Raw genomic sequence first — 144,179 nt, 5'->3', positions numbered from 1 at the left:
TCTATTGCTTTAGACCAACATGGCAGCCCACCTGGATCAAACTGCATTCCAAATTACCCACAGATCTATCTTAAGACATAATTGCCTAGTGCTCAAGATATGCATTAAATGAATGGTTAACTTTACAACAGGAAGCAACAATAAAGAAAGGGTTCAGAACAGAGCCTTGAGAGGCTAGCCAATCACAGCAGCACACAAAATACTTCCTCTTACCAATTGTCACATCTCCCTTGATTTCACTTTCCACACATACAACAGCTCCAGGAGCAATTTTTACACTGCAAGTGGGGGGGGTGTTATAGGGAGAAAAAAAGAACAGCAACAGAAATAAGATCATCAGTGCATTACAACTTCAACCAGAGCAACCAAGAAGAGTTGCTTTTTATACCCCACCTTCCCCTGCCCAAAGGAGTCAAAACAGCTTACAATCGCCTTCCCTTCCACTCCCCACAACAGTCTCTGTTTTGCATATGTAAGGTCTCAGGTTCAATCCCCAGCCTTTCCAGTTAAAAGCACCAGGTAATAAACGATGCAGCAGACCTCTGCCTGAGACACTGGAGAGCCACTCCCAGTCTGAATAACCATGATGGATTGATGGTCTGATTCAGTATCAGCGGTTTTTTTTGTTTTTTTTTAGCACGAACTCCTTTGCATACTCCTGTGCCCATTATGGGGAAGGGTGGACTATAAATCTACTAAAATAAAAAATAAAAAATTAGACCACACACCCCTGATGTAGCCAATCCTCCTGGAGTTTACAGTAGGCCCTGTACTAAGGGTCCTGTAAGCTCCTGGAGGATTGGCTACATCAGGGTGTGTGTGGCCTAATATGCAAAGGAGCTCCTGCTGCAAAAAAAGCCGAGTATCAGACAGCTTCATGTGTATCTTCAATTTTTGCATGTAGTCAGTCAGTCTGGACACCCCTAAAGTGCGCTATAGTGCTCGGCGCTTATACAGATAGCAAGAGAAAGAGACAGTGGTTCCGGCTCCCCGGCCGTCCCGCGGAAACCTCGCATCCTGCCATTGCCCAGCCGCTCCCCAACCCCTGCCCACCTTTTCTGGAGCTTCTCCGCCATATTTCCCCTACGTTCAGGCATCCATTGCTCGGCTGGTGATTAAGAAGCCTTCGGGAAAAGCGGAAGCCCCGTGAAAGACGAGAGAGAAGAGCGCTTCAGGATCGAATCGTTATCTCAGCATTCGATTCGTGAGCCTGGCAGCGGTAGCCAATGAGAGCGAGGCGGCGCTCTTCTCCTCGAGGGTCCCGACGATCCTCTGAGAGATTTTTGGCAAATCTCGCGTTGTTTTCGGGAATCCGTTAACGGGACTCTTGGAATGGGGATTAGACTCAGAGATTGTGCCTTCTTTTCAAGTGGCACCCGCTGCTTTTGCATGGGGTGGAGTTGCGCCCTTGTGTTTTGGGTGGTGATTTAGCGACGGTCTTCTTTATTGCAGGGCGAGTTTTAGGGGGGTGGGCGGTTTGCTGCAAATTACACCAACTGTCAGATTCAACTAATTTTAAGCGCTGTTTTGCAACTGTGAACGCTGCGAGAGCGCTGGCTACAGTGTATTTATTGCATTGTTATAACATTTAGAGCAGGGGTGGCCAAACTGTGGTTCTTTCGCACAATTTGTATGGCTCTTGAAGACCCCCACCCCACTCCATTGACCAGCCTGGAGAAGGCATTTGTCTCCTTCAATCACTTCTCCAAGTCAGCCAGCCCTTGGAGACTGCATTTAAAGTTAAAGTTGCTTTCTTTCCACCTCTCCCCATCTATTTTCCTTCCTTCCCTCCAACATCTGATGTTTATTCTTTGTGGCTCTTGTTAAACAAGTTTGTCCATTCCTGATTTAGAGGATAACATTCAGCCAATCAGGGCTTTTGTGTCGCAGGAACTCATTTGCATATTAGGCCATACACCCCTGATGAAGCCAATCTTCCAATAGTTTATGGGTCTCTTACAGGGCCTACTTTAAGCTCCAGGAGGATTGGCTACATCTGGGGTGTGTGGCCTAATATGCAAAGGAGTTCCTGCTACAAAAAATGTCCTGCAGCCAATTATTGACTCCCAAAGTTAATAGGAATTAGAGTTGCCATCTCAGGGTTGGGAAATACCTGGAAATTTGGGAAGGATGGAATCGGAAGAGGGCATGGTTTGGAGGAGGGATCTGAGCATGGTACAATGCAATATTGCCACCACCACCCCAAGCAACCATTTCCTCTAGAACTGATTTCTGTTGTCTGAAGATTAAACATAAAAGCAGCCTTCATAAGACGCCCATTCTAGATATTCCAAGATGTTTCAATTTTATTCTTCTTCAGTTTTCAGGCTGTTAAATGGAATTTAGACAAAACCTTCCACTGGCAAAAATGTTCTAGATTGTGTCTTATGAAGACTGGAAAAGATTTCCTGATCCCTGTCGCTCTATTGGATAAATTTTGGACACGTCATAGACTACTATGGACTTTACTTATTGGAGGGGAAATGAAATGATTGTAAATGTATTTTTGTAATTGTATAAACTGATCTGAGACTTAATTTGTGATATTTATGAATGACTGTGGATGGCAAAGTTTACTGTTCGCGTATATGAATACAGAATCTGAATGTGTGTGTGTGTATGTGTGTGTGTATATATATATATATGTATATATATGAAATACTGAAATGGGGTTGCTAACTTGCTGGGCGCATTTTGCAGCAGGAGCTCCTTTGCATATTTGGCCACACCTGCCTGATGTAGCCAATCCTCCAAAAGCTTACAGTAGGCCCTGTACTCTGTAAGCTCTTGGAAGATTGGCTACATCAGGGGTGTGTGGCCTAATATGCAAAGAAGCTCCTGCTACAGAATAAGCCCTGCAATTTGTTACTTAGCAGTCTATCACCTAACTAATCTAAATGCTGAGTCCTCTTCATTTGCGGATTGTTAAGTACTGTGCCATGGCAATGAAACAGGTCATGCAAATTCGCTTATGAGCTGAACACAGGACAAAGGAATGTGCTCACCTCACTGGCTCCAGTGGTAGGCTTCTCTAGCAAAGGGCCACCACAGGGCAGCTACTGTGGAGTACTTCCAGGGGGGGAGGGGAGGAGGATGGGGTCAGCCGCAGGCTTCCCTTTCCATTGGTTCCTCTTGAAAAACAATGGAAAGGGAGGTCTGTAGCTGGTATGTCCCTGTTTCCCATTGCTTCACCACCCCCAACCACTCCCTGTTCCACTCCCTCTACTGCCCCAGCCATTGGCTGGGGTGCTGGAGAGACTGGAATAGGGAACGGTGGCAGGGCTAGTAGATGGAAGGGAAGCAGGTACAGAGAGGCTAGTCGGGGTGGGTTAGTGGGGGTAGAGGGCAGAAGGGAAGGGGATATTGTGGATGCAGAGGAGGAAAGGGGAAAAAGAGCAGTAAGAGTGGTGGGAGAGAGGAAACAACACAATGGGGATAGTGGGAGTTATGGGTTAATGGTCATGGTGGAGCTAACAGGTTAGAAGACACTGTGGAGCTAATGGGTTCTTCTAACCATTAGAAGAAATTGGACAGTTTAGAAGGCACAGTGGTGGTGGTCAAAAGAGGGGAAACATAATTAGTGGAGTTAGAGATAGAAATAGTGGAGTAGGGTATGGGGAGTGGATGGAGTGGCACACTCTTTGCCAATCTTGCCGTTTCTGGAGCCTTTGATACAATAGAAAGAAGAAGAAGAAGAAGAAGATACTGGATTTATATCCCGCCCTCCACTCCGAAAAGTCTCAGAGCAGCTCACAATCTCCTTTACCTTCCTCCCCCACAACAGACACCCTGTGAGGTGGATGGGGCTGGAGAGGGCTCTCACAGCAGCTGCCCTTTCAAGGACAACCTTTGCCAGAGCTATGGCTGACCCAAGGCCATGCTAGCAGGTGTAAATGGAGGAGTGGGGAATCAAACTCGGTTCTCCCAGATAAGAGTCCGCACACTTAACCACTACACCAAACTGGCTCTCCAGATAGAAAATGACCATTAGAAAAACCCATTCAAAGCCACCATGAAAAACTCCACTCTGGACTGCCAGTCATTCAAAACCCTGTCATAGGCAGTCTTCAGTAAAACTGTCTTCAACTCACCTCCTGTTTTACCACCTCCTGCTTCCTACGACCATTCTTCCTCCTCACTGAGTTCCACTTTAAAATCCACCATTGGCCCTCTGGATGGCTTACCATTAGCCCAACAATTGGCCTCTCAATTGTCAGCCTCTGCTTTGAATCCTCTGTGTAAAATGCAATTTTAACTTGTTGTGAATAGTAAGTATCAAAATACAAAGCAAATAATATCAGTACATATCACCAAGTTAAAACCTCATACGTTAACTCAATGCTCCTACTGTCCTTATGTGGCTGAAAGCCACTAAATAACATTCAGTCCAGTGTTAAAAGTAGGGGGTCCAATGGAGAACCGGTCCACTTTGCAAGCCATTTTGGATCTCAGATCCTTCTTCCAGGGACCATTCTTATAAGTGTTGTACAATTTCCCAGGTCCAGTAGTGCCAAAAGTATTCCTAGCTTTCTCTAATTAGCTCGCATAATAGCGGGAACGCCATAGTAAGCCCTATCCTTAGCAGCAATGCAGGCATTGTGATGCTGGCATTGTGACATCAGAGGAAAGAGAGCCAATCAGCATCTGGGTCACAGGGACCAGTCTCTGCAGCATGGCTGGAAGGGGAAGGGGGAGGAAATCAAGTGTCAGCCATTGGCTTGCCACTCCATTGGCTCCTCACGGGACCAATGGATTGAAGGGTGAAGCCTGAGAGAGTGGGATTTAGGGAGGGGAAGGACCTAGTCAGGTAGAATGCCATGCTGTCCACCTTTCAATACAGTCATTACACTGAGGATGCAGCGCCACACACACCCTTCCCCCACCATTTAAAAGGAACTTCCATTTAAATAGTTGGAAGGGGAAGTGGGCGCCGGGCACTGCCGCCCTCCAGGCATCAAGATTGGGGCTTGGAAGGTGAGACAAGGAAGCCGCCTGCTGCCGAGATCGTGGCTTGGAAGGCCAGAGCAGGCGGCTCCCTGCTCAGAGAGAGCAGTCGCTGCCCCCACTTGCCCCCACGCCATGAATTTGTGGCTGGGGTGGTAAGCTCTCAGAAAACTGGAAAGTAAATAATAAGATATAGAGCAGAGGTGTCAAACTCATTTGTTATGAGGGCCAGTTCTTTTTTTTTTTATAACTAATAATTTTTATTATTTAAATAACTCCATACAGCTTAGTCAAAATCTTTGGTATACAAGTAAGCAAGGCATTATCATTATACATCAAAATATAAATTAAATAATATAAATAATACATAAAGGAATTCTTTACAGTCACTTACACACCTGTAATTCGTTACGTGGACAGTTTACATAACAGGTAAAGACTCAAACTAAATCATAAACATAGAAAGTTAATATATGATGAAATCCATATATATGATGTTAATATATGATGAAATCCATTTTGGAGTAGGTTAGGCTTAATAAGGATTTCTCATTATTATAAGAGAGAAAGAAGAACCATTTCTCAACAAAATTATCAGCTGGTCTTGGATTTTCGTATCTTAATATGCTTGTAGACAATTTATCTTGGATCATCAAGTCCCATATTTTATTGTACCATTGGCGAATAGTTGGACATTTATCTGATTTCCAACATTGAGCTATATTGATTTTGGCTGCTAATAATAAAATTGAAAGAAGATCCATTTTTGTTTTAGAGCTTGGTTTGGTATGCCAAATATTTAGAAGGACAGACTCTGGCAAGAAAGGAATGTCAAAAACAATTATTTCCCCTGCAATTTTTATCACTGATTTCCAAAAAGCCTGCACTTGTGGACACGCCCACCAACAGTGCATCAACGCGCCCATTCCCCCACACTTTTTCCAACACCCTGGAGTGGAGATCAGATTGCCACGAAACAGCCTCACTGGTGTCATGTACCACCGGGACCACAATTTAAAATTTTGTATTTTAATGTACGTAGATCTAGATTTAAATAGAGAGCTTTTCCAAAGGCTTTTCCATTGCTCTTCTGAAAAAATTTTCCGGCAGTCCTTATGCCACTGATTCTGCTGTGAGGCAACCCGGCCCCACTCCCTTCCGTTCAGCACTTGGTAAAATGCAAGAGATTGCCCCTCTAACCGAGGAGGAACCAGCCTTTAATCGAGACTCAAAAGAATTTGGTGTTCTATTTGCACAGGTAAATGGGATTACTTTGTGCAAAGCATTAAATAATTGATAATATTGCATCCACGGTATTGTCATTTTAAATTTTGTCTCCAATTGTATTTTTGTACTTATTTTCCCATTAGTTGTAATGTCAATCAGCCTAAAAATATTTTTATCTCTCCAAATTTTGAATTCACTTATTGCTTCGCCAGGTGGAAACCAGGGCTGTCCAAGAAAGGACATGAATGGTGATGTTGCTGGAGTTTATATTGATCCCAAATTTTCAATGTGTGCTCCAAAAATGGGTTGTCCAAGCCTTCCAAGCCAAATGCATGAGGGCCAGTTCTAACACTCCGGCTTCCCCATTTTAGACTAAGCCTATAGGGTTTGTTCACAGTAACTCACCCTTTATTTTGGCAATAGGTGTATGCAATCCCAGTTCTCACACCAAGAACGACAGCCGGTTGTCTTCCCCTCCCTTGCAAAATGCTAATATCTTCAAATGCCTATCCTGTGATAACTCTGCAGAAGCGTGATTTGGGAAACTGACTACAACATTTTCCTTTAAAAAAAAAAAAAAGCTTTAAAACTTTCAATATCATAAGTGGATTCCATTTATAGTTTAGGCAAGTACAAAAGGCTAACCATATTGGGCTTACATGGACTCTCAGCTCTCCCCTGTCCTAGTATCTGACACACTTTCCAGTATGCAGCCCAGGCCGGATAATGCTGACTCTCCCCTGGATTAATGTGAAAATCACTGGCACTTGACTGTGCCTTCACTTGGCACTGGGGATATTCTTACAACCGGCATTCACTTGACTGCAGTCTCTGTGGCTGAAGCACAAGAGCAAGCATGCATTCTTGGCTCACTTCGAAAGCGTGATATTTGCTGAAATCCCTTCCCCTGTCATGGAGGTGTGGAAACAGCTTGGCACTGAGGCTCTTATCTTTGCTTTCACCTGTCCTTGCATATCAGTATTGAAAAGGAAGCCGGCAGAACAAGCAGCTAACGCCTATCAGTCGAAGCCTTCATGTCACGGACACTTCGCAGAAATGGCATTTGAGCAAACAAAGCACAGCTCTCCTTTTTTTCTCCCTTCGGTAATGTGTTTCCAAAAGTTCAAGGCAGATAGCCAGATCTCCTTAGCACCTTGGCTTTCGTCTCCGAAAGACTGGCTGACCTTGGTTATCTAAGCTGACCCTCCATTCCTGGCCCACTCCAATATAGGGGAAATGCAGAGATGTATGTGTGGCAGTTCTTTGTCAAAGGAAGAGAGGAGTGGAAAGTCTCCAGCCAAAGAGCATTCTGACAAACAGGGTCCCAATGAGTTGGGAAATGCTATTTTCCTATCACCCAACAGCTTTGTACCAGCTGGCTGCTTTTCCATTTGCTGGTCTCTGCCATTATTTATGGACTTCTCAGTATCTGTCTATAAACGCAAGGTATGTACCCTTATTTTAGTTCTAATTGTTTTCACCAGACTCTTTTCAACAGGCGGCGCACAAGCAGTGATGGATCTCACAAGAATCTGTGACTTTGCTGACTTAAAAGAATCTCTGCTTTTTTTTTTAATGGCATCTGCACAGCAGTTTGCAGGGTATAAGGCATACAATACAAACAACGAAGTCCTAAAAAAGTTCAGTAGAAAATCCTGGCAGGAACTTCAGCGAGTGCAAAACAGCAGTCACTAAAAGCAGCAGGAATAACAAAAGGCAATTGCGGTGGTGCTGGGAATTCTCCAGTTGTCCAGTTGTAGCTGACACAGAATGTTAAAGCTGTAGTACTGCAGTCTGAGCTCTCTGCTCATGATCTGAGTTCAATCCCGGTGGAAGCTTGGTTCAGGTGGCTGGCTCAAGGTTGACTCAGCCTTCCATCCTTCTGAGGTTGGTGAAATGTCACCCCAGAGTCGGAAATGACTGGTGCTTGCACAGGGGACTACCTTTACCTTTTAGCCCACCCATGGTGCAGAGTGGTAAAGCAGCAGTACTGCAGTACTGTGGTCTGAACTCTCTGCTCACGACCTGAGTTCAATTCCGGCAGAAGCTGGATTCAGGTAGCTGGCCCAAGGTTGACTCAGCCTTCCATCCTTCCGAGGTCGGTAAAATGAGTACCCAGCTTGCTGGGGGGGAAGTATAAAAGACTGGGGAAGGCAATGGCAAACCACCCCGTAAAAAGATTTCCATGAAAACGTTGTGAAAGCAGTGTCACCCCAGAGTCAGAAACGACTGGTGCTTGCACAGGGGACCTTTCCTTTCCAGTGAGTGCCCCTTTAGAGAGGTTTCAAGGTAAGAGATGAACTGAAGTGGTTTGCTATTGCCTGCCTCTGCGTAGCAACCCTGGACTTTGTTGGTGGTCAGCAGCAGGGATCTGACAAAATCAGGCTAGCTTGGACCATCTGGGTCAGGGTTAGGCCACTAGGGTGTATTTATTCCAGGGCTGATCTCCCATCTAAATACTAACCAGGCTGATCAGTACACACTATAAAAGAGGGAGGGCAGGAAAGGTTGCATCAGTGCTTAGTTCTCATGGTCCTTTCTTACACATCCAGGGAAATGCTAGTAGTCACCACTTAGGGGTCAAGAAGCAATTTTCTCCAGGCCAGTTTGATCAGGGATCCCGGAGGTTTTTCGCCATCTTCTGAGCATGGAGCAGAGGCCACTGGGGTGTAGAGGGGGAGGTAGTTGTGCATTTCCTGCATTGTACGGGGTGTTGGACTAGATGATCCTGGAGATCCCTTCCAACTCTATGATTCTACGAGTACAACAATTATTATTGCAATAATATTTGACGGCAAAAATAACAGCTGCACTGAGAAAATGATGGCGGTATTGCAAAAACAAACAAACAAAAAACACTCCACCAGCCAAACCTTGGAGAATGAAAAAAAAGCCTCTGAACTCTCTGCATTTGGTAGATGGAGCTTTCATCAGAGGACAACATCAGCAGATACTTCTTACAGTTTCAGCTTGGCTGTAGGAGAGATAAGAGTAGGCCCTAGGGCCTATTTTAGGGTTGCCCTCACGCCTGCAGAGAAATATCTGGTCCCTTTAATAGAGGTTTAATTTGTGGAAAGAGGCAGCTGAAGTTTTTCATGGCATGGAGGCAAATTATAAAAAAAAAGGTAGTCCCCTGTGCAAGCCCCAGTCGTTTCTGACTCTGGGGTAACATCGCATCACAATTTTTTCACGGCAGACTTTTCTATGGGGTGGTTTGCCATTGCCTTCCCCAGTCATCTACACTTTATCTCCAGCAAGCTGGGTACTCATTTTACCAACCTTGGAAGGATAGAAGACTGAGTCAACCTTGAGCCTGCTACCTGAACCCAGCTTCCACCAGGATCAAACTCAGGTCATGAGCAGAGCTTGGACTGCAGTACTGCAGCTTTACCACTCTGCGCCAATCATATCACCTGGTAAATACCATCCAGGTGACCTTAGACTCTTGAAATTGTTCTGACGCTTCAGAATTTGTTGGTTAAAGAGGTTAGAAAAGTCTAACCTGCAGGGCTGGTCCTGGGTTTTGGTGGGCTTCAGGCACAGAGTGCTAAGCACCCCCCTATCCAGCACTAACCCCCTATTCAGAGGCCACCCACCTGCCTGTGATCCTCCCACCACCTGCGCTCACAGCCCTTCACTGCCTGTGAAGCTGCCCCATGAAAGGGTACATTGATCCCAGCTTTGTAAGGCTGCTTCTCCCCAGAGAAATTGCTTAAAGGTGTGCTGGTCCAAAAAGCAGAAGCCAAGGACATAATCCATGTAACATTTTTTATTAGGACCCACCCAACAACATGTCACAGTGTGCAAGCTTTCACGTACCACAGAAGTCTTAACTGGGCCAAGTGCTACACAATTAAAAAAAAAATGAGGGAAAAGCAATTTCGGGTGGTCATCATGATCTTAAAATCATCTCATGTCAGGATATGGTGGAAGTTTGACTAGGTTTTTGTTTCAAAACTGCAGTGATTTTATTTCCCAGCTACTAGCAGCTGCCAGACATACCATTGCCTCCAGCTGGAAAGATTCAGCTAAACTTACACTCGAAACATGGTATGATAGAATTTGGGAAACTTTCATCATGCCTCAAATTACTCAAAATGTATTCTTTTTAGGAGACTCTTTTCAGCAACTAATTATATGCAATACTATTGGGATTCAGTTATTGGTTATCTTAAATCCAACAATGTTCTACCAAATCGATCAGATTATAATATATGGTTGTTTACATAAATGTGTTTATTCTATCCCTTATCAGTATGTTAGGCACTGATATTAGACCAAGGATCATTAGCTTTTCATTAACTATTCAGGAAACCTAAAATGTAGATTTGATAAAGATGGAGTCATCAATATATTAATATGCAGTGTCCTTTGTAACTTTGTTTGAATGTTGGTTTATGGATACATACATTGATCTCACACACTAATTGTTAGTAATGCTTGGAATGAAACCCCTTACGTTTGTTATGTTAGTTAAGTTTTAAAAATTCAATAAAATTTAAGTTGGAAAAAAATCAAAACCGCAGCAGTGTTTTTGGCCGCAACCACACAGTCTCATCTGCCTGGCAACATCTTCCTTGCCTTCATTGTAGGTGATAAATGCTGGATCAGGAATCCCCTGTTTACAATTCCTTCCAGCTCTTAAGCATTGCTTTCTGTTAGGTCATTGCCTCTATTTTGGAGCCTCTCTATGAAATAAGGAGGGAGTCAAGGTGACATGATACAGCCCAATCTTGTCAGTTCCTGGAAGCTAAGCAGAGTTGGTACTTGGATGGGAGACCACCAAGGAAGACTCTGCAGAGGAAGGCATGGGAGACCACCAAGGAAGACTCTGCAGAGGAAGGCAATGCCCACCCACCTCTGCTTCTCACTTACCTTGACAGTCCCTTGCTGGGGTCACCAGAAGTTGGCTGCAACTTGATGGCACTTTAAGGAATATAGCGCAGCTTGAATTCTAAAGCAGGGAAGTTCTCACACACGCTTGCCTGACTTTGGAAACACATCTGATTTCTTGTAGGTACACCTGTCTTCTGGTGAGTGGTTTCTTCCTGGCCTGCTCTGCAATGAGGTGCTATGCCCTGCTGGTCCTCATCTCTGCCTTTGGTTCCGTTGCTGTGATCCATTCAGCCGGCCACCAGCGAGCCCACAAGTGGGCCTTTTCCTTTCAGATGAGCTGGCAGACGCTTTGCCACTTGGGGCTGCACTATAAAGAATATTACCTGGAAGAAGATGTGTGCTTCAGGTAACAATAGTATCCACCTAGGGGGGAGGGGGGAAACGGCGCCAAGGAGAATGGTGAGCCGCCTTTTAGGACCCGGACTCGCGGCTCGCCACGCTCCTGGCCTGCCTCCACCCTCCCCTTCTCTGATTTTACCTCAGAGGCGGAGCAGGCGATGGCGCTGCGCTGCTGCCGCCTCTTCTCGGCTTCATTTTAGCTGCTCCTCTGAGATGGGCTCAGTGTGAGCCCATCTCGGAGGAGCAGCTACGGTGAGTGGAGAAGAGGCGGTGGCTGCGCAGCGGCTGCCCGCTCCGAGATGGGGCGGCTCGCCGCGCTTCTTGGCGCCGTTTCCCCCCCTCCCCCCTAGCTCCACCCCAGTGTCTCCTGGCTCCACCCCCAAAGTCCCCAGATATTTCTGAAATTGGACTTGGCAACCCTATCTGGAAGGGACATCATTGCATCAGGGATGTTGTGTGGGTGGTTTAGGGACAAATTATATAGTTTAAGCCCAATTTAACCATAGAATTTGTCCCAAAACCAGCATATTCCCTGTGTAATGTCCCTGACCTGATGATGTCACTTCTGGGTAACGTCATTGCGTCGGGAATGTCATGCAACATCTCGACCCACCCACAGAATGCCCCCCCCCCAAATCCCCCCACTGGATGGGTGAGGGGACCTGGCAACCCTATCACCTTGGGAGGTCAGTGGGGTTGAGAGAGCTGTGAGAGGACTGTGCCTTACCCAAGGTCACCTAGCTGGCTTCCGAACGCCTAAAGCACCAGCCAGCACCCTGCTATCTCTGATGAAGGCTGTAGCAGGCTGGGCACTGGAGCACCCTCAACTTATTGTCTTGGGTGACTTCAATGTCCATGCTGATGACGCAGCCTCTGCTCGGGTGATGGACCTGGTGTCATCCATGACAACACTAGAACTCTCTTGATATGTGACATTACCCAGCCACCAGGCTGGGCACACGCTGGATCTGATCTTTGCGGCAGGAGTTGTAGTGGTCCAGATTACTGCTGACTAGTGCTATGGTTGGACCACTATGCCCTGAAGGCATGTATGGATGTGTCACTTCACCCCTGTTTAGGCGATGGGCGTGTTTTGGCTCGCCTGATGGACCCAATGCGGCTTCAGATGGCCTTGAGGAATCCCTGGCCCCCTGGCGGCTCATTAGATGAGCTTGCAGAGACCTAGAATAGCCGGCTCTCTGCAGCCATAGATGAGGTCACACCTAGGCGTCCTCTTCGCCCCCACTCACAACTGGCACCGTGGTATACCCCGGAATTGCAGTCGATGAAGCGGCAGCTTAGATGACTAGAGAGACGGTGGCGGCGTAGTCGGGATAGGTAATTTATGTGGATCTATGAAGTGACAGTCAAGACACAAACAAAGCCTACTTTGTGGCCCGGATTGCGTCTGCAATGTTGCACCCAGCCCAGTTATTTAGTACAATTCGGTCTTTAACTGCCCTGCCACAAGGCAGATCAAATGCTAGGGAATTGGAAATTGGCTGTGAGGCTTTTGCGAGTTTTTTTTTGCGGATAAGGTTTCATCACTCTGCCATCATCTCCCTGCCACACTCAAGGCTCTGAGCACGTCTTCAGGTCCATTTCTGGATCACTTTGGCCCCCTCAGCCTGGAGAAAGCCGACAGGATTCTCATCTCTGTGCATCCTACAACTTGCATTTTGGATCTGTGCCCGTCCTGGCTGATAAAAGCTTGCCGAATGGTGTTATGTGATCTACTTCAATCTATTGTCAACAGATCCCTCATAGAGGGGGTCTTCCTCATACCTCTTAAAGAGGCTGTGATCCACCCTCTCTTGAAGAAGCCATCTTTAGACCCGACCAATTTGGCCAACTGTTGGCCAGTGTCAAATCTGCCCTTTTTGGGTAGAGAGGGCAGTGGTGACCAGGCCAGATCCACTTGATTTTTGAGGAGGGGGAGAAAATTTAAAAATGACGCCCCGTTAAGGACCCATTCTATCTTATGAGCCCATATAATAGAATGGACTCCATACCCAATTTCGGGGCAAGCACCCCCCTCTGCCTCCCCTAGATCCAGCCCTGGTGGCGACAGTTTCCTGGAGGATGCTTCCATACTGGGCCCGTTCCAGTCCTGCTTCCCCCCAGGCCACGGGACAGAGATGGTGCTGGTTGCCCTCATGGATGATCTCCTGAGACATCTGGATCAGGGCGGCTCGGCAGTACTGCTCCTATTAGACCTGTCAGCTGCATTCAATACAGTCAACCACCAGCTGCGGTCCAGCCATCTTTTCGATGTGGGGATACAAGGGCCTGCCTTACAGTGGTTTTCCTCTTTCCTCCAAGGTCGGGGACAAAGGGTGGCGACTGGGGAAATGTTGTCCCAGAGACACCCACTTATTTGTGGGGTGCCCCAGGGGGCAGTTCTCTCCTGAATGTTGTTTAATATCTATATCGCCCCCTTGCCCAGATGGTCAGGAGGTATGGGCTGGGTTGTCATCAGTATTCGGATGACACCCAGCTCTATCTATTGATGGGTGGCCGGTCCGGCTGCGCCCCGGAGAATCTGGACCTGGCGCTGCAAGCCATTGTATCATGGCTCAGGCTGAGCCGGCTAAAGCTGAATCCAACAAAGACGGAGGTTCTCTAAGTCACGGTGGCCTAGGAAGGGTGATCCCTTTACCGGCCTTCGATGGGGCACCACTGACACCAGCATCAAGAGTTAAGAGCTTGGGAGTGCTCCTGGAGTTCTCCTTAACTATGGAGGCCCGAGTAGCAGCCACTGCCAGAGCTGCTTTTTTCCACCTTTGGTGAACATGGCAGTTGGTCCCCTAACTTGAGCGCGGCGACTTAGCAATGGTGATCCACGCCTCGGTCACCTCGAGAATTGATTACTGTAATGCTCTCTACGTGGGGCTGCCCTTGACTCAGATTCAGAAGCAGCAGCTGGTGCAGAATGCTGCAGCCAGGCTGCTAATGGGGCTTCCCCGGCAGGAGCACATTCCGCCTGTGCTGAGTGCTGCACTGGCTGCCTGTTGCATACCGAATCCGTTTCAAGGTCCTGTTATTAACCTTCAAAGCCCTATATGGCCTAGGACCTACCTGTCTGCGGGACCACCTTGCCCCACATGTTCCCCAGAGAGCACTGCAATCAAGCTCTCAAAATCTTTTGGCTGTCCCTGGGCTAAAAGAGGCTAGACTCAACTCCACCAGAGCAAGAGCCTTCTCGGTTGCGGCCCCAATACCCTGGAACACCCTCCCAAAAGCCATCAGGGCCCTGTGGGACTTATCACAGTTCTGCAGGGCCTGCAAGACTGAACTTTTTCTGATGGCATATGACATCTAACAGGAGAGGGCTGCCACCACATTTGGATCTATCGCACTTTAGTACTAACTGTACATGTTAAGAAAGGAAATAGTATATGCCTGAAGTGACACCATTGCAATTTATCTGATTGTTTTATTGTTTTAATATTGCTTACTGTTTATTTTTATGTTGTTAGCTTTGAGTCTGCATAGAATAGGTGGGATATAAATATAACGTAAACAAACAAATAAATAAATAAATAAATAAATGTGGAGGAGGAGTGGGGAATTAAACCCTGTTCTCCAGATTAGAGTCCGCCACTCTTAACCACTACACCACGCTAGCTACAGCCCCTTCATCAGGTGCATTATAGTTGGTTTTCAGTAGACAGATATTGATACTTGAGGAACTGCAGGCTTAATACTGAGCCTTTTGGTTCTACATTCAGCCAGCGAGAGTCCAAACAATAGCCTCCGTAGACAAAAGATCCATTTCTGGAGAATAAAAATGCTAATGGTTTTACTAATTTTATTTTTCTTTAACTTTATGGGGATTATTCTACTATAAACAGGAACACTAGCAATATTTTTTAGAATCAGGCTTAACTAAAAACCACAAAGCAATGTGCTAGCATTTCGAACTGACTGCAGCTGTGTGTGTATATCTGTGTGTGTGTGTGTGGGGGGGGTGTTTCTTATTATTTCTCTCTCTCCTATGAAGGGCTTTTTTTGTAGCAGGAACTCCTTTGCATATTAGGCCCAGATGCATACACACCCCAGGTGTAGCCAATCCTCCTGGAGCTTACAGTAGGCCCTATAAGAAGAGCCATGTAAGCTCTGGACGATTGGCTACAGCAGGGGTGTGTGGCCTAATATGCAAAGAAGAAGAAGAAGATATTGGATTTATATCCCGCCCTCCACTCCGAAGAGTCTCAGAGCGGCTCACAATCTCCTTTACCTTCCTCCCCCACAACAGCCACCCTGTGAGGTGGGTGGGGCTGGAGAGGGCTCTCACAGCAGCTGCCCTTTCAAGGACAACCTCTGCCAGAGCTATGGCTGACCCAAGGCCATTCCAGCAGGTGCAAGTGGAGGAGTGGGGAATCAAACCCGGTTCTCCCAGATAAGAGTCCACACACTTAACCACTACACTAAACTGGCTCTCCAAAGGAGTTCCTGCTATCAAAAAAAAGCTCTGCGTCCTATGTACCATGAAAGCTGAGTTGGCGACATCCCAGAGGGCAGGAGGACGGCTGCCCCCCCCCCACGGATAACATCACCGAGTCACATGGGGACACCCAATTTTGTGCCCCCTGAAGGCCGGCGCCCTAGGCAAATGCCTAATTTGCCTAGTGACAGAGCCAGCCCTAGGCAAGAGTTCTGGGACATGTAGTTCTCTGGGTACCCGATGCCTGGAGGATGGGAAAGGGCAGGAGAGGCTGAAAGAATGTGACACACGCAGGTCCAAAATGGGTCAAATAACTCTCCCCAGGGCCGTTTTGGTAAACCGGCACTGCGGGCAGCTGGAGTCCATGTCCCTCCACCCCCCACTATAGTATGTTGCCAAACCAGATAGTCCCTGCATGGGGTGGGGGGGGGGGCAGGGAGATCTCCTGGGATTACAATTTATTTTCAGACTACAGAGATCAGTTTCCCTGAAGGAAATGGCTGCTTTGGAAGGTAGACTCCATGACATCGTCCCCCAGAGAATTTCCACCACCTTTCCCATGATGCTACGTTTCCCATGATACCTTGGGACAGTTCAACATCTGCCCCCTCTCTGCTCTGCTTCCAGGTTCTCCATGGCTCTTTCTGTCCTCATGCTGATGACGCAGAAGGTGACCTCGCTAGCTTTGGATATCCAAGAAAGGAAAGTGAGGGCGGGGTCATCATTTACTTCACAAGGGGGTCCTCTGAGGCGGTACCTGCTGCGAGCGTTGCCGTTTTATAGTTACTTGCTCTCTTTCCCTACTTTGCTGGGAGGCCCCCTGTGCTCTTTCAACAGGTTTCAGACATGGGTCAAGAATCCTGGTGCTCTGTATCCCAGGTACTCCCTTTGGGTTGCCGTGCAGAAAGGCTTGGGGGCTCTGGCTCTGGCCCTCTTGAAAAACATTGTGAGAGGATACACTTCCCCTCTGGATGAGGTGATCAGTTGCCGGCACTTGCGTTGTATTTCCGCACTGTGGACTTCAGCCCTATTCTTCAGGCTAGCATATTACTCTCACTGGATGCTGGACGAGTCTGTCTTCATTGCTGCTGGTTTGGGGCTGGAACTGGGTCACGACCAACAAGCAGGGACTGCCGACGGAGTTCTCCTAGACACGGACATCTGGGCCCTGGAAACCACCAACAGGATCTCGGTCTTTACCCGATCATGGAACAAGAGCACGGCTCAGTGGCTTCGAAGGCTCATATTCCAGAGGTGCCGTTCTCATCCCCTGCTAGCGACCTTTGCCTTCTCGGCCTGGTGGCACGGCCTCCATCCGGGCCAGATCTTTGGGTTTCTGTGCTGGGCTGCGGTGGTGGAAGCAGATTACCACATTCATCACTTTTCCCAGTCTTTGGCAAAATCGCAGCCGTGGAAGATGGTGTATCAGGCTCTGACCTGGTGTCAGACACAGTTGATTGTAGCATACATTATGCTTGCCATTGAAACGCGGAGTCTCGCCATGCTTTGGGGGCTGTGTTCTTCTTACAACAGCTTCTTCCCGCTCGCCTATGTCATTTTGTTCCTACTCTTAGCAAAGAGAAGAGCGAGCAGCCACGTTGCCCCTCAAACACCCCGTTCTTAAGGCCATAACAGTTGATGACTATGGAAAGTTGACAAATGAGGCGGAAGACAGATCAAGGATTCGAAGAACCATCACAGCAAGTTCTTGACTTGTAGATCGAGACCAGTTTTGGCATTACGGCATAAGAATATAAAAACATAAGAGAAGCCATGTTGGATCAAGCCAATGGCCCATCCAGTCCAACACTCTGTGTCACACAGTGTCCAAATACACACACACACACACACACACACACACACACAAACACTGTGGCTAATAGCCACTGATGGACCTCTGCTCCATATTTTTATCTAACCCCCTCTTGAAGCTGGCTATGCTTGTAGCTGCCACCACCTCCTGTGGCAGTGAATTCTACATGTTAATCACCCTTTGGGTGAAGAAGTAATTCCTTTTATCCTTTAACCTGACTTCATCATCAATGTTATTGAGTTTCCTTGAGTTCTAGTGTTACTGGAGAGGAAGAAAAAGGTTCTCTGTACCCACTTCCTCCACCCCCATGCATAATTTTATAAACCTCTATCATCCCCTCCTCCTCAGTTTTTTTTTTAATAAAGGAAAAAAGTCTTGCAGTTCCCAGTCTTTCCACTTAGGAAAGGTGCTCCAACCCTCCAATCAACTTGGGTATCCTATTCTATGCTTTCCTCAGTTCTGTAATATCCTTTTTGAGGTATGCAGGGGTCATTTTGTAGAAAAAGAGGCACTAGAGCTCATTAAGACAACTAATTTGCATGTGGCACATACCCTTAACAGCACTGGAAGGTGTACTAAATATCCGCTCAGCATCTACCTTAAAATGCTTCTTGAATTATAACTGTCATAATAAAACCTTATTCCCATCATGCTTTTTAAATCACTTTCTCTTATGTGGCCACAGTGGCATGATGAAGATTTGCATCTGTCTGCTTTATGTGTTTTGGTTATTTCCCCAATTTTTGTGAGGGAAAATATTAGAATGTTTATCAAATTTTAGAATTCCGTGAAATTCTCACAGGGGGTTTGAGCAATGGAGCCCAGAAGCAATTATTGGGGGGGGGGGGGGAAGGGGAGAAAGAAAGAGCACAATAAAATGTAGAGGTTCTGGAGCTCCAGTCCTGTGAACTCCTGCCCAAAATGACGCCTGGAGGTATGGCACCCAGAACTGTACTTAGTACTCCAAACAAGGTTGTGCTGTAGCTCTGTACAAGGACATCTCAAGTTGGGCTGTTTTATTTTTAGTCCCTTTCCTTATAAGAGAGCCAGTTTGGTGTAGTGGTTAAGTGTGTGGACTCTCATCTGGGAGAACCGGGTTTGATTCCCCACTCCTCCATTTGCACCTGCTGGAATGGCCTTGGGTCAGCCATAGCTCTGGCAGAGGTTGTCCTTGAAAGGGCAGCTGCTGTGAGAGCCCTCTCCAGCCCCACCCACCTCACAGGGTGTCTGTTGTGGGGGAGGGAGATAAAGGAGATTGTGAGCTACATAAATCCAATGTCATCTTCTTAATGCTGACAGGACAGTACCAGGACAAAGTGGGGGGGGGGCAGGGCAGGTGTCAGGAGCATCCAAAACTGTTTTCATTATCAAGATGCCTGAAGGCCAAGTTTCTCCATAGTTCATGCCTCCAAACTATCACTTGAAAGGCTAGGATACCTGAGCTGAGCTGAAACTTGCAGGAAAATTTAATTTTGGCTCTCCCCCCCCCCTCATTTAAAACTCACCACAAGATTGTAGGTTGAAGGGTCCTTGCTAGACTTCTTGGCCAGAGAGGATATAAATCCAGTATCATCATCATCATAATCATTGCTGGTGTTTCAAGCATGCTGGCCACACACTATAATGAATACTAGCGCAACTTGGCAATCTATTCCGGCAGCAGCTCCACTTGTGTTTTTGGTAAGGTCATCTTCTGTCCAAAAGACATGAAAGTGCCAACCTAGTGAAGACATGTGCTCCCTGACGGCTTTGTGTAGCTTTGTCCCACTTCTCCTTGCCTCCTGAGAGTCAGTTTGATGTAGTGGTTAAGTGCACGGACTCGTCTCTGGGAGAACCGGGTTTGATTCCCCACTCCCCCACTTGCACCTGCTGATGTGACTTTCAGTCAGCCACAAGTTCTTGCTGAGCTGTTCCTCTCAAGAGCAGTTTCTGTCAGAGCTCTCTCAGCCCCATCTGCCTCACAGGGTGTCTGTTGTGGGGAGGGGAAGGGAAAGGAGATTTGTAAGCTGGTTTGAGGCTCCTTCAGATCGTGAAGGGTGGAATATAAATTCAATCTCTTCTTCTGAAATATGAGCAACGTTGCACACAGGAATCATATGTAGTGAATCAAAATACAAAATCAGACCCTTGGTCCATCAGGGTCAGTCTTGGCTACTCAGACTGGCAGCAGTTCTCCAGGGTCTCAGGCAGAGATCTTTCACATCATCTACTGCCAGATGCTGGGGCTTGAACCTGGGACCTTCTGCATGCCAAGCAGATGTTCTCCCCTTAAGCCACAGCTCCTCCCCATGTCTTGACCGTCCCTTAACATAGGTCTAGGTGGGCAGCCATATTGGACCTAATTTGCTGTTCACCTGTGCAGAGGCATGTCTCTACAGGGCTTTTTTTTGTAGAGAAAGCCCAGCAGGAACTTGTTTGCATATTAGGCCCCACCCCCTGATATCAAGTCAGCCAGAACTGTTCCTGTGAGTTCCTGCTAAAAAAAAAAAAAAGCCCTGTGTCTCTATATATGAACTGTTAACTTCCACTTTAATGTATCTGAGGAAGTGTGCATGAGCACAAAAGCTTGTGCCCTTGAATAAAACTTTGTTGGTGTTTAAAGGTGTGCTGGACTCAAAATTTGTCTAACATGTAGCTGTGGTTCAACTTGTTCATCTCCCTGGCAGGGTTCCACGGGGTCTGAGCTGTCCACTCGATCACCCAAATATCTGACAGGAGGCCCATGTGTTCAGCTGCTTATGATCAATTTGCTTGCTATTACTTCTTCAACCACTTGATGGCGCAATCACAAAACCATGGCCAGGGAACACAAGAAGGGTAGCTCATGGGACTGCAGCAGCCAGCAGAGGGGGTATGAACATGTGGAATCCCAGGCACCTGTGCAAACTTGCATTCCGTCAGTGTCACCCATAGTTTGGCTTTAACTCAGCCAGGCAACCAGCAGCACCATGAGAAGTAGGCAGGCAGGTAGGTTGGCCAGCTTTCTATTCTATCCATGCCAAAACCATGCTCCCGCTTACTAGCCCTTCCCCTCAGATGTGGCTGAAATACTGACGACCTGTCCTATAGCATCCATAGCAGTTGTTTTACAAAGTGTCCACCAGATGGAAGCACAGTGCAGTATTTCAAGCCAAGTTTTGGGCTAGAACAGGGGTGGCCAAACTTGCTTAATGTCACATAGAATACTAAATCTCAGATGTTTGAGAGCCATAAGGAAGGAAGGAAGGAAGGAAGGAAGGAAGGAAGGAAGGAAGGAAGGAAGGAAGGAAGGAAGGAAGGAAGGAAGGAAGGAAGGAAGGAAGGGGGGGGGGGGAGAAATGGAAAGAAAGCACTTTAGCTTTAAATGCCTTTTCCAAACCAGCCAATGGGCCGGTGGGGGCTTCGAGAGCCACACAATATGTGTGAAAGAGCTGTATGCAGCTCCTGAGTCAGTTTGGACAACCCTGGGCTAGAACAAAGTAATGAGTCCCCATGGGACCTTTAAGACCAACAAAATTTAATTCTGGGTATAAGCTGTGCATAGAAGCTCGAGCCCAGAATTAACCCGGTCCTACAGTTGCCTCTTTTCCCGCCCCTTTTTCTGTTATAGAGCTCCTGGACTTTATTGCATATTTGTTTTGTCTATGGGCAGATTGCTGGATTTCACTTGTCCTGTTTTACTTCCCTGTTTTGCTGATTTTAATAAGCGAGTTGAAAGCTTTATAGTCGCAGGCTGCTGGCATGGCTGGCATCTGTCGTCATTCTCTGTTTAATATGCTTTCTCGCTTAAACGCAGTGGGTGATTTGGTCGAAAGGCATGGTATAGAACGTAGCATATAAATGTTGGGAATTGTGGAACTGGGATCAGCCACAGGTTTCTGTTGACTGTACACATACTGGCTGATCTGGGCTTATGGCCTTGCCATATGCAAAATGGCCACTAGGTGGCGTTCTTGAAAATAAAGTTATTGCTGACTAGAGAGTAAGTGGAATGTAAACTCTCAGCGAAGGGGGAATTCCAGGGTCAGTGCATACCCCTGCTTATCAGTGGCTGTGGGAGTTGTGTAAATATCTGGATCTTATGCCCAATGCCGTTTAAGTCAAGAAAGTCTGTTCTGCAGCCTTAGCTGTTTCTCTTTGTCTCCTCCCAATTCTGCCTCCGGGGCAGTGGCTTTCCATAATGATGTTGTGCAACTCAACCCTACCTGTGTACCCACTCTTACTTTTCTACATCACAGCCAGGAACTCCTCCAAGAACTTACAAAAAAGAGCCTTGTAAGGTGCTGGAGGATTGGCTACATCAGGGGTGTGTGGCCTAATATGCAAAGGAGCTCCTGCTAGAATTCCACCCCTGATCGCAGCCAAAGATATGCTCTGAGAACAAGATAACGCGCCCACTCACTGATTACCTCCTGTCCTCTGTGCTGTGAGTCCACATTGACCTCCAGGCTTTCCAGCTGTCTCTAGCCTCCGTAAAGTCTCACCACATTGATTCCCTAACAGCATTCTCTAAAATATTAATGTGCACCCGTTCTCAACGAGGAACAAACAGGAAGTCTTTTCAATGAGACTCTCCATTGGGTAACCGATACCTCTGAAGATCCTTAGAAGGATAAAGTGAGGATCTTCAGAAAGACAAAGGGTCCTAGTGGCTGACTGGGGATATAAAAGCCTTCCTTATGACCCCTTTCCAGTCTGGGGATTCCCACCCCCTGCCCTAGGGTTGCCAATCCCCAGGTGGGGGCAGGGGATTCCCCGGGTTGGAGCCCCTCCCCCCGCTTCAGGGTCGTCAGAAAGTGGGGGGGGGAGGGGAGGGAAATGTCTGCTGGGAACTCTATTATTCCCTATGGAGATTTATTCCCATAGAAAATCATGGAGAATTGATGTGCGGGTATCTGGGGCTCTGGGGGGGGCTGTTGTTTGGGGTAGAGGCATCAAATTTTCAGTATAGCATCTAGTGCTTCTCCCCAAAACCCCCCAAGTTTCATAAAGACTGGACCAGGGGGTCCAATTCTATGAGCCCCCAAAGAAGGTGCCCCTATCCTTCATTATTTCCTATGGAAGGAAGGCATTGAAAAAGGTGTGTAGTCCCTTTAAGTGTGATGGCCAGAACTCCCTTTGGAGTTAAATTATGCTTGTCACAACCTTGATCTTGGCTCCACCCCTAATGTCTCCTGGCTCCACCCCCAAAGTCCCTAGATATTTCTTGAATTGGACTTGGCAACCCTACCCTGCCCCCAGTGCCTTCCAACACAGAATTCTTGAATGCACCCACTTGTCCTTGGCTATTTATCCATTCTGTATGGAAAAGCTGGAAACTGTCCAAACCAGAGATGCTGTAACTGATAAACCAGATGTGGGTGTTCTTATGCCTGGCACGAAGCCCACAATGCAAAGCCTTGACTGTTCCTCTCCTTCCTCTGTAGACAATTCGGCTGGCAAAGAGCTAACACTTCCTTGATGGTTTCAGTGCAGGTTTCGTGAAAAAGGAAGGATGTTTACCAGATTGCAGCCCCTACTTCAGTCTAGAAACCACAGTTCCTGCACTGAACAATGATTACCTCATGCTGCCCTTTGCATAATACAGCGTTTCTCCCCTGCAAGACACAGAATCACTGTGGTTAGGAACTGAAAATGCATCTTATGAAACGGATCCGCGCTTGTCATCAATGTTACAAGGGTGCTGCAAACAGTGTTTCCTCTAAGCTGAGTTGGTGTGAGCTAGCTCAGTTTTCTAGTCTCCGGCTCACACATTTTTGTCTTAGCTCACAACTTTAAGTGCCAGTCGCTCACAAAGTAGAATTTTTGTTCACAAGACTCCACAGTTTAGAGGGAGCATTGACTGCAGGCTCAAGGAGAAAGTTTCCAGAGCCACCAGATCTTTCTGTCATCCTACTTGGGGGATTTTTAACAGCTCCTCCAACCAGGATAGGAAGTAACTTTACAGTGTAAGCGCTATGGAGAAGTAGCTCCAGTCGAAGCCAACTGAAATCAAGAGCCAGTTTGGTGTAGTGGCTAAGTGTGCGGACTCTTATCTGGGAGAACCGGGTTTGATTCTCCATTCCTCCACTTGCAGCTGCTGGAATGGCCTTGGGTCAGCCATAGCTCTTGCAGGAGCTGCTGTGAGAGCCCTCTCAGCCCCACCCACCTCACAGGGTGTCTGTTGTGGGGGGAGAAGATATAGGAGATTGTAAACCGCTCTGAGTCTCTGATTCAGAGAGAAGGACGGGGTATAAATCTGCAGTCTTCTTCTTCAAACGCTCTTCTATTCTGCAAGGTTTCTGCACTTGGGCGACTTACAGGCTGCCTCCAGACCAAGCTACTTATGTGCTATTCAGGCACTCCTTTTTTGCAAGCTGCTCCAAGTGATTCCAACATGGCTACTTCACACTACACTACATTTTCCCATAAAGATCTGGCAGTGCTCTCCCCATGGCGAAGACCTGGCTATGGAAACAGGGACAGGCCATAGACCGTCTGGCACCCTAGGCAAGGCTAACTTCTACCCCCCCCCCACCGAACAGATAATGTGACCGAGTCACATGGGGCACCCAATTTGGCACCCTCAGAAGGCCAGCGCCCTAGGCAATCGCCTAGTTTGACTAGTGGCAGGGCCAGCCCTGTACAGGGAGTTACTCAGAAGTAACTCCCGTTCAGCCATGGTTCTGTTTCTCTCTGCATATTTTGCCCAATCTGTCCCCTTTCTCCACCCCAACCCAATCAATTGTCTCCATTCTACTTCCCCTTTAAAGATCATGCTTTCCTTTTCTTACCCTGTCCCATCATTCCTGTGTCATTCTCAGGGCTCATTTTGTAGCAAGAACTCCTTTGCATATTAGGCCACACACCCCTGATGTAGCCTGGAGCTTACAGTAGGTCCTGTACTAAGAGCTCTGTAAGCTCTTGGAGGATTGGCTACTTCAGGGGAGTTCCCGCTACAAAAAAAGCCTAATATGCAAAGGAGTTCCCGCTACAAAAAAAGCCCTGAGAGTAGAAATGGAGTGTGAGTGAGCAGAGCTGGGGGAGCGTTGTGGAACCTCAAACACCCCAAGTTTTGGATGGCACCAATCATCTCTGCATGTTCCTGCATGAACAGGCCTGCCCTGGATTTGTTTCTTGGTCCAGCTTATGCAGGTCAGAATGAAAGATCTTTATATAATCTGATGGCGAATCAAAGTTATGCTTCCGAAATGATTGCTTCTCTGCTCATCCAACCATTATAATGGAGAAAAACCATCAGGCACAGAAAAGCACACTTAAAAAAATTGTTTCCATTAATTATCTAGAAAGCAAAATACTCGACGGAAATTATACGCTGTTATCACTTTACAATTTACAAACACAACAAATATTTACCTTGAAATTTACATGGGGTATTGGTCTTTCAGTGTATTTTTTTGCATGAAATATGGCCCCTTTTTTACTTTACCGTCATTCACAGAGCGACACACGATGTGTACAGTTTTCCATCAGGAAGTTCCCCCAAGAAAACTCTCATTCAATTTCGCCAAGAAACTGACGGGCTTTTTCTGTATTCTCACTTTCCTTGCTTGTATATTCTTATTCATTTTACTGGTTTGGGTGTTGTTGTTTTTTGCCCCACACGTGGTTTGCTCCCTCTAGTGGCCAATTCGATATTATATCGACTCAAGTCCAGCATAAAACCCTGCAGTTTTATATTGCATGCAATACTGCATTGACCACCAGAGGGAACAAAAACCATGTGGAACAGACACCCCCCCCCCCAAAAAAAAAGCAACAAGAACACACAAACAAGGAAAATGAGAATGTGGAAAAACCCAATGTCACAATTAAAAAAAAACACTACACAGATCAGAGCAGCTGAAGAAGTTTCAGGGACTTTGAAAGAGAAGACAGATCTGCGGAGGCTAAATACTGACAGCAGAGCCAATCTTCCAGTTCGATATTCCGCTCTGCATCCACAGCCCTCTCTGCAAACTTCATCATGAGCAAGGCCCGTTTCATGTCCACCCAGTTGTGAAGCGCATCGTGAAGAGCCTCCTGGTGGTTATGAGTCTGTTCTGTTAAGTCCTTCCGGGGTCCCCAGAGCAGACACTGCAGAATCCGCTTTGCGTCAGTGATGCGGATTCGTTTGATCGGGTCTGCTTCCAGCAGCAGGTGAGCGAGCTGCTGGAGCCCTCGAGAATAAATAGAAAGGTCAGGGAGCGGGGGGAGGTCGTCCGGGCTGTACTCCTGTTCCCTAAGCTGGGCCTTCACTTCAAACGGGTTGGGCTGGTGCAAAAGCTCGTAAATGAGGATGCCGGTTTGGAATTCATCAAACTTTTTATACTGGGAAGCGGACACGATCTCGGGAGCCAGCCGGGCCTGGTTCTTTTTCACTTTGGACTCGGTGGGCCCGGATTTCTGCTTGGCTTTCAAGAAGTTGCTGATGATGAGCCTGGGCAGAGACTTGTCCTCTTTGGTTCTTTTGCAGCCGGGAGATGGTCTGCAGTGTACCAGCAGCAAGTTCTCCAGGCAAAGGTCTCTGTGAATGACGTTGTAGGCCTTCAGATGCTCTAGCCCGTTGCAGAGCTGCAGGAGGAGGAAACAAATCCGGCGTTCGTACAACTCTGGCTTGGCTTTGTGGAAAGCGATGGCGTCTCGCACGAAGTCCGCGGCAGTCTGGTGGGGCACTTCGCGGGTGATGACGACCACACAGTCCTGCTCGGAGGCAGTGCGGGAAGGACACTGGCTGTCCACAGAAGCGTTTTTCAGCATGCTGGAGGGCACAGACGCCACAAAATGCCCACAGTCCTGCTGGATGTTGAAGTGAACTGGGACGGAAGGGCTGCAACACGATGTGGCCATTTTAGTGTCTTGAGATTTACAGATCTGTAGACAGAAAGCAGAAACGTGACAGAAACAACAGCTGAGGCAGTCATTCAGAGTGGGGAGATAAAGGGGAAAAAAATTGGCTTCGGAAAAACATGAATGCTCTCAGCAGTGTCTGAGCTACCAGTCTGCATGTAAGCCGGCGATGACAAGACACTTAAGCTAGGGAGCCATCGAGCTGGTGAAGGGCAACCCTGAGAGCAGTGCTGTCTGCACCTGATGGATAAATTGGACAGGCTGAGGAACAGGGTCAAAGTCTGAAGTTTTATAGGCCCAGGTAAAACTCTATTGGTCCCTTGTGTCATGTGATGCCTGCTGAGCAGGTGACTGTAATACCATGTTCAGCTGCTCAAGGTCGTAGCCCAGAGATTAAGGCATGTGATCTGTCTAACACAAGGGTGGCCAAACTGTGGTTCCAGAGTCACATTTGGCTCTTTCACATATATCGTGTGGGTCTCAAAGCCTCCACCACCCCACTGACTGGCTTGGAAAGCGCATCTCTCTCTTTAAATCACTTCTCCAAGCCAAGCCAGCCAGTGGCTTGGAGAATGCATTTAAAGTTAAAGTTGCTTTCTTTCCACCTCTCCTTCCCTCTTCCATCTGTCTTCCTTCCGGTTCTCAAACATCTGATGTTCATGTCTTGAGGCTCTCAAACATCTGATGTTTATTCTATGTGGCTCTTACGTTAAACAAGTTTGGCCACGCCTGGTTAACAGAATCCCTGATATGAGGTCCATATTCAAACGCCAGATGTCAGATGTCACCACTGCAATACCTATTTTTAAAGCAGCTATACTACTCTTTTGGTTTTTTTTTAAAGAAAACCAGTCAAAGTGGCGTGCAAATCTAGAATCACCGTTAGATAGAAAAACCTGAACAACCCCCCCAAAAATGTGTAGTAGCAGGAAAGGAAAAGACACCGGAGCCTAGAAAACATGCAAATTTAGAAGTGAAAATAACCCCCCAAACCCTGACTTGAAAGCGGAACTTAAAAACAGCTAAAAATAATTATAGCCACCTGGCAGAAGCAACCAACTGGATGGAAACTCTTAATTTGGTGTGCGCGTGTGTATGTGTTTTTTTTAACCTTTCTTTGGTCTCCCAAACACATCTTTATGGCAGTTTGGATGCAGGAGCTGAGGGAACACACCCAAACTGTTTGAATTTTCACTTCATTCCCGCCCCCCCCCCCCATGGGTCTATAACCAGTCAGGGCAGTTTAGGGAATATACATGTGTAGAAATCAATGCAAAACAGCCAAACCCTAAATATAACTAGTTTAATGCTGAATATGAGCCTACTCATGCATTCAGAAGTTTGGAACATGGCAATTTGGGACAGGGCCTTCTAGGTGGTGGCACTGCGGTGTTAAATTCCTGCCCAGGAGTATTGTTTGGCACCATCTCTGTTAATGTTATTTAGGCAGGTGGCATACCACTGAACTGACCTTCTGCTTCTTATCTCAGCTAGTTTCGGCCAAGGAACCAAAAAGCAGACTAGAGATGAAAAAATGTAGATTAAAAGTTTCCTTCTTTATTAAACTTCTTTAGGTTGGGTTAGATTTAGGAATGGGTTCCCTGATCTGGTGGTGGGAAGTTACATCCTTCCAAATCTTGAGGCAGCGCTGTCAAGCTGTTATATTTACTCAGCCTTTTAATGGGGTTTAAGCAGCAGGCGCTGTCTTGGGGAGATGGCTTAATGGAATTTATGGTATGGTCATTTGGAACTGTAAGATGCCTCCAACAGCAAGGGAAAGGCAGGGGCAGATACATTTTAATAAAAAAAATTTTTTTTTGAACTGGAGCAAACTGTCTCTCCCCTATGCAAACTCCTCTGCCCATCCTGGATCTTCTCATGAAGGCTATTTACAGCACACTGGCTTTGTCATACTGTACAGACACAAGTTGTACACAGGGCTTTTTTTTTGGTAGCAGGAACTCCTTTGCATATTAAGCCACACCCCCTGATGTAGCCAGTTCTCCAAGAGCTGTATTAAAATTTTATTGGCTGATGCCATTCCAGACGTTACCCTTAAGGTGGCTACTTTCATCTTTTTAGCAATAAAAATAAGGAAGACGATAACTATGGCCACCCATACAAAAATTTTGGCCAAGTTATAGCCTCATTCTGTCACATTGTTTTATTATATATGTTTTAAATCTTGTTTATAGTACAGTATTTTGCTATGTATTTTTTATGTTTTAATTTTTATGGTTGGAAGTAAACTGTATACTTTTTTTTGGGGGGGGGGGGGTTCCTGGGTTGTTATGGCCTATGGCTACAACAATAAAAATACTCTGACAATAAGTTCTTGGAGGATTGGCTACATCAGGGGGTGTGGCCTAATATGCAAAGGAGTTCCTGCTACAAAAAAGGCCCTGGTTGTACACGCACGGCACCAGTCGTCCCATTCCCATGAGATCCTGGAAGCAGCATCACAAACAGAAAGAAAGTTACATTGGAGGGTGGGAGAGAACCATTGGGCTTTGGGATACTTGGGTGTGAGAGAGGGAAGCGTTGATGTTCACCAAGATAGGCTGGTGTATACATACTCAGGACCATGTGCATCCAAGCCCAGGGCCAGCGGGATGATGGAAAGTGGGCCGCAGCTTAACAGAATCCCACAAGACATCTCCTCTTGCATACACAATCAGAAGTAACTACATGCTTGGTAGTTGCCACCCCGCCTACCAAATCATTGCCCTGCTTGGCTGGAATTCTGGAAGACATGTTTAAATCTCAGTGATCCATGAATCATCCTCAACCCTAGAGGAATAGAAACCCTCCTTAGGGACTTTGGCTGGGAGGGCATGGGAAGAGGATCAATGTCGACGTGTTGATATCACCAGCCAAAGCCGGAAGTGACATCATCAAAGCTATAGGATTTTCCCTATCTCTATGGTTTTTTAATGGTTTGGACTGCAGTCCAAGCTCTGCTCACGACCTGAGCTTGATCCTGGCAGAAGCTGGGTTCAGGTAGCTGGCTCAAGGTTGACTCAGCCTTCCACCCTTCCGAGGTTGGTCAAATGAGTACCCAGTTTGCTGGAGGGAAAGTGACTGGGGAAGGCAATGGCAAACCACCCTGTAAAAAGTCTGCTGTGAGAATGCCGTTGGTGCTTGCACAGGAGACTACCTTTACTTTTTATGCTTTTTACTCCAGTGCTCCCCTATGCACCTAGATAGTTTGTTAAACAATGGCAATGAAGAGGCAGGTGTCGCCATAGTTCCTGTGCTTCTGACTGCGCAAGCAGAGGTGTGCTAAGTATGTTTTCCTCTCTGCTCAAGCACTGCTGGATCCAGGTCGTCAGCTGGCTGTGCCGGTTTTCTGTTTGCGTGGAGTTTTTAAACGTGTTGGAATAACCAGAGCTGGAATCCACTACCTCCAGTCTCAGGAATCCACTACCTCCAGACTATTCTGCCTTCTCACAGCGTTCAACCGCCTCCTTCTCCAGCATGTGTCGTGAACACACCTTCAGTAGGTGTAACTGCCATTTGCCCCTGTCCATTCCTTTCCTCGTCCCCTGAACTACGTTCTCAGAATGCACAGAGATGTTGCAAATAAATAAGTAAACCCAAATTGTAAGCTCTTTGGGGGCAAGGATCTATTTTTTTTTTTTTTGCTCATTTTGCTGGGTAGAGATAACAGAACCAGTTGTTGTACTCAAAAGTCAACAAAGACTGCAATGCTGGAGACTCAGATCCAAATCCCCCACTCTGCTGTGGAAGCTCTCTGGGAGACCTTGGGCCCGTCAGTCACTCTTGGCCTAACCTACCTCACAGGGTTGTTGTGAGGATAATATGGAAGGGGGGGAGATGCAAATCACCCTTAGCTTCTCGGTGGGAGGGTAGGATAGCAAAAATATTCAACTTTGTGAGCTACTGGCATTGTGAGCTTCTGCATAAATTAATTTGCATTGAGGGCATTTTTCCTGAGCCAGAGGCTAAAAAACTGTGAGCTAGTTCACACGAACTCAGCTTAGAGGGAACACTGGATAGGAATGTATTGGTGCTTGGGAGGGGCAACAATGTGAGGACTTCTAGTGTTCTGGCCCCACTGATGGACCTCCTGACGGCACCTGGGTTTTTTGGGCCACTCTGTGACACAGAGGTAGTTTTCGCACTCACCTCCAGCCGGCGCGACCCCCCTCTTCACCGTGCAGGATCTGCGCGAATTTCGCACTAAATGCCGTGGAGCAGCCTTTTGCGCCGGAAACTCCCGTCGCAAAAGCCACTCAAATGTAAATCGCCAAAAAGCAGTTTGGCGTTTGAGTGGCTTTTGCGCCGGGAGTTTCCGGCGCAAAAGGCTGCTCCGCGGCATTTAGTACGAAATCCGCGCAGATCCTGCGCGGTGAAGAGGGGGGTCGCGCCGGCTGGAGGTGAGTGCGAAAACGACCAGAGAGTTAGACTGGATTGGCCATTGGCTTGATCCAACATGGCTTCTCTTATGTTCTTACTAAATAAAAAGCCATTTATTTTCGGTGGCACAATAAAGTAACAAAGAATCAATCCTGCCTGTGTTCTCTCTCCTTGCTGGGATCAATATACTAGGCCTCGCCCTTCATTTTCTAACCTTGGGTCACAATTTTCGGAAGTGTCTAAAAAGTGTTGGGGGGGGGCGCTAATGTCTGCCACCCCGCAAAGACCCCCTTCCCCTTATGCTTCTTTCTATAAGAACTGTTATCAGAGGAGAAATACCTGACCCTGGGTTGACATACTGGCTCTGAAGCCTTGACGCAAATCTGTATGGCTACAAAAAGGGGGGAAAGCACAAGGAGGGGGGGGGCGGGGGAATCAGGCCTTTTCTCTACTCTGTGGGAAATGCTTCAGCCTTCAAATCCTGCCTTGTTATTAGCCGTCCTTGACCGTGAGGAGAATTTTTTTTGGGAAAAAAAAGCTTCAAGAAAAAAGGAGCCTGGGTATTAAGCGGAGATGGCCTGATGCCCTTGATTCCCCCCGCCTCCCTCCTTCATATCATATAAATTGTTTGGATAAAGCAATAGAAAATCAGGAGAGATTCACAAAGATCCGCCAACAAAGCAATTTATTTCAGGCTCTTTATATTTAAGGTCAGAGCTGTTTCTCTGGAAGCCGCTGGATACACAGTTTTTTTAGAGAAAATATTCCATGCCTGGGGATGAACAGAGGCTGAAAAACAGATATGTTTTAATGGTGCAATGCCATCTAAGAATGCTTGTTCAATGCCACTGAGACTTCAAGGAAGGAGGGGGTTCAGTAAGCTACATTTTCTTAGGCACAGCAGAAGAGGTCGAACACCATACAGAATTCCAAGGGCAGCAATCAGTCTTTCGGCCTGTGATCCCATGCCCAGTTAGACCTCTTCAGGGTGATGCCGTCACGTCAGTGATGTTGCACGGCAGCGTCCCTATTTGGGTGTGAGGCCCCCCAAAGCATGGGGGGGCCCTACTGGGACCTGAGAGTTGGCAACCCTACAATGGACTAGGATCTGGGAGACTCAGGTTCAAATCCCAGCTGTCGTGGAAGCTTGCCGAGCGCAACACATCCTCTCTCTTAGCCTAACCTACCTCGCAGGGCTGTTGTGATGCTAACATGAAGCAGGGAAAACCCATCTCTTCTGCTCTGAATTCCTTGCAGGAGCTACAAAAACGTACTGGATATATCTGAAGGCAGATGGAAGCATTTCTTAGAAACTTAGACTGATTTCGCACTAGGCTTGTTTCAGACTCGGAGTCTCCCCCCACACAGCGTGTCTGTCTTATTTCACATAAGCTGCCATGGGGCTGTGACTTGCCCCGCTTCTTTCCTGTAGCAAGTAAGATCCTCTGAAAACTGGTTTCTGTTTGCTGTGGGAAAGAGGCGGGGCAAGTCGCAGCTTGTGCGAAATCAGCTTTCTTCTATCACTGTCTGCTGCTTCTCACCAGTGTTCCCTCTAAGCCGAGTTAGTGTGAGCTAGTTCACAGTTTTTTAGCTTCCGCCTCACACATTTTTGTCTTAGCTCAGGAAAGGTGGCCCCAGAGCAAACTAATTCATGCAGTAGCCAAATTGCTCACTCACAACTTTAATGCCAGTGGCTCACAAAGTGGGATTTTTGCTCAAAAGATTTAACAGCTTAGAGGAAGCATAACTTCTTACCTGGTCATTTCCTCCCAATTATGGTAAAACATACACAGAAACTACCAATTCGAGGGGGGGGGGAGGGCTGGGGGAGGGCAGGGGGGAGAAATGGTGTATGGGGACTTTAGGGTTGAACACACGCACACACACACCCTGGTTGTCAGTTCGCTCCTCCAAATAAGGCTATCTACCCACTGCTTTTTAGATGTTCAATGGAGACCCAGATTCTCTCAGATTTTGGCAGAGCATTTAGTTAACACTGAAACAAAACATTGGAATTGAGGGTGTTTTGGCTCTATTTCTCCCAAATCATGTTCACCAAGCTGTACGTGAGAAAGACGACTAACAGCATCTTGGCTCGAAAGAGATGACAGGAACTTAATTCCAGCTCAGAACTCTCCAGTTGCCAGGCCTGTTGAAGCCTGACTCCAGGTGGCAATCTGTTCTGTGGCTGTTTTCATGTCTTCAAGCCCTTTGCAACAATTCCCCATAGGAAGAAAAGAGAAATAACTCGGGCTTGCTGAAGTCCTGAAACCGCTGTCGATCTGAAATATTTCAGCGATGAAAATGAAAGCATTCCTGCAAAATTGCCTAGCGACTTATAGAACTCGTGCAAAGCAGGCAAGCTCGCAGGCTTTAGTTTTTTGGCCAGGCTTCAATGTGCCACTGTCTGCTAGCATCAGACAATAAAGGCACACTCTGAAATGGAGGGGGGGACGACACACGTGTGGTCTGCAACCCGCACAAAAAGAGGGTTGTCTCCGTCCCTCACAGTCACGCTCTTGTCTCGAGGAAGCATCTGCCAGGAGTCAGAACCGAGTCAACGAAGATAAGTGACAGGAAGGCGGGTCTTCCCCTTTGTCAACCAGCGTCGGTAGAGACGGTGCTTCGTGCGGTGCATTGAAAATGAGTGCCCTAACTAAGACACAACAGTGTGAGGAGAGAGACGGTGGAACTGGGAAACTGGGCAGGCTTCAGACTACAGTAAAAGATTTGTTTCAAGGAACTACAGAGCATTCATGGTCTTCCCAAATTTAAAAGAAAATTGTAGGTTAATTTTGACGTCAGGTTGCTGACAGCATGAAAGGGGGAGGGGGAGGTTCTATAACAGATGCTATGTGGGATGTTATTTACCAGGTGAGATTATCTGCCTCCATGCCATGAAAAGCCAGTTTGGTGTAGTGGTTAAGTGTGCGAACTCTTATCTGGGAGAACCGGGTTTGATTCCCCACTCCTCCACTTATACCTGCTGGAATGGTCTTGGGTCAGCCATAGCTATCGCAGGAGTTGTCCTTGAAAGGGCAGCTGCTGTGAGAGCCCTCAGCCCCACCCACTTCACAGGGTGTCTGTTGTGGGGGGAGAAGATATAGGAGATTGTAAGCCACTCTGAGACTCTGATTCAGAGAAAAGGACGGGGTATAAATCTGCAGTCTTCTTTTTCTTAGCTGTCCATCTCTACGCTTTAGACCCATATTAAAGGAACAGGACACTTTTTCTCCACATACATTAGCTTGAAGGTAAGGGCAGTCACCATTGGGTTTTGTATTACTCTGCTTGCTCTTCACCAAAAAACCGACTGCAGTCCTACATCAAAAACAGGACAGCACACCACCCTGAAAAGCGCTGAGAAAATAAGGCTGCAATCCTATGCACACTCATTTCCCACTGACATCAGCAGGCCTTACTTCTGAGTAAACATCTGTAAAAGCACTATGCAGTCCAATTGCTTCATTTTAAAGCAGCTGTGATCCTGAAGTTTTGAGACAATGGGCACATATATGTTAAATGTGTTTTTTTTTAAAGGTTAAACCTCATGCTTAACTAGGCTAGGGCTGCAAAATTCAGCTCTAGCAGTCTGTTTCATTGAATTTATGCAGAAATCTGTGACCACTGAAAAAGCTCGTTAATTAGCACAAAAGAGATCTTTATGGGGAGCTCAGCAATTCCCTTTGATTCAGCCTTGAGGCACAATCAGCCGGAAATATCTCTGATGAAAGTGAAATGAATTAGAGCCGCACCAAATCCAACTGGCACAAACAAGAGTAGCTATTATTTTTTAAGTAACAGGCTTTGTTTCTGTGCCTTGACCAGAACCCCGACACACCACAATTCAATGGCAAGGCTTCCTTCGCCCCCACCATTTATTTCCAGCCTTGGAAAAAAAGGAAAAGCATTGCCTCCTAATCAAGGCTTTTTTGGTAGCAGGAACTCCTTTGCATATTAGGCCACACCCCCTTGATGTAGCCAATCCTCCTGGAGCTAACAGCGGACTATGTACTAAAAGCTCTATAAGCACTTGGAGGATTGGCTGCATCAGGGTTGTGTGGCCTTATATACAAAGGAGTTCCTGCTATTAAAAAAGCTCTGCTCCCAGTATTCTTTAAGCCAGGCTATGGTTCAAGGGGCATGACAGCGGCTGTCTAGGCTCCCTATCCTGAAGCCCTGCAGGGCCGCTGCCAGTCAGAGTAGACAATATTGACTTTGATGGACTGAGGGGGCAGTTTTGAGATTCTGAAATTTGGAGACAACAGACTGGTTACACCTCATGATGAACTTAACAAGAGCAGCAAAATTCAGCTCTAGCACGAAATTCAGCTTTCTGTGCCCACTGCCTGTATCTTTGGGTGGGCCCGGTGTGAGAGAAATCTCCGCTGAACTGTGCCTCAGAATGTTCATTCACTAGTCTTTGGTGCCAATCGAACATCTTGTGGATTACAGGGATTTTATGAGTCGTCGGTTGTTTGTGCTTCATCAGACAGAGAGCTAGAGTCATGCGTCTCTCCCTGCCCTACTCTCCTACACCTGTGCTGCGAAGGTTGTTGTGGCAACCGGGCACAGCTGCACCCTCTTGGCAGGGTTCCAGCCTCCTTACGAAAGGGAAGGAAGCCGCAGCCATGCTGGGGAGCAGACACTGTAAAAACACTGCTTTCCCTCCAGTCCTCGCTCAGATCCATTCCTCAGAGCTGACCCTTGGCCTGACTTGGGATTTCAAGTTTACCTCAGTGAGAAATTTCAGACTTAGCTTGTTTCCTGAGATCTAATCTCTTCAGGCAGCTGTCTGTACTAGGTTTTGAGGGGCTTGATCCTGTCAACAGGCAGGCTTGTTATATCACCAGTATTTTGCCTGAAGTGAATTTGGCTGTGAATTGGGAGTTTCGCCTCAGACAAAAGATCGGAGGTATTTCTAGGAAAGCCAAAGGTGATTCCATCTGACTGGCAACATTTTGCACACAGGTTCTGGATACTCCTTGATTGACATAGGATTAAGCTCTAAGTGAAATTTAAAGTGGTGCCCTTTGAAAATGAACAAAATTTAGATATAAGTCTTGAGGCCAGTAGCGCCTTTGTGATCAACAACAGTTTCCCGATATAAGCTTTCAAGAGTAAAAACTCCCTTCATCAGATAGGAGTAGGAATGGAAATCTCTGAACCATTTTATTCCAGCTAGAAAGTGGAAGGGGTGTTGTAAAGAATACTTTTAAAGGATGCAGAGATACAATGTATATTGTAATCAGTTTGATCAGAGGAGAGGGGAAATGCATTGGGGCAGAAAATTAGCATCTACAGTGAGGTAAGAATCCTATGTCCCTATTCAGCCCTGGTGGGGCCATTGTTCTGAACTTGTCAATTAACTCAAGTTCAGCAATCTCAGGTTGTTCACACAGAATAGCTTACCGTTCACTCCCTATGTTCATCTTTAAATGGCCTGAAGTATCTGAAGAAGTGTGCATGCACTGAAAACTCAACGCTTTCAGTGCATGCATACTTCTTCAGATACTTCAGATATTCTTGAGATATCTGAAGAAGTGTGCACGCACACAAAAGCTTATACCCAGAATTAAACTATGTTGGTCTTAAAACTGGACTCAAACTTTGTTCTGCTCCTTCAGACCAACATGTTACCCACCTGAATCTGGACTCATCTTAATTCACTTGTACATATCTGAGCAGCTCACATCTCCCTTCCCCTTGACCTTTTGTTTGAGAACTGCCACTTTCTCTTGAAATTTTTCTGTTTGAGAACTGACACAGATTTCAAGGGAAGCCAAAGGAACAAACAAGAGGCCTGTTTCTGTATGTTTTACCAAATACCTCCAGGTTGACACCAGATTTCCTCTGGTGAAATGCAAGTAAACTTGGAGATTCTCTCTCAGGCAAAACTTCTGAGGGATAAAGAAAGCCAAATGAGACTAGTCACATTTCTATGAAGGACTCCTTGCATCTCTAGGCTGATAACAAATTTGGCCTAAGGTGAAATTCAAAGCAAATATGGTAGCTCCTCCTCTAGTCAAACATCTGAGGGAAGCCAAAAGAGTTTTGAGAAACCTTCTGAAATTCCTTGGAGGGGAGGGCCTTACACACCGAGTATTGGACTGGCGAAGTTCTTGACAACAGATCAGAGCAAAAAGGCACAAGGAAGGCATTACAAAAGGTGTTCCCAACCTTTTTAAAGCCCGTGAGCACCTTTGGAATTCTGACACAGGGTGGTGGGTGTGGCCACAAAATGGCTGTCACAGGAGGTGGAGCCAGCCACAAAATGGCTGCTGTCATTCCCCGTCAGTCACACAAGATTCTTGTGTTGTGGTGGCATTTGCTGCCAAAGCAACATTTAAAAAAACTCTTCACACCAATCAAATATTCAATGGGCAGCCAGAAGAAGGGCCCGCGTGGCCCCACTCATCTTCTCAAAAAACTTGGCAGACGCCAAGAAAACTATCAGCAAGAGCCGTAGTGGTCCACACTGGGGACCCCTGCTTTACAAAATGGCGACTTGCAACTACGTACCTTGACAGCATAGGTGCTGGAGGGGTCCTTGGCACAGGTTGCGCAGTAGTAGATGGCATCCCCTGAATCGCAACAGGGTTTGTTGCAGGTCAGTTTGAAGAGAGACCAGTTGTTCTCATTGAAATGCAGTTCACTCTTCTGCTCGCGCATAAAACAGTCTTCGCATTTCGCAACAAGGCGGCGTAGGGACTCTGCATAGAGCCCTCCTAACTTAGCATACACCCCTTCCTTGTTATCAATGTTGCTGAGGAGGTTGTGGAGTTGAAGGCTGGAACCTGAGGGAACTTGGATGGACATATTGTGTTGGGAAGAGGAACGAGGTGGCAGATTTCTGTCCTGGGTGCAACAGATGTTGCCATTCTTGCCAGAAAGCGGAAACGGGGAATGGGTTCCTTTGAAGGCGTTTTCCAGCGACTCGGAAGACGAAAACGTTCTGTGGGTAATTCCCAAATTGGAGTTGAACCGAGTTTCTTCACGGATACAGACGTTGCTTTCTGACTGACTGAAGTTCAGCGTGGGGCTTCTGGGAATTGCTGCTCTAGCCGGTGAGGTCGGGCCCCAGTAAAAACCATCAGGCGACGACACAGCTCTGCTGACCGTCTTCTTTTGGGGCAGCGGGGGTGGCTGCAAGGGTATGCAATGTGGCCTGTCTTGGCTAGAATACGCTGCGACATGAGCTGAAGGAAAGATATGCTTCCCCGTACGAGTCGGTGAATGCAGACTAGCTTTGCATGACTGTCCTGAAACAGAGGCAGAGAAAAAACCGAGTATGTCAGAGATTCCCAAACATCCCACCAGCATGGATAAATAAAGATGTTTTACAGCTCAAGGCCTGATATCTTGTTGCATCTAAATAGGTAAGCACACAAATAAAGGATAACTAAGTAAAGACTGAGAACCTCATATCCGAGGATTGATCCAAACATTATTTCTGCAGCAAGGGGACTGGGACCAGGTGAGGCTTGGGGATCCCCTGGAATTACAGCTCATCTCCAGACTGCAGTTCCCCCTAGAGAAAATGGATGCTTTGAAGGGTGGCGTCTATGGCATTGTACCTCACTGAGATCCCTGTCCTCCTCAGGTTCCACCCAAAGCCCCACCCCCCGCAACTCTACCGGGACAGTGTGTGATCTAGTATTTTTTGTAAAGAAGGACCATCGGGGAGAACTAGAAGGCCAGAACAGCCCTGGAAAAGGACTCCCTGATGGAAGGGGAAGGGAAGAAGCCACCTCACTGAGGCTCCTACATGGCTTACACCCAGGGGTGGAATTCTAGCAGGAGCTCCTTTGCATATTAGGCCACACACCTCTGAAGAAGAAGAAGAAGAAGAAGAAGAAGAAGAAGAAGAAGAAGAAGAAGAAGAAGAAGAAGAAGAAGAAGAAGAAGATATTGGATTTATATCCCGCCCTCCACTCCAAAGAGTCTCAGAGCGGCTCACAATCTCCTTTACCTTCCTCTGATGTAGCCAATCCTCCAAGCGCTTACAAAAAAACCCCCTTGTAAGCTCTTGGAGGATTGGCTACATCAGGGGGTGGCTTAATATGCAAAGGCACTCCTGCTAGAATTCCACCCCTGCTTGCACCTGCCTGCCTTATGTGGAGCAGGGGCTTGAGGTTGTCAGCTTCCAGGTGGGGCCTAGACATCTTCCAGAATTACTAATGAACTCCAGACAACAATGATCAGTTCCCTTGGAGAAGGTAGCTGCCGTAGAGAATGGAGTGGCATTATATCCCACTGAAATCCTTCTTTTTCCGCTTAACTCACCCATCCCAGATCACACCTCCAGATCTGCCGTAACTTCACACCCTAGTGCTGGCAGCCCTTCACTGCAAGGGAGGGTTTCTGCTATAACACAAGTTCTAGAATTTTTAATTTTTTTTGCCATCTACGACGTTTTTGCTTGGGGTTTTATCATTTGTTCACTTGTTACTATTTTCACACCAACAGCCAACCACCATATCTGATCAGTTTATGGATAAGACCAACTAAATGAGGAGACTTTAGAACAATAGCCCAACTGGAGCTGCTAACCCTGAAATAGCACATTGTTCACTGTGTGACCATAAAACTAGTCATTTTTGTTTCCCAACCATTAATAGTGTTGGGCTTTTGTTCAGAAACTCCACTGGTCCGTTACGGTCTATGTCTTGTTTGTGTATGAGGTTTATCTAGGGTGGGATCAAGGCATTTCAGCTTTCTTTCCGTAGGGAGAGAGATAATGGTGTTCAGGCAGCCCTGAGATCCCCCACAGTTTAAAATCCACTTTGGACTTCACTTTTCATCAGCTCTCCTTCAGGATAACAGGCTACAGAATTCTCCCATTTTTATCCTCCCGATGATCCTGTTACATTGCCTGAGAGCCAAACAAGATATGAAGGATTTGGTCCCCTTGGGTCGAATGGGTCTGCTGCAGAACCCCTACAGTGTGAGTGGGAAGGTGACCCACCCACCGCCAGCTCTCCCCCACAACTGATTTTTTAGAACCCCTCAGTGCGGTTTTATGACAGGAGATGCCTCCAACTGACAGGAAAAAAATGCCTTTACAAAATTCAGGAGGGAAAGTGCAGGCGAGGGAGGGTTCAGCTCCCCCAACCCACGGTGCACTTAAAATTACTATTTTCCCCCAGCCCTCCACATGTGGCTTGAAGGCATCCATGTAAGTTGGCTAAAAGTGGATTTTATTTGGCTCAGAGAGGTCTCTACAAGTCCAAGATTCTCCCAGTATGGAGGTAGCAAATGCCATCAAGTTGCCAATTCATGGTGACCCCTGTAGGATTTTCGAAGTTGGAATTAGTGGTGATTTGCCATTGCCTGCCTCTCTGCAGTGACATGGATGTCCAGGGCTTTTTTTGAGCAGGAACGCACAGGAATGCAGTTCTGGCTGGCATAGTGTCAGGGGTGTGTGGCCTAATATGCAAATGAATTCCTGCTGAACAATGGTGATGTCAGGGGTGTGTGGCCTAATATGCAAATGAGCTCATGCTGGGCTTTTTCTACAAATAAAAAAGCTCTATGGACGTCCCTGGTGGTCTCCCAACCAAGTACCAATTTAGAGCCGACTCCACTTTACCTCAAGACCCGATGAAGTTAAACTGCCTGTTGTAAACCCCAATATGCTTGGATACCAGCAATCTTAAAACTGAAGCATGGATGTGGACGTGTATAAAAGCCCGAAAAAGTTTCCAGTTAAGCCTTACAAACCTTTTTTTGTAGCAGGAACTCCTTTGCATATTAGGCCACACACCCCTGATGTAGCCAATCCTCCAAGAGCTTACAGGGCTCTTAGTACAGGGCCTACTGTAAGCTCTTGGAGGATTGACTACATCAGGGGTGTGTGGCCTAATATGCAAAAGAGTTCCTGCTACAAAAAAATGCCCTGTTACAAACTAAGCACACTGTAACCCCTGTATCCATACTGTATGCAGTACCCTCCAAATGAGTAAACAATGTTTTTGGAAATGGGAGTCCAGCAGTGTACATTGTTTGGAAGCGGGGGGGGGGGGCTCTCTATTGTAGAACTGGGCATCGGTTGCCAAAGAACAGGAGAGCTGGAACTGAATAAATATTTAAACAATGAGGAAACCCACGTGAGGGCTGGCGGGAGGGCATACTTGCTCAGCAATACTCAGAAAAAGTTTGCTTGGCTGCCATACTTTATCCTTTGGAAGGGTATGCAAGATACATATTATAGAGCAGTTCCCCAAAACGTTTGGTAGCTGAGGCACATGGTTTTTGCAAATTGAAGCTGAAAGTCTACTTCACTGTCACATCCCCAAAGTTTGCTTTAAGAGAATGTTTAGGATGAAGGACTGCCCACACCCGAAACGGAGCCCTTGCTTCCCTTGTTTCTGTACAGCTCCGGTGTGCCTCTGACTGCAAGCCGGAAGCAGAGCTGCCTTCGCAGACACAGAGGAACAGCCTCCTCTGTTTGCAGAGAAAAGCCATCTCTGGAGGAAGGATCGCATCACACTCAGCAGAGGGGCAACAGATTACCTGCAGAGACAGGCCAACATTGAGGATTCTGATGCCCAGTCGGCAGGCCAGCATGGCAGTGGGCATGCTCAGATTCTGGCTGCCCCCCCACCCACCGACCCCACTCAACCCCCAATGTTCCCTCTAAGCTGCAGAATTTTGTGAGCAAAAATTCTACTTTGTGAGCTACTGGTATTAAAGTTAGTGAGCGACTGCATCAATGATTGTGCTCTGGGGCCATTTTTCTGAGATAAGACAAAGACATGTGAGCTGGAGGCTAAAAATCTGTGAGCTAGCTCACGCTAACTCAGCTCCCATAGTTCCCATAGTTTTCCCCTGTCACAGATATAAACAGCTTGGGATGGTGGTGTTATGGCTTCTTTCAGCAGTAAAAGAACAGGAAAAGAAAGGATTTAAGAGCCCTTCCTCCTACCCTCCCAGTGGGACAGGTGGATAGCAGAATGTATGGCAGGGGTGTCAAACTCATTTGGTATAAGGGCTGAATCTGACAAATGAGACCTTGTCGGGCCGGGCCATGTCAGACCGGGCCATGTGTGTACCTATTTAAGATCAGGTAGCAGAGACATAAACTTTATAAAGGACACAGACAACCACAATTAAAGAGGGTTTTTTTAAATAAACTTAAAAACATGCTTAAAACATTAGCACTCATTGGTCTTAAAGGTGCTATCTTTGTAGCTCTCCCATGGGATCCAGGGAACTGGTCAATGGAAGCTCTGGCTCTTTCCTTCCTTCCCCAAAGGATGAGGAGGAAGAGGAGCCTCAGTCAATAGAAGGAAGAGAGGCTTGGCTCAGTAGCTCTGCTGTGAGATTGAGAGAGCCTGGCAAAGCAAGCTATCCCTCCTCCCCTTCCTCCCCAAGGGAGGAGACTCAGCCAATGGAGAAAATAGAGGTTTTGCTCTGTAATTCCTGTGTGATTGAGCAAGTCTTGCAAAGCACGATGTTATGCAGAAGGAAGCAAGAGAGAGGGAGAAGGAAACAGATGACAACCAGTTGCTCAGGGACCTGATTCAGCCCCCGGCCCGCATGTTTGACACCCCTGATCTATGGGAATGAGGTTGTGGCTCTGAGACTGGTGATACTATGAATCCAGCACTGACTGCTGAGTGCTTGTGTCTCCCCTCTCTGTCATACCTACTCAATTGCACATCAGCATATATACATAACGTTACAAATGCTATAAGCCTTCAATATAATCTCCTCCCAAAGGACCCTGACCCAGATAGCCCTGGCAAGCCTGATCTTGTCAGATCTCGGAAGCTAAGCAGGGCCGACCTTGGCAAGTACTTGGATGGGAGACCTCCAGGGAACACCAGGGGCATGAGGCAAAGGTAGGCAATGGCAAACCACCTCCAAAATGTCTCTTGCCTTAAAAAAAGTCTAGCTCGCCACCTAGTGGTGTATAACACTAAAAAAAAGAGCTACCAGACAATCTTAGGATCTCCTGGCTATTCTATACACAATGCCATACAATCCTTCTCCTTTCAAAGGAATCTGTGAATTGCCACCATGGAACTTCCAGTTAACTTGCTGGAATGTGAGTGCAAAATGTCGCCCTGTGCAGCGTGCAAGCAGGGCTTTTGGTGCTCTGCTGAGCCAGTTGGCCCCTAAGCTGCTGTCCAGTTTGCCTGCCTGACTGCTATTACAGATGTCCTAAGCTGCCAGTGGCCACTCAGCTATGTGCCCCAAGCCACTGGCCAGGTGGCCCCTGCAGGCAAGCCCTGAATTGTTGGTTGGCCTGGTGGTGTAAGCCGTGGCGCTGGGGCCAGTGGCACGGCAAAGCTGTCCACTTTTGGTATCCCTGCTTCCCCCTGCCCTGCCTAGTGGGCAGGCTGCCTCTAAGCACTAGACGGCTGCTCAGGCAAGTCGTCATAACCCACACCTAAACATCCAAAAAATGCGTCTACCTCCATTGCTGAATGTGTTGGTGTCCAAATGCAAACTATCCGTGGAGCCAGCTGTGAAAGTGACGTGAACCGCCTGGAAAGGTGGGCTGTGGCTATCTGTAGCGTCGCCGCCGAGCTTCTCCAAGTCAGAATTGCTCTTGTTCATTTTCAAAAAATGCCTGAGAAAGGGAAACAGAAAGAATGTCAGGCGTTCATAGAAGAGACACTTTGCACCAGGACTGGAAGACTGCAAGTATGCCTATGCTGGGATCCAGTACAGGGGAGCTTTTGAGGCAGTTCATTTGGTCTCTCTCGTCTCCCCTGCCCAGAGCAATGAGCGGCAGGAGAGCAATGAGAAATCAGAAAAAGGCAGCTATACAAACAATAGAAGATATGGAGATACATTAAACTGCTGTGCTGTGAAAACTATGTAGGTTTGCGCTCGTTCAATGCGTGGGGAATCTCTTGTAAGTTGCACTGGGCAGTCCGGCAGAAAAACAGGAGACAAATGGAAGAAACAAACTAACAAAAAAAACCCCAGTTATTTTTGAGGATTCCTTGCAACAAGGCTGTTGCTTATTGGTAAGACAGTAGACCAGAGTTCCCCAATATGGTGCCATGGGCACTATCATGTTTTTAGAAAATGGGTTGGGCCAAATGGAGCTCCTGCTCAGCAAAGCTTCTGATTGGCCACTGGAGATCTGATTGGCTGTACAGACTCCAATAACGCTTTGGTGGCAGCAGGGGTAATTTCATTAAAGAAAGAGGTGCTGGAGCTCATTAGCACAACTCATTTGCATATGCCACACGCCCCTGACATCACCGGAAGGTGTCCTAAATTATATCAGCTCAGCATCTACCTTTAAATGTTTCTTGAATTACAGTTATCATAATAAAACCTTACTCCCATCAGACTTTTTAAATGACTTTCTCCTATGTAGCTACAGTGACACGATGAAGATTTCCATCTGTCTGCTTTATATGTTTTGGTTATTTTCCCATTTTTTTTTGTGGGGGAAAATATTAGAAAGTTTGTCAAATCTTATTCAGCCAAATTTTCACCTGATTTGAATAATAGAGCCCGGAAGCAAGTATCTGAGGGGTGAGGTAAGAAAGAAAGAGCACAATAAAATTTAGAGATTTTGGAGCTCCCGTCCTGTGAGCTCCCGCCCAAAATGAGGACTTTGTGGTAGCCATGTGTGTCTTGGCTTCCCATAATGGCCATTTTGTGGCTGGCTCCACCTCCATTATGTGGTTGCATCCACCACCTGGTGTCAGAATTCCAAAGGTACCCATGTGCTCAAAATACTTGGACTCCTGGAGCAGACAATCAAAATAGTTATCTGAGAAAAAGCAAGGGGCAACACTTACACACAAGAACATTTACTTTATGCTCCAGTGTGTCTCAGTGGGTTTTTTGGGGGGTGGTGAATGGTCTTTGTGATGTCTCTCCAGCAGTGCATTCAGCTTCCCTCACTAGCTATCTGCACTGCCTTTTCCCACATCCACACTCCCCGTTTCTGCACTGCAGTTTTTTGCATATGCAAAAAACCAGATCTGTGGACTGTACAATTCCTCATGTACGATTCCTCTGCTTCCTGCCTTCAAAAGGACTATTCCCTAGTTTTTGAAGGCAGAGAGCAAATTTGCTCATTTTCTACTCGTGCAGTTTCTAAACCACGAAAATGACCAAATTGGGTTGACAGTTCATTAAAAAAAATATTCACCCCTAACAGGCAAGCTATCTTTCTGATTAAAAACTAAAAGAAAAGCCCCTTCAAAGATTAAAAACAAACCCTGAGATTTCTTTATTGGATAGCTGAGGATCCCCCCACAAAAAAATACCAAGAAAATTGTGCAAAATTACTGTGTTACCACTATTTCTAAAACATATATATACTGTGGACATAATTGGGCATTCCACCGGTGCTACACCAATGATATGATGACAGGAGAACACAATGCTATTTTCTCACATGCCTGCTCAGTTATGCATCAGCCTCGTTTTCCCCAGCTCCTAACACATCATCTGCACTTCTCTCAAATTCAATGGAACTTACTTTCCACTGTAGATCATCATGCCCCTTGGATTCGCCAGAAGCTTTACATGCAACATTTATGTATGATGCTTTCCCCAAACAATCTAGACTAGAACAGTGATATTAATCTTAGACCCAAATCAGATGCATGATGGGAATTCTTTTATGTTAGGAACTCTGGGCTATTTTTTAAAACTTAATTTTCAGGTATGGAGGAGGGATTCCAATTAGGATCCTGGGGAAGAAGGAAGGCAGGTGGTCAGGGTCAGAATCACACCCTCCCCACATCTGGCACTGTTCCCCCCCTAAACCCAGCAGTTTTCTGCTGCTGAGTTTTTTCCCTTTTAAATTATCCGTGTAGGTATATCACTATTTTTAAAAAAACCCAGCAGAGGCAAAGGAAAGAAATGGTGGATGGGGAAAAGCACAGAAAAGATTGCTCTGCAGAGATTCAATTGCAATGCAAGGGAAACAGAGAACTGCCCCTGGAATGCAGAGGCGTCCTAGGGTTTTCCTGCTCATAGCTCATGCTGGTAACTGCTCCGCTCCACTTGCAACAACCTCTACAGATCCATGGTAAATTTTACTTCAGGCAAAAATACTGGTAACAAGCTCATTGCTTTTCTCAGTCAGAAAAAATACACCCCAAACTATGAAGTTAGTTGCACATTTTCCCCGAATGTCTATTTCTTCTTAGAGGAAAAGGGAACACCATAGAACACCTCTCTCTTAATTCAGATTTACTGAGGAAAATGCAAGAGCCAGGGTGGCGTAGTGGTTAAGAGAGTCAAACAAGTGCCTGGGAGATCCAGATTCAAATCTCCACTTGTGCCAGGGAAGCTGGCTGGGTAGCCTTGGCCCAGTCCCACACTCTCAGCCTGCCCTACCTCACAGGGTTGGTGTGAGGGTAAAATGGGGAGAAAGGTGGGGTATGAATGAAGTAAACAAATAAAAATAAGTAGAAATAGGACCCATTTCCCAAGGACAGGGGTGTTTCTTAATGTCAGCAGTGATGCAAACAGGGAAAACGAGGTGCACATTTCTTCTTTGCCACAATGCTATGGAAGTGAAGCCTCCATCAATTTCATCAAGCTTAGTTCCCAAATAATTCCATTTTTCTATGCTGAGTTTATGACCCCAGGGTTGTCATCCTAAGCATCTTTATTAAGGATGTCCAGGGCTTTTTTTTTTTGCAGAAAAAGTCCAGCAGGAACTCATTTGCATATTAGGCCACACCCCTGACATCACTATTAACTCACAAAGCCCAACAGAAACCTATCTGCATATTAAGTCACACTCCTGACATCACCATTGTTTCACACAGGGCTTTTTTTTTGTAGAAGAAGCCCTGAAGGAACTCATTTGCATATTAGGCCACACACCTGTGACACCATACCAGCCGGAACTGCGTTCCTGTTCAAAAAAAGCCCTGAAGATGTCAGTCCCAGTGAAACTTCCTTCCATGTAAACATATAAAGGATCTAGCTTTAAAGAGTGTTGGATACATTCGTAATAAAAATCAAACTTCATCGACATCCCTCTCCTATACTTTTTGGAGTCTTCCGACACAAAGGGAGCGTGAATCTGGATTTTTTTCCTCCTCCCTCACCTGCGTCTTTAGGCAGAACCGGGTCTACATGTTTTTTGAGGGGGGGGGCAAAATTAAAAAATGACGCCCCCTTATGGGCCATTCTATCTTATGGTCCTATGGAATACAATGAACTCCATACCCAATTTGGCGCCCCCCCCTCAGTTGGCGCCTGGGGCAAGAACCCCCCTCTGTCCCCCCCCTAGACCCAGCCCTGTCTTTAAGGGGGGGGGACAATAAAAAAGGTCACTCCGCAGCATTTCAGACGCCTCTTCAACTGTGTCTCTTTTTTATTCATATGACAATGGGGATCAGCTTAGCACAATTAAAATGTATGAGGGCAAACAAAAGACTATACACCTCGGAGGGTTAAACAACCTTAACAGGGTGTGCAGTTTCATGTAACAGCACAATAGCGGATGATTCAGAGGTGTTCTTTTCTTTAATTCATACCTCCAGCAGGCTTTCAGCTAGACAAAAATGTGTGTGAATCAAATACCAGGGGTCTAGATGACACCACGAAGATCACTGAATTAACAAACCTCAGGAATTTTTCCAGCATAATTATATTTTCCCTGCACTATGAATATTGTACCTTGATGCAATTTCATTATTTTCCCTCTTAAATTGATGCAGCTGTCAAATACCATCATCTTATTTGTCCCTCCAATGAGTAAACTGATTTCTGGAATCCTTCTGGGCTTATAACTGACATCTTCAATATCTGAACACGGCAGATAAATTCATGACGCTTGGAGCCCTTGAAGATTTACCATCGGGTGACAGGACTTCTTCCCACGGCGTATGATTTCCACACCTCCCCCTTGCTGCAACCCGAAGTGTCCCCTCAAGGGCTACTCCTGGGGGACAGGGTAGGGTACCCCCCAGAACAACATAGGAGGCAGCCCCAGGAGGAGAGAATCTGCAAAAACCACCACCGCATCATGCACATAGATCTCTTTGATGGGATTCAGCCCTATACTGTACAGCCCTGTATAGCCCAAGCCAGGTGACCATGCAGTGGCTCGGGAGCCACATATGGCTCTTTCACACATATTGTGTGACTCTCAAAACCCCCACTGCTCATCAGCTGGCTTGGAGAAGGCATTTATCTCCTTACATCACTTCTCCAAGCCAAGACAGCCAGTGGCTTGGAAAATGCATTTAAAGTTAAAGTTGCTTTATTTCTACGTTTCCCTCACCCATCTATCTATCTATCTATCTACCTTCCTTCCTTCCTTCCTTCCTTCCTTCCTTCCTTCCTTCCTTCCTTCCCTGTCTTGCAGCTCTCAAACATCTGACGTTCATGTCTTGTGGCTCTCAGATATCTGACATTTATTCTTTGTGGCTCTTACGCTAAGCAAGTTTGGCCACCCCTGCCCCAAACTGTTTCCTCTCACACCAACAGTTTTGTTCCAGGTTGCCTTCAAACCCACAGGTGCAAATCAACATTGCAAAAGATATGCCATGGAAAAGCCAAAAGCATGCCATCTGTTGATTTTTAGTCACTACAGCAAATCACTTCTTTCGAAACCCAATCCCACAGGGACAACTCGAAACTAGGGAACTTTCATGGACCTCCCCCAGCCAAAACATTTGTGCGCTCAAAGAACTGTAACTATAGATAACTCACCATCCCAGCCAAGAGCGTAAAAACAAAAGGTCGAACTTCTGTTCAGAAGAACCTGACATCTTTGCACCCATGCACTCCAACACCAAGCAAAGCCGCAATGACTGAACTTAAACATTCTGTGCCACCATTCTGGGATCAGAAAATCGTATTAAAAGCTAGCTACCTGCATTTGCTGTGAACTCAGATGCGAGGGGATCTCTCTTTTTATTCCCACTGCCTTATGTAAAGTGCACTTTCTGAATAGGGGTAAAATGAATACAAATAAAAAACAGAAATCATAGCTGTAGTGGGAACTCTGGCTCTTAGATATTACTGCCATGTCAGGGTATAACCTCCAGCACTTTCTGCAAAAATGATTTACTTTTGTGTTACATAGGACCATTAATACAAATGGCATTTTATGAAGAACCCAAGCAACAATAACAATCAAAAAGCAGGGTCCCTGCCCTGAGGAGCTTACAGTCTAAGTGGAAAAGACCATCAAAAAAAGGAAGGGGGGCGGGAGAGAAAGGCAGGAGATGGATGTGAACAAATGCAGTTATATATACCGTATTTTTCGCTCCATAAGACGCACCTGAGCATAAGACGCACCTAGTTTTTAGAGCCGTTTGTGTGAATTTAGAGGCATTTGTGTGAATTTTTTGCAGTATTCGCTCCTTAAGACGCACACACTTTTCCCTACACTTTTTTTTTGGGGGGGGGGGGGAAAGTGAGTCTTATGGTGCAAAAATACTGTATGTGGTTTCAGGCAGCCATGTGTTCTAGTGATCAGAACAGGACTTGGACCTTGGGGTTCAAATCCCTATTTCAGCTATGACTCGGGTTTTCACTTACTAGATGAAACTGGTATGGGGGACTCTATTTCAGCTGATGTGGGACGTCACATGCACTGCAAAAAAGTAGGTAGCCCCCCACAGCAAGGCAAGTAGGAACCCCCCCCCCCCGGTGGCCTTTTTGGCTCGAGAAAAAAGTCCAGGAAGGAAGGCTGCAGATCTACCTGCCCCCACCCCCCCCCGGTGCCAAGCTCCCAAGATATTTCAGGCCATGACCGCAAGTCAGGGAAGGGGTCCCCAACCCTGTGGCATTTGCAGTTGGTTGAGTACAAGCCAGCTCTCAACATTCTTAAAAAACTAGTCAATGTAGTTTTCAGCATAGTGTAAGCCAGGGGGAAGCCAGGAGGCATCTTGTGGGGGTTTATACAGCCCACAAAACTATTTATCTCTTCCCCAGTTTCCATTCCAACTTTTAATCCAGGTACTTTAAAAATAATTTCCCCACAGTTGAGCAGTTAGAGAAAGAAATTAGTTTCAAAAGTTACAAGAGAGAAATTCCGCATTTCAGTGTCACAACTCCATGAGCAGGAGTTCCGCGGCAACATTTTTACCTTGCTTCTGGAGTGAATGCTGACATTAGCTAAACAAATTTACTTAGCAGGCAGCCTGAGTGCCTCTAACGTCTCAATGTAATCTTTATTTGAGCCACTTATCAAGTTACTTTTTAAAAATGTGAGTATACACTTGAAAGAGAAGCTGACACAATCTTTGGGACACCTCTGGCCTCTTATCTTTCCATCTGGAAATTTTCATTCACTTACAATGCAATTCTTGGCATGGTCTTTTCTCTTTTCTTTTTTTTGCCGCCATGTCACAGCTGACTGATGGTTGAACCCACAGGGAAGGGAAGAACAAAAGTGGTTTGCCATTTGCCTGCCTCTGTGAAGTGACCCTGGACTTCCTTGGTGGTCTCTCATTCAAGCACTAACCAGGACTGGCCCTGCTTAGCTTCTGAGAGATCTGATGCGATTGGGCTACCCTGGCCATCCAGGATAGGGAAGCAAATCCTGCCAAGTTTAACAAAACTAACTCCTTGTTTCCCCTTAAATTTTAAAAAACCCAAAACAAAACTGTTGACCCTATAATCCAGGTGTGGGCAAACTTACTTAACGTAGGAGCCACATAGAATAAACGTCAGATGTTTGAGAGCCGCAAGGCAGGAAGGAAAGCAAACAGATGGGGGAAGAGAGAGGTGGAAAGAAAGCAACTTTAAATTCATTCTCCAAGCATTCTCTTGGTGATTTTAAAGAGACAAATGCCTTCTCCAAGACAACCAATGAAGTGGTGGGGGCTTTGAGAGCCACATAATGTGTCAACGAGCCACATGAGGCTCCCCCTGCTATAAACTTAGCTTGTTATTCCTGTTTTGTCTCTACATATCTTAAAATAGCTTCATTGTGTTACATGCTAATTTGCTAGATCCCGATGGGGAGCCATATTGGTCTGCAGTAACAGAACAAAGTTGGAGTTCCAGTAGCACCTTTAAAAACAACCAAGTTTTATTCAGAATGTAGGTTTTCGTGTGCATGCGCACTTCATCGGACAATGAAATGGGGTACAGTGAGCAGAGTTACATATAGATGCTGGCAGGGATTAAGTATGTAAAGTAGTACCAAGTTAGAATCCATGGCAAAATAGCCCAATTAACAGATTGAAAGAACAACCAGTTTGGAAGCAGAAACACTTCAATTTATATGTTTATTGACTTTGCTGTTTTCCAACACGGAAAAATGGTATCTAAACCAAACTGGTTGTTCTTTCAATTTGTTAATTGGACTATTTTGCCACAGAGTCTAACTTGGTACTACTTTGCATGCTTAACCACTGCCCACCAGCTATATGTAACTCTGCTCACTGTACCCCATTTCATTGTCCGATGAAGTGCGCATGCATACAAAAGCTTACATTCTGAATAAAACTTTATTGGTCTTAAACGTGATGCTAATTTGCTGTTCAGCCTCTAAGTCTGAATGGTTATCTTCCATTTCAATGTATCTGAAGAAAAGTGTGTGCACACGAAAGCTCATACCTTGACTAAAACTTTGTGGTGCTTCTGGACTCTTACCTTTGTTCTTACCTCCCCAGTAAAAGTGCACAAAATTGCACCCGTGCCTGACGGAACTCATCTGGGCACTCTATCAAGGACATAAATGCAAAACATGCCATTGCTTCATCTACTTTAGCACTGTGAATTGTGTGGGTGCTATTTCAGGGGTCACGGCTGGCGTGAGATTCTCAGCAAAAGGCTTGGTATTAGATATAGCCAAGATTGAGCTGCAAAAAGTAGTGTATTTTAAGCACACATTGTCATAGTGGCTGTGGCTACTTGCCACCGAAGGAGGAGCTACGGGGGAACAATCCACTTGTGGTTCAGAGCATGCAGTGGGGCAACTGCCCCCTCTCCCCATCACACCCTTCCTAAACGTCCCTCCTTTTCTGTACTGGTTTGCTAAACTACTGTTTAAGCCTGCAATGGAGTGTTCAAATGGGCACACCGGAAGTCAGAATGATAAGGAGTATCCACCAGAAACAAAATAGGCAACTGACCACCTGCCCAAAGATCAGCCCTTCGCTGAAGATGCCTGGCAAGTCCTATAGAATAAAAGAGTAAGAAACCAGTAGCGCCTTAAAGACTAATAAAATTTGCGGTATGTAGGGTTGCCAGGTCTGTGTCAGAAAATACCTGGAGACCTTGGGGGCTGATTCGGAACAGGGCAGGGTTTGGGGAGGAGAGGGGCCTCAGCATGGTACAATGCCATAGAGTCCACTTTCCAAATCAGCCATTTCCTCCAGGGGAGCTGATCTCTGCCAGTGGGAGATCAGCTGTAAAAGAAGAAGAAGATGACGATGATATTGGATTTATATCCCGCTCTCCACTCCGAAGAGTCTCAGAGCGGCTCACAATCTCCTTTACCTTCCTCCCACACAACAGACACCTTGTGAGGTGGGTGGGGCTGGAGAGGGCTCTCACAGCAGCTGCCCTTTCAAGGACAACCTCTGCCAGAGCTATGGCTGACCCAAGGCCATGCTGGCAGGTGCAAATGGAGGAGTGGGGAATCAAACTTGGTTCTCCCAGATAAGTGTCCGCATACTTAACCACTACACCAAACTGGCTCTCCAGGCCCCACCCGGAGGCTGACAACCCTAGGGTATGGTATGAGCTTTCATGAGTCACTGCTCACTTCTTCAGACAGCAAACCAACTCCATAGGCTTGTGAATTCCAGTTTCTTTCAGAGGCTCACACAAACTCTCAACAGCCTGAATCCCTACCATCATCTTTACTTAAAAACAAGCCCTCAAATGAGAGCTGGTCCTACAAATGTGTGCACAGAACTTCTATTTAAGACCAATCAAATCAGGAATCCTACTGATTAGTTTTAAAAACCAGCCAGAACCTGTGGCACACACATGCTTCAACACAGGGTACTCCACATCTGCTAGATATCATTTTAGTGGAGGTGAGGAATCTCTACATGGCCGAGGGGGAAGGCAGACGGAAATGGATGCTGTATCCGTATCAAGAGGAGGGAAAATGTTGAATGCACATGAAACTGGCTGCATTCAGACATAGTGCAGTTAAGCGGGGGCTTGTCAGCACTGGCCCTGAACACAGCTTGGATGCATCTACCCTGTGGTTGGATGTTGTGCTATTGCTGGGACACAGCCACCATTCACAACTGGAATTTACTGTGCAGACCAGACAATCCAGTAGATACAGGATTACCAAACTGCAAGGATAGCATAATGTACAACAATGGGGGATTTAAGCTCTTCTTTGCCATGACTGAGCACTCCCTATATTCCTCTAACCTTCCTCTGTGCACGGAATAAGCTTAAAATGTCCTGGCTTGAATAAAAATGTCCTGGTTTGATCAAGTTCCAGTTTACTGCAACATCCAAATGCAGGCACCTGGCTGAACTGGCTCACAAGCTGGGGTTCTACACGGGCAAAATCCCAGCATGCAGGAAGTAAACAACTGGCGCAGTCAACTGCCTGCATCCAGCTGTCGTAAAGCAGGGTCTGATCAAACAGGGAAGTTTGTAGACAAGCTCTGCCCACCTGCAGTGCCCACCTGCCCACTCTGCAGAACCAGGAAGTGGAGCTCTCAAGCAAGCATGGTCACAAGCTGTGTTTGTGACTGATCACAGTTTAACTGTTGGTTGTCATGGTGTTTGAATGCAGTGCATGAGTGTGGTAGGTGCAAAGAAAGCAACAGAAGGGATAAGGTAGTGGAAAGAGAGGGAAAGAGATGGAAGAGTATCCTGTAGGACACTGGCTGAGCAAGTTCCATATTGTGTTGTCTATTTTCTAGCTTATTTCTCCCAATAGCATGCATGAAGCATTCATCTGATAGGTCCAATTTGGGAGATAACTGGGGACTTTGGGGGTAGAGCCAGGAGACTTTCCCATTCCCTAAGAATAAATAAATAAATATCCAGCAGTGTAGTTCCCCTGATATAGTCTTCATTTCCTTATCCTCTTTTTTTGTATTTAGTTGGTTCCACAGCAGCTGCAGTCTGCTAAAATGAAAATGAACTCTCTCTCTCTCTCACTCTCTCTCTCTCTCACACACACAGAGCAGTTTGCATGCCCATGCTTTTGTGATCTCCCTGAGGCAATGGTATAGATAGCTTTACTCACTGGAGTTGCTGAATGTAACAACCTGTTGTATTTCAACCAACTTACGGAAAAAGAGAGGTCTAGGGGAGGGGTTAGAGTTCTCCTCTATCCAATACTCAGGTTCTAGCTAACCCTTTACTAACCCTTTTACTATAGGAGCCCCATGGTGCAGAGTAGTAAGCTGCAGTACTGCAGTCCAAGCTCTGCTCACAACCTGAGTTCAATCCCAGTGGAAGCTGGGTTCAGGTAGCTGGCTCAAGGCTGACTCAACCTTCCATCCTTCTGAGGTTGGTAAAATGAGTACCCAACTTGTTGGGGGTAAAGCGTAGATGACTGGGAAAGGCAATGGCAAGCCACCCCAAAACAAAAAGTCTGCCAAGAAATCATTGCAACGTGACATCACACCATGGGTTGGTAACGACTCGGTGCTTGCACAGACGACTTACCTTTACCTTTATCCCTTTTACTACACACACAGCTTCTGAAAGGAATGCAAAACAAACAGAGGGATTGGGCTTTCTTGCTCTCACACATGTGGCTGTGCAGATTTTTTAAAATGTTGCTTTGGCAGCAGCTGCCACCACAGCACAAAGATCTGCATTGTGTTACTGAAGTTGTGACAGTCATTTTGAGGCTAGCTCTGCCCCTGCGGCAGCCATGTTGCTGCTGCACCCACCGTGCTGTGTCAGAATTCCAAATGTGCCCACAGGCTAAAAACGGTTGGGGGCACCTATCATATACAAATAAAAGGCCTGCAAAATTTAAAAGCTCACATATTTGCAACCAAATAATATTAGTATGATAAGTGATGATATCATATGACCAGGGCTTTTTTGTAGCAGGAACTCTTTTGCATATTAGGCCACACACCTCTGATGTAGCCAATCTTCCAAGAGCTTACAGGGCTCTTACTACAGGGCCTACTATAAGCTCAATTCATTATGGGGACTATTTTGTCTTCTGTTCCTCAAGGGTGGGGAGTTGGGGCTGAAGGCGGGGGTTCACCTGCTGTGAGAGGGTTAATGGTAGGTCTCTTACTGCCTGTATAACTTCAGAAGAATGAAATGAAACTATAGCAGCCCCCCCCCCCCTTTTCGTGGTACCCGCTAAACAAAATTACACTCTGGACTATAATGTGTTCGTCACCTTGAAAAAAAATTATTCTCAGAGGCTGCATTCCATAGAAGTGTGTAACCTATCAGTGCACTGAAACCCATCACAATTGGTAGAAAGCCATGAGTTGTCCTTGTGAGCCTGTGTATCATGGCCTTTGAAATGTGGCATAGAAGCACAATCCCCCTGTGCTTTGTTGATGAAGCAGAAATTAGAATGACACACATTTTGTTTGTTCAGCCTGAGACAAAGGGTTCAATCAACCGCAGGCTGGCGGAGCTGTTGGTGGTTTTTTGGAAACACAGGTGCAACTATTCAAGATTCCTAATTTGGATTTATAACTACCTCTCCTTTTTAGCACAAATGGAACAAAGGGAAAGCAAGCACATTGGTCCTACTCAAAACTGGTGTAAGTGTGTTCCATCTCCCTGCTTCATTTACAGTTTATAGGAGGGATTATGGCAGGAATGCCAAGTGAAGAGAGCCTGGGGCTTGCCAGAGGAGATGGGTTGCCAGGTCTAGTGCTTTGGCACAGCCCAGGAGGCCCACACAATTAAGTTCCTACATTTTCCCAGAGAACATGAAGCTCATGTCCCCATTTTACCAAAGCCAGTGGAACAAAACATGATTTTTTTAAAAAAAGAAGATAAAAGCAGTTTGTGTGAATAAAAGCAATAGTCCTTTCAGAAAGGAGGGAGTCCTCGCTTACCAAGAGAGTAAAAACTAACCAAGAAAAACATTATGTTGTAGGTGAAAGAGTATTTCCCATGGAAAGACATTTTGCATTGGGGTTTCCCAAAAGGAATGAACAGGTTATGTTTCCACACATGACAGACTTGGGGGTGGGGGGTATCTAAGCAAATCATATGGCATGCAAAGCAAATCCATCAAGATACCTAAAAAATTAAAACTGAACAATTTGAGAGATTTTCAGGTTTAAGTAAAGAAACACATTATGACTTAAACGCTTTCCTAATTTCAAAACAATGATAGATTCATTTGGAGAGACTGCTGTGAATTAGCTCTGGTCAATGATTTAGCAAACAAGATTTGGGTGTGGCTGGGTCAAACGTTTCCCGGTGTTCTCATAAGAGACCTCATTCCACAGTATGGATGATAAAACCACAAACCGGTAGTCTTTGCTGTGGAATCATCTCTTTTTAAAAGCCCAAACTATATCATGGTTTCTGACTTTTATAAAGTCTCTTTGTATAAATTCTTACTAATCATTGTAGGAACAGGATGTGGGTTAGGTATCATGTGATAAAAATCCATTTTATCTTTATATTCCAAATCTGGCCTATGGATCATTTTAGAAGTTTGGCCTCAAGAGAACAGTATCCTGACATAACCTGCCATGACAGTTAGGACTGCCAACCTCCAGGTGAGGCCTAGAATTCTCCTGGAATTACAACTGATCTCCAAATTATAGAGACCAGTTCTCCTGAAGAAAATGGCTGCCTTGGAGGGTGACTGAGCAAAAGGCTTATTATATATATCTTCATCCTTCAAATCTCCAGAAATTTCCCAACCTGGAATTAGCAACCCAAACTTCAGTTTTCCCCAAAGTCTTTTTTAAAAAACCACTCTTTAACTGTAAATGTCTGGTCAATAAGAGACCAATATGTGCTTTTATTTAATTTATCAATGGCCAGTGTTGTGTGTTCAAACTTTCCTTCCTTTTTTCCATTTTGGAAAAGTATCATTACCAAATCTGAGTTTATCTGAACAGTTGAATACAGTTTCAAACTACTAGTGGAGAAAATATCCCCCTCTCCCCCCCCCCCCCGGTAGCCATTTCTTCTTAATAATGTATTTATAACATTCCTGATCTGAAAATTCTGAGGCACAGAGTGGCAACATTATTAGGCCAAAAATTAAGCAAAGCTTTTCCTGTCATAGAAATAAGGTAGTGGGAAAAACTTTCCACTTCACTTCCCCCGGGCTGCCTTTATTAAAGGCAGAATTGCAGGGCCATTACAAAAATACCAGCCTATTTATTTGGACTGTTTCTATGCTGCCCCTTCAGAGTCCAACATGAGGCAGCTTATAATTAAAACAATATACAGCAATATAAAACAACCAGCCATTCACTAAAAACAAAACACTGTACATAAACAGCATAAAAACTATCCATAAACAAGACCTCAAGCCAGAAGCTGAATGTATTTTGACCTTCAATGTAGGCTCCAAGTGAGCCTCAAAGGGGAGAGTATTCTGGAGGCATGGTGCCACCACAAGAGAAGTCCTGTCTCTAGTCTCACTTCTGAAACTGGGGGCACTTTAAGAGGAAGCATTCCCTCAGGCTTGCCTGCTCCTACCAAAAACACAGCTGATTATCTGAAGGCCAAACCAGACAAGATGCTGGAAATCTGTGACAAAGTTTCCCTTCATTTTAAGCTTCTATAAATAGTAGCCGCAAACCCTTCCAGTTTGGGAGGGGGCCTGTGGTGATTGTGAGGATGGGCAGGGGTGGGGGGGAGCAGGGGTATGGTGAACATAATATCTAGTTTTACTCCAACTCTCAGAAACTGTTCAGGGGATGCCAACCTTCAGGTGGGACCTGGGGATCTCTTGGAATTTCTGCAACTTCTGACTACAAAGATCAGTTCCCTTGGAGATAATGGATTCTTTGGAGGAGGAGCTCTATGGCACTGCACCCCACTGACCTTCTTGTCCTCGCCAGGCTCCATCCTCAAATCTCCAGAAGTGTCTTAACCTAGATCTGGCAAGCTTACCCCCAATTCCTCACTGGTGGCTGGGGGGACCTGCCAACCCTAGTTCAGGCATTAATCCCCCCCCCACACACACACACAACAGTTCCTGGTGAAGGGCTTGAAAATGTCTTGGAGATATGGGTGACTTCCCATGTGCCTCCCTCATTGCAGGAAGAAGTGAACCACCAAAGTGGGAGGTCCTAGGTTCTTGCCTCTGTGACCCCGAGAGGCTGAAATCTCTTTAAAGGGGGACTGCATGAACCCAGGACCTGCTCCTCATATTTTTCTGGGAGGTGGGAAAAGAAAAGGTCTTTGGAAACGGAAAGAAATCACAGAAAGTTAAAACACACAAAGGAATATACACACCTCCAGTTTCAGAAGATTGCCTCCCAAGATTGTGTACATGGGACAACAGTCTTAAATTTTCCCTGAATTTGGTTTTCAAGCAGAACTGGAGTTTTCTCAAATTAAGTTCAGGGAAGGGGCAAAGAGAAGGTCCTCCGAAAGAAAAGTGCCTATTGTCTACCATTATGATTTTACATGACTTTTCTATAGTTCCCCTTTCAAAGGGGTCGCTGCATTCAGTACTAAAAATAACTAAATGACTGTAGACTCTCTTCCTCCTCTTTTAAGTGTCGCCTGCGGCATATTTCTGGGCAACACATGCAGGCTTATTTCCCCTGTAACCACTGAACACAAATTGGATTACATTTTGTGAGATTGCTTGCTCACTGACCATTAACAGAAACGAAGGTTTGTTCACAACATCCACTCTGACCAACACAACAGTTTAGACATTCAAAACTATTACATTTTTACCTCAGACTTTAGGGCTGCAGTATACAATGACCACTGAATTTCCGCATGTGTCCATGGAATTCAGACTTGTGACAGAGACTGCAAGACAGTGGTTCTGGTGGCATATGTGTGGAACCCAATGCTAAAGTGCTGATTGTCTCAAGGGATACACAAATAGGACATTTTCACAATTCATTTAATTTTTATGCTTAATTGAATATACCCTTAATTCTTTCCCTATGTCCTTTGTCAGTCTTCTGTTTTGTGTGTTGCTTTTACAGCCTTTTCACATAGTTACAAAATATTATATGCCATTTGTATACCACAGTATGGGAAACATGGCAAGCCTGACCACAATGGACAGATCCTTTGATCCCCATATTCTAAACATGAATAGCACTCTTTCAATAGGAACCTTTGCTCCACCAGAGGCTCCCCTCAGACTTCCTCCCTCTTGGAGCCCTCTATGACCACCAACACCCGTGCTCTGGAATATTCACCTAGTTCATTCGTTTGGCCACTACATGTGCTCACTCCTCTAAGGCAGGAGTTACAACTCTGTGTCACGATTTACTGGAATGACTGCTTTTACCTACATCCAGTTCTGCAAGTGTTATAAGGTGGTCCTTTGATGGGTACTAGGTTGGATAGATTATGACCCTAGAGCAGTGTTTTCCAATATGTGGGCTGGGACCCAAAAGTGGGTCATGAAGCCTCTAAATGTCGGTCACAGGCCAGCCCTAATGACCGCCCCTGTCTTTCCATTGCTGTCTTTCATATTTTGGAAACCAACCTGGCCCCTACCTGGAGGAACTCTCTGCCAAATAACATCTGTGTTCTGTGGGACCAATGCAGTTCTGTAGAGCTCGTGTGGCAGAGATATTCCGCCAGCCATGCTGATCAAGTAAAAAGTGCCCTGGTGGTTACTAGAATGAATTTCTTAAGACTCTTAGGGAAGATCAGAGGGAGTCATAGAGAAGGACAGGGTGGTTGAAGGCTGGAATGGAACCTCCATATTTAAAGGCCATGACACTAGAATTCCACTTGTTTGGAGCTCACAGTGGAGCACAGTTATGCCTTTTGGGTGATATTTGTTGGTTTCTCAAAAACATCTTGATTAGTCACTGTAGAAAATGGAAGGCTGAACTAAATGGAAGTCAAGGTCATAGTTTGCCTAGGCTGCCAGAAACACTTGGGCCAGCCCTGGGTGAGTTACCATGCCAAGTAAATCTGGCGTTCTGGATCACCATACTAAAAGGGTTGGGAACTACTGCTCTAAAGAGGTGAGGTGAGGTGGGGTGAGGTTGGCAGCTGCTTTTTTCAGTTCTGTGTTTGAACTTAAGCTCTTGCTGCTTGCTTTGTAAGCCATCTGGCATCACCATTCAAAGGGCGAACAGTCGGCTAGCATGTACAGAAAACATTAAAAACTTCAGATCAGGTGAGTGGTCCATCTAGCGTGTTGGATCAGGTGAGTGGTCTCTCTAGCCCTGAATCCAATCAGTCCCCCTGGGCCCAGGCTTTCCCCTGATGTTGCCTCCTTAACAGTATTCAAAGATTGACTACTTCTCAATATGAAGGTTTCCTTTACTAACCATGGCTAGCAGGGCTTTTTTTTAGCAGGAACTCTTTTGCATATTAGGCCACACACCCTTGATGGAGCCAATCCTCCAAGAGCTTATAGGGCTCTTAGTACAGGGCCTACTGTAAGCTCCAGGAGGATTGGCTACATCAGGGGTATGTGGTCCCTGATGCAAAGGAGTTTCTGCTTAAAAAAAAGCCCTGATGGCTAGTAACTATGGGATGGATCCTACCTTTATCCTGTCTCTCCACTGAATAACATTTGATGCCTTCCTCCCATCTCAGGAGCCTCTCTACAAAAAGTTGGCACTTCTATTAGAGGAAGAGCTGCTTAAGTTGGAGAAAGGTTCTTTGGAGGATAGTTGAATCCATCCCCCCGCCCACAATGCGTCTATCCTCCATGAATTTGTTTTATCCCCTTACAATGCCATTCCTGCTCATGCCACCACTATGCCTGCTGGCAGTGAATTTTGCAATTTAATCCTCTGTCCTTGTTAATACTTCTGTCTGGATACAGAAGCTCAAAGAGAGAATTTCCTTATGTGCTTTTTGCCTAAGCATAATATCAGAAGGTTCTGAATAAGAAGCAACAACAATGTTGTGGAGGACTGCCCGGAGGGAAATGACAGGGAAGAAGAGAATTTGTATGCAAGAACATAGCATTCTTTTAAATCATTCTTCCTGGCGATTCTCACTTCTCTTTTCCAAAAACAGTATTTTTTAACCATAGTTATTCTTTGATCTCCTAAATAAATAATCACAGGACTTGTGTTCTGCCCTCTCCCTTGCCTCTGGAGTTGAACACTCTCAGCAGGAGAAGAGACCTTCAAGTGGCTTTATTTAGAGAAATTAAGTGGCGATCTTTGTGGTGGAGCAAAGAGTGCCTGAGATACACATCTGGTTTTTGCCTGAATGCTGATGTGGGTTTTTTTGCTTTCACTGGAGGGAATGTATTTGGGAGGAAGGGATTGATTCACTGCTTAAACAATCTGAAACACTTGTTTTATCTGTCTGGGACAGAAATGAAACATGACTCAAATGTTACATCTGCAGTACAGTAGCCACAGAGGAATGGAATGCAGGCTCCTTTCCATATGTAATGGCTGACAGCCTGCACTGGATTCCTTCAGGGTGCCAGGTTTGGCTCCCCCATAGCCAGACCTCCCAGCGTCCTCCTCTCCCTGTCACTGCTTCTCCAGCTGGCAGGGAAGAAATGAAGGGGGCCTGTTGGCATTGCACCAATGTCACTTCCAGAGCAAAACTGGAAATGAGATCACTGCATCAAAACAGCCCTCTAGGATTCCCCCAGAACTCTATGATTTAACCAGAGTTTAGACCAAGTCCTGACAAAACTGGAAGTGAAGTTGTACACAGGTGCAATGTCAGGGGGCCTGTCCCTGTGCCTTAATTTCTCCCAGCCACAGATGGCAACACTATGCTTAAGGGTTCAAAGTGCACGTGATGCTCAGGAAACTATGGCCAGATCCCCAGGCATATAATTTGGGTGGCAAAAGGTAGCTGAAGAGAAGGGAATGGACTGGATTTGCAGTGCTGGGGAATGGGTGGGTTTAACAGCTCCTCTATGAGCCACTGCCTGATATGAAATTAATCTTTCTAGGAGGAGGAGGAAGAAGAGATTGGATTTATACCCCACCCTTCACTCAGAGTGGCTTACAATCTCCTTCCCTTCCTCTCCCCACAACATACACCCTGTGTGGTAGATGGGGCTGAGAGAGCTCTTTTGAGAACGGCTCTTGAGAGAACAGCTCTGAGAGAACTTCTGACTGACCCAAGATAATACCAGCACTGCACGTGAAGGAGTGGGGGAGTCACCCAGTTCTTAAGATTAGAGTCCGCACACTTAACCACTACACCAAATTGGCTCTCAGTGTAGGTGGGAAAAGAGAGAGAGATGCTGAGTAGGGCTTAAAGCCATTTTTGAGAGGGCCATTTCTGATTGGCAAAAACAGAGAAGGGAGGGAAGGAAAAACTCCCCGTTCTTCCCTGATGCTGGGTCACCCTGACCTGTAAAAATGGGGATGGGGCTTGGGTGGATCAAACATCAGGGGAGAACAATTCCCTACCATTTATCTGATGCCCTCCAAACCACTTTGCTGCAGAATTTTTAGAAAATAAATATGTTGTATGGGTTGAAAATGTTTGCATTTTCCTGGTCCTGCCCATGAGGTGGCCATCCCTGCCTCTGCTACCCAAATAATAATAAAAAAATAATCAGCAACTAAATATTACTATAACACATCCATTTGGTTCTCTGAATTTCCAGCTTTCAATAAAAACAGGTCTCTCTAGCCCCTTTCATTGTAGAGACATGCCTTTCCCCTTATATCACCACAACAAAAGGAGCTAAATATTTACTTCACATTTTTTTCCAACAAAATCTGGGAATTCAGTGAACCTGATTGTAATTATGATGATATCCAAATACCAATTAAAAGAAAAAAAGCTGAAAAAGCCGCTGGTGATGTGAGAAAAGAGGAGGCGGGGGCTGCTGCCGGGTAACTGGAAGCAGGGAAACTGTAGGGAAAGCTGTCATATGAAAAAAACCCATTATCATCATGCTATATTGGCAATCACAATGAGTAAACAACATAAGTTTGTACCCCTGTGGAAAACACTTCCTGCTAACCCCAATTTGCTATCATAAAGACCAGTCTAGAGACTCTGCGCCCTTTCAGTTACCTTTCAGGAATGATTTCAGTAGAAGTAGTTTGAACCATATACTGATCAACCAAGGCTTTATGATGAGGAACAAGTGTTAAATGATGGGCAGGAAGAAAAACAGCATGGTATAGCCGGAACTTGTTAGCTCTTAGAAGCCAAGCAGGGTCAGTTCTTGGAAGGGAGACCACCAAGTAAGGCTCTGCAGAGGAAGGCAGTGGTCAACCACTTCTGCTTCTCACTGGCCATGAAAGCCCCTTGCTGGTATCGCCAGAAGTCGGCCATGAATTGATGTCACTTTACACATACATATTGAAGAATATTTTGATATATTTTGGCTTTGATTGGGATATGGTATAACATTTTGGGGGAAAGCAAGAGCTTCATTGTCCCCAGTTCAAATACTACACTGTTGGGTTGTGAAGGAGTTGGGGTCCAGCCCCACCACAGTCACAGAAGCTGTAGGGAACGGCCCTTTAAAAATAATGGCAAGAAAAAGGATATGAAACACTGCTGGGGGGGGGGGGAGAAAGGATCCTGCCTCCCCCTGCATATTGTTTTCTTACATGGAAACAGTGCTGGGGAGGAGTCATTTCCCCATTTTTGCTACTCCACATGTGTGTGTGCCAGAACATGCATGTGGAGCAGAAAAATACGAAAACAATCTCCCCTACCTCCACAATGCTATCTCAGTGCTGGAAAATGGCTTGGGGGAGGGTGACAGGAGTCCTTCTTCCCCCCCTTCCCCCTCATCCCCGTGGCAGTGTTTCAAGTCAGTTTGGGCTCTTCTTTACTTTAAACAAGCCATTCCCTTCAGCTGCTGGGGCACGGCAGGGAACCCAAGACCCAACTCTTTAAAAACCCAACTGTGTAGTTTGGCCCTCAGCAGCTGCCCTTGGCAGGAGAAAAGAGCCTCAGGCCTACCTCACTCTCCCTCATGCAATCTGGGAATAATCACACAGGCCTGCTGTATGGGTTATGTGGGAAATTTTTGTGGTTGGCTTCTTAGCCTGATGGTGGTTTATGGATATTACTTTAAGTTGCTGAATGTCACTTTAAATTAATTTACCTGGCTGGGTTTTTTTTTCTATTGTTTTTCTGTGGTGATTATATGTTTTTATTGTTTTGTTTTTATTTTGTGAGCCCTGCCTCCAGCAGGTCACTAGAGAGGCAGCACATCAAAATTCCAAGTAAATGTAGAAATTAGTCAAACACTGAAAAGATGGTGTACAAATGTGTTACTCCTGTTGAAGTCATTCTGGTAGGGCTACCAACTCCAGGCCAGGAAATTCCTGAAGATTTGGAGGTGGAGCCTGGGAAGGGCAGGGTTTGAACAGAGGGAGAGACCCAGCTAGGTATAATCCACAGACTCCATCTTCCAAAGCAGCCATTTTCTCCAGGCGAACTGATCTCTGTTGTCTGGAGATCAGGTGTAATCCCAGGACATCTCTAGCCACGACCTGAAGGTTGGCATGCTTCTGGATTGCAGTGATAGGGAAGGCAAAAAGAAGTGCTTTGAGATGACTTCCTGTTAATAAACGGAGATAACCCTTGAATTTTAAAAGCCCTTGAATTCCTACAACATGCTTTTAAAAACACTCATAATTCGTTGTTCGAGTATACAGGAGAATGTTGTTTTCAGCAGCAATCATCCGTGAAGCTTGCTTAAGGACAAACTGAATCTTTTTTTTAAAAAAATCCTGCTTCAGGTTGTGGAGCAGAAAACACTGCTCCTTTTGAGCCAGCTGCCCAGATGACTCAGTCCAGTGAACCGTTTTTACATGTACTCAGCCTCCGGAATCATTCCAAAAGGCCAGCTTCAGAAAGCTTAATGTTACATCCAATCCTCACCTGAGTGTCAGCTTGCCAAGACACTGCCTGGCCTTGGATCAGCAGTCCGGCTTAGAGGTATGTAGGTAGCCAGCCCATCAAAATATCAGGTATAAGGGAAGCTACGGAGGAACTTCAGTGCAATCCTTTGCATGCTCCTGTGCTCAAAATGAAGAGAAGTGTGTGATGTTTGTAATGCTCTTTTTCTCTCACCCATGCAACATGGTTTAGTGTAGTGGTTAACAATGTTCCCTCTAAGCTGCAGTCTTGTGAGCAAAAATTCTACTTTGTGAGCTACTGGCATTAAAGTTGTGCACTAGTGCATAAATTAGAGTGCTCTGGGGTCATCCTTCCTGTGCTAAGACAAAAATGTGTGAGTTTGAGGCTAAAAATCTGTGAGCTAGCTCACACTAACTCAGCTTAGAGGGAACACTGGTGGTTAATTGTATGGACTCTTATCTGGGATAACCGTGTTTGATTCCCCACTCCTCCACTTGCAGCTGCTGGAATGGCCTTGGGTCAGCCATAGCTCTCACAGAGTTTTCCTTGAAAGGGCAACTTCTGTGAGAGTTTTCTCAGCCCCACCCACCTCACAGGGTGTCTGTTGTGAAGAAGGAAGATAAAGGAGATTGTGAGCCACTCTGAGATTCAAATCCAATATAATCAATATCAAATATCATCAATATCATCATCATGAACTGATTGGGAGGGGGGGGGAGACTCAGCCAAATACGAGAAAAAGGCTGAACACTAGTCTGCGCCGAAAGCAAGCTGACTATGCACAGTAGTCTGTACAAATTCCAGAAAGTGGTCTGAATGGCAAAAATTAAGCGTATCAGTGCCACAGTGACAAACCACGGCTGGCTAAAACTGGAATCCCTAAATCCGGAGGGAGGAAACTTGTTGAAAATATTCCTTGCTGTGACCAAGCAACTCATTTCCTTTCTGACTAGATTCCTGAATCTGATTCAGCGCCTTGGCTTCAATTCAGCTGTTAGGATTTCCTGCACAGATCTGGCAGCTGTACCCCTGCCATTTCTCCCCCTTCCATTTCCTCCAACAAGGCAAATTCTAAAAACCGGAGCATCTGTAAATGCAAACAGAAGGATGCAATGGCCATATCCCAGTGTTGAAACAAACCAGGAAATCCTTGGGCTTGTGTGCCATCCATTCCTCCTTCCTTTGTAGGAGCCATGAAATTGAAGATTATTTCGTTTGGCTCTATCTGCAGTATGCTGTGACATTTAGACTGGGCAAAATGACCAACTGGTTTATTCTCTCTCTTGCAAACCAGGATTTGAATAACTCCCTCTATCTAGACAACCAAGATGCAAGCATTTCTTGGGGCAGAGAGTCAATGGGATTTTAATGTACTGTGTATGGTTTTTAATTTGGAATTGCAAGCAAGCTTGAGCAGCAAAGGAAAAGTATGTGTGTATGTTGTGCCCTCAAGCTGCTTCCAACTTACGATGACCCTATAAATTAATGACCCTCCAAAACATCCAATCATTAACAGCCTTGCTCAGGTCTAGCAAACTGAGGCCAATTCCTCACTGGGAATTGCTCCACCCCTGGGCTTCTGCTTTCCCTGGCGATTTCCCACCAGTTGTTGCACAGACACGTTTTTACCCATGACTCCCTCAAATTTCCCCCATGGCTTCCTGATCTTTTTTTTTTTTTTTAAGAGAGATCTGGAAGCCGCAAGGGAAACCGGAAGGAGCTGTGGATCAAAACATACCCGCACAGCAACTGGTAGGGAATTGATTGCTTGAGTCAGGGAAAACAGAACTCCGGCGGAGAAGCAACTTGCTAGTGAGGAATCAGTCTGAGGGACTCAGCTTCCTTGATAGAGTCCATCCATCTCATGTTGTATCTTCCTTTTTTCCTGTTGCCTTCAACCTTTCCTAGCATTATGATCTTTTCCAGTGACTCATATCAAGGGAAAGGTGGGGTGTACATGTTAAATGAACAAAGGTTTAGCAGCATACGTCTTCTCTGATGTGCTAATTCACAATCCGCACATTTTCCATGGGGGAAATATATATATATATAAAACACACCTAATAATATATATAATATAAAATAAATATATATATAAAACTCACCTAATCTATAATGAAGTACCAAATCTGGAATTTGACAACCTTGTTCTACATCATATGCAGACCAGCTCTAAGAATCTCTCACAGGGAACTGCTGTATCAACACTGTCTAATTGAAACAGGTCTGAAACTGGTATGACTGTCACTTCTAAATAATCACTTACGAAATACTGGAAGCACCCCCAAGTGCTGTTAATTCACACTTGCGAAATTTTTTTTAAAAGTGTAATATGCCCAACATAATGAAACGTTCGTATTTTATTAGATTTTGAGCAGAAATGGTTATGAATATAAGCTGTATCAGGATAACGGAAAAAATGCTGAAGATTTCCAAGAAAACCTGAATATTAACTGAATAATATCTGAAGTCCTTGTGTAATACATTGGTCAAATGAATGATTATGGAAGCAACCAGGGCTTTTTTTGAGCAGGAACGCACAGAAATGCAGTTCCAGCTGGTTTGGCCAGGGCTCCAGCTCAAAAAAAGGTCTCTGGCAGAGGGAAGGCACTAGACAGCCACGTGCTCCCAGACCGTGTGCTCTGTTCTCTCTGCCACCTCCAGCCTCCAATGGGCTTGTGAAGAGAGTGAGGGATACAGAGCCACCCACAAGCACCCCCTCCTGGGAGAAGCTGGGCCTGCCAAAACAAGGTCTCTCATCTGATTGCATGAGAACTCACATCCATGAAATCCAACTGATGGCACTGTATACTGTTCTGTGTCAATATGTGGAAAGTAGGCTTGCCAATCCCCAGGTCCCAGTGGGGGTTCTTCCGCTTTCCCAGGCTCCTTCCCACCCCCAGTCAGCTGGCTGGCGAGGGGAAGCCCTGCCCCCAGAGGACCATGTGCCTTTCCACCTCTTGGGGATTCAGTCTCCAATCGGAAAGGCTTCCTCTTGGTATGGTGTGTCTGTGTTACTTTGAAGAAGTTGGCAGCAACTCATGAGTAGAGAGGCCAATCCCTCGCTTCAGAGTCACCAGAAACGGGATGTGGGGGGGGGGGGGACAGAAACGTCTGCTGAGCACTTCATTATTCCCTATGTGGAGATCGATTCTCATAGGGTATAATGGGGAATTGATCTGGAGGTTTCAGGGGCTCTGAGGGAGCTGTTTTTTGAGGTAGAGGCTCCAAATTTTCAATATAGTATCTAGTGCCTCTCACCAAAGTACTCCCCAAGTCTCAGAACGATTGAACCAGAGAGTCCAGTTCTATGAGCCCCAAAAGAAGGTGCCCCTATCCTTCATTATTTCCTAAGGAAGGAAGACATTTAAAAAGGTGTGCTGTCCCTTTAAATGTGATGGCCAGAACTCCCTTGGAGTTCAATTATGCTTGTCACACCCTTGTTCCTGGCTCTGCCCCCAATGTCTCCTGGCTCCACCCCCAAAGTCCCCAGATATTTCTTTAATTGGACTTGGCAACCCTAGTGGAAAGTAACCTATAGAACTTCCAATGATGCCAGAGGGTGTGGCCTAATATGCCAGTGAGTTCCTGCTGGGCCTTTTCTACAAAGCAACTGTAAGCAGGTCAGAAGTTAAAGCCCATGTTATTCAATGGGGCTTAATCCCAAGAATGTCTGCAGCTTATGTCTCCAATATGATCATGACTGTTCTATGTAAATTCCTTAAAAGACATGGATCAGATCAGGGTTCCCCAACCTTTTTGAGACTTTGGGTACCTTTGGAACTCTGACACAGCATGGCAGGCGCAACCAAAAATGGCTGCTACAAAATGGCTGCCACGGAAGTCAGAGCAAGACACAAAATAGTTACTACAGTTTACCTTCAGTCAAACAGTGAAGATGCTTGTGCTGCAGGGGCTCCCAAAGCAATGTTTAAAAAAACCCAATCTGCACAGCCAATCAGAAACCTTAAGTGGGCAAAAGCCCAACCCAGGCCTGCTTACTTTCTACAAACATCTGGCAGGTGTCAGGAAAAGTGCTGGCAGATGCCATGGCACTCATGGGCACAATGTTGGAGATCCCTGGATTAGACCCAAATTCCAAGGAGCTTTTCCGATGGTGAAAGGGGAAGAAGGAATTCCCTTTGACCACCAAAAAGACAATGCCAGAAACAATAGAATATTCATGGACAAAAGTCTTGTGAGGCAGTGACGATAATAAACTGGAACTGGGTGAGGCTGACTGAAACAATTTGTGGCTATATATACACACACACACACACACACACACACACACATACACACACACACACACCCTGGCTCTCACGAGAACGGTAGTTCTGCACGGATGTTAAAAATGGTTTTTGTAACTCCTTACAGAATTGTAATGGCCAATGTTCTTCAGTAGTATGTAACAATTAAGCTGGTTTAAGCACACACTCTTCAGATGACAAAGACAGACTGAAATCAATGGTTGTAGTAGAGTTAAGACTGCAGCGTTGGGTTGGGAAACACCTGGAGATTTTGGGAGTGGAGCCTGGGGAGGGCAGGGTTTGAGAAGGGGAGGGACCTCAACAGAGTATAATGCCATACAGTCCACCCAACAATGTACCCACTTTCTCCAGGGGAATTGATCTTGGTCATCTGGAGACAAACTGTAATCATGGAAGATCTCCAGGTACCACCTGGCGGGTGGCAACCCTATGGTGGAGCAATCACACAGGCTCTGCCTCCCTACCTGTGCATAACTGCCAGAATGAAAGCATAGCATCTATGCATCTACAAATACATGCATGTAAGGCTGCAATACTGCAGTCTAAACTCTGCTCACGGCCTGAGTTCGATCCTGGTGGAAGCTGGGTTCATGTAGCCGGCTCAAGGTTGACTCAGCCTTCCATCCTTCTGAGGTTGGTAAAATGAGTACCCAGCTTGCTGGGGGGAAAGTGTAGATGACTGGGGAAGGCAATGGCAAACCACCCCGTAAAAAGTTTGCCATGAAAAAATTGTGATGCGATGTCACCCCAGAGTTAGAAACGACTGGTGCTTGCACAGGGGACTACCTTTACCTTTAGGAGCCATTTGTGTGACTGGGGATGTTTTCCCCAAGATTCATGGGGACAGGGCCTGTGAGTGTACAAACAGTATACACATAGATCTTAAGGCCCACATTTTGGAGACTGTGCAAAGGCAGAGTCTGGTGGCCTTCTTGTTCTCACTCATCCTCTACGATGTCTTAATTCCAGCGTGTGTGTGTTGTTGAACAGTTCTAATCTTATTTTATCTTATTGGGAGTCTTATCTACAGCAGTTATATTTTCACTGCAATTAGCACAACCTGGATACTAAACCTCCCCCCACCACCTTCCATACTTGTGATTCTTTTTTTCAGCATAAAGATTATTTCATGAGACAGGCAAATCAAAGACTCATAAATATCTGAAGATTCCTCATGAAGGAAAAGGACTGTTTTCCCAAGGATGGGAGATTGCCATATCTCTGTCTGAACTGATCATATGGAAACCTTTTTAACTGCCTACTGTTCTCCACACCCAACATCCATTCAAACTCCTAATTTGGGTACCTGAATTGTTTCTTCGGAGGTGGAGGTGGTGGCGCAAAGTCATCAATGCCATTCTTGTCTTTAGGGAACTCAAAGGCAAACGAAGCAGATTTGCTCATTCCGCAGATCTTATTCTCTTGTGCAGACTGTTTCCCCCACTCTCCGGAACAAGAAGGACCGTCTACCCCATTCTCCACTTTCATGTCCTTAGTATTTCTTGAGAGTCCCTGTTCTTCTTCCTCTTCCTCCTCTATTCTGCACTGCCTGCTCCAGGACAGATTGTAGTATTTGTGTCTTCTCTCAGAATTGGAGGAGGACAGACCTCTATTTGGATCCTCTGAGGAGATACTGTTCACATGAAGGGAGGAAGGCCCAACAACTGTATTGTCTGTCCCATTTTTCACAATGTCAACATCCTCACAGCCACTGCTTTCACAGGTTCCAGCCCCAGGAGGTGTGGCCAATTGCGTGACAGACCCTTTGTTTCTAGGTGGGCTCCCTTTGGACAACTTAGGGGGAATGGCAGGGCCCTCACCCATCATATTCTTATTAGCTGTCTGCCCCTGAAGACCAGGGCCATTTTCTTTCCCGCTCATTTCACTGCTTTGTTGAGGCGCTTCGACGTGATCAAAGAAAGATGACGTTTTCCCAGTTTCTGAGTGAGAGCTGGGGCTAACACATGGCCATTGAACCCCAACGGCAGAGTCTGGGCTGCTAAGAAAGATTGTCCGGTTGTCATTTTCTGTGTGGGCGGCCATAATGGTAATGGTCGCTGCTACTTGAGTGGCAGAATCTTGGAACTCAGAGCTCACATGGTGCGTCCTTTCCCTCCAGTGGCTATCTGCTTGTTCTTTAGAAGGGCTATATGCTAAAACATTGCTGATCAGTTGTGCGCCGGAGTTCCCTAACTGCGCCTTTTTCCTTTTTGTGCTTTCAGCATAGATAGGCTCATTCTGGGGAAAGCCACCATGGCAAGTCTGTGGCTGTCCTGCAGAGGCATTTACGTTTTCTGTAGGCCTGCCTTCGATTTGATCAGACGCCCTGTCCAGAGGATAGCACTGATTTCCCTGGCTCAGATCCACAGGGCTATTGTTTTTTACCACGGTACCTGGCAGAAATGCTAACGTTTCTGTTTCAGAGCGCAAGCGGTTATATATGGAATTGTGCGGACGTTTCTCCCTTTGAAAGTCTGAATCGGAATCCAAAGCTCTGCTTTCCCCTTCTCCAAAATTTTCTGCCTTGGACTTCGTTTCTGTACTGACTGCACCATCTTGCCCCAAAAGTTTCAGAATGTGATTTTCGCTTTCAGGCCTTGCCGGTTTGGTTTCCGCACTACCTAGGGTCTGGTGAACAAAAGACTCCCCACAACAGTCTACGATGGAACAATACTCTCCACCTTCACTTTCTAAGTCTGGAGAGTTGGATACACCAGCTTTATCGAAAGCTAAGGCCTCCCTTCTTTGGCACACGGAAGAGTATCCAGAAGACTCCGTAGCTGAATTAATGTGCCTGTCACTAAAAATGGATGGCTTATGATACAGTCCCAAATATGGCAAGGACAACTTCTCCTTGCCAGGCACTTTACTTCCTTCCTGCTGTAGATCCACCTCAACTGGAAAGGTAATATTTCTTTCTGATGTGCTTGTAGGAACTGAAGTGCCAACTGAGGAAGGGCCACATGAAGTACACTCGCTTAATGGAGTCTGACCAACAGGCTTCCTTAGGACATGATTGCTGAAAGGGTCTATGTACGCTTTTTGCTCTTCTCCAGATTTTATAAAAACACACTTTCCAGGTGCCGTTCTCCTGCTGACCTGTGTGAACAAAAGACAAATATATTCAGGGCTGCAGAGTGAAGTTTTTAATTTTCAATATTTTAAATGCTTTAGCTACTTGGAGGCAGGGCTTTTTTTGTAGCAGGAACTCCTTTGCATATTAGGCCACAACACCCTGATGTAGCCAATCCTCCAAGAGCTTACAGGAGGTCTTGTACTAAGAGCCCTGTAAGCTCTTGGAGGATTGACTAAGAGGGGCATGGCCTAATATGCACAGGAGTCCCTGCTACAAGAAAAAGCCCTGCTTGGAGGGAAAAAAAGAAATACAAAAGACAGCTCAGAGAAATCTTAGATTTCCCAGAGATTATTCCGTTCTTTTTACAATGTGTTTGATTCAGAGTTGAGTATTTCAAACAGGCTACTGAGGTAGCACTTTAAACAAACCTTTTCCATTGAAATCAAGAGGACTTTGCGCTTACTGGTGCCATTCTCAGCAGCTAAGTCCATTTAAATCTATGGACTTACAAGAGTTTAGCTCTGGTTAGGACTACACTCTGATTCACATATATCATGCATTTCACATTTACTGAGAAAGATTATGTTGGCATAGATCCAGTGAAGTGCAATCAAAAACTAATGGAGTTAACACAGTTCCAGTTGTGCAAGACCTTGTACAATACCTAGTGCTTTCCTCCCTGCATATTATATTACCTAGAAATTGGTTGCACAATATGCTGACCTAGCAGAAATGCAATAAGTTTGACTTGGGGCAAGCAGCTACTGTGGTCTTTTTCTTGAGTTTCCACTTGTGCCAAGAGCTCTAGTGCAATTGGAAGTTTTGCGCTGGATTGAACCCTTTGACTATACAATTATATAATGTAACTAAGAATACGGCATGTTGTAGAGAAAAATACAATGGGCTGTAGAAAGAAGCTCTGGGTGCCTTGCTGTTTTCCCACCCACCAAAGTGAAGGCATTTACTCCCCTCTCCACCTCTAGGGGAGCTATCTCTGCCATCTTGCTGTACCATCCTGCTATACCATCTTGCTGGACCATCCTGTTGTACTATTAACTAAATATTGTAACTGGTTTTTATTGTGATGTTATTGTGATGTTATTTTGATTTTATTATTACTTATGTTGTTGTACTTCGCTCTGAACCCCCAGGAGGGAATGGGCGGAATATAAATAAAATAATAATAATAATAATCTGCAGAACAGTTGTAATTGTGAGTGATCTACAGCCCTCACCTGGAGTTTGACAACAGTGGTTCCCCAAGAGGAAATGGCTGGTTTGGAAGGTGCAGTGTATGGCATTATACCTGTCTGAGGTCCCACCCCTCCACAAACCCCACTCTCTGCAGACTCCACCCCTTAAATCTCCAGGAATTTCCCTACCTGGGGTTGGCAACCCTATATCCTTCCCTTTATCTGCCCCTCTGACTTCAGTTTTCCATCAACTCCCTGAAGCCTCTACCTAGGAAAAGTCTTTCTCCACCATAGGGGGGACCAAAGAAGCTTACATCATTCTCCTCTCCCCCCTCTGATTTGCACAACAACCCTGTGAGGTAGGTTAGGCTGAAAATCTGTGACTGGTCTGAAATCACCAAGTCAGCTTCAACAGCAAGAACCTGGGTCTGGCAGACCCTGCTCTGAAGCCCTAACTCCTATGCCCTTCTCAAATTCCACACAAAATCTCCAGGAATTTCCCACCAAGCTGGAACTGGCAGCCCTAGTCAGGACTGGCCTCAATGAGTTTTCCCTCAAAGGCCTTCAGTGATACCTTTCAGACCAACAGTCTGTCCTTGATAATGTTGTTAGTTTAAGCAAAGGACTTCAATCTTTCTCTGTCTCTTTCTTTCCTCCCCTATATTTCTGTCTGTATTTGGTCTGTTGCTACAGGACGACATTTTCCCCGCTGTCTCTGGCTGTTTCCATTCCGGAGAAAGAGAGGGAAGAGCCCTCAGCCAATTGAGGGAGGCTTTATCTGACTCTCCCTCCTCCGTCCTATCTCCTTCAACTAATCAAGGGAACGCTTTATTCTCCTCTGTGACTGTGATTCTACGGTTCTATGATTACTTCCTCTATATGCCCAATCTCTTTTAGTTCTTGACATTTGTCCTTCCTGTGCTTTTTGCACTAACTGTAAGAGGCATGATCCAACCAAGGGGACATACATTTGCAGGAACTAATTTGTATATTAGGCCACACACCGTGACATTACTGTTGTTTCACACAGGGCTTAGAGCCCAAGAACTTATTTGCATATTATGCCACACCCCGATGCAAAGCCTGCATTTGTGCTCAAAAAAAGCCCTGCATTTACATTACAGCGTCACTCTTCCCCCACTGTAATCTATGAGCACTCTACGATGAGTTCTGTTTTGCTCAAGGCTGCCTACTATAAACACTGTCATACTAAGTACATTATAAAAGACAGGCATTACCTCACCTCAAGGTTGTCAACAATCAGGTATTTTACCTGCCCACTTCGTAATTATCGCCTCAGGTTCAGAAAGTACTTTGAATAAACGAGGCATTCTGACTCTTAAGGTTTTAACCTGGAAGGTTCTATGGTTTTACCACTTCTTTCCATGAACCACAGGCTTTGATCTACCAGGCTATGCCCTCTGATGGGTCAAACCCACAACGTATTTTTCAAATCATGCCGTCAACCCTATTTTGTCCTTTTCTTTCCCATATTTTCTGGTGTATTCAGGAACAGACGATCTGATGACGTATCCACTGAAGAAATGGAAACCTGAGAAGGACTGAGAACCATTCTTCAAATTATGCAAAATCAAAGTGCCCGACCAAAATAATAAAGTCCAGTATTGTACCAGTGGTGGATCAGTAGCTCATATGTTTGAAAGTACTCTGCATCGAGCAAGCTAGCACATCACAGAAAAAAAAACATTTAGTGTAATCCTTACTGGAGGAGCTAGTTTACTACCTTCTGGGTTGCCAGATACTGGTTTGGAAACTCTTGTGTCTCATTCTACATTAAAAAGAGCTGTTCTAAGTACATTTATAACGAAGGCTTAGTTCTCAAGGAGAAGGTAAAAAAATTGTCTGAGCTGTACCACTTCAGATTACAGATGAGGACCCAGGTGACTTAATGCTATTCTGTATAAACAGCATCCTCTGTTCACATAAAAGCGGTGTGTCATGGCAAGGGTTCTACTCCAGCCTTCTCCTTTGTAAGTTATTTTCGTATGTAAGAGGGAATGTTTTTAAGTAGGATCATTGTACAATGTGGTACAGCCTGCAGTCTGAATTGAGACAGAAATCTAACCACCACAGTGAGAACTAGGTCTGAGGAGCAGGATTAAACTCTGGGGTCATTTTGTAGAAAAATAGGTGGTGGAGCTCATTAGCAAATGCCTCCCCTCCCTGCCAAAAGCAATCCAAAGCAAAAAAGGAGAGCCCTGGACGAGCGAGGCCTGCTTGGGCTGGCTAGAGATCCAGCCAGCCCAAGCAGGCCTCGCTCGCCTAGGCTACCCCTCCACTACAGTCAAAAGGCCAGCAAGCCACCTGCCACCCAGAATCATATAAGTGAGGAAAGGATGGTGTGGGCTTCTCCAGGGGTTAATGAGGGCTGCTGGGGGAGTGGCAAAGCTCCTAGTGGCTAGCTGGTTGCCCACTCTCCTAATCCAGAGATTGTTATACAGCTGCACCTACTATTCAGTGGACAGGATAGGTGGAGAGGAGGAGGGGGAACCCTCAGAAATGTTCAGGAGCCACACTCCTGTGAGCTCCTGCTGAATCTGAGACCTGATTTAAACTGATTAAACGACAAGGAAGAATGAATGGGAAAGTGAGAAAACTATTCACTGAGGTTATCAATGAGTCGTTGGCCATTTTAATTTTATTACGGAAGAAGGCAATTTACCCAGGTTCAGGGCCACTGATAATTTCCCCTCTGCTTCGTGCTGTAAAATAGCCTCATCACCACTCTCATCTGTTATGAGCCTTACAAAGGCGTAGGCGTCATTTTCTGTAAAGTAGCACCTGGTTTATTGAAAAAGCAATAAAAGCAGCTCAGAAAGCCTTGCTTGAATGTAAAGCATCTATATTAAGGGAAGCCTTAGAAAGAAGCACAAAGAACCACAAACCATCTTCCCAGAAAAGACAGCCACATCGCTTGTGTCTGGAAAATAATTTATAAAACTAGTCATTTGAGTCCGGCCACCAGTAGGAGTCTTGAGAGGAGAAGACGTGTGTGTGGGGGGGGGGGGAGGGGGATCTGTTGAAGACAGTATGATGTCACTTCCAGGAATACCATCTGGTTTTTAGTGATTCCTAGAGTGGACTTTCCCTGGAAGTTATTCTAGTCATCTCTAGAAATAATGGAAATTCTATGGTTTTGCCACAAAGTTTCTGGTGCTCTTAAAAGAGGTATGACATCACTTCTGATTTTTCCCAGAAGTGACATTATGCAAATGTGGACAGCATTTAACTTTTTCCCTCATGCCAGCTACTGGAGTGCTGGCAGAAAAAAGGCAACCCTAGGCAACTGCTTGGCCTCTCTTGCCTGTCATGATGCTATTTTATTTTAATCTTAATTTATTATTCCTTCTCCGGGCCTATTGTTGTACTGATATACAGAATGCGCCCGATAGAAACTGCCACCTGTGACATATATGTTGTTTTATTCTATTTTATGGTTTTAGTTTGTAGTTTTTAATTGTTTTAACTTTTGTTGTTATCTGCCCTGAGCCCGTTAAGGGAAAGGGCTGAATACAAATTAACAAAAATAAATAAAAACTATCATTATATATAACCAAAGAAGTTACCTAATATATGCACCAAACCCCTTTTATATCCTGATACAGAAAGACCTTATGGCTGCAATCCCTTGCATACTTAAATGGAAGGGAGTCCTTTTATCTCAGGCGAACTTAATCTCTGAGGAAATGTGAAAAGGATCAAACTGAGAACATACTGCACTACATTTGATATGACCTTTACTCATTTCGCAATCCTTCCCCCACGGCAGATCTTATGGAAAAAATATGGGCTGGGATCGATCACTTTGCTCAATGAAGTGTGAAATCATTCTGCATCCCACAGAGCCTTCTGTAGGCCAAGGAGAACTTTCTTCCACAAGAAAGTTTGGTGCTTTGCATTTTGTCCAGAGAAACCAGGGATGCCAGCCTTTAGTTGGGACGTGGAGCTCCCCTGGAATTACAGCTCAACTCCAGACTATAGAGAGTTCCCCAGAGGAAATGGCTGCTTCGGTGAACTCTATGGTATATCAACCCACTGAAGTCCCTGTCCTCTCCAGGCTCCATTCCCAAATCTCCAGGGGGTTCTTAACCTGGATCTGGCAGCCCTTCCTCCTTGTTAGTGGCCGGGTGTGTGCGTGTGAATAGATCTTTGTTATAATTCTGGGGGGACTCTAGGCCCCACCTGGAGGTGGGCAACTGAGCTACAGTTTGGTGTAGTGGTTAAGTTTGCGGACTCTTATCTGGGAGAACCAGGTTTGATTCCCCACTCCTCCACATGAACCTGCTGAAATGGCCTTGGGTTAGCCATAGCTCTGGCAGAGGTTGTCCTTGAAAGGGCAGCTGCTGTGAGAGCCCTCTCAGCCCCACCCACCTCACAGGGTGTCTATTGTGGGGGGAGAAGATAAAGGAGATTGTAAGCCGCTCTGAGTCTCTGATTCAGAGAGAAGGGTGGGGTATAAATCTGCAATTCTTCTTGTTCTACATCATCCCCAAAATTCAAAATCATAAACCACACCTGAAAATGTTAAAACATATTTCAAAATCACTAAAGCTTAGTATATGGCTTCTTTGTCCTTTTTAAAGTTTTGTGGCTTCGCAGGATACGACTGCCTCAGTTTCTCAACAGTAAAGACAGCTAGAAAAAGGCTTTTAAAAATGAAAAAGGTCTCTGATGGTCTAACAGCAGCCCTTCGACATTACAACCTTCCCCCACTCCATGCTACTTTATTTGCTTGGCAGCCCATTTTGCTGTTACACTTGAAGGCAGAGTTTTACAAGATATGATTTTTAAAATTATTTTGCTCATGAGAACTTGAATACTTTCGGCTTGGCGTGGGATACAAATTGCTTGTTCCGCCAATCTTTGTGGTCTTTTCTTTACTGAAGAAGCCTCATCTAAAATTAAAACTGCCACCACATTTTGCATAAAACAAAATCTGAAGAAGGACCAGGACATTCCAGGCGAAACATCTTAAGAATCTAAAAGGAAACAGAAAGGAATTTTTAGAAAGCTGCCCAAATGTCCCACGGCAAACATAGTAAAAGTAGCCTTCTTCTGAGTCCACCGAGATGAGTACTGCTTACTCTGGCTGGTAGTGGTTCCCCAGAGCCTGATGCACTGAAAGGTCTCTTCTCAACACCTACCAGTCGAGATCGTTTAACTGCAGATGCCAAGGATGGAATGTGACCTTCAGGACACAAAGGAAGTACTCTTGGTGGAAAGCACTATCAAAGTCACAGCTGACTTATAGCAAACCCCCCCAGGGGTTTTCAAGGCAAGGGACTAACAAGGTGGTTTGCCATTGGCTGCCTCTGCATAACAATCCCGGACTTCCTTGGGAGTCTCCCATTCAAGCATTAACCACAGCCAAGTCTTTTTTTGTAGCAGGAACTCCTTTGCATATTAGGCCACACACCCCTGATGTAGCCAATCCTCCAAGAGCTTCCAGGGCTGTTCTTCCAGGGCCTACTGTAAGCTCTTAAAGCAGGGGTCCTCCAACTTTTTAAATAGGGGGCCAGTTCACTGTCCCTCAGACTGTTGGAGGGCCGGACTGCCGTTACTTTACAAGGCCGCGGGCCGTCAGTTCTCAGTCTTCTGCATCTCTCTCCCTTCCCCACACCACACACCCCGGCCTGAGAACTCACCTCACCTCAGTATCACCTCACACTCTGTCTCCGCCGCCTCAGCCCAGTGCCGGAAGTGTGCGTTGCTAACGCGAGTTTAGGTCGAACGTCACTTCCGGTCTGATTTTGCCATAACCCGGCGAGCCACATCTGGCCCGCGGGCTGTAGTTTGAGGACCCCTGTCTTAAAGGATTGGCTACATCAGGGATGTGTGGCCTAATATGCAAAGGAGTTCCTGCTACAAAAAAAAGCCCTGACCACAGCCAATCCCAGCTATCTTCAGAGATCTGACAAGATCAGGCTAGCCTGGGTCATCCAGGTCAGGAAGAAGTATTCTTAACACTGAGGTACAATTTCAAACCAATGCCCATACTACTGTATTTGAAATCACTCCAGCCACACAGTGTAACAACATAACTGTTTTGCAACTAGAAGCAAGTTAGCAGGAGGGGAAATATAAAAACAAACAAAAACCACCATGCTTTTATGCCATATATTGGATGGAGGCACTGATTAGTGTTCCAGTCCCATGTCTGGTTGCACGGAACCAGTTTCTGCAAAATATTCCACACCGTGTCACCAAGGTTTCCTCTAAGCTGTGGAGTCTTGCGAGCAAAAATTCTACTTTGCGAGCTACTGGCATTATAGTTGTGACCTACTGCATAAATTAGTTTGCTCTGGGGGCATTTTTCCTGAGCTAAGACAAAAAATGTGTGAGCTGGAGGCTAAAAAACTGTGAGCTACCTCACACTAACTCAGCTTAGAGCAGGCGTGGCCAAACTGCGGCTCAGGAGTCACATGTCGCTCTTTCACATATATTCGGTGGCTCTTAAAGCCCCCACTGCCCCATTGGCCATCTTGAAGAACTGATTTCTCTCTTTAAATAACTTATCCAAGCCAAACCAGCCAGGGAGTTGGAGAATACATTTAAAGTTAAAATTGATTTTTTTTTCCACCTCTCCCCCCCCCCCTTATATATTTGCTTTCTTTCCACCTTTCTTTCAATTTTTCCTCTGTCCCTCCCTCCCTTGCGGCTCTCAAACCTCTGACATTTATTCTTTGTGGCTCTTATGTTAAGCAAGTTTGGCCACCCCTGGCTTAGAGGGAACACTGCATGTTACTGAATGGTAGGCTGGATCCACTGTTAGCAGGCCCAATAAATGCAATACAACCCACCACATGAAATCGCTCACTGAGGTTCCCTTTCCGTTCATATGAAAGGCTATTACACCTTTCAGTTGATTCTCCTAGTGGATGACCTTTAATTTCATTAATCTGCACTTTAAGAATAGAAATGGCTTTCGCTTTCACGGCGCACAGTAGAAAAATACCACTAAAGCTAATAATATATTGCAGGAACTGCTGAAAGGTCACCTTCTATGTGATATTTAAGGCATAAACCTACAAACTGTCTTATGCTATTTATTTCTGAGAATGGGAAGTGTCACTGCCCATCTTCTCTGCACAGGTAATGGAATCTGATAGCCATGTTTCGGGAACTTTGGATAACTGGGGAAGGGTATGAAAAAGCTTCACAATGTATTTCTGTGTTGAAAATTGGAGAAACGTTTTATTCTTACTCTCAAGAGGATTTTTGATCCAAACCAACTTGGAAGGCAGGGCTCAGGACTGAATATACATTCCAGGCAGGGATGATCCCTCTGGGGTTACTCTGTATCAGTAGGCTATGCCAGAGAATCCCAGGGGATCCTTGCTCCCTCTATCACAGGGGTGGCCAAACTGTGGCTCTTTCATTGTGTGAAAAAGTTCCCACCACCCCATTGGCCCATTTGGAGAAGGCATTTCTCTCTTTAAATCACTTCTCCAAGCCAAGCCAGCTGGCAGCTTGGAGAATGCATTTAAAGTTAAAGCTGCTTTCTTTTCATCTCTCTCTCCCCCCATCTATTTGCCTTCCTTCCTGCTCTCAAACATCTGACATTTATTCTGCAGCTCTTAACACTAAGCAAGTCTGGCCACCCCTGCTCTGTCATGAAGATACATTGACAGAGGAAGGAGGGACCAGTGTTGTGGGGGGGGGGGGGCTTCCCACTTCAAGAGGTACAAATTGGTGGACACATCCAACATGCTGGCTTAATTTTTCAAGGCACTTTTTTTTCTTTTGCAGCGCATGACTGCGCTCTTTGAGAATCACCAGCTTACATTACTGTATATTTTAGCAAGAACATGTTGCTGTGCAATTTTTGTTTCCCGGTCATAACAAGTGCATTGCTAGATCAGACCTGTGATCCAGTTAGTCCAGAATCTTCTTCCACACAGTGGTCAACACAGAAGGCCAACAAACGGGGCTTAGAGGCCAAGGCCTTCACTTCACCTTACTTCCTAGCACTGGGATTCAAAGGTTCCCTTTCATCACTACGGCAAGTAGCCAACAAAGGACCTAACCGCCATGAATCTTTCTAATCCTCTTTGAAAGTCATCTATGTTCGTGGCAATCGCTTCGTCCACTGACACTGTATTCCACAACTGAATTATTTGTTGAAGAAAATAAGTGCTTCTTTGTCTCTCCTGAATCTACTGCCCATCAGAGTAGCTCAGAGTCCCTGAGTTCTGGTAGTGTGGGAAAGGAAGAAAAAGCTCTCTTTCCCCACTTTTGTTACACATGCATAATTTTATAAACCTCCATCATATTGCCTCATTCTCCTTATTCCTTAAGTGAAATGCCCTGGGCTCTTTGGTCTTTCCTCAAAGAGAAAGTGATTCAACCCCCAAATGATTTTGGTTGCTCTCTTTTGCACGGTCTCCAGACCTAGAGCACAGACCTAGAGCACAGAGCTCCAGACCTAGAGCACCAGAGCAGCATAACTCTGGCCACAGAGTTTTTTACACAAATATTGGAGTGTCCCTGCAACGTGCCTGTGCCCGGCGATGTCACCCAGAAATGATGTTATTGCACCAGGCATGCCGGGCACTGACAGATGGCTGGATTCAGGAAATGTCATTCTATGGCTGAAGTGTATAATCAGAACTGGTCGCATCAATTCTCTGTGCCAGTTTTAGGTGCTCCCTGTTCTGCCACTGCATTGGTGCTATCACCTCTGAGGAACCTGCTCTTTGGAAGAAACCTCAAATTCATAAAAAGTGTGTATGCCCAAGAGAACAGAGCACGCCATGGAATCATCACTGTACAGATGTAGTCACTGTCTACTTTGATTGGCAGGGCCCTTCATAGCCTCAGCTAATGATATTTCAGAACCGCCTACAACACAATGCCTTTATTGCAGATTCTGGTTCTCAACCTGAGAACTTTTGCGTGCAATGCAAATAAGCTACCACTGCACCACAATTCTTCCCCTGCAGAGCAAGTGCTCAGAACAGAGGCAATATTTACATTACACCAGCCATTCATTCAGACAATACCAACTGAAGTTCTCTATTCAACTTCTCTGTTGAAACTGCAATTATAAGCGCATTTATCCAACTGCAGGTTTCACTGAAAACAATGGGACCTGGACAGTTATTTGGGGGTTAGCACACCAAGCTGCTAGTTAAATAAAACCTAGAGCATAAGTTTATGTTTCTGTTGATACCTTCTATAATATAAACCAGCAAGGGGACAATAGGAGAAATCTAAGCCAAGGCATGAAAAGAACATTTAAAAGGAACTCCTCTATGCAGGGCTTTTTTTGAGCAGGAACGCAATTCCAGCTGGCTTGGTGTCAGGGGTGTGTGGTCTAATATGCAAATTAGTCCCTGCTGGGCTTTTCTACAAAAAAACCCTGTGTGAAACCATGATGATATGAGGGGGTTTGGCCTAATATGCAAATGAGTTCCTGCTGGGCTTTTTTACAAAAAAAGTCTTGCCTCTATGTATATCTATGTGGATCCACTTAACATTCTGTTGCTTTAAGACACTGTCTTCCAACCAGTGGGTCACAAAACCCCTCCAACTGGGTTGTAGTCCAGCCCTCCATAATGACCTCCCTGCCCTTTCCATTGCTTTTTTTTGTAACAGAAACCAAGATCTGACCCTGGAAACAGTATCTTCCATGACACACATTGTTATTCTTTGCTTCATTGCATACATGCGTTGATCCAGTAAAACGTGTCTTGAGGGTTGCTAGAGTGAGTTTCCTATAATCTTAGGGGGAATCAGAGGGGGTAATGGAGAAGGAGAGGCTGGCCAAAGGCTGCATATATTGAAACACCACTCTCTTAGAATTTGTAGTAGGGGCAGCCACGCCCTTTTGTATGAAGTTTGCTGCTTTCTACAAACATTTGGTTAGCCATTGTAGAAAACAGAAGGCTGATCTAGATGGCTGCCAAAGCCACAGCTTGTCTAGGTCTTCAAAAATCTTGAGCTAGCCTTGGATGGGTCACCATACCAACTAAATATGAATGTGAGGGGGTCATCAGACCAAAAAAGTTGAGAACCACTGCCATAATGCTCCACTTTCAACTTGAGTTTCTCACCACAATCACCCTATTACCTGGGTCTTGGGTCTCTCTTCTTCCTTCCCTCCCTTCATTGTTTCCCCCATAAAGGAAATAGAAGGGTCAGGCTATAAATCAGGGGTGGCCAACAGTAGCTCTCCAGATGTTTTTTGCCTACAACTCCCATCAGTCCCAGGCAACATGGCCAATGGCTGCGGCTGATGGGAGTTGTAGGCAAAAACATCTGGAGAGCTACCGTTGGCCACCCCTGCTATAAATGATTTGGGAGGTGCATGCAAAGCAGAATTTTTTTTTTTGCTATGCCACAGTTTTTAGCCAATGAGCTGTTGCCAGTCTGGCAAGATGTATCAATGGCAGTGTATAGCTGACTCTCGCGATAAAATTATGCTGGATGCTGCAGCCAATTAGTATGTATATATGATAACATCAAGGTTATATAAGTTTGTGACTGTCTTGAAAGAAAGTAGAGCAGCTTAGTATTGCAGGCTTTGTCCTGGCTCTGCTCTCAATTCATTGCAATAAACGTTTTTTCTTCCTCCTTCACCAGGACTTTGGCTGGCTGTCTTTTATTAGCTAAGGACACTCAGATTTGTACAACATGGGGAAATGATGCGCGGGTATAGAATGGATCCTCTGCAAGCCAGAAACATCAATGTTGCTGGGATCATTCCCCCGGATACTCCTCTACATGCCCTCCAAATTCTGCCCCTTCTGTTGCTTTGCCATTTAGATTGAGTGGAGACAGTCTGTCTGGAAATTTATCCATTCATGAACCGCTACAAACTACTTGAAAGTTTGTGGAAATTTCGTGCTGGTTGATTTGCCATGAACTTGAGTTCTCAAACTGGCCAAAATGCATCACAAACTTTAGTTTGTGAGCTAGTTTATGCCCATCCCTAATTGCCATCAGCTTGATTAGAGCACAGAGGATATACTTGTGGGGCAGAACGTTAGCATCTGTACGAGATAAGAATCCTAAGTCCTTATTCAACTCTGATGGGAGTCCACTGTTCTGAACTTGTGAATGAACTCAAGTTCAGCCATCTCCCGTTGTAATTTCCTCTTGAAGTTTGTTGGAGAACTGTCACTCTTAGGCTAGCAATGGAATGACTACAGCGGCAGCCAACTGGGGAAAATGGTGCAAGATAACTCCGCCTTCCCTAGCCCAGCAGCTCCAACACAACACCACTGTGCAGCTGCCCTTTTGGGGCCAAAACATACGTTGAATGCCCCAGTCTGCAACTTCAGTGTTAAGTGCTTGTACCATTTGAGTGTGACAGGCTTCTGCAGCAATGTATCTACAGTGTTGGGTAATAACGGCGTGTTGAGGGGCATACATTAACAAATTACGCACGATGTTGAGTAATAATCCAATATATTCACAAAACATGTCCCACTGAAAGGCCTGCTCTTCTCTCTCTAGAGATAAATGCCACCATGCCGCTGCTCCTGTTATCTAGGTTTAAGGCAGAATTGGCAGGAGATTCCTTCTTACATTCCATTCTTCCTTTTTTTCCAAGCCAAGAAAGGATTATGTGAAGCTTTCGGGCAAGTCTCCCAACCAGACACTGACCAGGCTATGACTTGCTTCGTTAAAACAGCATCACGTGTCCTTGGACCAAAAGCACGCTTTGACATTGCTTAAATTTTAGAACCCGGATTTTAAAAAAAGGATTTCTCACATTTCCAGCCTATTGTCTTCCCCCACTCATCTTGTATAGTCATAGAAATCATGCAGATAGGGATATATGCACTTTTTGAATTTCTCTCTGTCTCACAGGAGAGAGAACCCTGGTCCCCAAGGAGGATGCTACATTATCTACGCTTTGAAGACATCCAGTGACAAGGCCAGAGAATCGTAAGTAGGGCTGCCAATCTCCAGGTGGAGGTTACAGACCTTTAGGTGGAGCCTGGAGACAGCCAGCTGTGGAGTAGTGGTTAAGACCTGCAGACTCTAATCTGGAAAACAGGGATTGATTCCCCGCTCCTCCGCATGCAGCCAGCTAGGTGACCTTGGGCCAGTCACAGTTCCCTCAGAGCTCCTTCAGCCCCCACCTAACTCACAGGGTGTCTGTTGTGGTGAGAGGAAGGGAAGGTGATTGTAAGCTGCTCCGGGACTCCTTCAGGTAGTAAAGGGCAGGGTTTAAACCAACTCTTACTGACATACTCCTGGAATTACAACTGATCTCCAGACAACAGAGAAGCCATTAACCTGGAGAAAATGGCTGCTGTGGAGGGCAAACCCAATGGCAGGGTTGTCGAACTCATTTGTTATGAGGGCCAGATCTGACATAAATGAGACCTTGTTGGGCTGGGTCATGTCAGGCTGGGCCATGTCAGCCCAGGCCAGGTATGTACCTATTTAAGATTAAGTAGCAGAGATATAAACTTTATAAAGTGCACAGACAAACAAAAATATATATATTTTTAAAAAACGTAAAACATGCTTAAAACATTAGCATTTATTGATCTTAAAAGTTCTTTCTTTGTATTTCTTCCATGGGATCCAGGGAACCAGGCAAGGGAAGCTCTGGCTCTTTCCGTCCTTCCCCAGGAGACTCGGGGGCAGCCTCAGCCAACAGAAGGAAGAGAGGCTTGGCTCAGTAGTTCTGCTGTGCAATTGAGAGAGCCGGGCAAAGCAAGCTCTGTCTCCCCCCTTTCCTCAGTCAATGGAGAAAATAGAGGTTTTGGTTTGTAACTCCTGTGCAATTGAACAAGCCTTGCAAAGCGAACTGTTACGCAAAAGGAAGCAAGATATAGGGAGAAGGAAGCAGATGACAACCAGTTGCTTGGGGGCCTGACTGGAGCCCTCTGGGGGCCTGATTCAGCCCCTGAACCACATGTTTGACACCCCTGCCCTATGGTATCATACTTAGCTATGGTCCATCCCCTCCCCAAACTGGATCAGTGTTCCCTCTAAGCTGAGTTAGTGTGAGCTAGCTCATAGTTTTTTAGCATCTGGCTCAGAAATTTTTGTCTTAGCTCAGAAAAAATGGCCTCAGAGCAAACCAATTTTTGTAGTCGACTCACTCGCTCAGAACTTTAATGCTACTAGCTCACCAAGTAGAATTTTTGCTCACAAGACTCCACAGCTTAGAGGGAGCATTGACTCTGATCCTCTTGACTCCACCCCTCAGTTGCCAAGAATCTCCCAGCCCAGAGACAGCAACTCCATAAATGAGAATCGATGGCTCACTTTTCTTGGCCCAACATTTTATATGCAGTTTGAATGAATCACCTAAAGTATCATAGGCATTTAATGGACAGATTGGTCCTTGGTTAAATACACAGCTCACTGTGATGAAATCTACGACTAAAAGAGTAAACAACGGATGAAGTGACACATTAATAACAATCTGTATACACAACTGGCATTACCGCGAGAAATGTAAAATATAAGATTATCACTATGTGTCAGTGAAATCATTATCTCGGTGACTAATGCAGCACAATCTTTTACACAAATATGTACTTTGACATTATCGCAAAATACCCAAACGTATAAAAGAATGTGCAGAAATCTCAAGGTATACTGCACAGAGGCTCCTTTTGATACTTGAAAGGAGATCGACAAATATTTGTCCAGTCTCTTGTATGAAGAGGGGAAATGAAGTAATTCAGAACCCCTCGTTCAATGATTAATATCGGGGCTTCAGGAAAAGGTTTGGAGAAACAGCCAAAAAGGTTTCTACTTTGTTTACATATTCAATGCAGTTGTACCCTGCCTTCCCCCCCAATGGGGATTCAAAGTGGTTCACCTCATTCTCCTCTCCTCCATTTTATCCTCCCAACAACCTTGTAAGGTAGGATGAGGCTGAGAGAGTGTGACTGGCCCAAGGTCACCCAGCAAGCTTCCACAGCATGACCCAGGGCTCCCCGACACTACTCCAAATAGGGTTGCCAGGTCCAATTCAAGAAATATCTGGGGACTTTGGGGGTGGAGCCAGGAGCAAGGTTGTGACAAACATGACTGAACTCCAAAGGGAGTTCTGGCCATCACATTTAAAGGGACCGCACACCTTTTAAATGCCTTCCCTCCATTGGAAATAATGGCTAGGGCACCTTTTTGGGGGGGTTCATAGAATTGGACCCCCTGGTCCAATCCTTTTGAAATTTGGAGGGTGTTTTTGGGAAGAGGCATCAGATGCTATGCTGAAAATCTGGAGCTTTTACCTCAAAAAACAACCCCCTCCACCAGAGTCCCAGTTACCCACAGATCAATTCTCCATTATACCTTATGGGAATCTGTCTCCACAGGGAATAATGGAGCACCCAGCAGACATCTGCCTTTCCTCTCCGCTTTCTGATGACCTGAAGTGGGGGGGAGGGCCTCCAAACTGGGGGATCCCCTGCCCCCAACTGGGGATTGGCAATCCTAACTCCAAACACTCTGAACCATTACACCACACTGGCTCTCTTAGCTTTTCTCAGGAGATCAGAATACAGAAAACTGAGGTACTCCTGCCATTTCTTTTTCTGTCTCTGACTCTTCTGACTGAAGAACTAGCTCAATTTTTAAATCTGACCAATTCATAAGGGCTGGGGGTGGGGTGGCTTGCTGGAGGAAAGAGACGTACAATGAGAAAAATCCTATTAAACGTGACTTGGAAACACCAATTATTAGAAAATACTACCGTAAATCTCAGCTGTTAGCTCTGCTTTATAGGCTTATTTCTGAAAGGCCTCTTGCTTAGCATAACACTGCCCTAGACCAGCGAGGCATGCCATTGTGTGCTTTTGTGTCCACAAGAAATGAGATATAAAGGCTTGGATCCTGTGGAAAATCTCGACTGACAGAAAGGAATTCCGCCAGCAGAAGAGGACTTCCTTGCCTCTCTCTCCTGCTACATCTCCAAATCCTGCTCGTATTGAGATACTGCTGATAAAGGCTTCCTTTGTTACCAGAAATATTTAATACATTTTTATCATGTCCTTCCTCCAAGGTGTTCAGGATAGTGTGCATTGATCTCCACTCTTTCCTCCATTTTAAACTCATAACAACCCTGTGAGGTAGGTTAGGCTGAGACTGACTGGCCCAAGGCCAACCAGCAAACTTCTGTGGTAGAATGGGGCTCCCAGGTGGGGCCAACTATGACACCACTCTTGCTCTCCCTGTAATGTCGTTGGTCAATCAAAACAGACAGCTGCCAAGAAGGTTATCCCAGCTGGAGTGAAAAACCTAGCCCTTTCCTGGTTAGTGTGCCAGGAAGCTACTTTGTACTTGATACTCCAGCAGTATTGTAAACATGATTTTCTTTCAGTTTAGCATTTTGTTGTACATAGCTGAACCCAATATAAAACTGGGTTTCAAGTGCCAAGCAGTTAAGGGATGAGGAACAGAGATGAGCTGCTCCACTCTGGGGTGTCTCACTCTCTACAAAGCTGATCCTCCTATTCTCTAGTCACAAAATTTAAAGGACTGTGGAATTGGGCAGGTGGACACTGCCGTCCCCCAAAGCATGAAGGTCACTGGGGAAAAGTCTGGAAGGACCTTGCTTCTGGTTCAGAGTAGCTGGAGGTAGGAGGAGAGACAGCCAAGAAGAGACAGCCAATTTGGTGTAGCAGAAAATGGGACAGATACTTTTGGAATTCTTGTACAGTGAGGTGTGTGCAGCCAAAAAATGGCAGCTGCAGGAGGCAAAGCCAGCCATAAAATGGCTGCCACAGCTTACCTTCAGTCACACAGAAAAAATCCTTTTGCTGTGATGGCAGCTGCTGCCAAAGCATTTTAAAATATCTGCACAACCAATCAAATCTTCAGTGGCCAAAGACCCCAAAACCCTGGCCCAGTCCAGTTTCGGAAAGTACTTTGTGAATGCCAGGAATGCTAACATAAGAACGTAAAGAGAAGCCGTGTTGGATCAGGCCAATGGCCCATCCAGCCCAACTCTCTGTGTCACATAGTAGCCAAAAACCAGGTGCCATCAGGAGATCCACCAGTAGGGCCAAAACTCCAGAAGCCCTCCCACTGTTGCCCCCCAAGCACTAAGAATACAGAGCATCACTTTCCCAGACAATTTGAGCCTGATTTTACTACAGAGTTTTGCCCATAAAGAATGTTACTGTGCGATGTTGGGGCCACGGTAATGTCACTTCCAGGTGATGTCATTGTGCTATGTTTCGGGGCATTTATGGGCAAGGTTTCTCCCACCAGCCAGCTTGCCACTAGCAGGGAGGAGCCTGCAAAAGTGGGGGAACTTCTGCCCAGACCGAGGGGCTGGCAACCCTAATGGCCATTGCATTGGGGGGGCGTCCCCTGAGCTAGAGCAAGGGTGCAGAACACATTTGTTATGAGGGCCAGATCTGACATAAATGAGACCTTGTTGGGCTGGGCCATGTTGGGTTGGGCCGAGCCATGTCGGGTTGGGCCGAGCCATGTCGAGCCGGGCCATGTGTGTACCTGTTTAAGGTTAGGAAGGAGAGATATAAATTTTATAAAGAACACAGACAAACACAAATATATATATATTTTTAAAACTTAAAACATGATTAAAATGTTAGAACTCATTGGTCTTAAAGGTGCTTTCTTTGTATTTCTCCCATGGGATCCTGGGAACCAGGCAAAGGAAACTCTGGCTCTTTCCTTCCTTCCCCAGGGGTTGGGGGGGAAGTCTCAGCCAATAAAAGGAAGAGAGGCTTGGCTCAGTAGCTCCGCTGTGCAACTGAGAGAGCCTGGAAAAACAAGCTCTGCCTTCCCCCTTTCCTTCCCAATGGGGGAGCCTCAGAAAATAGAGGTTTTGCTCTGTAGCTCCTGTGTGATTGAGCAAGCCTTGCAAAACAAGCTGTGATGCAGAAGGAACCAAGAGAGAAGGAGAAGGAAGCAGATGACAGCCAGTTGCTCAGAGGCCTGATAGGAGCCCTTCAGGGGCCTGATTCAGCCCCCAAACTGCATGTTTGACACCCCTGAGCTAGAGTGTCAGACCAGGACCTGAAAGACCCAGCTTCTAATCAACATGAAGCTCACTGGGTGACCTCCAGTCAGTCACCATCTCTCATCATAATCTTCTCAGGAGTTATTTTGAGGGCAAGACAGGGACATGAGAGCTCCTTGGGAGGATAGGATCAAAATGTGGAGAAGGAAAAAAGCAGAAGTTTCCTTGAGTCAATCCTGGGAGCAGCAGTGGCTTTTCAGAACTAAAAAAGGAACCCTGAATAGGCAAGAGCATTTCTTGACAGGCAGAGTTCTGAGCATTCCAGTTTCTCCTGAAACCAACAGGGCTTTGCCTGCATCCTGAAACCATGCACACGTCTCCTCAGCTACCAACAAGCAGGACAGCACTAGGCCAGTGAGATCAGAACCTCCCTTTCCTTGTTTGCAAAGGTAGCAGCAGACTCACATTTTACAAGGAATCTTGCCATAGCAAATACCCAGGGTTCCTCCAAGCCAAATGTTAACAACGGAAGCAATCTTGTAAAAATGCACCACACCCCACATTAATCATTACCTGCGGGATATCTGCGCTCAGGTTCCCATCCGCCCACACCTCAGAAATATCCGAGTTGATCATTGTCGGCTTCACAGCAATAGTCGGCTTGGAGTAAGTCGAGGAAGTCACGCCGTCATCTTCCAGAAGCTCAGGTCTGGCTCGGGTTCCATGAAGATCCTGCGCGAGCCGGCCGCTGTTTCCCAGGTCGAGGGGTGGCGCCTGCAGCTGGTGGAAGTGTCTGGGGCAGAAGCAGTTTTGGCAGGATCCTGGCTTCCAGATGTGTTCCACAAAGTCGCTGCACGCAGACATTTTCAAGCCCTCTCGCTTCACTTCGACGGCCCTCTGGATCTTGCGTACGGAGTGACGCTGTTCATTTTGCGCCTCCTCCTCTTTGCAGCCAGCCTTAACTTTTTGGCTTGTCCTATCGCTGAGTTATCTGCAGAGACAGAAGAAGAAGAAAAGTGGGGTTTTATGCTTCGCTTTTCTCTACCTTTAGGAGTTTGAAAGTGGATTACAAATACATTCCCTTCCTCGCCCCACAATGGGCACCACGTGAGATACGTGGGGCTGAGTAAACCGTGACTGGCCCATGGTCACCCAGCAGGCTGCATGTAGAGGTGTGGGGAATCAAACCCAGTTCTCCAGATTAGAGTGCACCACTTTTAACCACTATACCACAATGGCTATTAAACATAGACTCAAAAGCATGAGAACATAAGAGAAGCCATGTTGGATCAGGTCAATGGCCCATCCAGTCCAACACACTGTGTCACACAGTGGCAAAAAAACCCTGGTGCCATCAGGAGGTCCACCAGCGGGGCCACGACACTAGAAGCCCTCTCACTGCTGCCTCCCACCAAGCACCCAGAATACAGAGCATCGCTGCCCCAGACAGAGTGTTCCATCAACACACTGTGGCTAATAGCCACTGATGGACCTCTGCTCCATATGTTGATCCAATCCCCTCCTGAAGCTGCCTGTGCTTGTAGCTGCCACTACCTCCTGTGGCAGTGAATGAGGATGTTCTTTATGTTATTGCCCTTATATCCTTTTGAACTGCCTTCTCTCTACATTAACACAATCTTCTGCACACACACACACCCAATCCTACGTTAACCACACTTACACTCAAGCTGACCATAAGGGTACCAGAGATGCAGTATTTTTTTTCCCTTGCAGCAAGCACCCAAAATGTAAGCAACAGCTGCAGGTTCTTAAATACGCATGTACATGAGACAGGCAACAGCAAACCACCTCAGTATGTATCTTGCCTTGAAAACCCCGACAGGGTCGCCATAAATCAGCTGTGACTTGATAGCACTTCCCTCCATGTTAGACAAAACAAAGAAGCCACTGGCTGCTCCACTTTGTGTTAGATTAATATGCACTTATTTTATGGTTTATACAAGTTAAGTGCTGTATTTAAAAAAAAAATAAAGTTGTTTGTACAACATGAATCACAAAGTTTTGGTTTCTAGAAAACCCAAACAGGCACGAAAGTTCAGCCTGTACAACAATAACAGGGCTCCAGTAATAAAAGTTTCAACTTGTAGCTAAATTCCAGCTTCTGATGAGAACTTAGGTTTCAACTCATTTTGCAAGCAATCTTCCTCAGAGGATGGTCAACTCGGAAGGTGTTTTCAATGCAATCTCTTTCCTGGAGTTATCTGGAACAAATCTATGCGGACGGTAAGCCAGTCCTCCAATTTTCTTATTGCGGAACAAAAGCCTTCCCCATAAGCTACTGTTGCCAATCCCCAGGTAGGACCTGGGGATCCCCTGGAATTATAGCTAATCTCCAGACCACAGAGATAATTTCCCCCAGAGAAAATGGATGCTTTGGAGGGGTGGTCTCTGTGGCATTGTACCCTATTGAAGTCCCTGTCTTTCCCAGGCTCCACTCCCACATTTCCAGGAGTTTCCCACACTGGAGCTGGCAATCCTACACTACCCACACGTACTGTTGGCCAGGGAGGACCTGGCAACCCTAGTACTGACCCAAAGGGTAGGAGCAAGGCTTTTTTTCACTGAAGATCTCAAGGAAGTGTGGAGGGAAATGATGTCAAACTATGGGGGGAAATTATGTCAACTCTCACAATGACAACTGATCTCCAGACTACAGATATCCAGGGCTTTTTTTGTAGCAGGAACTTCTTTGCATATTAGGCCATACCCCCTGATGTAGCCAATCCTCCAAGAACTTACAGGGCTCTTCTTACAGGGCCTACTGTAAGCTCCAGAAGAAATTACTACATTAAGGGTGTGTGGCCTAATATGCAAAGGAGTTCCTGCTACAAAAAAAGTCCTGCAGATATCAATTTCCTGGGGGGAAATGGCTGCTTCAGAGGCTGGACTCTATGGCATTAGATCCCGCTAAGTGTCCTCCCAGGCTCCACCCCAGCCCCGCCCCCCAAAAAAATCTCCAGGATTTCCCCAACACAGATCTGGCAACCCTAAACTGCCTGCTTGTTTTGATACTACAAAATTTGAACGCTGACAATGCCCCCCCACCTGTAGGTGCCTTAGAACAGGGGTCTCCAACCCCCGGGCCGTGAACCCGGACCAGTCCGTGGCCTGTTAGCAACTGGGCTGAGAGTTGTATAATTATTTCATTATATAATACAATGTAGTAATAATAAGACAACAACATTGGATTTATATCCTGCCCACCACTCAAAATCTCAGAGAGGCTCACAATCTCCTTTATCTTCCTCCCCCACAATAGGCACCCTGTGAGATAGGTGGGGCTGAGAGAGCTTTCCCAGAAGCTGCCCTTTCAAGGACAACTCTGCGAGAGCTATGGCTAACCAAAGGCCATTCCAGCAACTGCAAGTGGGGGAGTGGGAAATCAAACTCGGTTCTCCCAGATAAGAGTCTGCACACTTAACCACCACACCAAAATACAGTACACGATTGTATCATCCCAAAACCATTCCCCCCCCCCCCCAATCCGTGGAAAAATTGTCTTCCAAAAACTGGTCCCTGATGCCAAAAAGGTTGGGGACCACTACCTTAGAATACCCCCTCCACAAAAGGGTCCATCTTATAATATTAAGAAGGCATTCTTTCCATGAGGCAATTCTCCCAAGCAGAGAAGACAGCAGAGCCAATAATACCCTGCTTCTAATGAGCAATGGCAAAGCTCCCATTGGATTTAGGGGGTGTGGGACTTCCACTTTTTGCCTAGAACAGTAATGGCAATGGCCTTGCCACAGAGCAAGTCCGAATTCGTTCTAGGCTGATAGGTTTACCAGCCCTATTGCTGAAGCCCCAAAGGCAAGCCATTCCAATATTTTCTGGGTTGCTTTCCTTCCAAGCTATCTACAAGGCTCATACCAAAGGGATCAAGAAAGAAGATAATTTGCTGTTTGGTAACAATGCAGAAGAGCCCCATGGTGCAGAGTGGTAAAGCTGCAGTACTGCAGTCGGAGCCCTCTGCTCACAACCTGAGTTCGATCCCAGCGGAAGCTGAGTTCAGGTAGCCGGCTCGAGGTTGACTCAGCCTTCCATCCTTCTGAGGTCGGTAAAATGAGTATCCAGCTTGCTGGGGGGAAAGTGTAGATGACTGGGGAAGGCAATGGCAAACCACCTCGTAAAAAGTCTGCCGTGAAAACGTTGTGAAAGCAACGCCACCCCAGAGTCAGAAACAGCTGGTGCTTGCACAGGGGACTACCTTTACCTTTAACAATGCAGAACTTCACCCAAACAGGGCCTAATTAAAGAAAGAAATGGACAAGTAAATAACCAATTCAGTGTGGAAAAGGGGAAGTGCAAAATGCTTGCTATGCCAACAAATTAGACATCTATTTCATATAATAGTATTTGCCCAAAGTGTTTACAGAAATTCTCAGCCACGGTACAAAAACTCTGCAAGCTTGGCGGACTTCTTGGAAGCCTTTGGCTTATTTTCAAAGTGTAGAAATCAACATGAGGCTGCCACTAAAAACAGTAGCCCTGGGCTGAGTTTCCAGCTCCTCAGTCAGGATATGAAGTACAACTTTCCTTTGTGCCCTAAGGTCATTAACACCTTTGGGTGTTAATGCAGGGAACTGCTCAGGGGAACAGCATCAGAATACAGGGTAACTATGAAGGACAATTACAAAGAAGGAAAACTCAGCATGTGACTGCCATTTTCGTAAGAACATAAGAAAAGACCTTCTGGATGAGACCAACATCTCACAGATTGGCCAACCAGCTCCTCTGGACCAGGGGTGGCCAAACTGGCTTGAGAGCCACATGTGGCTTTCTCACACATATTGTGTGGCTCTTGAAGCCCCCACCACTCTGCCAGCCAGCTTGGAGAATGCATTTAAGGTTAAAGTTGATTTCTTTTCCATCTCTCCCACCCTCCTCCCTTTTCCCATCTATTTGCCTCCCTCCCTCTCTCCCTTCTTTCAAACATCTGACATGCATGTCTTGCAGCTCTCAAACATCTGACATTTATTCCATGCAGCTTTTATGTTAAGAAAGTTTGGCCACCCCTGCCATAGAGTTTGTCCAAAAAGCAGAGCATCACCCTGGTGTCGCTGACGTGATGGTGTCACTTTAGGGGGATGTCAGCATATTGTGTAACATCCCTGCCCACCCCCAAAATGCCCCCCCCCCAAATCCTCCCACTGGAGTGACAAAGGGAGTTGACAAACCTAGAAGGCAACATCAGGAAAAGATCTCAGCCTCTATGCCCTGTTGCAGGCCATCCAGACCACCTGAACACACATGAAGCTGCCTTATCAGACCACTGGTCCATCAAGGTCAGTCTTGTCTACTCTGACTGGCAGCAGTTCTCCAGGGTCCCAGGCAGACGTCTTTTACATCACCTACTGCCAGCTCCTTTAACTGAAGATGCAGGGCATTGAACCTGAGATATTCTGCATGCTAAGCAGAGGATCTTTCACTGAGCCACACCCCACTTCAAAAGTGAAATGCTTTGAAGTCACATTGATTTCAGTGGGAGAAGCTGGAACAAGCCCTTAAGTTTCTGACTGAAATCAACAGGACGTCACTGTGCTTAACTGTGGCTGGATCATACCCAAAACATTCAGATTATACATTCCCCAAAAACGACTTTCAACAATAGGCAGCCGGAATTTGCAAGGTTTATTGACAACTTGGAGATAAGCTTCTCTTGGTTTCCCACCACCACCTAAAAATGTTTCTTTCCATGACCTGCTCATATTGCCCTAGCAAACAGAGCAAGAAAGTAAGGAATGGGTGGGGGCATCCGAAGAAATAGTTCTTTTGTGAATCAAGAACTTGGCAAACATGAACAACAACTGCCATGCAAGGAAGTCAGTTTATCTACGGTTCAAATTCTTCCAAAGCAATAAAAGACGAAACTTTTGATGATCTAGATTCGAGTCCAGTAACATCTTAGGGACCAGCTAGATTTTTGGGAGGTTACAGTTTCAGGAGACAAAGCTCCCTTTTACTCTCAAAAGCTTATACCCTAAAATCTTTTTGGTTTCTAAGAGGCTACTGGACTTGAATCTAGCTCTTCTACTACAGGCTAACACAATGACTGTAATGTACTCGGAGACAAGTTGTGTTGAAGACAACAAGCTTTATTGGAAGGTACATTACGGAACTGGAACACGCGGGCCGGGCCCTGCTTTATATACATTCATCCCGGAACAGCCCCCCAGCTGGCCAGCCCAATCCTGGCCAGTCAAAGTTCCTGCCACTGATCTTGATAGGCGGAGTCTTTCCCGCGCTGCGCTGGGTGACCAAGGGACTTCCCCTGGTCGCCCTTACTTGCGGGACCGCGTGGTGCTTTGTTTAAGCACAAGACACTACAATGACTCTCCTGAAACCAAACTTATGAACAGTGTGCATGCCATATCTAGCAACATCCCTGTAACAGCCCACACTAATTCTCATCACTCACAAGGTGGAAAAAATATATATTTTTAAATTAACATTTTTGAAACCTTTCCTTCAGACAGCAGCTGTTAACATATTCCTTTAAATATCTAGTTTAATATGGAAGTTGAATTCAATACGGCATCTTACAGCCTTGCGCTTATCTCTCAAAACTGAACACAGTGCCCTGACCTGGACAGCCCAGGCAAGTCCGATCTTGTCAGATCTCAGAAGCTAAGCAAGGTCGACTCTGGCAAGCACTTCGATGGGAGACGTCCTTGGAATACCAGCAGCTGGGAGGGCAGGGGCAGGCTTTATTCAGCCACCTCTCTGAATATTCTCCAGGCTGCCAGTAGGGGTCAGTCACCAAAGGTCACCATGACTTCCAGGTGCAGACGCACACACACGCACACACAAAACCCCTACAAAATACCTCCCCCCCCCCAAAAAAAAAACCCTGAATACGGTATATGATTCTCCTTATATAACAAAGTGACCAACAGGAGCAAAAATAATTTTTCACCAATACTGTGGAATTACCAGTTCAGGGTTGGGAAATCCCTGAAGGGCAGAGTCTGGAAACAGGCAGGGTTTGGGAAATGGAGGAACCACAGTATAGTATAATGCCATACAGTCCAACCTCCAAAGTTGCCATTTGTTCTCCAGGGGAACTGATCTCTGTAATCTGGAGGTCAGCTGTAATTCTGGAAGTTCTTCAGCCCCTCTGGAGACTGGCAACCCTAACTGTCCATCTTGAAGTGAGAGTCTGAGGATGTGCCATTTTGACTACGTTCTTACTTGGTGAAATGCAACAGATAATACTTATTATGGCTTACTTTCACCCCTGGGGCTATTGCTGCTATCAGCCCTGGAAGACACCACCAAAGACCTGAGGGAATCCAGTTAGCACAACCTTTCCTGCTTTTTCTGGGGCTGCTTAAAGATCTGTACTCCTTGAGGAGAAGGCTGACCCAGGAAGTTCATGTCCTTTAGGCCTTCAGAGATGCTCTGATAGAACTCTGCCATTTTACTGTCTGTGTCTGCAATACTTCCAAGTTGTAAACTGACCTGACAGAAAAAGAGCATATAAATGCAATAAATGAAAGCAGTGTAATGGTGGAAAACAGGCTTTCTTGTCTGTCCAAGAAAAAATCAGGGGAGAGGGGATCTTGCTTTTTAAATCAAGCATTATGGGCATATTGTTATATTTATGAATCTCCTCTCCTTCTGAAGATACTTGAGGTGGTGAACCATACACACACACGCACAGTTCCACAACAATAAAATCAGGGCTTTTTTTCTGTGGGGACATAGTGAAACAGCTCAGGAACTTTTTTGTGGAAACAAAATTCTCAAAAAATGTTTAGGAGTTCATGAAGGGCATCTGTTTCTCCTTCACTTCCCTCTTGAGAGTTTTGACACCTCTTTCTCCAGCAAAAAGGCCTGAATAAAATCATTATCTATTGCATTTCTTACTCCCAAAAGCTCAGCACATCATTCTCTTCTCTTATTTTATCTTCACAACAACCCTGAGAGGTAGAGTTGATGGAGAGAGAGAGTAACTGGCCCAAAGCAGAGACACCAAATTCCAGAACAGAGGAGTTGGCAGGAACAGATTTTTTTTCCCCTAGGAACATTTTTATCACTTTTTCTTTGAGGAATGCTGAGGGGAGGGGAGAACCCCTATGAAACACTTTCTCTTTGAGAATGAAGTGAAATGCTTTTTAAAACAAGGCTTTAGTCACTCAAAATGCTTTCGAGGAATAGCGTACTATGAATATTTTTATGTAAAACCATCTACAGCATCAAACAGTGATACTTCCTGTGTGCATGGAAGACATACTTAACGCATTTTCAAAGCTCCCAGTTGCCTTGAAGAAAGACAAGCTTGTAAATATTTTAAATAAATTAAATTACTGAGATATGCTTATTGTTCAAATATGAATAATATTACCCACATTTAATGACATCCTGCGAGGATGATGATAATAGGCTATTGAAGAGATTTGTGTTTTCACTGCTGTATAACTCAGTCCTCAATACACTAGCTGCACGAAGACTGTTTCTAAGTCCAAATAATAAACCTCTTTGTGTTTGCTATAAAATGTATGGCTTCTGTTTTGACTGTGCCCTTCCTGCACTTCTCAAATAGCAAAAAATAAGGTATATTTACTTAAGTGGCATAAAGTGCAGAAGCTGGCTATATCCTGCTAGTTTTGCTCAAGCAAAAAGTGCAGTCCCGTGAAGAAAAAAAATCCTAGCATTCAGTGGTCTTAGATTGGAGTAATTCTACGTAGAACTGATTTTTAGCACAGTTACAATTTTAAAAGTCATAAATATGCTAAGTAACACAATTTTATATACTGACAAAGCTATAGATGATGCTTTTTAAATTCTCAAAGCAGTGAAGTTTAGTTTTGATAAGAAAGCACTGCATGCATTTCTACTACCCCCACCCACATTTTATTTATTTTTTCCTTTAAAGAATAAAATTTGTGTCTTCCAAACATTTGAAAAACTTGCCACTCCAGCCCAAGGTCACTCAGTAAGCCTCATGGCACAGTAGAGATCAATACTCCTTCTAAGCTTTTGAGTCTTGTGAGCAAAAATTCTACTTTGTGAGCTACTGGTATTAAAGTTGTGTGCTACTGCATAAATTTGTTTTCTCTGGGACCATTTTTCTTGAGCCAAGGCAAAAATGTTGTGAGCTGGAGGTTAGCTCACACTAACTGAGCTTAGAGGGAACACTTGTAGGGATTCAACATATTGAACCAATCCCTACTGTGGCTCAGTGGTTTAGCTGCAGAAGTTCCCAGGTTCAATCCCTGACATCTCCAGCTGAAACCATCAGGTAGTAGATCATGATAAAGACCTCTGCTTGAGACCCCAGAGAGCGGCTGCCAGACAATACTGACTTTGATGAACAAAGAGTCTGATTCAGTATCGAGAGAGCCAGTTCAGTGTAGTGGTTAAGTGTGTTGACTCTTATCTGAGAGAACCGGATTTGATTCCCCACTCCTCCACTTGCACCTGCTGGAATGGCCTTGGGATAGCCATAGCTATCGCAGAGGTTGTCCTTGAAAAGGCAGCTGCCGTGAGAGCCCTCTCAGCCCCACCCACCTCACAGGGTGTCTGTTGTGGGGGGAGAAGATATAGGAGATTGTAAACCTCTCTGAGTCTCTGATTCAGGGTGGGGTATAAATCTGCAATTCTTCTTCTTCTATAAGGCAGCTTCAAGTATCTGTGTGTATTTCTTCATTCCAACCTCCATGCCACACACAAAGTTGCAAGTCTTCAGGTAGGGCCTGGGGATTGCCCGGATTTACAACCAATCTCCAGACTACAGAGATCAGTTGCCCTGGAGAAAATGGTTGCTTTGGAGGGTGAACTTGATGGCATTATCAGTACTGGCCCTATCAGACTCCCTGCCCACCCCCCCGTGCTCCGCTGGCCACCCTCTCCCTCCACAGCACTGCGCTCTGCCACCCTCCCCCGCCCCCCCGCGGTCAGAGGAGCATCGCAACTAGGCTTGGCCCTACCCACTTCAACAGGGGCGGGGCATTTGACCGTTCTTTTAAGAGAGCGCTGGAAGAGGCTTCTCCCCCTCCTTTCCGGAACTGGAAAGGAGGGGGAGCGAAGCCTCCTCCAGCGCTCTCTTAAGAGAACACTCCCCATCAAAATGGGTAAGGCTGATCCTAGCAGCACTCCTCTAAACATGCTGGGGGGTGGTGGGGGTGGAGAATGGTACTGCGCTGCGGAAGGGAAGGGAGGGCGCAGGCAGTGGCAGGGGAGGGGAGAAAATTAGGCATTTATCTTGGGCACTGGGGGAGAGTCCAATTCAGTGCTCCCCTCCTGGCGCCCTAGGCAAATGCCTAATTTGCCTAGTGGGTGAGCCGGCCCTGGGCATTATATCCTAATAAGGTCTCTCCCCAGGCTCCACCTCCAAAATCTCCAGGTATTTCACAACCCAGAGCTAGCGACTCTAATTTCACTGGTTCAAATCCAATCACCCACTGATTAGAATTCAATAATCAATTCCACAGGCAAACAGTATGATCAATATGGCACAAATGTGACCAGAGATAGTGTTATTAATGTGGATCGTTAGAATTCTCCTGCAGGCCCTGACCTGGAGAGCCCAGGCAAGCCCAATCTTGTCAGATCTCGGAAGGTAAGAAAGGTTGACCCTGGCAAGTACTTGGATGGGAGCCACCTTGGAATACCAGGAGTCAGAAGGGCAAGGGGGGCAGGCTTTATTCAGCCACTTCTCTGATTATCCTCCAGCCCCCCAGTAGGGGTCCATCACCATGACTTCCAGGTGCGTGCACATACTCACATGCTCATATAAATACAAAAATAAAAAAAATTCTTTTCAAAAAAGAATTCTCTTGCAGAATACTTTCCTGGGAATCAACCCCATTGAGTTGACTTTAGTACAATTCTAAGTAGACCTACTAAGGATTGCTCCCATAATTATTTATTTCTGTACTTCTTAAAGAAATACCATCCCACCGACTATCAGCTTTAGCTTGGGTATCTGGTCTTCAATCAAAGTAGTATTTTTCAGTATTCACGTGCTAAATTTCACAGAAAAGAAATCCATAAATTTCACAACTGCTTGGTTTATCCATAAGTATACACTCTTAAATGTTCAAGAGAAAAACACATGTAGGCAGCATGACTGAAAGCTCTCCGTTACTACAAAGTAGAAGTCAAATCACACCTTTAAGATCAACAAAGTTTTATTCAGAATGTTACATTCTGAATAAAACTTTGTTGGTCTTAAAGGTGTGTCTTGACTCCTACTTTGTTCTATAACTTCAGACACAGGATGTTTTTTGAGCAGGAATGCACAGGAATGCAGTTCCGGCTGGTTTGGCAACGGGGGTGTGGCCTAATATGCAAATAAGATCATGCTGGGCTTTTTCTACAAAAAAGCCCTGTGTGACACAATGGTGACATCATAGGGTGCAGCCTGTTATGCAAACGAGTTCCTGCTGGGCTTTTTCTACAAAAATAGCCCTGTTCAGACCAATACGGCTGCCCAATCTCCATTACTGTCCTACATGATATAAAGACCCTACTCCTGGGATACAATACGTCCACCACACACACCTAACAGTGATATGCCATTTTGTTTGGCACAGGTGCTCTCTTGCTCCAAAAGCAAGAGCTTAGTTGACGCAGGCCAAACCAGAGAACATCTCTAGGATGTTTTTTGGACCTGAAGTTGTGACATCTTCAACCAGAACTCCTTCCAGGCCCTTCCTGGTAAAGGCCAGCAGCTTCATCCTATCACCTAGAGCTGGAGCACATAAATTTGTTAGGCCCACAGTGGCAAATTTCAGCAGCTTTTGTTAGGTGAATCCTGGGAGCAGGAAACAATGTGGATACCATGATGGCATCTCCAGATAACCAGAAGTGATGTCTCTCACATGCACACACTACAATGCTCTAGGAGTTCCCCCATCACTACAGTAAAGGCCACAGAGACTATGGTAAAGATCAAAGGGATTAGAAGAAATTCCTAGAGTGACACGGATGCCATGATGTCACTTCTCTGGAGATGAGGTGGCAGAGTCCCCCTCCTTACTCAGTATTATTTCTCTTCTATTTAATTATTGCGCCTACGGATTTTGCTACTGAGAGGCTGACACGATCATTTGTATCTGATAATAGTCATTACACCTGGGCTCGCACATTTAGTAATTCTGTAAAAAACACAGAAGGGCTGAGCCCTCAACTCGTTAGATATCGGGCACTCCATAATCAGTTGTTCAATAGTTTTAATCTTATCAAAATGCACATCTGCATGTTCTATTGGAGTGTGATATTCTATTACATCTGCCCTCCAAAACGGCCGAGAGAAGAGCGATCATTCTTGCCAAAGTAAAAGCTTAGACTTGGGACTGTTCTCGGAGTTATGACCCCTCCGAAGACAAGAAGCCATCGCTGTGATAACATACCCGTATCATCTTGAGGCATATCAGTACGGTATTGAGGCATTGGGGGGGCTCTGTATCCAGTGCAACTTTAATCTCTTCCTTCTTTGTCTGCAAGCACACCTCCATCTGCACATTTTAAATATTTCTATAAAACGTGCATGCTGAAACACCATGTTTCATTCAGCGCTTGGACAAAAAAGAAAAGATGGCCTATCCCATCTCTATTAAGTAGCTCGCAGCAACCTTACATATTTTAGCTATTACAGCGTGCAATTACTATGCACGCTCCGGAAATTGCAAAACAGGAAAGGTGATTTACCTCTGCTTGGAGGCATCTCATGGTGGGATATAAACTGTACAAATAATAAATATATTAGATGCAGGATTTGGAGGTAAAAATAAATTAACAGTTCATTCAAATTATACAAATCCTGCAGCAACACAATAGTTAGTCCATTAAATTTTTATTCCCCCTCCCTTATTTCTCATCACATTACATCGCGTGGCAATTTCTCCCTTTTTCCTGAGCTAGTATTTCCAATTTAACATACCCCCTCCTGGACACATCGCAGATACCACAAAATAGCAGAATAAACTACCCTTTAATTCAAGAAATTGGTATTATGTTGCCACAGTTAACTCAATTATGATGGTTTACAAAGATCGTGACAAAACAATGTTTGCTTACGCCCACCTCACATTTATTCCCCCCCACTACCACCAATTAGGCTGCTGATTCACGGTCCAGCAGTTAATTGCTTTAGATTACTAACTGCTTCTGCCTCCAACAGGGTCAAAATTCTCCTTTCATACCAATAATTGGATCAAAACGAAGAAGACAAAAGGATTATAATGGGAAAACGTTAATTGCCCTCATTTTAGAAACTAGCCATACCGCTAATCATAAAAGAAATCACATGATGATTAACTATGGGGGAAAAATGTATTGTGTTGCTCTTGGTACTTACAAAGAAAGAGGAAAAGGGGCAGAAAAAAAATGTAATTAACTGTCTACCAAAGACAAAAGCCACTAAACGAACTATAAGGCAGACAGAAATTCAGATAGCAAGGGTGGCCAACAGTAGCACTCCAGATGTTTTTTGCCTACAACTCCCATCAGCCCCAGCCAGCAAGGCCAATGGCTGGGGCTGATGGGAGTTGTAGGCAAAAAATATCTGGAGAGCTACCGTTGGCCACCCGAGATAGATAATTACATATTCTGAATTGCTCTCAATCACTAGCAGCTCAAAAGCTTGAAGCCTGGGACTTATCTCTGTAAACAGCTTTAAGAGGAAGGAGCTACCAGCTATGGACTTGAAGATCTCCTCAGGACTCTGCTTCGGGGATTCACATTAAACTACATTTTTGAGGGCTGCCATGGAAGCACGCTTACTGAGATGTATACTGCTCAGCTAAATGTAAATCCTTCTTCTTGAAGAGCCTCTGCAGGGACTCTCCACACTGCTAAGCACAGCAGCAACCCATTATAGTTTTAAACAAGAGTTTTCTGCAGGAAATCCAGCTCTATGTTTGTAGTGGAAGCTGCTTATGCACAGCACTGATTGGCCAGTGTCTGTGCTGTGAAAAGGCATCTCCCTCTAAGTCTTTTCCTCTCTTTTATGATTAAAAAATAAATAAGATACAAAAGTAAAAATGTGTGCAGATATAAGCAGCTCTTTCAACAACTAACAAAAAGGCAGACAGCCTAAAAGGGGGTGAGGGACAGATAACTAAATTAGCATTCTGTTTGCCAATTCATACACAGGGTCAATTGAATTGCAAAAGAAGAGGGAAGTTGGGCTTACCTCCCCAGGAGAAGTGGCTGCAAATTCTTTTGTTTTTTTAGATATATTTGTGTGCACCCTGAATAATTTGCATCAGAATAGCACTACATTGCAGAAATGCTAACATATTCTATCCACTTATTACTTCACCCTTCCTCCAAAGAAGTCAGGGGGTATACAGGTATTTTCCTTCTATTTTACTCTCACAAGAACCCAGTAAAGTAGGCCAGTCTGAAAGAGAACATACCCAAGGTATAGGTTTGCCAGGTCCAACGCAGGAAATGTCTGGCAACTTTGGGGGTGGAGCCAGGAGACTCTGGGGGTGCAGCCAGAAGCAACATTGTGACAAATATGATTGAACTCCAAAGGAAGTTTGGGCAATCACATTTAAAGGGACTCTGCTCTTTTCATTGGAAATAATAAGAGGATGGGGGCACCTTCTTTTGGGGCTCATAGAATTGGAACCCCTGGTCCAATCTTTTTGAAATTTGGGGCAGGATTTGAGGAGAGGCACCAGATGCTATGCTAAAAATCTGGTACCTTTATCTCAAAAAACAGCTGCCCCTGAGCCCCAGATACCTACAGATCAATTCTCTATTGTACCCTATGGGGCAGGAGTGGCCAAACTTGCTTAACATAAGAGCTACATAGAATAAACATCGGCTGTTCAAGAGCCACGAGACATGAACGTCAGCTGTTTGAGAGGAGGGAGGGAGGGAGGGAGGAAAATAGATGGGGAGGGGGAAAGAAAGCAACTTTAACTTTCAATGCATTCTCCAAGCTGTTGGCTGGCTTGGCTTGGAGAAGTGATTTAAAGGGACAAATGCTTTCTCCAAGCCAGCCAATGGGGTGGTAAGGTTTTTGAGAGCCACACAGTATGTGTGAAAGAGCCACATGTAGCTCCTGAGCTGTAGTTTGGCCACCCCTGCTACGGGGACTGGTCTCCATAGGATACAATGGAGTGCCCAGCAGACATTTCCCACCCCTGCTTTCTGAGAACCTGAAGCTGCGGGAGGGCCTCCAAACCAGAGGATCCCCTGCCCCCCAACTGGGTTTGGCAACCCTACCAAGATACAAAAGCTCATACCTTGAATAAACTTTTGTTGGTCTTAAAGGAGTCACTGGACTCAAAATCTGTTTTACCCAAGGTCAGCTAGTGAAGGGAGAGTAGGCAGGTGAACCTGGGTCTCTCAGATCCAAATCTGGCATGTTGAGAAACATGTGAAATCTCGATAATACCTCTGGAATATTAAAAAAGAGCCTTAAAAAAACAGTGTTTAAGAACACATCTAGTTCTGAAAAATGAACTCCCTCTCTCAAAAGCTCTCTCCAGCATCCCACTAGAAACACTCCCATCTTAGGAATTCCCCCTGAAAATCTACTCTCTCTGGCTGACAAGACTGCAAAAGCAGACTTATCTGAAATAAGTTTTTATGTCTTTGAGGTGGTGGTGGGGGGGAGAAGTGTTGTAACACTTTTCTGCCTGATCATCTGGAGCCAACCTTTGAGTACCACAAAGATGACCAGTCCAAGGGCTACGAGCAAATATGATTTAAAGCTTTGGGAGTAATTTATACCAGTAGTAAGTCAAATGTCCCATGTACTATTTCCAGGTCCACAGATAAAGACAACGAGAACGATAATGAATGGCTTAGAACACCTGTCATGTGATCATTAATGAAACTCCCTCCACAGCAGAAAAAGCCCAGCAGGAACTCATTTGCATATTAGGCCACACCCCCTGACACCAAGCCAGCCGGAGGTGCATTCCTATGCGTTCCTGATCAGAAAAAGCCATGCAAGCCAAGAGTGCCCAACCCTTTTGAGCCTGTAGGCACCTTTGGAATGAGAGAAGAAGAGATTGGATTTATACCCCACCCTTCAGTACCCGAAGGAGTCTCAGAGAGGCTTACAATCTCCTTTTCCTTCCCCTCCCCACAACAGACACCCTGTGTGAGGTAGGTGGGGCTGAGAGAACTCTCCAAGAACTGCTCTTGAGCAGGACATCTCTGACAGTGATGACTGACCCAAGGTCACTCCAGCAGGTGCATGTGGAGGAGTGGGGAATCAAACCTGGTTCTCCCATGTAAGAGTCCATGCACTTAACCACTACACCACACTGGCTCTCAGTGAGGGAAATAAGGGAATGAAGTTAAGAAGATCCAGCCAGCTAAGGCCAGCGAGTTCATGAGTGGGTGAGATCTGAACCACAAATTTCTCAACTCAGGGTAAATGAGTAAACAGTATAAGTCTGGAATTCCACAGCTCTCATTTCAATTCAGTCATTAATTCACTGGGTGACCTTAGAAAAAACTCTTCCTCCCAACTTCCACTCATCCTGTGGGCAGGAACAACAAGAAAATAACACTAGCCTACCTTATAGGACAGGGCTGGCTAAACTTGCTTAATGCAAGAGCCACATAGAATAAATGTCAGATGTTCAAGACATGAATGTCAGAGGAAGGAAGGGAGGGAGGGATAGGTGGAAAGAAAGCAACTTTAAATGCATTCTCCAAACCACTGGCTGACTCGGTGAAGTAATGAGAGAAATGCCTTCTCCAAGTCAGCTGATAGGGTGGCGGGGGCTTCAAGAACCACACAATATGAGTGAAAGAACCACACGTGGTTCCCGAGTCAGTTTGGCCACCCCTGCTATAGGGTATGGAGAGGATTTCTGAGCCCGTTTCTGTGAAGCATGCGGAGAAAGTATTACATTCACAATGATCTCTTCCAAAGCTTTCCACCACTGAGACCTGCTTTCTATGGGCTGGTTCACACATACATGTTTCTTGGATTGTTCTGAACTGAATGTGTGAAATTACTCCCCTGAAGAGGAGAGGTTGTCTACTCACACATGCAAGTTATCATTTGATTACAAAATCACACGACAAACAAACGAATACAACCCAATCCAAATGGAAACATTTGCACATTTTGGTTCTTAAGACTTCTGCTGATTTAAATCCTATTATTTCCAGGGATGGAATTCCAGCATATTAGGCCACACAACCCTGATGTAGCCAATTCTCCAAGAGCTTACAAGGCTCTATTTTGCAAACTCTTGGAGGATTGGCTACATCAGGGTTGTGTGGCCTAACATGCAAAAGAGCTCCTGCTCGAATTCCACTCCTGATTATTTCAATCATGATTAAGGTCCGGAAGCTCCTCCTCTAGTTACCTGCTGGTCATCACTACATCCCAATCTGCTTTTCAGTGGTGGAAAGTGCTGTCACAGCACGGTCAACCCAGTAGGATTTTCAAAGCAAGGGACGTTCAGAGATGGTTTGCCGTTGCCTGCCTCTGTGTAGCAACCTCTGACTTTCTTGGTGGTCTCCCATCCAAATACTAACCAAGGCCAGCCCTGCTTAGCTTCCTAGACGAGGTTGGGCTACCCAGGGCCATCCAGGTTAGGGCAGCCTGTGTTTTAAGACCTGTTAAAATTATCACCAAAGGGCCAGGGATGCTCTTAGCCAGGGCTGGTCTTAGACTGTCTTGCGCCCTAGGCAGGGCTAACTTCTGGTGCCCCCCCTCCCCCGTGCTGATAGCGTCACCAAGTCCCATGGGGGAGCACCCAATTTGACACCCCCAGAAGGCCAGCGCCCTAGGCAGTATATAGTGGCGGAGCTGGCCCTGCTCTTAGCTGACTTTCTTCTGACTCGTGTTATTTGCATTTAGTAGATACAGAGAACAATCCTAAATTGGTCTACTCCTATCTAATGAAATAGGCCTTATTCCCAGAAAAGATCTTAGGATTACAGTGGCAATATTGCACCTTATTTCTAAAAGCCACAATTGCAACTCTTTTATCTGGCTGGAAAGGATAAGGAAACAACACACGTCTTTTATTTCCTTCCAAATACAGAGTGGGAGCTATTCATTCATCAAAGAGACTTACAAGCTGCAATTCGGGTTCTGATACAGTTCCACCTTATCTATCTATCCCACGTTTTTATCCCACCCTTCGTCTTGGAAGGAAGGAGCTCTGCTTTCCTACTTTATCTTCACAACAACCCTGGAAGGGAGGTTAAGTTGACTGGCCCAAGGTCACTCAGTGATATGCACAAGTGAGGATTTTATGCTAGGTCAATATCTGACACTAACTACTACATCCCACTGGCTCTCTATTCTAATTCCCCACTTCCAGCTGCCTCTGGAACAAACTAGCCATGTATGAAAATAACATCCATCCCCTACTGTCTGTCCCAGGAATCTGGTCGTCAAGATTACATTACCTCTGCACATAAAAGTTCCACCGCCTGATGGCTCATAACCATTGGCATCTATATATTTGATCACTTTTACCTAGTGACCAAGATATCTCAGATGTCTTTTGTTACTACAGAATCTTTTTGATTGTTCTTCATTTCATCTGCTATGAATCAATTGGGGGCCTTATGAAAATGACTCATTTTCTATACCGACAATTTCGATTGCTGATTGCTCACTGCAGCTTGTGAGTGTTAAAGCCATTTTTCATGGCCAAGTCGCATTTTAACTGGCACCACCTTTGTGCCAAATCTGCATAATCACACCATTATAGCTATTTCACAGCAGACAGATCTAATGAAACCCATCCGTAAGATGTAAATTTATGCTGATTTTTCAAATAGGGTTTAATCAATGGGTAGAATGAAACGGATATGCAAGTGGCATTTACACACCCACCCACACCCCTCAATTTAATCTAAAGATCACCTCTTGTGGAAACAGAATCCAGAGAAGTTTTAACCACCCAGTGGAGAATCTTTGGTGATTATACCTAACCAGTCAGAATTTTCTTTTTAAACTCAAAAAGAGGTTTTGTAAAGGAACCAATCCATCAGTATCATAGGACGCAAAATTCTCTGGGAAATATTCATGGCAAGCCTGCTGGATTAAATGAGAGATGTCGAAGAGCACACATAGGCTATTTTTGAAATGTGAGTAGGGCAGCTTCCAGGAGGACTGAGTCCAAAGATACTCCTAAAGGGGAGAGAGATCGTATGGCTGGAGTGTCATAGACAATGCAAGACCTTATCAGTTGTCTGCTAGGACTTAAAAATAATTAATTAGCCAACAGATTGTGTTTTCACACGGGGCTCCAATACTGAGCCACTGTTAGTCAACAACAGTTACACACATTATTGTCACAGTAGGCAGTTTATTTACCTTTACTGCTCCCATAGATATGTTCAGTGACACTTTAACTGTTAATTACTACTGCAAAGAAAATAAAATACAGGTTCTAATTAGGCACATTTAAGACCCACTGAATTCAATAGGGCATGTCAGATTGCATGAAAGCTGTGAGGACCAGTTTTCTCTGGAGGTGCAGCACAATGTGGGAAATTGGCAGTGTCATCCTAAACAGAGTCATACCTATCTAAGCTTGTGGACTTAGAATGCGGAAACTCTGTTTAGGGTAGCACTGCACACCCAGGAATAAAAAAGCAACTCTATTATCCAACAAAGTATTGAATATTAAACACACAGGGCAGGAGCCAGCTCAGCCTAAGCACTGTCTAGTCCCACTGATTTCAGCTCAAGAATCTTAAGTATACATTTAGATCTCCCACTGAAACAGAAACTGAACTCTACTTCGGCTGGAGGATTATGCCAGTTACGAAAACTTTCACTGCAACAGGAAAAAGAAATTCACTGGAATCAGTTCGAGGATGAGCATGTGGCTTTAACAACAATGTGACCCTCCAGCCCTAAAACAGCCCATATTGGCCATCTACTGTGACATAGCAGGTGCTCAACAGACCCATATTTTTGTAGTCCTGGGCAACCAGAAAAAACAGGGCAGCGGAGCCACTGGTGAACCACCTTTAGGCTGCCGAAGGGCCTGGAGGAAAATTACTTGTCTAATACAGCCTTAATGTCTTAATGGCATGGAGGTAAATGGCATCACCTGATAAATAATATCCTTAAAGAGACAGGACATTCTCTTTCCAGCCAGCTGGCAACCCAAGCATCCACCATGAACGAAATTCATACTTTACACATAAAATGACCCGTATTTGTTGGGCTTTGTGTGCCTGACAGATCTATTTTGGAGGCCAGTAACAGATCAACAGAATTTGGGCCAGCCCTGCAAATAAGTCTACAAGTTACTGGCCCTCAAGGTTTTCACCAGCCCACCCACCTGCAAAAACTGGAGAATAAGCTCTTCAAGACCTATACAGAATGGAAGAATGGCCTTTTGTAAACCTTCCCTGCCTTTTCAGGGCTTGCAAACTGGATGAGATCAGAACCCACAAAACAGAAACAGATCGAACACTAAGACTCAGGCTATAATCCTATACACACCTACCGTGTAGAAAGCTCTCTTCAATACAGTGTCACTTCAAAGGAAATAAGCATTGACACAGCGGAGATACATCAGAGTCAGCGTTTTCTGGGTCTTTCAGCAAGGCAGGAATTTTTCAGAGCAACCAGCCACCTTGACTTGACTAAAGCAATACAATAACCCCTGTGCAGACGGCGGTGGAATCACAGGCAGGCAGGACTTGAAACCGTGCCCAGTTTCAAGAAACATGAATTTCGCAGTGTCCAATTACACTCCGGTCTAAGTTTCACAGCTTTTCAGTCAAATTTCCTCTCCCTCTTTTTAAAACACCTTATGGAAGAATCTGGTTTTTTAGAGTCGGCTGGGCTCCAGTCCAGGACGGCGTCAGGACTGGCGTTGGCTTTCTGTAAGAAGCAGCCATGCGGTTCTGTGAGAATACTTCTGCCGTCCTCTAGTTCAAGGGAAGCCTTCCCACGCGCCCGGATGATCCGCGTCTCAGGCTTCTGCCTTCCAAATCAACTCGCAACTAACAGCCTGGAATTTCTTTCTGCCGGGACCATCTGCTCGGGTGGGGGGGGGGGGTCGCGGAGTTTAATTAAGCACAAGGCGCCGCAGGTTCGATTCCGCGCCGCCCAACAAAGAAGACTTTTTTGCTTCTTTAAAAAAAAAGAAGTCGCGGAAAGCTAAGCGCTCCAAAAATCCAAACACCCCTGAATAGAACACGTGTGTACGCGCGCACACGCATGGGCAACCTTGGCTTCCTTTTCTTTTCAACAATCTTTTATATTGATTCCCTTGATGTCCAGTGTTCCCTCTAAGCGAAGTTAGCGTGAGCTAGCTCACAGATTTTAACCTCCAGCTCACACATTTTGGTCTTAGCTCAGGAAGGATGACCCCAGAGCACAATCATTTCTGCAGTAGCAAACAACTTTTAATGCCGGTAGCTCACAAAGTAGAATTTTTGCTCACAAGACTGCAGCTTAGAGGGAACATTGGTGATATTTATGTTTTGGGTCGGGGGAAAAACCCCGGGTGCTTCTGCTGCCCCCTTTTTGCAGAGCTCCAGGCCGGATCTTCCTCCTTCCCCCCCCCCCCTCCCGCGCTTTCCAGCTCGGCTGCTGCAGAAAGTTTTGCCCTTTGCTTTGGCGCTGCCGGGAAGGAAGCCCCGCCGTGCACGCAGAGAGCCCCCGGCGCCGGGAAGCGAATGAATGAAGCAGCGCTTCTCGCCGCCCGGCCAACGTCATTTGGGGGGAAGCGGCTCCCCCCCCCCCGCCCCTAGCCAAAGCATCGACGGGGGGAAACCTCTCTCTCTCCTTCCCGTCGCCTCTGGCTGCAGCTGAATGAAAGCGGGGAAGGAAGGCCAGGCAGGAAACTTACCTCCCGGGCTGTTCCCCCCTGCTGCTGCTGCTGCAGCGCCATGCGCCGAACGCCTAGGTAGGTGTGGGGGGGCGAGTCTAGGAGCCCTTTTGCGTTCTTCCCCCCCGCGGCTAAGCAGCAGCAAGCGGGCAGGAGACAAGGAGCCCGCTCCAGCTCCGGCTTGCATGCATTGTGTGCGAGAGGCGGCAGGGAGGCATGCCCGGCTGCAGGCGCCGCCAGCTCCTCCTCCTCCTCCCGCCGCCGCCGCCGCTGCAAAATTGACCCTCCTCCGCCAGCCCTGCCCCCTCCATCTCTCCCCAAAACATTCCCCCACCCTCGACCGGAGCAGGGGCGGGTTGCACGCCTGGCACAGTCCAATTTATTTGTGTTTGCATAGAGAAGTGTGCAGCCGGGGCTCTCCTGCCCTGCTTCGACATTGTTACCCACTGGAGTTGAGAAAACGGCATTGGTGCATTGGGCTACTGGTTGAAGGCAGGGTTTGGGGGATTTTTTAATGCCCTTTGCTCTTGGAGCCCATGACCTGCACTTCTCTCTCCTCATCTCTAAGCCCCCACCTTTCCTCTCTGCCCCCCCACCCCTACCGAATTCTTTCCCTCTGCCTCTTTCAGCTGTCTACACCCCACATGTAAAGATCATTCCCTTCTCCTTCCTTTGTTACCCCTTCTTTTTCTCTTCCCTGTCTGGCACCCTAGTTAAGGCTGACTTCTGGCGCCCCCCCTTGCCCTGATAACGTCACTGAGTCACATGGTGGGGACCCAATTTGGCGTACCCAGAAGGCTGGCGCCCTAGGCAGTCTTCTAGTTTGCCTACTGGCAGGGCTGGCCTTTCTTCCCTGCACCCACGGGTCTCTGGGCACCCCCATTTCTCAGTCTGCCCCCCATTTGCTGCCTTTGTTCTGTTTGCTTTTTGTCCACCAGCAACAGGGCACCAACCTGTCACTGGCCCAGCAATTCACACAGGTGGGGAGGGGGGTAAGAGACATGGCTGGCACTAGCCCCCCTCCTTCTGAAACCAGAGAGAAGAGGAACCTGTAAATATAAATCATTCAGGCATTAGCTGTTCCCATGAAGAGGAGAAACAACAGCAATCGGCAGGCAGTAGGGTGGCCAACCCCCAGGTGAGGCCTGGAGGTCTCCTGGAATGACAACTAGTCTCCAGACAACAGAGATCAGGTCCCCTGGAGAAAATGGCTGCTTTGGAGGGCGGGTTCTATGACATGATACCCCAGTGAAGTCCCTCCCCTCCTCAAACCATCCCCCCCCCAGACTCTATCCTTCAAAATCTCCAGGTATTTCCCAGTTGAGAGGTGGCAACCCTCTGCAGCCACAGACATGGGAGACGGGTGCGTAAATTGGCCATTGGGTCTTGTGCAGGAGTGATTCAAATTGTTAGCTAGCTGCACAGAGATTTGGGCTGGTTGTTATATTAGGATTTTAACTGGGAATGCATTTTTAAAGTATTAGTGTAAGGCACCTTGAACCATGAGGAAAGGTGGAGGATAAATGTTTTAATAAATAATAACACAATGATTGGCTTTGTCATTTTTACAGCATTCCTGTTTTCCCTCTGGTGGTCTATACCCATACCTGACCCTAACCACCTCCCCCTCCCCATATTCTCTGGTTTGCTATTATTCCACCCCTCCTGTAACTGCGTCCACTCTTATCAAATATTTTGGAATGTTGGGTTGAATGGCTCTTAGCATTTGCAGAGGTTCTTTCCTGAAAGGAGAGCAATTTTTTTAAAGGACCTAAGGACAAAAGGGCCATGAGCATGTGCAGAATGTCTTCTCTTGGGCCCAATTCCTGACACTTCTGCAGGCAAGCACATAATGAAGTTGCTGGAGAACAGATTCAAGTTGGACAAAATGATGCACTTCTTTATTTAATGAGAAATTTAATTATGACATTCCCTCCCATTGGTTGTAGTGATGTTCAGGGCTTTAAATAGCTTTAAAAGGAGGAATTAGATAGATTCATGGAGGAAAGGTCCATCAACGGCTACTAGTTATTGTGAGTAAAGGTACAGACCAACAGACTTCTGAATTCCAGTCCTAGTAGGCAACACCAGGGGAAAGCGTGTCATCTATACATTGTTTGTTGGTCCTCCAGGGCAACTGGCTGTCCAGCATGTTTAACAGGATGCTAGACTAGATGGACCGCCTATCTGATCCAGCAGGGTTCCTCTTGTCTTAATTATAGGCTCGCCGCATTTTTGTTGCTAAAAATGCTGGCTACTTGGCTTGCGTTCCTCTGAGTATATTGCAAGAGGAAATACTGAAGCTAACTTTGATTATTTGGCCAAAGCTCCCTCACTGCTGGTCAGCTCCTTTACGTTGCCTATTTAATAATGTTCAAAGGGGCTTGGGTGGACAGCCCAAAGATGCAATGCCTATTTGCTTATTAAAAAGAATGAATATTTGACCAGTGCCAGTGGACTTTGTTGTAGTCGTAAAAAGTAATTACAACAAATGGTCTTAAAATACACCATCTTTCTCGCCCCTTTTGCACGTATTATTAAATACATCCAGAAAGATATTGCTGAGACTTTATGCTATGTATTGCATCTCACTGGGTTCCTGTCGCCTAAGCTTGAGACAGGCACTCCTTGCAAACCAGGATCCTGAAACCTGGAAGAACTGGCCAATCAGGATGCTAGGCATGTAACAATTTGTAACAAAGAGTTGCAAATGAAGGATTTTGGAGTAAGCCAAAAGGAGTAACTATTGCCTGCTGGGGTGGCGTGGCTAGCCATGGCTAGATTGTATATAGTTGCAGTGTTGCCTGTGTTCCTCTGTGACTATTTCTTCTTGCAATAAAGTGTTGTTGGTTGATTCAGAGCTGGCTGAACTCACTTGATTTCACTTTATCCCTTCCTCCCAGCTATTTCAATCTCTTGGCTAGGCTGGGCTCCCACTCTGAGTTATATCTAAAACTGAGGTTGCACAAAGGTGGCTGGGAGGTCAGGCTTGTAGAATGATCCAGGCAGGCAGCTGTGTTGGTCTGAAGCAGTAGAACAAAATTTGACTCCAGAACCACCTTTAAGACCAACAAAAGCTTATTCAAGGTACGAGCTTCAGTGTGCAGGCACACTTTCTCATGGAATACAACCCTTAGGGCAAATCTTCAAAACAGCACTACAGTGTATATGCATTCACAGTGTTCACAGCATGAGCACACAGAAGAATTAACAATTAAGCACACCAGGGTGCTTTAGTGGGTGCTGGTTGCTTTTACACTCAAAGCAGACCTCCCCCTGGCCAGCGTTTGCCTTCTCCATATTTGGCAGCACAGCAAGAGTCCAGAATCAATATCAGAGCAGGAAAATTCTAGCTAAATAGGTGTGCTGTTCCATCAGTCTGTATGCTCATTCTCGGCGGGCAGCCGTGTTGCCTGATGAAGCGTGCTTGCACACGAAAGCGCACCTTGAATAAAACTTTGTTGGTCTTAAGGGTGCCACTGGATTCCAACTTTGTTCTATGTTTATTCTTGTTTTCAGTTCAAGGCACCCATCCTCTTTGCCACCCCTGGTTGGTCAGTGTAGATCAGTAATACTCCATAGGTCATGGAAAACCATCATTTGCAATGACTGGGAACCAAAAGAGCCACGTTTACGTTCATGCCTGTTAAGAGATTTGCACCTCGGGGAGGCATTCCTCCAGCAGTAGACATTTAAAGGTAGAAACCATACCCCAACCACAATCCCCATCAGGCAAGGGCCTCACCCACTTTCCTGGAAATGGGGCTGGTGTCATATTGGGGAGCAGTGTGCTCAGAGCAGCCACCAGTGAGCACACACACAAATACAGAATCAGACTTGTATATTCAACATTTCAAATTTCAAATTTCATAACTGATTTATATTGTGTATACACACACAGGGCTTTTTTAATAGAAACTCATTTGCATATTAGGCCACACCCCCTGACATCACCAGAAGTGACATCACTCATTTAGTAGGTTACTTTCTGCATATTGAGAGAGAATAGTACAGTGCCATCAGCTGCATTTCATGGATGTGTGTTCTTGCACAGCCCAATGAGAGACCTTGTCCCCACCCCCTACAACACAGCCACTGCCAGTCTGAGTAGACAATACTGGCTTTAATGGACCGAGGGTCTGATTCAGTATAAGGCAGCTTCATGTGTTCAGAGAGAGAGAGAACCAGGTGCGGTGGAGTGGGCAGTGGCAGGTCCAGCTTCTCCGACTTCCTTATACATTTATATTCAATATGTTATATTTAAAACTTGTTCTCATCTGCTTCTGCATTGCACTGTCTTTATAGACAGTTTTTGAACTGTTTCTCATTCTAAATTTGTCTTCTGCTTGCATAATACACACTCCACCTCTCTTCAAATTTCAAAATTGATCTATTTTTCAAGTAGGTTGTTAATTTCGCCATTACTGCATAGTCAGCAAGTTTATTTTCCCATTCTTCTAATCTTGGACAGACATCTAATTTCCATTTTGCTGCACAGATAATTCTACCCACTGTCACCATGTAGAACATCAGTGTATCTGATGAACATCAGATAGGTGTTCTCACATCAGTAAACCACTTACATGAGAAGTTATTGGTGTGAACGAATCAGATGCTGAACTGGTTGGCGCAAGTTGGAATTTTAGGGAAATTGTGTTATTTTTATGGGCTTCCTGGATGATACATTTGGATGACACACCTTATCTTTTCACACTGCTGGTGCCCTGAACTTGGTGACATCACAACGGATTTTGCTAGTCGTGGGCTCTGACTCATGCCATCTTTTCCCTCAGTTAACTGGCACACAAGTAGAACTGGCCCTTGACACAGCCTGGCAGATGTTTGGGCTCTGATTCACCATCTGTCCTAACAAAAATAAAAATTGGAAAGTAGTTTGGAAAAAGGGAGTGGAGAATCTGGGTATCTGTTCAGTCAATCTCAAGACCAGCTCAAGTCTCTGCAAATCCATTGAAGAGGTCAACTCGTGTTAACTGTAAACTGTTTTTTAAAAAGTTTTGCAAGCCCAACATACAAGCGTTACAAAAGGCCACACCACAGAATGCAACCTAAGGAGGAAGACAGTCCGGCCATTGGAGATTTGATTGGCTGTGCAGATTTTTCAAAATGTTGGTTTGGCAGCAGCTGCCACCACAGCACAAGGATCTGCACTGGGTGACTGAAAGGAGGCTGCGGCAGCCATTTTGTGACGGTGCCCATCATGAAGAAGAAGAAAAAGAAGATGATGATTTTGGATTTATACCCCGCCCTTCACTCTGAATCTCAGAGTCTCAGAGCGGCTTACAATCTCATTTACCTTCCTCCCCAACAATAGACACCCTGTGACAGCGTAGGTGGGGCTGCTTTCCCAGCAGCTGCCCTTTCAAGGACAACTCGTAAGAGAGCTATGGCTGACCCAAGGCCATTCCAGCAGCTGCAAGTGGAGGAGTGGGGAATCAAACCCAGTTCTCCCAGATAAGATGCCTGCAGGCTCAAAAAACATGGAGAACACTGGGCTAGAATGTGAGATTAGGGTCTGGGAGACCCAGGTTCGAATCCCCACTCTGTCATGGAAGCTTGCTGGGTGACCTTGGCCCAGTCGCTCACTCTCAGTCTAACCTACCTTATAGGATGGTTGCAAAGTAAAAAAGGGAAGAGAAGAGAATGATATAAGTTGCTTTGGTTCCTCATCAGGGAGATAGGTGGGTTAGAAATTAAGATCAAGCAATCAAAAGGTGGTTTCCCCATAAGAGTACTGTACTGACTACTAAAGCAAGTTTCTTTGTAGATAGACCACAGCCATTTACTTGAAAGTTTAAAAACCTTAAGAACAGAATCTTGCCCTGACCTGGATAGCCCAGGGAAGCCTGATCTCATTAGATCTCAGAAGTTAAGCATGGTTGACTCTGGCAAGTACTTGGTTGGGAGATCTCCTTGGAATACCAGCAGTTGGAAGGCTTGGGCAGGTTTTATTCAGCCACCTCCCTGAATATCCTCCAGCCCCCCACAATAGGGGTCCATCAACAGAGGTTGCCATGATTTCCAGGTGCACACAGACACACATGTAAATAAAAAAAAATACAAAAAAGCCCCTTTAAGAACAAAATTTTGATTAGACTTACTACGTAATAGCTGTGACTTAAACACATTCAGCATTTTGTTTTGTATATGCAGTTCCTGGATGGGGGTGAAGATAGGCCAGAAGCAGTTAGGTATACAATTGCATTGTGTGGCGTACTTCTGTGTATTTTTTAAAAAATTCCCCAAAAGAGAAAACAGAAACAAATTCAGGAGCTTGTTGTGCCAGGGACAGGTAACCCAAGAGACGAACTATTCAAGGGAGTTACAGGTTGCTATACTGGAAAAATCCAGAACAAAAATCCTTGTATTTTTTTAGCAGGAAAGCACAGCAACACAGTTCTGGCTGCCTTGGTGTCAGGGGGTGTGGCCTAATATGCAAATGATTCCTGCTGGGCATTTTTGTAGAAATACCTTTTAATGAGCATCAACCAAAATATCACAAAACAAAACCAGTGTGCTGGATTGTGAGTTCTCCAGATTCCTACATCCTTCCTGGATACTGCCTGCAGATAAGATTGAGGACGGGGGTGGGGGGTGGGGGAGAGATACATTTTAGGCCTCAACAGAAAGGTCTGTGGAGCATCAGCCTCACATACCTTTATGCGACAGCGGACAAACCCAAGCTGTGTAGTGTTTATGGCCTTAATTCCAATGACCATTGTTACCATGATGAGCATCTTCATTACGAACTCCCACCTCTCCTTCCAGAACAGAGTTCTGTCCTTAGTTGCTGTAGATTTCACCACCGGAAATGGATGTCGTTGTCTAACTGCATTTCTCCCATCCTTCCCTAGAAATCTGAACAGGAAAAGACATGGCCAGCAGCAAGGGAAGAAGGGAAAGTGCGCTCCATTTAGCAGCATCTAAAAATAAGTTTCCCAGGGCCACGTGCAATTCTTTAAGACAACCCAAAATCACATGAGATGAGAGAACTGAACAACTTACTTTGCTTATTTTGTTCTCTCTGAATTAACTGTGGAAGTTGGGGCAAATTATGAAAGGGCAGGAACAAAAGATGAACAGTCAGCCCTGTTATAGATGCAGTCCAATTGTATGTTTAACAGATCCGAGAGGGCAGCCGTGTTGGTCTGAAGCAGTTGAACAAAGCAGGAGTCAAGTTGCACCTTTAAGACCAACCAAGTTTTATCGAGAACGTAAGCTTTCGTGTGCTCTCTAAGCACACTTCATCAGACCAGGGGATCAGGTATTGTGGGCTGTATAGCTTATTAGATGCCAGTAGTGCTTAGCATCTAATAAGCCATCTAATAAGCCATACCGCCCACAATACCTGATCCCCTTGTATGATGACGTGTGCTTAGAGAGCGCACGAAAGCTTACATTCTCAATAAAACTTGGTTGGTTTAAAGGTGCCACTTGATTCCTGCTTTGTCATATGTTTAGCAGTCTGTGTTCCAACAAGTGGATGGAAACTTGATATGGAAGGTAGTTTCCACATAAGAGATTTTGCTGTAGTTTGGTGTCCGTACTGCGGTTTGTTTGGGGTTTTGGTAGGAACCACACACTTTCTGAGTTTTCCCTACAGTGCTTGAGACCTTTTCCAAACCTGGTTTAGTATTATCTTTTTTGGAAAGACCGCAGTTAAAGCATGTTTGGATATAATGTGCGCAAGAAGATGCACATTTTAGAAAATCTTGGTCATATTGGGACCATTTGCTCCCCCCCCCCCCATGCCATTCTTCCTGGCCACCGGAGGGCTTTTTCAGGCTTTTTTTTTTTTTTAATCAGCAATTGCTTGATTGAAAGTAACAATTACATTCACAGCAGCAAGGAGAACTACATGGAAAATCCTTGCCATGTGAAAGCAACTCTACAATAATAATTCATCCCTCCCAAAGTGCTAGTGAACAATACATTAAATGATCAAAGGCTCTTGTGAGCCTAAAGACCCACCCAGAAAGGAAGCTGCCTTTTGCATCTCTGCACAGGGTTGCCAAGTCCAATTCAATAAATATCTGGGGACTTTGGGAGTGGAGCCAGGAGACATTGGGGGTGGAGCCAAGAGCAAGGGTGTGACAAGCATAATTGAACTCCAAAGGGAGTTCTGTCCATCACCTTTAAAGGGACCACACACCTTTTTAAATGCCTTCCTTCCATGGGATATAAGGAAGGATAGAGACACCTTCTATTGGGGCTAATAGAATTGGACCCCCTGGTCCAATCTTTTTGAAACCTTTTTGGGGAGAGGCATCAGATGCTATACTGAAAATCTGGTGCCTCTACCTAAAAAAAACAGCCCTCCTCAGGGCCCCAGATACCCATGGATCAATTCTCTATTCTTTCTTAGGGGGAATAAGTCTCCATAGGGAATAATAGAGTTCCCAGCAGACATTTCCCTCCCCTCCTCCCGCTTTCTGATGACCCTGAAGCAGGGAAAGGGACTCCAAACTGGGTATCCCCTGCCCCCACCTGGAGATTGGCAACCCTATCTCTGCATGATGCATTCACTATTCTAATTTCATTCCTTTCTTCCAATCAGCCTCCACTATTGTGCATAGTTTTGGCCAGTGATTGTCACAGTCAGTCACGTTCCATGCACACATACAGAAGAACTCTCCTCAAAGAAGAGGTTGCCTTTAAGTCTGTGCACAGGTCATCGCTCTACACTCACCTCCTTCTCACAAGGAACGATGCCCAGAACAGCCACTCATGCAGAGACACAGTAAGCAGGCTCCTCTCAAAGTGATTTACTATCATACCTGAAAAGATTTACTTCTGGAATGTGTAAGAAAGTGTGGCTTCCATTTTAACTGGGCAGGGGGTCGGATATATCTCAGCTATCAGAAATCAGGCAAACACAATCTGAGGGATATGTAGTGATAGACTCATTATCAGACAGGCACAATTCCCAGAAATGTTGGGAAGGAAGCCATGGCAAGTAGGTGACTAAGTAGAGTTGCCAGATCCAACTTAGAAAATATCTGAGGACTTTGGGGGTGGAGCCAGGAGCAAGGTTGTGACAAGTACAATTGAACTCTGCAGGGAGTTCAGGCCATCACATTTAAAGGGACCACACTCCTTTAAAATGCCTTCCCTCCATTAGAAATAATGGAGAATGAGGGCACCTTCTTTTGGGGCTCATAGAATTGGACCCCCAGTCCAATCTTTTTGAAACTTGGGGGAGGGGGTGTTGAAAGAGGCACAAGATGCTATGCTGAAAATTTGGTACCTCTACCTCAACAAATAGCCTCCCAAGTTCCAGATACCCGTGGATCAATTATCCATTATACCCTAAGGGGACCAGTCTCCATAGGGTATAATGGATTACCCAGTGGACATCCCCCCGCCCCAGTTTTCTGCTAGCTCTGAAGCGAGGGGAAGGCCTCCAAACCAGGGGATCCCCTGCCCCCAACAGAAGATTGGCAACCCTATGTCTAAGGCCTATATAGGAGCTGAGAATCTGTAATGGAGTACTCTACATCTTTAACAAACAAAACAATTCTTAGATTTTTTTTTAGGGGGGAAGCTATAACAATTAAAATAGTTTCCATTTCTTAAGCCCTCTTCCGCCATTATGACTGTGGTGATACAACTTTGCATGGGTGGGGGGCACATGTGATCCTCTTGATACATGCAATTGCCCTTTTGTGCATTTCCACTCAAGGTGGATAACAAAATATAGAAAACAAACCACCAGCATAAGATAGCCAATAAAAAAGTGCCCAAGGCATGACGCACCACAAAATGCAGGAAGGGGATTACAAAAGTAGAATAGAGCGACACAAGTAATTTCCAGCTTTGGTGTGAACCAGTGGAAACTCAGATTTTTTTAGGTTATGCCTTTGTGTATCCTGAAGCTGAAAATTCACTCATATGCACCGAAGGTGACTGTGCATATTGGCAGAATTAGGTGAGGCTGGAGCAGCAAAGCAATGACTGGACAATCAAGGTGGTACATCAGTTAGAATGTCAGGCAAAAATCGGGGAGACTCGAGTTCCAATCCCTGCTCAGCCATTAAGCTCACTGGGTAACCTTGGGCTTTACTTCTCATGCTCATGTGTGAGCATAAAACAAAAGAGAGGAGAATTATGTATGCTGCTCTCATCTGTGTTAATTAGATAATGTGATTTTACACGGGAGATAATTTATCCCTATTCACTTGAAAACAATCATATTTCATATCTAAAGCCTCCCTGGCTTTTTATCATTTGGCTTTAGCAGGGCTGCCAGCTTCCAGGCAGGGCCCAAAGTTCTCCCAGAGTTTCAAGTGACCTCCAGATTACAGAGATCAGTTCTGCCCCCCCCCCCTAAGACAAAATGGCAGCCCCCAAGGGGTGCATCCTACAGCACTGCATCTCTTCTGAGCTCCATCCCATCCCCAAATGCTGTCCCCAAATCTCTAGGAATCTCCCAAGTAGAAGACGGCAACCCTATTTAGGAACTACTTTTGTTAAGATCTAACAAGGAGAAATTCTCAAAAACCTGTCTCTAGAAGGGCACCAAAATATATACATTCCTTTTTCTTCATTTTCCTGGAAAGACTGCAGAACAATTGGGCAGTCACGTTGCTGTATTGTTAAGACAGGAATTTTTTTTAATCTACTAAATACCTGATGAAACCCTCTACTAGAGGCTTCTGAATCTTTTGCAATAGAGGTAATTCTCCGTTAAGTGCTGGCTCAACACCCAGCAGCCAAACAGTTCATCACTGCAGCCTTTCTTTAACATCTGTGTGGAGAAAGCTTTATGAATATTAAATAGCTTATCTCCATGGAGCCGTGAGACGCAATGGTGCTGTTTTGTCACCATTCAAAAGGGAAGGCTCAATGAAGTATGTCGGCATAAGGCCTGTACTTTTTCTTGTTCAAAGTGCTTTTATTTTAAAATTCCTGACTGGTATTAATATAATGCTTTCCTCGAATACACATCTTGTCTGTTAAACAATTTTATTTGGTAATATATGGTAATTAAGTCCAATACTAATAAAATATTCATAAACACTTACTGCCTTCCCCATACATTACACTTTTCCCTTCTCCCCTCCCCCCAAATCTTGACTTCCGCCGGTGCCAATTGCCTAAAATTCTAATAACAAAAGGTATCTTTAACTTAAAAAAAATCTTAATAATAATATAAAAGAATTTCTTATACTTTATAAAGTCCCACCCCATTATTATAATGCATCTTCTTTCTCCTTCTAAAAACCTAAGTGGTATTCTCAAAAATGTCCTTTTACTTTCCATTCTTTTTCTATATATCTTCTGAATTTGTCCCAATCCATTTTAGATCATAGTCTTTCAAGATTCTTGAAAGTTTGTCCATTTAACTCCATGACATAACTTTTACAATCCAGTCCCATTTTTCTGGTATTTTATCTTGCTTCCATAACTGCGCATATAATGTCCTAGCAGTTGAAAGCAAGTACCAAATTACAGTTCTATCTTCTTTTGGAAATTTTCCAATAGAAAAGTCTCTGGAGTTCTCTTAAATTCATATCCCAAGATTTTAGAAATTTCTTGTTGAATCATTTGCCAAAACTGTTTTGCTCTTTCACAAGTCCACCACATATGGTAGAAAGAACCTTCATGCTTTTTACACTTCCAACATCTATCTGGCATCTTATTGTTCATTTTTGCTAACTTTTTAGGAGTCATATACCACCTGTACATCATTTTATAACAGTTTTCTTTAATACTATAACATATCGAAATTTTCATAGAGTTCTTCCACAAGTATTCCCATGTTTCCATCTGTATTTCTTTATTAACATTGATTGCCCATTTTATCATTTGAGATTTCACTACTTCATCTTCAGTGGACCATTTCAGTAGTAGTTTATATATTTTTGAAATCAACTTTTCATTATCTCCAAGCAGAACCTTTTCCAATTCAATTTGCTCTTTTCTTATTCCTTCACTTTTAATGTTGCTTTCCACCAGATTTTTAATTTGTCGAATTTGAAACCAATCATATTTATTAATTAATTCTTCCATCTTTAGTTGGATTTTACCACCTTGAATTTTCAGTATTTGACCATATGATAGCCACTTTCCTTCACCAGCATATATTTTTATTACTTCCGTTGGCACTATCCACAGCAGCTTTCTCTTATATTTTTTATACTTTACCCATGTGTTTAACAGATTTCTCCTTATATAATGGTGCGAGAAAAAGCTGTCCATTTTACTTTTACCATAATACATATATGCATGCCACCCAAATTTGTTTCCATGTCCTTCTAATGATAAAAGTTTTTATTGAATAGAGTTATCCATTCTTTTATCCACACCAAGCACACCGCCTCATGGTATAGTTTTAAGTCTGGTAGTTGATTTCCACCTCTTTCTTTAGCATCTGTTAACACCTTCATTTTAATTCTTGGTTTCTTCCCAACCCACACAAACTCAGAAATTTTCCTTTGCCATTTAATAAATTGTTTATTATCCTTCACAATCGGGATTGTTTGAAACAAATACATTATTCTCGGTAGAATATTCATTTTTATTGCAGCTGTTCTTCCCAATAACGACAAATTAAGTCTATTCCATTTTAACATATCTTATTCCATTTTATGCCATAACTTTTCATAATTATTTTTATATAAATCAATATTTTTCAAGGTAATTTCCACACCTAGATATTTTACTTTAGTCGTAACTTCACACTGAGTCAAGCTCTGTAATTATTTCTGTTTTTCAATTCTCATATTTTTACACAAAATTTTTGATTTCTCTTTATTTATATAAAATCCAGCCAATTCTCCATATTCTTGTATTTTACACAAGAGCAGTGGCGTTACTTTCAATGGGTTTTTGTTTATGAACATAACATTGTCAGCAAATGCTCTATATTTATAGGAAAATCCCTTCAATTTCAGTCCCTCTATCTCTCCATCCTCTTGTATTTGTATCAGCAAAATTTCTAAAGTCATTATAAACAACACCGGAGATAGAGGGCATCCTTGTCTTGTTCCTTTGCTGATCATCATATACTCCATTAAATCTGTATTAACACAATATATATACTCTCCCAATAAAATACTCTCCCAATCTCAATTTCTCCATCACCGCAAACATAAAGTCCCAATTTAAATTATCAAAAGCTTTCTCTGCATCCGCAAAGAATAGCGCCACTTCTTTTTCAGGATGTCTTTCATAGTATTCTACAATATTTACAACAGTTCTTATATTGTCCCTTATTTGTCTCCTTGGAAGAAATCCTGCTTGCTCTTCTTTAATAAATTTCATAAAGAATTGTTTAAGTCTTTCTGCTAGTATTCTCATATATACTTTATAATCCACATTTAACAATGAAATTGGTCTATAGTTTTTTACATCTGTGACATCTCTATCTTCTTTTGGAATCAAAGAAATCACTGCTTCTTTCCACGTATTTGGCACTTTCCCCTCCATTCTTACAATGTTCATCAATTTGTGCAGCTTGGGTATTAACCCTTCTCTGAGGACTTTATAAAATTTTACTGTAAATCCATCTGGACCAGGTGCTTTTTCCATTTTCATTACATTTTATTTATTTATTTATTTATTTTAAGATTTATATCCCGCCCTTCCCACTAGGTGGCTCAGGGCGGCTTACAACATATAAAACTAACATAAAATATAAAATTAAACTTTTTAATTTTAAAATATTAATTTTAATTAATTTTAATTAATTTTAAAATATAAATTAAACTAAAATTTATTGCTGCTTCAATTTCCATTTTTTCTATCGGGTCATTTAGGACTTTTTCCATATTTTCTGTCAATGGAGCCACATTAATTCTTTGCAAATATACCTCCAACTTTTCTTTGCTTATTTTTGATTTTTTAAATAATTTGGCGTATTATTTTAAAAATTCCCTTTTTATTCCTTCCTGATCTACAATTTCTTTTCCACCAACCTTTATTTTACTTATAATTTTAGCTTCTCTTTTTTTTTCCAATTACCAAGCCAAATATTTACCAGGTTTATTTGCTCCTTCAAAAGATTTCTGTTGCAGTCTTTTCAGGTTCCACTCTACTTCTTTATTCAACAAATGTCCCAATTGTGTCTGCAACGTTGTAATCTCTCTAATAATTTTCTTCTTCCCAGGTCTTTTTCTTAATTCCATTTCCTTTTTCTTTATTTCATTTTGAATGTCTAGCATTTGTTTTTCTTTTCTTTTTTTGTCTTTATTATTCAATGTAATTTATATACCTCTCATCACTGCTTTATATGCATCCCATACCATTTGAAATTCCATGTCCTCAGTTTCATTTATTTGAAAAAAGCTTTAGTTTCTTTTTCTAGAGATATCCCTATTTCTTTATTTTGTAATAGATCTTCATTTAACCATCTTCTAGTTTTTTTAATTGACTTAGTTGACCACATTAATGGGTTGTGGTCTGCTCTTACTTTAAGAAGAATCTCTATGTTTTTAGTTATGTCCTAAATCTTTTGTACACCATATCATATCAATTCTTGAAAAAGTGTTATGTCTTGCTGAGAAAAAGGTATAGTCCCGTACCTCAGAGTTGAACTTCCTCCATAAATCCTCCAAGTTTTCTTGTTTAAATATAAAAAGTACACCTCTCTTTTTTTGTTTAGCCAAAGAATAAAATTTCAGACCCAATTGTTTAGTCCATAAAAATTTATAATCCATTTGTTTAATATGAACTTCTTGTAACCAAATTATGTTGCATTTTTGTTTTGTAATCCACTGAAATGTTGCTTTTTTTTTTGAGGCGAATTTAGTCCATTTACATTCCAAGATAATAATTTGTAATCCATTGTGTTTTCTTCTTTAAGCTGTGTCGCCACATTCTTTATGTTCTTCCAAAAATCTTCTCAGTTCTTGTACACTTGTAATTGTAATCCTTCTGCCTTGGAGTTCAAAACTCAAACCTTCAGGTAGAATCCATCTATACCTTACATGATTGTCCCGTAATTTTCCTGTTAATTTTTTGTAGGCTTTTCTATCAGTCAGTACTTTCCTTGGCAGCTCTCTCATAATCCTCACTATGTTGCCTTCCACCACAAAGTTCTTTTCAAAACTTTTTGCTATGATTCTTCCCACCATATCCCATGTCACAAAGTTTACTACCACATATCTTGGTAATTTATTTTTCTTAGCATAGAGAGAATTGACTCTATACACATAGTCATATTGGTATTTTGATGTTTCTAAGTCATCCAGAAAATCCACAATAATTTTTATTATATAATCCTTCAGATCTTGTTAATTCTCAGGTACTCCTCTCAGACATACCAGGTTTTCCATCAGCTTACAGTCCTGCAATACAGCTTTCTCTTGCACACTTTTTAAGGTGGAATCATATTCTTTTACTTTTTTCTCCACAACATCCACTTTTTTTGATGTTACCACAGTTTCATTTTTAAGACCTTCAATATTTTTTCTCTAAAGCTATTGTACTAGCGTCAATGTCCTTTTTGATTTCTTTCTTGAGTTCCTTCATTCCTTTCATCAGCCTTGCTTCCATAGCATCTAAGTGCTCCTGCATCTTTTCCATTGACATGGCCCTTGCACGTATTGGCTTATGAGCTGACATTAAAAAATACTCAAAAACTTGGTCTCAGCAAATTGAAAACTATATATCAGATTTAAAAAAGCAAGACTTGCTCTTTCCAATGAGCCTAAAATCGCCGCTCCTGGGGCACCCCAAACCGAGATATTAATATTTAAATTTTATAAAAAATCCAAAATGGCAGTCGCAACTTTTCTTACCCCTTTTTTCAAAAAATTTTCTTCCTTTTCAGGCCTTTATAGTTGCTTTCAACAGTACTGTCCAGTAGTGTTAACTTTATAATGTCCAAATATGCCAATTCCACCGATTTTCAAAGTCCCAAACACTTTAAAATAATATTTTATTTTGCCCTTCCTTTAATGGCCGCCAATGTTTTTCTATGGTTTTTCAGTCCTAGAGTAGGCTAGCTGACTTACAATTTGACCTTCTTCCAATGGTAACTTCCTGCTTTACTTGCCTCCAAATCCTGTTCTCACTGGTATTCAAATCACGCGATGATACAAAACGTCACTTCCTGTGGAATTATACTGACCAGCAATGCTGTGACAATGGGGGTGTTTTTCAGAAACCGCAAGTATTCAAAACATTCTTGCTTTTTTCACTTTTAAACTCTGTTCTTTAATTTTAAATAGTCCCAAATTCACCCCTCCTCCTCTTCTTTATATAAGCATGATATAGTCTTTTTGCCACCTTCAAGTTATTTTTGTAAATCCTTATTTTAGTCCCGGAGTGAAAGATAAAAATCAATACCTTCAGCAGCAGCTATCCAGGTGGACACCATCCTAGTTATAATCCAGATGTTAATTGTAGTATAGAGGTGCTGGATCCTGGTGAGTTTAAGTCAACTTAATGACTTTGGAGACCCTCTGCAGACGATGTAACGCACTTGTCGCCGGAGATCCTTCAAAGCTTCAAGGGAGCCCCCTCCGGAGCTCCCTTTCCGCCAAAGTAAATCTCCTCCAAGTTTCCCAAGTGTGTCTTGGACTATTCTCTAAATGAGAAAAGTAGGTCTCTCTCTCGGCTTGACTTCGCGAACGAAGATTTAAGAAGGGTGCAGTAGTCTATGTCTGCTGCAGGCTCGCTGGTGGCTGACAAAACCAATGCGGGACAGGCAGATCCGGCCACAGTGGCTACAGGGAAAAGTCTGATTTGGGGTTGGTGCTGTAGCAGTGCGATTCTTCCTCAATCTCCTTTTGTCCTCAAGACCAGCTATGCGTGCATTCTCAAAGGAAGAGACAGCCTGGTGGATGGTGTGCCTCCATGCTTTGCGATCTGAGGCTAGGTCAGACCACTGGTGATGGTTGATGCGACAGGTGCCAAGGGATTTCTTCAAGGAGTCCTTGTACCTCTTCTTTGGTGCCCCTCTATTTCGATGGCCGGTGGAAAGTTTGCCATACAGAGCAATCTTGGGAAGGCGGTGGTTTTCCATCCTAGAAATATGCCCTGCCCAGCGCAGCTGCGTCTTCAACAGCAGTGCCTCGATGCTTGTAACCTCCGCCCTCTTGAGGACTTCAGTGTTGGTCACAAAGTCACTCCAGTGGATGTTGAGGATGGTGCGAAGGCAGCGCTGATGAAAGCGCTCAAGGAGTCGCAGGTGATGACGGTATAAAACCCACGATTCGGAGCCGTAGATGAGGGTTGTCATCACAACCGCTTTGTAAACATTGATCTTTGTGCCTTTTTTCAGATGTTTGTTGCTCCACACTCTTTTGTGCAGTCGGCCAAATGCACAGTTTGCCTTTGCCAGCCTGTTGTCAATCTCCTTGTCAATCTTGGCATCTGAGGAGATGATGCACCCCAGGTAGCTGAACTGCTGGACTGTCTTCAGAAAAGTAGGTAGTAGGCATTGAATTGCCTTCTCTACCCCTACACAGAGGTTCCAGCTGCCCCCCTTATGAGAAGCAGTTCAGCTCTCCATTTTCCAGCCCCCGGAAGTCCTCCTCGAATACACATCTTGTGACTGTGTAGGGCCAAACCATTCTGAGTTAAAAGCTGCCTAGTTCTGATAGAAAGGTATATTCCTCAATAGCTGTCTTCTTCCTAATCTCCTGGGTGCCACCATTCAGAGACAGTGGGTAAAATGTTGAACTTGGTGCTGAGTTCAAATTCCCTGTTTAGCCATGATGTCATGAGCCAGTCATGCATTCTCAATATGGTCCACCTGTCAAAATTGTTGTTTGAACTGGCCCTGAGCTGGATAACCCAGGCAAGCCCGATCTCATCAGATCTTGGAAGCTAAGCAGGGTAAACTCTGGTAAGAACTTGGATGGAAGATCTCCTTGGAATACCCGGGGTGCGGTCACACCTCACATTAAAAGCGTGTGTGTAGCACTCAAATTTGAACATCTGAATATTGATTCGATGCAGGGCCATTCAGACGAGCATCCAAGAATGCAACTCATTCTGTTGTTGAGCATTCAGACATCCAATACTATCACGCTCTTTTCTTGGAGCATGCGTGATCAGGTGGTGATTTCTGGGAGGAGGGTCCATTGAACATGCGCCCAACTGTTTGGAGGTGGGAAATCAAACGTTACTTCGGGGGGGGGAGTTTCCAGAAATCCTCCACATTGAAAAAAAGAGACTTTTTCCTGTTCTAAATAGTGGGATAACGCCCCCCCCTCTCTGATCCTGTGTTGATTGGAGAAGCAGAAGCATCACCTCAGATTCCCGGATGATCTGGCAATGCGCACGTCTGCTGGGGCTTTTTTTTTTTTAAAGGTGAGAGGCAGTATCGCGTGTGAGCTGTCCAAACAGGAAAAAGCTAATATTGTGCAGCTTTTTTGAAAAAGGACTGGACTTTATGTGCTGTCAAATTAATGCACCATAGATGCGTGGCAAGCCGGGATGACACTGGAATACGCTCGATTGCCAGATGTGAATGTCTGAACGAACACATTTAATCCATCAGCGAGACGGAGCTGTATCGCCACTAATGGTACATTTGGCTGCACCCCAGCAGTTGGGAGGGCAGGGGGGCAGCCTTTATTAAGTCACCTCTCTGAATATCCTCTATGCCCCAAGTAGTGGACAGTAAGCAGAGGTCACCATGACTTCTAGGTGCACACACACTATTGTATGAACTAGGTAACCTGTTTTGTGCTGTCTTGACTTCCTTGGAAGAAAGAGAGGACAGAAATATAACTAATAAGTGAACCATGCTAAATCATCTCCAGTATGGTGTAGTGGCTAATGCTCAGGGCATTTTTAGTAGTAAATGCCCAGAGCTTTTTTAGTAGTAGAAGCCTAGCAGGAACTAATTTGCATATTAGGGCACACCTCCTGACATCACTATCGTTTCACACAGGAACTCATTTGCATATTAGGCCACACCCCCTGATGCCAAGCCAGCCGGAACTGTGTTCCTGCTAAAAAAAAAAAGCCCTGCTAATGCCAAACTAGTTTCTGGGAGTCTTGGTTTCCAATCCCTACTTGTGCCATAGAGGTTTGCTGGGTGACCTTGAGTCAGTCACCTTATCTCATCCTAACCTACCTTACAGAGTTGTTGTATGTAAGGACAAAATGGAGGTGAGGAGACCGCTGTAAGCCGCTTTGGGTCACCACTGGGAAGAAAGGCAAGGTACAAATGAAATAAATAAATAAATATCCCTGAAAATGCATTTGGAGAAACATGGTGCACAATTTCAGTGATTGGATGCATCCATGCAGGCCGCTTAAGTTTCTACAGCCCAAACTCGCCTAGGGCTTCAACAAGCTAATGACTCCTGCCCAGTCATCTGGGGTAGATGTGGGATTTGCTGGGGCTCTGCTGTCTGTTGATGGAGAAACATTACTTTCTCACATTCTTCCATCTGGGTGTTGCAAAATCCAGAAAAAAGCTCTTGAGAAATGTAGTCAAACATGTTTTTGTTTTAATCTATCATATTGCTTATCTGTGTGTTCTAAAAGTGTATTTATTGTTCTGTGACTAAGCTGTGATCATGGTGAGTCAGGCCTCGCACACACCAGGTGGCCACCAGCACCTTGGGGAATTCTTGGTGATCTTTGGGCAATGCTTGGAGAGTGCAGAATTTGGGGAACCGAGGGAGCTCAGTGGTAGGGTTGCCAGGTCCAAAGCTCTGGCTGGCAGGGGGTGAGAGGTGATCTGTTTCCAGATTACTGTGCTGTTGCAGTAGGATTGCTTGCCAGGTCTAGTTACCCAGCTGGTGGGGACTGGGATGGAGCCTTCTGGGAGTGAGGAGGGTAGGGTGACATGGTGGTGTGAATGACATTACACAGAAACGGTGACATGATGGTATGATGACATTACATGGAAGGGGTGTCATCATGCTGGGCACATCGCATGACAACACTCTAGCATTTTGCCAAAATGCCAGAGCATCACTGCACAACATGCCTAGTGTGATTATGCCACTTCCACTTGATGTCATTGTACTGACTATGTTGACATGGGAGGGGCTGTTTGGGGGTGGGGCTTCTGCCTTCCCTATCAGGGATCTGGTAACCCTATGTTGCAGGTATTTTACTTTCAATTATATTATGGTCCTATTGCTATGAATTGTTATTTTTAACATGGATCATAATCTGCCTTACATGAAAAGCTTTCAGAAAGAAAAGAAGTACATTTTAGTATGTATAAATAAATATACTGGATATGCCAGTTCTGGGTTGGGAAAATACATGGAGATCTGGAGAGGTGGAGCCTGAGGGAAGTAGGATTTGGGGAGGGGAGGAAACCCACTGGGCTACAATGCCAGAGAGCAGACGTATCAAACTTGTTCGTTATGGATCTGACATAAAATTTTCTTTGTCAGACCAGGCCATATCTGCCATAAAATGAAATGCCAGGTACCGGAGATATAAACTTTATAAATAACACAGGCAAACCCAGCTAATTAGATTATTTTTACTCAAAATACAATAAAAAGCAATTGATTCCTAGGAGTGAAAGCAATTGATTTAGTGGGGAATCCACAAAAAGTTCCAAGACTATTTTTTCCCCCCAAGGGATATCAAACCCACCCCCTAGCCATATCCTTTCATTCCTTAACAGCTTCAACCACACACCCCTCACCACATATGAGGGAGGGACAGTGGCTCAGTGGTAGAGTATCTGCTTGGTAAGCAGAAGGTCCCAGGTTCAATCCCTGGCATCTCCAAAAAAGGGTCCAGGCAAATAGGTGTGAAAAACCTCAGCTTGAGACCCTGGAGAGCCGCTGCCAGTCTGAGTAGACAATACTGACTTTGATGGACCAAGGGTCTGATTCAGTATAAGGCAGCTTCATATGTTCACATGCGCTCGCTCCCCACCCCCCGGTCAGTTTCCTGCCTTCCTTCTCTCACACCAGTTGTTCATAGTCAGGATAAGAGCCCTGGATGGGATGGGACAGACCCCAGGCCACATGTCTGACAACCCTGTTATAGAGTCTGCCTTCCAAGACAGCTTTTCTCTCCAGGTGAACTGATCTCTGTTGCTTGGAGATCAGTTGTAATCCAGAATTCTAGAACTCTCTCCCCAGAGAGATAGATTTGTCTGTTCCCTTCTATTGTCATCTTCTGCCAGCAACTGAGGACTTCTTTGTTTCATCTGACATTCCTTCAATGATCTCTCCTTCCTAAACCAATGTTTTTGGTTTTGTATGCATTTTAACTGTTTTGTAACTCTTTTAAACGTTGTTTTAATGATGCATATTTTCATCATAATGGTTTTATAATGTATGTTTTTATTAGAATGGTTTAAAATGTGCTTTTATTGTGTATCTTTTAAAATGTTAGCCTTGAAGGGCAGAAAGGCCAAAGGCGGGATATACTTTTGTAAATTTTTGTGAATAAATAAATACTGAATCTCCAGTGGGCTATGGTGGCTAGCATGTTGAAGCCCTACTCACTAAGGCTATATGGGATTATATGAGGTCATCACTGTCTCTCAGTTTAATATAGGTATTTCACAAGATTGTTATGAGAGAAAATGGTGGTGGTGGTGGTGGCACTAGGGAGACCATAGATGTTCCCCTGATTTCACTGAAGCAATGGCATAAAAGAACAGTGAATGAATGCTAATCTCAGCACAAACGAATAGTGTTAAGGTCAGCCACTGTATCTGAACAGCAAATACAGTGAATTAATAGCACTCAGCTATTTCCATCTATTATTTCCAAGAACAGAGGTATTACTGTTTAAGCTTTTTAAAGATACATTTGAAAGGGCTTTGATAACCCTTTCAGAGGGGGAGCTGTGTTAAATCAGTAGCAGCAAAATTAAAATGGCAGTGGGGGTCAAAGAAGCTTGCCCTGACTCAAAAAACCACTGTCTGGACCAATTTTCTTCATCATTTTGGTGCCCTTGGACTTGTGTTTCATCTTGTTTGGAGAATGATTCCTTATGTTTACAAAGATTGAAAAGAATCCCCTCTCCCCATATGACAGTAGACTGCCACCTCTAAATCACTGCTGTGACAACTGGATTCATTTCTATTCCCCTCAGAGCCAACCAGAGGCCCAGAAGGCAACCTCAGGCAAAAGCCAGACCCCTGCTTTCCACAGAAAAGGCCAGACAGTAGCCACTCAGAAAGCCTGGGAGAATAGCTCTTTTGACCAGCGGTGTCGGTTTTTCTGCCTCTGAAGACAGTGGCGATGGCTGGGGCAGGGGACCGCAGGCCATGTGACAGGCTGATTAACAAGCCAGCTTTGTCATGTGTCGCTAGCTAGGCACCTGCAGCTGCTCCCGGGTGCCTTTCACAATAGGGGTTCTTTGTGAGTGGACTGGCCTCCAAATGACAGAGCAAACGAAGAAAAAGTCTTGGCGTATTAAGTCATTTGCCTCCTTTCTCCCCTCCCCCCATCCCAAAATAAAGCTGTGTCACGTAAGAATTGCTCGCCTCCAGTTATGTGTTCATTGAGAAGGGCCCAAGGGGCTGGATTGTAATAGATAAGTCCTTTTTTGTGTGGCACATTTCCCTTCAGTATGGAATTGGCTCCTCTGAATTCTTTTTCATCTGTTCCAGACATCCCAGATCACAGCTGGCACAGAAGTCCATGGATCTAGTGACTAGAATAAAATAATGTCTTTAAAGCCATGTATAATATGGCTTTTGTCTAGAGCTCATTGGCAACACTGATAATTTTATGGCTCAGTGCTGTCTTAGAAGCGTCTTCACAGCATTTTTGTGTCTATAACGGAAATGAAGGCGGCATTCCCAGGCACGCTTTGAGGTAACAGCAATGGGATTTTCCCCAAGCAACCCTGCAAAAGATTGGCCTGTTTTATGACTACGTGTTGCCTGTGGAGTGGGGACAGGACCACCTCTCTGTTTACAGACCTAAAGTTTATATTCAGTAACCACAAATTGTGACTGAAAGATATCTCTGTTTTTTTCTTGGCAAAGAGAAGATTCCCTCACTCATTTTTTTCCCTAGATAGTTACTCTGAGTTGTGTGGAACAACGATCTCTTTTTACCTCAGAAATTTTCTTGTCAGAAAATGAAGAGAACCAATGTGAAATTTCAGGCCCTGACTCTGGTGATTGTTTTAATTTACCTCAACACTTTCTTTCTGACTGGAGTTAGGGCTGATAGGCAAATAACCAAGGTCTTCCAAGAGCTCAGAATCCATTAGCAAAAGAATTCCTACGGCATTGATAATGGGACTATTCAGACATAACAAAGAAGACATGTCCAAGAAGCAGTGGGCTTTGCAAAAATTTTTTCCATACCCTGTCATCATCACAAGACTGAGGGACAGGTATGTGTAACTACCTGGGTGGCACTGATTATTTCAACAAAGACCTCTTTATAGGAGCCAGCTTTCAACCACTTTGTCAGCGATACAGATTCAGGGTTCCAAACCAGAAAGCACCTTCCTGGCTGTCAGCTACATGAAAATTGCGGTATATCCTGAGAGGCTGTCAGCACTATGGAAGCTATATCTTGGGCCTCCCAGCTACTCCCATTGCAAAAAGAAGATCTTATAGAAGTCTTTTCTATTATGCAGTGGTCCGAACAATTTTTCCAGATAACGAAATTTTAAAAACATACCGTTGGGTAAGATCAGATAGTTAGCATGACGGTTGTGCAGATATTGAAATACAACACACACCCTCATGTATTTGCCTTAAGTTTGGAACGTGAGGATATTGAAATACAACACACGCTGCAATGTATTTGCCTCAAGTTTGGAAACGGCGCTAAGGGTTGCTAATCACACTAGATGCTGACTCTGTGGGAATCTACAAAGTGTGGTGCTGGCAAGACAGCTGTTTTCCCAGGCCCTGCTAAGGTCAGGTGAGTCCACCTCATTCCCACAGACATACCACAACAAAACTTTAAAAAAAACCCCACCTGTTTAGGATATATATAAACTTTGAAAACCATTTTCTGATTATACATAACAGCTCTGATGGATTAGAACAAGCCCCACCTGGAACAGTGTTTCTTGATTCCATTAGTGATTAGTAGGGCTGCAAGGTCTGGGTTGGGAAATACTGGAGGGGGTACAGCCTGGGGAGGATGGAGTTTGGGGAGGAGGACAGGGTGTATAATGCCATAGAGTTCACCCTCCAAAGCAGCCATTTTCTGCAGGGAACCTGATGTTGGTTGCCTGGAGATCAATTATAACAGCAGGAGATCTCCATGTGCCACCTGGAGGTTGGCAACCCTTCTGATTAGTCAGGTGCCTGTAAGCAAGGCATGACATTCCATTATAGCATCTGGCACTCTGTGGTATTCTGCCTCTGAACCTGGAGGTTCCCGCAGCTATCCAAGTGAATAGCAGTCAATAGATTTATCCTCCATTAATTTGTCTAATCCTTTTAAATACCATTTCAGTTTAGCAGTCACATTACATCCCATAATAGTGAATCCCATAAGTTAATTATGCAATGCATGGAGGAAAACATATGGCTTGTCTACTAAGGGCAATCTTTATAAGATGATGAACTTTTCCATGAAATAAGGCATCTGTTAAAGCTATGTTTTTAAGCTGTTCTATCTTTGGAATTGTTTCCACAGCAAGCTAGTTTGCTAAGAAACTGCTTGTGTCTGCCTTGTGCGTTGTAGAGAATTCTGGGGCACATTCCAGGGTGAACATGTAGGGCGCCCACCAAGTCTTTTTAGGAAGGGGGGGTGCAGTTAGGGCTTTTGCCTAGCAAGACTTTTGATTGATTATTTAATGGAGATATGACTGGCTGAGCAGATTTTTTTAACATGTTGCTTTGCAGCAGCTGCCAGCCCAACACCAGGAAGGGAAGGATATAAATTCAACAAATAAACAAATAAATTGCCAGACTGAAGTCAAGTTGTAGGAATCATTTTGTGGCTGGTTCTGCCTCTGGCAGCAGCCATTTTGGGGCAGCCATTTTGTTGTATAAGTACCGTGCCATTTCAGACATTCCAAATGTGCCCACAGGCTCAAAAAGGGTTCAGACCCCCGCTGTAGGGCTTTACGATTGTCATGTATAATACAGCCAAGAAACATGTACTGTATGGCCATCCATTATGGTAGAAGTCTAGTGATGGAAGATGCTGTTGAAGGATGCATGTCTTCTCAATGAGGAACCCCTGATGAGCTTCTAAGGACTCCAATATACCCCAGAATGCATTTTGAAAACCATTAACTGCTTGAAAACCATAATCTGCATCCGTTCCACATGCTGGTTATACTTCAGATTTGCCCTGATACTCAGTGGACCTGTGTAATCTGCAACCTGGTCTGCTCTGCCAACTATTTTTATTTATTTATTTATCTGGGATTTATATCCCGCCCTTCCCACCGAGTGGCTCAGGGCGGCTTACAACATATATAAAACTAACATAAAAGTATAAAATTACACTTTAAATTAACATTTCACAATATATAATTAAAATCAAACATTTATTATAACTATACATCATTAAAACAGACAGCAGTCGTGGAGCTACACTCTATTCAGTTTCAGATAAAAATTCAGTATACAATATACAGCATTCAGTAGTCGGTATACAGGGCCGTTAGTTGTGGGCCAGCCGGAAGCGGACTGTCTTACAGGCCCTGCGGAATTGGGTGAGATCCCGCAGGGCCCTTACCTCCTCCGGCAGCTGGTTCCACCAAAATGGAGCCATTACAGAGAAGGCCCGGTCTCTTGTGATCTTCAAGCGGGCCTCCTTTGGCCCGGGGACAACCAAAAGATTTTGAGATCCCGATCTCAGTGCTCTCTGGGGAACATGCGGGGAGAGACGGTCCCTCAGGTAGGCAGGTCCTAGACCATATAGGGCTTTAAAGATAATAACCAGCACCTTGTACCGAACTCGGTAGGATATTGGCAGCCAGGATATTGGCAGCCAGTGCAGCGCCCGAAGTCCCGGCTGAATGTGCTCCCACCTTGGGAGCCCCAATAACAACCGGGCGGCGGCGTTCTGCACCAGCTGCAATTTCCGGGTTCGACACAGGGGCAGCCCCATGTAGAGGGCATTGCAGTAGTCCAGCCTCGAGGTGACTGTAGCATGGATCACCGTTGCTAGATCGTCGCGTTCCAGGAAGGGAGCCAGCTGTCTAGCCCGCCTAAGATGAAAGAACTATCTGTGCATTGGTTCCTCAATGTTCAACAAAAGGTTACAAACAAACTGGATAACAAAGTTGGTACAATTACAATAGCAATGCGGGAGCTGTGTCCTCTTCTGCTGTGTATTTCCTTATTTAATACAGAGTTCTTCTTCTGTGATGGACATGTCGAAATAGGAGATAAAGACTAAGGATGGGCACAAACCACATTTTTGCAGTTTGGTTAGTATCCATTCATGAGCCATCTAAAGTTTAAACCCCTGTTTTCTGCTCTCCATGGATTTTTGTGGAGAGCAAGAAGCGGAGTTTAAATGGTTTGAAGCCATTTAATGGCTTGGAGCCATTTAAACTAAAAACAACAGCTGTTTTTCACGAAGAGGGGAAATTTCTACTCTTCACAAGCTGTATCAAAATTCATGGAAGTTTGTGGCGGTTCTTCAGTTCGTGAACATTGCTTTGTGAACCATTCACAGGCCAAAATTTGTGATGAGCTTATATATATGCTCTTGACAATTTCCCTGGAGATCAGTTGTAACAGTGGGAGATCTCCAGCCACCACCTCGAGGTTGACAACCCTATGCCCAAGCCTCAAATGGGGAGGTGCAAGCGCAAGCTGCAGCCTGCTCTTCTCCCCACCCTTCAGGGACTGGACTGTGGGTTGTCAGAAACCTCTTAAGTGCAGGGCCCAGGGCAACTGCCCATGTTGCCCATTGGCTAAGAGTCTTAATCTAAGACTGCCCCTGCCTGTTTCCTAAATCAAGGCTGGTCCTTGGGGTGAATGTAGGGTTGCCAGCTCCAGTTTGGGAAATATCTGGAGAGCTTGAGGAAGGCAGGGTTTGGGGAGGGGAGAGTCCACCTTCTGAAGTGGCCACCTTCTGAAGTGGCCATGTCTGTGAGCCGCCCTGAGCCTGCCTTTGGCGGGGGAGGGCGGGATATAAAAATAAACTTACTTACTAGTTGCAATCCCTGGAGATTGGGCTTTTTTTTGTAGCAGGAACTCCTTTGCATATAAGGCTACACACCCCTGATGTAGCCAATCCTCCTGGAGCTTACAGTAGGCCCTGTACTAACAGCCAGTTTTGTGTAGTAGTTGTGTTAAGTAGTTAAGAACCCAGTGCACAGAGTGTTAAAGCTGCAGTACTGCAGTCCTAAGCTCTGCTCACGACCCAGGTTCAATCCCCGGTGGAAGCTGGGTTCAGGTAGCTGGCTTGAGATTGACTCAGCCTTCCGAGGTCGGTAAAATGAGACCCCAGCTTGCTGGGGGGAAAGCATAGATGACTGGGGAAGGCAGTGGCAAACCATCCCATAAAAAGTCTGCCGTGAAAACGTGAAAGCAATGTCACTCCAGAATCAGAAACGACTGGTGCTTGCACAGGGGATCTTTCCTTTCCTTTCCTTTCAAGTGTGTGGACTCTTATCTGGGAGAACTGGGTTTGATTCCCCACTCCTCCACTTGCAGCTGCTAGAATGGCCTTGGGTCAGCCATAGCTATCACAGGAGTTGTCCTTGAAAGGGCAGCTGCTGTGAGAGCCCTCTCAGCCCCACCCACCTCACAGGGTGTCTGTTGTGGGGGGAGAAGATAAAGACGATTGTAAGCCGCTCTGAGTCTTTGATTCAGAGAGAAGGGCAGGGTATAAACCTGCAATCTTCTTCTTCTTGGAGTATTTGCTACATCAGGGGTGTGTGGTCTAAAATGCAAAGGAGTTCCTGCTACGAAAAAAGCCCTGCCTGAAGATCTTCAGCTACCACCTGCAAACTGGCAATCCTAGTTGAATGTCTTGGGTTCCAGCCACCCTGGCTCAGCACAGGAGCCCTCCAAGGATGGGCAATTTGCTAGAGATGGGCAAGTCTTGCTTAGTTCTTCTCTATTTTTATTCCTCTACTTCCTTCCCCAGCGGATTATAATTTCCAGAATCCCTAGCATTGTTAAGAAAGGGGAAGGGGGCTTAGATCTTGAAACTTAGACACTAAGATTCTCTGACTGCGCCACCACTCACAGCCATGTGAATTCTGAAACATGGACCTGTTACGAGGATTTTACAGGTACGGATCAGCTTTCTCAGCAACTGGTTGATGTGCCCTGACAGCCAGACCCTTTGTACTGTTGGGCAAAAGAAAGTCCCACTGAGTTCAATGCTTCTTACTCCCAAGTAAGAGTGCAGAGAACTACAGCCTTAGGATACGCTACCTGGTTTTGAAAAGCTCAAAGTCTTCAGAATTCTGTGCTAAAGGAAGAAAAATCAGAGAGAGTGCTGCTGTAACATGCTGAATGCCCCTTTTTCTCATTGGTACAACCCCTAAGAAAAGATGAAGGTGTTATCACTCCGTAGGACGCTGACGTGTTCACAGGCAAAAGTGTTAATTCGGTTGAGCGGAAAGGGATAGGTACGGACTTGCTGAGTCCCTTGAAGACCTGAATCCATTCTGATTGCTTCGAATGGAGCTACAGACCACATCAAAGGCTTTTTCATATTAAAAGAATGTATTACATTAAGACCCAGGTAGTAAAGCAGCCTTTGCCAAAAGGTACATTTGCAAGTCGAGCGAATGACAAACAGGAGTCGAGCTGGCAATCCAATTAGACAAACAACATTTATCTCTAAAGCAACTGGCAATTTGAAATGTGCAGTGCACAGAGCTGGGAATTCATACCTCGAATATACACTCAGACTCCCAGTTAGAAGACAGTCCTTCAGAGATTACCAACAGTTTTGATCTGCTTCAAACATTATGTTTTCGTTCAGAACCTGGAAGTTAATTAAAATGCCAATATTCAGAAACCAGAGGGAGAACATCTCCTTGGATGTTCTCTTGCTGGCATCATTCTCCAACAGATCTTCAAAAGGAGAGTACAGTGTGAAACTGTTGGATTAGAATTCATCAAGAAGTTTGAACGTATTTTCCACGGCCTGAACAAGGACTTTAAGGTTCCTTAGCCACTGTAGCCTTGCATTGGCTTCATCACATGGGTTGAAGCAGACTCAATCCCATGAAGGCTTATGCAGCAAGAAATGTGTTGGTCTTTCAGGCCCCAGATTACATATACAAGACTGGTAAGTGTCACACATCTGACAAAGACAACTATAGTTCCTGCAAGTGTATGCAAAAAAAAAAATGTTGAACATTAAGGAACTTGATTATTTTCACTCCTCAAATGCACTGTGCAGTCATCCTGAGCAGAGCTGTTATCTTCTAAGACCTTTGAAGTCAGTGGGTTTGGAAGGGTGAAACTGCCTAGGGATCTGCGGTTAAACACACCCACTTGAAATGGATACATACAGGGCTTTTTTTTGTAGCAGGAACTCCTTTGCATATTAGGCCACACACCCCTGATGTAGCCAATCCCCAGAAGTGTACAGGGCTCTTAGGACAGGGCCTACTGTAAGCTCCAGGAGGATTGGCCACATCAGGGGATGTGGCCTAATATGCAAAGGAGTTCCTGCTACAAAAAAAAGCCCTGGATGCATGGCACCTGGAACTCACAAGTGGTCCTCTTGAATATATGTGGAAGTGGAAAGTGCCGTCAAGTTGCGGGTTTTTGAGGTGAGAGATGAACAGAGGTGGTTTGGCATTTCCTGCCTCTGTGTAGCAACCCTGGACTTCCTTGGAGATCTCCCCTATAACCAGAGCCAACCCTGCTTACCTTCTGTTCTGATGAGATTAGGCTAGCCTGGGCCATCAGTTCAGGTTGGTGCTTTGTTAGTTAACTGGCATATAACAATGAAACTCCCCCTTTTTTGTTCTTGTTCCCCTTAAGGCTCTTTGTATTTTATTCCCAAGACTAAAGAAACCAGGAGTATCTGGAAACAGTGGCAGAAAACGAGGCGCTCACAGATGCTAGGGATCACCACTGCAAGGCAGAACATAAGAGTGGGTGGTAGAAAGTGCCATCAATTCACAGCCAACTTAGGACAATCTTGTAGGGTTTTCAAGGCAAGAGAGGAACAAAGGTGGTTTGCTGCTGCCTGCCTCTGCGCAGCAACCCTGGACTTCCTTGGCGATCTCCTATCCAGGACTAACTGGCACCAACCCTATTTAGTTTTTGAGATCTAGTGAAATCAGGCTAGCCTGGGCCATCCAGGTCATCACAGCACATGTGTGCCTTATTGCAAACTCATGGGTTCCAGAGTTATGGCATAAAGGTGCTTAGAGATACTCGGGTGGAATTCTAGCAGGAGCTCCTTTGCATATTAGGCCCAGGACCGGGTCTACATGTTTTTTGAGGGGGGGGGGGCAAAATTAAAAAATGATGCCCCCTTATGGGCCCATAGAATAGAATGGACTCCATGCCCAATTTGGCACGTCCCCCTTCGTCGGCGCCTGGGGCAAGCACCCCCTCTGCCCCCCCTAAATCCGGCTCTGATTAGGCCACACACCCCTGATGTAGCCAATCCTCCAAGATCTTACAAAAAAGCTCTTTGAGGATTGGCTATATCAGGGGTGTGTGGCCTAATATGCAAATGAGCTCCTGCTTGAATTCCACTCCTGGAGATACTGCATATATTTCTGTATGTATGCACATAGACATGGTATGTATGTATGCAGTTGACTTGGTCCACATGCACCACTGAGAGCGATGATGATTCAAAATGACCGCAGCGTGGTGGGAAAGTAACTTGGAATGATGGGATTCCCCGCTTGAAAACGGAGAGTTAAGATCCAAAGAAAAGGAAACTTTTTGGAAAAGCAAGATTCTGAAAGTGTGTGGTAAGAGGATGGAACACTTGGATTGACTCCTGGGGTAGCGAAACCTTCTGTGGAACTATTTGCTTGGTTTGAATATTTGCCGACACAGGAGTTTGTACTTTAGCGGAAAATGGTCATAGTTTCTGCTTTTGCCGTGGCCTCCATGATGTTTCAGTTTCACAGAATGTCAGAAATATTATGGTTCCGGGGGAGGGGTTAGTGTGAGCAAGCTCACAGTTTTTAGCCACCAGCTCCCACATTTTTGTCTTAGCTCAGGAAGGAAAGCCTTAGAGCACACTAATTTATGCAGTAGCCAAATCGCTTGCTTACAACTTTAATTCTGGTAGCTCACGAAGTAGAATTTTCGCTCACAAGATTCCACAACTTAAAGGAAGCATTATGCTTTCTCTTATTCTTTCAGAATATACTTGAGGAAACATGTCAACTGGTCGTATCCTCCTGGTGAGATAACATATTTAGGAAATTCCACAGACTGGGAAGATCCCGACAACTGCCAACAGAAGTGACATCTAATCCTATTTAGCCATTCCTTCTGAAGAAATGCTGCTAACAACCTCCGCAATTCTAACACAGCAGGGCTGCTCATTAGCTTCTCTGGGGAAACGGAAATATTTGCAAATGGCTAAAGAAAGGAACACATGTAAAGGGGTGCTGCTAGTTGGAAATATCTTTGCATATGGTGAGATGTTCAGCTGCAATATGAAAGGGGGGAGGGAAATGGGTAGTTTCCAGTGTAAATAAACAGATCTGGATCCTCGAATCTTTGCTGTGAGATAAGCGATTAAACAGAATTCCAATTCCATCGGAAGCACGGCTAAGGAGTCATGCTGAATAACCCTTGGAGCAGAGTGCTCACTTCCTAGCCTGACGCAGGTGCTTGAGTAGTTGCAGAATTACTCCTGAATTGGACACCAGTGTTCCCTCTAAGCTGAGTTAGTGTGAGCTAGCTCACGGTTTTGTTTAGCCTCTGGCTCACACATATTTGTCTTCGCTCAGGAAGGAAGGCCCCAGAGCAAATTAATTGAGGCAGTAGCCAAATCGCTCACTCACAACTTTAAGGTCAGTCGCTCACAAAGTAGAATTTTTGCTCAAAAGATTCCACAGCTTAGAGGGAGCATTGGTGGATACTTCAGCACATGTATATAAAAACCAGCCAAGGGAGGCTGTTAGGTGTGGAAGTGACAAGTCAATCTGCCACTGACACTCTGACCACAGCTTCGGATCATGCCTTGCCTGTGTTACCCTTGGACTGGCTTCTGAATATGGTTTTTGGCTCTGCTTGGCTTCTGCTTGTGAATAACCCTTGGACTACTTGACTACACCTCTCGGACAACCCCTCAGCAATGGCTGTCTTGGCTTTGAATTCTTGGTCTGGATTCTTGGCTCAGTTTCCCTCACACTGGGACTTTGACAGCTCTTGAGGAGCCTATCTTTGGCTCTGCCTGACCTGCAACACTACCCTTTCTCCAAGTTCCAGAAGGCCATTGGCTCA

At 45.1% G+C, this 144,179-nt stretch overlaps 3 protein-coding genes across 3 annotated transcripts in view; 1 reads left to right on the top strand and 2 right to left on the bottom strand.

Moving 5' to 3' along the window:
- The window catches only part of DCTN6 (dynactin subunit 6), a 9,840-nt gene extending 8,615 nt beyond the window's left edge, over window positions 1-1,225 (bottom strand). Inside the window, exons 1-2 of the mRNA XM_060236963.1 lie at window positions 1,054-1,225; window positions 214-278 (exon numbers count right to left, since the gene is read on the bottom strand). Of these exons, the coding sequence (XP_060092946.1) occupies window positions 214-278; window positions 1,054-1,097 (109 nt within the window). The 5' untranslated portion in view covers window positions 1,098-1,225. The remainder of the gene's footprint in view (window positions 1-213; window positions 279-1,053) is intronic.
- A 6,235-nt stretch (window positions 1,226-7,460) lies between these two features.
- MBOAT4 (membrane bound O-acyltransferase domain containing 4) lies at window positions 7,461-17,477 on the top strand. Its single transcript, XM_060236525.1, has 3 exons — window positions 7,461-7,617; window positions 11,189-11,413; window positions 16,481-17,477. The coding sequence occupies exons 1-3, from the start codon at window positions 7,499-7,501 to the stop codon at window positions 17,475-17,477; spliced, it is 1,341 nt and encodes a 446-aa protein (XP_060092508.1). The 5' UTR covers window positions 7,461-7,498.
- A 7,377-nt stretch (window positions 17,478-24,854) lies between these two features.
- Window positions 24,855-111,139, bottom strand: PRAG1 (PEAK1 related, kinase-activating pseudokinase 1). Its single transcript, XM_060236962.1, has 6 exons — window positions 110,594-111,139; window positions 90,729-91,146; window positions 70,263-72,055; window positions 43,277-43,434; window positions 37,377-38,116; window positions 24,855-26,498 (listed from the first exon to the last, which is right to left on the bottom strand). Exons 2-6 carry the CDS (start codon window positions 91,017-91,019, stop codon window positions 25,479-25,481), a joined length of 4,002 nt encoding a protein of 1,333 aa, XP_060092945.1. The 5' UTR covers window positions 91,020-91,146; window positions 110,594-111,139; the 3' UTR covers window positions 24,855-25,478.
- Between the last annotated feature and the right edge of the window lie 33,040 nt (window positions 111,140-144,179).

The sequence above is a fragment of the Heteronotia binoei genome, chromosome 4 (assembly GCF_032191835.1).
Source record: "Heteronotia binoei isolate CCM8104 ecotype False Entrance Well chromosome 4, APGP_CSIRO_Hbin_v1, whole genome shotgun sequence".
Taxonomy (NCBI): domain Eukaryota; kingdom Metazoa; phylum Chordata; class Lepidosauria; order Squamata; family Gekkonidae; genus Heteronotia; species Heteronotia binoei.
This window is presented reverse-complemented; position numbering and strand designations above follow the sequence as displayed.

Bases quoted from the DNA above. Each gene is read 5' to 3' on its own strand.
- PRAG1 (XM_060236962.1), bottom strand. From the start codon at position 91,019: ATGTCTGCGTGCAGCGACTTTGTGGAACACATCTGGAAGCCAGGATCC. The intron at 72,056-90,728 runs GTAATGATTAAT...TTGTTCACACAG, and splicing joins TGAGCGCAGATATCCCGCAG to GTCAGCAGGAGAACGGCACC. The intron at 38,117-43,276 runs GTAGACGCATTT...CCTCTGTTTCAG, and splicing joins CAACACATTCAGCAATGGAG to GACAGTCATGCAAAGCTAGT.
- MBOAT4 (XM_060236525.1), top strand. From the start codon at position 7,499: ATGAGTTGGGAAATGCTATTTTCCTATCACCCAACAGCTTTGTACCAG. The intron at 7,618-11,188 runs GTATGTACCCTT...GATTTCTTGTAG, and splicing joins TATCTGTCTATAAACGCAAG to GTACACCTGTCTTCTGGTGA. The intron at 11,414-16,480 runs GTAACAATAGTA...CTCTGCTTCCAG, and splicing joins GAAGAAGATGTGTGCTTCAG to GTTCTCCATGGCTCTTTCTG.